The sequence below is a fragment of the Abrus precatorius genome, unplaced genomic scaffold (genome assembly GCF_003935025.1).
Source record: "Abrus precatorius isolate BTA unplaced genomic scaffold, Abrus_2018 Scaffold4, whole genome shotgun sequence".
In the NCBI taxonomy this organism is placed as follows: Eukaryota; Viridiplantae; Streptophyta; class Magnoliopsida; order Fabales; family Fabaceae; genus Abrus; species Abrus precatorius.
Window position 1 is genome coordinate 17,962,176 of NW_020874384.1, and position 105,581 is coordinate 18,067,756.

Sequence of the window (105,581 nt, forward strand, 5' to 3'; positions counted from 1 at the left end):
TAGTCTCTACGTCCTTTGCGAGCCGCAAGGGCCAGAGCCCCATTCATTCCATCCTCCAAAGTTAAGTAAACAAAGAGCATAACCCCTAAATTCTAAAAGACAAGTCTTAAACGATAAGTAAAAACTATAGGTATTGTATTTGGTAAATGACCTAGAGAAGAAGAACAAGAGTTGAATATACAAGCTCATCATCAATTCATCATATTGGTGATAACCGATGACTGATGAGGTAGACTGTAACAAACTAAAAATGTTCACGAAGAAAAATCCAAGTAATGAAAGAAAGGATCCTAATTCCTACACAATCTTGTAATAAGCTTGGCGTATCATGTGGTCAACTTGTCTTGACTCTTGGTAGACAAACGTTTCAAAAACTCATAAGTAGTAATCATAGTTGTTGCAGACATTGACATTGAAGCCCATCTTGGACCCAATCCTCTGTAACAAGCAAGCAAGCCACCTTCCTTTACCAAATTCCTAACAGTTTGCACAAAAGTTAAAGGCCTCCTTCGCCCATTCTCTTCTGTATCCAACACCTGCAACCTTGTCTTGATCGTGTCAAGAGGCATTGTCACAATTGCTGAGACCCCACTTGCCATAACCGCACTCAAACCTTGCACTGCCACCATCGCCTTGGAATCAGGCCTAAAAACACCACACCCATTACCCAAACTACTACTATTATTCTCATCCCTCTTACCCATATAGCAACCAAAAGCACCCCATATGAGCCTATGGACCATAGAGTATGAAGTCCACCATACCGCATTGGATGGTGCATAAGTCAATATAGAAATCCCAAATCCCCTATAAAACCCTCTTGGTCCATCAGCACACAGAATCTTCCTAAACGCATCGAGGCCATTTCTGTAATTCTCAGAATTAAGATTAGCAAGAATACTTTTGCTTCCACCACTACCTTGAACCATAAGTCTCTGACTTACAACATCAATTGGGGTCCAAACTAACTGTGCAGCCATAGCAGAAGTAACACCAGCAGCAGCATTAGCCACTGCAATAGCCGAGGTATCTGAAAACCCTAGTCCAAGAAAAGCAGTGCCAACGTTGCTTTTTGTGACTTCAAGGGAAGCCATGTAAAGTGCACGAGCAGGGATGGTTCCCATCAAAGAAGTACCAAAACCTTTATAGAAGCCTCTGAAGCCTTCGTAGCGCAAAATGGCACTAGACATGTTGAGGCAGGAGAATTGTGCCGAAGAAACTTGTTGTCGGGTTTTCAACACGACCATAGGATAAAGAGCAGCTGAAACACCGGAAAATAAGGCGGCGCCTAGGAAGAAAAACTTGGACTTATCGAGCATGTGCCAATCAATCTCTGCTGGTAGGTGAATTTCTGAAGCCGAATCATCCTCGGCTGCACTCAAACTCATCTTCGCCACTTTGGAGGAAACAAAAACCAAATAAAGAAAAAAAAAGGAATCAACTACAAACACCTAGCCTCACTACACGACACGCCTTTCTTTTCCCTTCTTCACAGATCACAATCACGTTGGAGGGTCCACTTACCAACTTGTTTTCACTCTGAATTTTGATGGGTAGGCTTTGTTTTAAAAAAAGGACAAATTTTTAATAGAAAGAAAAATACAGCGAAAGATGGAAGAAAAAAAGAAGGCAGGGATTGAAGATGTAAAGTTTATAGGTACTTAAGGAAGAAGGTTGGGGTGTCGTAGAGAGAGATTTGAGAAGAGGCGTGGATCAGCGTGAACGAATGAAACATTTCTTGGCACGAGAAGATGGGTGAGAGTGAAGGATAGGTCTTACCAGAGATGTCATGATGTTGTTGTTTGGGTTTGTTATCTCTTAATTAAGCAACTTTGAGGCTATGGTGTGGTGGGATAAGAGCTAAGAGCTAAAAACCTAATGGCGGCACAAGCGAAGAAGGAATGAAGAGAATTTTCAGAGGGTAGAGGGTGATGATAGGATACACAACACAGGGGTGTGTGGGAGAGACTAAGAGAGAGAGGGGCTAAAGTTGGGAAAGAAATGGGACAAGGTTATGGATTTGAGTGAGGGTTTTGCGGATCAAGGAAATAGGCACGTGTCCGTTCATGTCTCGGTCACTTTTCGGTTTTGAATATTTTTTCCTAGTACTACTCAAATGAAATTACCTTGTTTATTTATCAATTTCATTATCCATAATAACCTTTTAAAAAAACTTATAAAAAATACTAAAATTTTAAAAAATCAATCTGAAAGAAACATGTTAGAGAAATGAATTGATTTGTGGTGTATATGTGGGGTGGATGAGCTTGCTCGCCCACTCACAGGTCAAAAGTGACAGTGTTATTCCTCCATTAACCATTTAGCCGTGTGTAAAATGTTAATGAACTAACCTTTCAGGCTCAAGTTTTGATAAAACAATCGCATTATGATGGGGGACCAATGCACCATGGCCGAAGCCGCATCATCATTGCTGCAGTTTAGGCATCGGTGCTCTGTAGTTTTATACATTAATATCCTTCTTGAAATTTAAACAATTTTAAAGCACTTTCTTAGAAATTTTAATAACAAAATATATTGATCTAGATGTGCTCTTTGTTTTGATCAAATGTTGTCATTTTAATTACATGTGATTATAGTATCGGCAAAGGTTTTTTTTTTTCAAAAATAATTGTTTGATTAAGGAGCTAACAACAACAATAACAATATAAGTTTGCACACAAATATATGTTTACAAAAAAAAAAAAAAAACTATGAATAAAAGTACCCATGTAATCATCCAACCTCTCTCACACCTCTCTCGTGTTTTATTTACCATGGCGCTAGTTTTTCTTTTCACGGCATGTCTTAAAATGAATTTTAATAATAATAAATATTTATTTACTACTCATTTATTTATATTATAAAATTATTTTAGTTTTAAAATTCTATTATTAATAACTTTTGACGATATTTAATTTTGATTATCATAGTACTGGTTGAAAATAAATTATAGCTTAGAAATATCACTTCAAAAATATGACATAACACTCAATTTTAATTTCAAGTACGAAACAAATGCATATATAATAAAAAATTTCGTTATTATAATTATTTTAAATTGATACTTAATACTGTATATTATTATTTTAAAATAATTTTTATTTCTCCCAACATACAACCTTAAATTTTAATAATTAAATTAAAAATTACCATACAATTTTAATATGATAAATGCACATACTTGTTTATTTAATACTATATTTATAAAAGGATAATTATTAAAAAAATATGAAAGATATAGTAATTTGTTTTTTATTCTTTACCTGTTTTTATTTAATTTATAGACATACATCCTAAAAATATGTTTCAAATATAAAAAAAATACTTAAAAAGTACTCACTTGTAATAATACAAAAAACATTTTTTTAACAACATGTATGTGTATATGCATGATATTACGGTTTAGAAAATTTAAGTGACGAATTTTGTATATGATAAATACTGTTTTGTCATATTGTAAATTCGAATTTATGAGATAAATATTAAATAATTCTTTAATAAACATAAAAATAAATAGAAAATTAAAAATTTTGATTATTAAAACAGAATCTCAAAAATTGTGAAGAACATAAGGTTAGAACAAAAATATCTAATAAACAAAGCTTCCTACCATAGTTGCATAAAATAAAAAGGATACAACTTGCTATAAATAGCTGAAAAGATGCAAATCTAAAAAAAAAAAAAAAAACTAAGAAAAGATTTCAAAAAGTAAGTTTGAAAGAAAAAAATTTTAGATTGAATAAAAATTGATAAATTTAATAATACAAACAGTGATAATGTGAAAAGACTAAATAATTAGGAGATAAAGCAAGCAACTAAATAATAGTAATGTGAAAATACCATAGTATTAAACTAGTATAAATTTTAATAATTAAAAATTCTAAAAAATAAAACAAATCACTTTAGTATTCTTGCTTTGGAAGAAAATTTTATTCTTAAGGTAACTTCGGCCCATCTAATTTTTTTTATCACTTTTTATATTATAAATAATTACTATATTAATTGAAGATTTTAAGACTTCGATACATTTACATTAGATTAAATTATATCACTTGTAACTCATTCATTAAAATTTAATAATATTCGATTAGCTTATTATTAACAGTATTAAAAATATTATATTTAATATTAATTTTATAAAAAAATTAAGTTAATTGAGGCACAATAAACTTGATATTAATATTGAAATGAATGACCTTCTAAATATAATAATACACAATAACAAAAATATACATTCAATTATTTTATTAAATCATTTATTAATTAGTTTAGATGGCCAATTCCTACACACTTGGGGTTCTTCGGTACTGTTTCTTAAATCCAACAAAGCCCTAAGCAATTCTGATTGATAAAACCTTTTCTCCGCCAATATCATATCACTTTATTTATTTATTTATTTATTTCGAGAGTATACATACATCCAAGGGAGTGTTCATAAAACATTTTCTGAGCTCCAAAGTTTAGGACTGTAATTGTCCATTGTGACATACCGTAAGCCCATTTTACCCATCCAAGACCCAAATAAAGGAGGGGCATTCCCTATACAGTGGAAACCGAAGTTTTGCAATGCTGTGGCAAAATGGGTATTTCAGATTTCATCCCTTCAATTGTAAAATTCGACAGAATCTAAAAGAGGCCTTCAATCATTAAAAACAGGTAAATAAAATGTGGATGAATTTATTGTTAATTGGTTAAGATTTGGAAAAGAAACGAGATACCCAGAAGCTTCAACAGCCTTCTTCACCAGACAATTCTAGACCCCACTCTTTCTCCCCATTCCAGAACACTCAGGTACACTGTTATCTTCAAGCCCCTATAAATACTCACCAACCCAATTGCTCCATTCATCACATTTGATTGAACCTTATCAGCTGAAATACTACATTATATTTAATCTCTCAAACAAAACAATTACTCAGCAAAAATATTTACGGAATGGACTTGAGGAACGTGGGTTTGAATTCTCCTCTATTTTCCATCCTCGAAGACATGCTGGATTTCGCAGATGAACCTGAACTGGAGAAAGAGAAAGGAAAGAGCAACCCGTCGAGAGCTTACGTCCGAGATGCCAAAGCCATGGCGGCGACACCAGCTGACGTGGCGGAGTACCCAGATCGCTACGTGTTCGCGGTGGACATGCCGGGAATCAAGGCCGAAGAGATCAACGTGCAGGTCGAGAACGACAACGTTTTAGTAGTTACTGGGGAGAGAAAGCGTAACGAAGAGAACAAGGACGGTGGTGTGAAGTACTTGACCATGGAGAGAAGGGTTGGAAAGTTCATGAGAAAGTTCACTCTCCCTGATAATGCCAACATGGATAAAATATCTGCAGTTTCTCAGGACGGAGTACTCACTGTCACCGTCGAGAAGCTTCCACCACCGGAGCCTAAGAGAGCAAAGACCATTGAGGTCAAAGTTGCTTAACATTTTTTTCTGACCATCATTTTATTTGTGGTGTCACATGTTACGTTAAATGGTTGACGTGGTGATTATGCTTTATGTGGATACTTGTTGGTTAATGATATGCGTGTTCTTTAATAAAATGACTTGTGAGTTTTACGTTTTTGTTTTAAATTCCTTGTTTCTTATCCTTCTCGGCCTCGCCAAACGCAACAATATGATAATTGCAGAAAGTATCTGGTATTATGGATAACGATGAGAAAAAAAAATAATAGAGATTAAAAATATGAATAACGATGTTTAGAAAGAAAATGAAGAACACTATCGAAACATGTATCAAGTATTTCATCGTGTATTAAAGAATTTTTGATAAATATTATTGTATAATTTTTAATGTAATATAACATAATTTTAAATAAAAAAATTTGTTTTAATTTTTCTAATCAACATGTGGCGGCACTTGTTACCAAAATACCAAAATATAAAACAAAATAAATGATGTAATAATAAAAACGTTAAAAACATTTAAAGTGAAAATAAAACCTGGTTTTGGAAAGCAAAAGAAAAGGCAGAGGGTGCCACGTCTGAGTATGGTATGAAAGGGGGAGGCACGTAGAACTGAGGCATCCTTGGGAAGAACCACGTATCACTGATTCCAGCTAAAGCCACCGATACAGCACCATCCTCATCTACGACACGTGGAAATCCAGCTTTGCATTCAATACAATGTCATTGCCACCTCACGTAATTCACCTCTCTATATCTATAACTCGAGAAAAAAGGCGTTTTCAGAACCAAAAATGGATTTGAGGGGCATTGGGTTGGACCCTGCTCTGTTGGATTTCCTGCTCGACCACGTTGATTTCTCCGATGAAACTGACGCCAAGTCACACCACGCGCCGTCTCGAACCTACGTTCGAGACTCAAAGGCGATGGCGAGCACGCTGGCGGACATACTTGACTACCCAGACGCGTACAAGTTCGTGGTGGACATGCCGGGGCTGAAATCCGATCAAATAAAGGTTCACGTGGAGGACGACGCGCTGGTGGTGAGTGGAGAGAGGAGAAGGGACAAAGATAAAGACCACAAAGATGGCGTCAAGTACCTTCGAATGGAAAGGAGACAAGGGAAGTTCCTGAAGAAGTTCGAGCTTCCTTGCAATGCCAACCCTGATGAAATCTCTGCATGCTATCTCGATGGTGTTCTCACTGTCACTGTCCATAAGAAACCCCCTCCCGAGCCCAAGAAGCCCAAGATCATTCAGGTCCAAGTCACTTCCCCCGAAGCCCAAAACCAGCCCGTGCCTCAGCCCCATGCACCAACCCAAGATGGAGGACAAGACCCCCAGCCCCAGGAGTGATTTCCGTTGTGCCAGCTCAGCTGTTTCTCCTTATCCTTATGTCTGTATCATCGTCGTGTCATTGTGTTGATGTATTTTCATTCTTCGTTTCGTACATGTCTGATACGTGCTACAACTTGTACACCCTACTCTCTGTTTTTCACGTTTATTCAGTAATGTAACTGTTGCTCCAACTCGTTTCTCTATTAGACGGAAATAAATATGATATGTTTCGAATGCCTTAATCCTTTACAATCATTATCTATTCCCGTGTTAATTGTTACTAATCTCCGCAGACTAAAAATTATTTAATTTTTCTAGGTCTACTGGAGAAGGACTATTCATTTAGTCGTAATCTGGTAATAGCCTGCCAGAAAATGGCCCAGCTCGCCCTTTAAAGTGAGTTAAATAAATTTTCTAGCCGATTCACCCAAATTAACATAAAAATAGATTAAAAAAAAGTATATATTTAGTAATATTTTATATTAATAAATAATTATATTTTATTTTTAAAAATGGGCTGACGGGCTTATTGATCAAACGGGCCAGTGGATGCAGTACTTTTAGCCCTGTCCACCCGTTGGGCCTAACATTCCTAGGAGTGGGTAGGACAATGCCCATAGTTCTACTTGTGGTCTTGCTTGGGGCCTGTATTTTCAGATTCAGGCCTTACATATTTTGTGAGGCAATTTTTCAGATCGAACAATCTAAATAGGCCCAACAAAAAGAGTAAAAAATTTTGGACAAAAAAGGAAAATGAAAAGCAAAACCAGCGACAGTTCTGGAGCCTACTAGAACCGTTACCGGGATTTTGAAAAAAAAACAAAGAAAGAAGTATTATTGGAATTAGAAAACGAAGATTGTGGAACATACTAGACATTCTTTGTAACTCTGGAAGCTCCCATTCTATTCCTCGATCTCTCACCTTTATAAATTCTTAAAACTCATACACATCTAAGCACCGAATCGAAGCTATCAAAAACAAATCACATTACACACGCTAGTCTCCGAAAGAGAAGAAAAGAAGGAAATGGATTTGAGGTTGATGGGTTTGGACGCTCCATTACTCCAGACTCTGCAACACATGATGGATATGTCAGATGACACTGAGAAGAGCTCTCATGCTCCCACCAGAGCATACGTGCGCGATGCAAAGGCAATGGCGGCTACTCCTGCTGACGTCAAGGAGTACCCCAACTCTTACGTGTTCGTGATCGACATGCCCGGGTTGAAATCTGGGGACATCAAGGTTCAGGTCGAAGACGACAACGTGCTTCTTATAAGCGGTGAGAGGAAGAGGGAAGAAGAGAAAGAAGGGTCTAAGTATTTGAGGATGGAGAGAAGGGTTGGTAAGTTCATGCGCAAGTTTGTGCTTCCTGAGAATGCTAACACTGATGCCATCTCTGCTACCTGCCAAGACGGTGTGCTTACTGTTACTGTTAACAAGTTGCCTCCACCTGAGCCTAAGAAGCCCAAGACTGTTGAGGTTAAGGTTGCTTGAGATTGTGGAATTTGAATTACACTGCAACCAACGTGAGCAGAGAAGCTATCTCTGGTTTCGTGTTTTGTTTTTGTGGCATTGTTTTTTTTCCTTTCCTTCCATGCCTTTGGTTGTAGTACGATCTCTGATATAATGCATACTTTGTTATGAATTTTACTTTAATTTCCTCAGTTCGTTTGTGTCGTGCTTTCTAGCTTTGACTGTACCTTGGCTTTGTGCATCTTTTGCTAGTCACGTATAATGATGCATCTTCTCAAGTAGTGTGGAACATCGTCTAGACAGAACGCTGTCATTTTTTTTACCTATGCTCGGGAAAATAAAATAGTTAAAAAAAAATGAATAAAATGGTTTCTAAATTCATGGAGGACGATCCCCACTTAGTAATAGTATTTGAGTGTATTATGATCAACGGTTTAGCATCCTTTTCATTTGTTAATTGTTCAGTCTGGAATTGTATAATCGAAAAAGTTTTTGGTTGGGGCATTGACCCCCTAATGGAGTAAAAAACTAATCACGATTTTACCTTTGTGTATATTTTTGGATTTTGGATTTTAAGATCTGTAATACTTGAAAGTTGCTTTGATTAAATAAGTGAATTATTGTTTTAAAGGTTATCTTTAGATTGAACGAAGGAGATGAAATGAGAAAAGGAGTGGAAATTAATGAAATGCTGTTTTCATTGTAAACATTGATAAAATAAAGATGGAACTAAATGAAATTTAACGGAATCAAAGTTATTAAATAAAAAAATTAAAGGAAGTACTACAAAAACAGAAGCACTAAAACTTCACTAGTATGATATGCATTTCCACCTTTGTTTATGAAGTCTCATTAATAGTATAAATCAAGTGGTGGATCATTAAAAGTGCGGAATTTTATGACCCTTATGTACGGAATTATCGTCTATTTGATTTGAGGCTTTTGTGTAAAGGGCAAATTGGAGAATGGTGAATGGGACCCTAAAATGGGATGACGGGAAGCACTCTTTGTGGGACCCTTTTTACATGGGGCCAGACATATTTTTCTTTTATGGAGCCTACTAGAAATTTGGGAATTATGAAGCGAACATGCTGGAACTTCCTAGGCTTTCTCTGTGTCTCTGGAATCTCCCATTGATGAACACACGGATGACTGATGACACTGACTCCCACATACGTGCGCAATGCAAGGGCAATGGCAGCTAGCTATATATGTTCTCGTATTTTGAGTATGCCAATAGTTTGTATCTTTCCGCCTATGCTTTTGGTTGTGATGTGTAATTTGATCATATGGGTAATGTGATGCAATTTCCTTATACGCACCTTTGTTACAGAAAAATGAATAATCGCCATGTGCCTCTCTTTTGCTACTGATAGGCATGAATCATTACAATCTTGGATTCCGTATAACCACATTGGATAACACATATGGAACATTTTTTAAGCTCAAATAAGACACAACTCCATATCAGTTTTAAATAACACACGGTATGCACAAATTGAAATTATGAAAATTATTTTTCACTTCCATTTCCTGACCATGCAATAATGCTGGATATGAAATCACTAATCCATTTTTAAATGATTCTACGAGTTCATTCGCAAAGTAGACAACCATATCAGGTTTGCTAAATTTTGCATATCCAGTTCAATTAGTGGAAATTAATAGATGCTAATGATAGTAAAGAAAATGACTTTCAACCCTCACTTGTAACATAACCCACAACTTCAAGTGTGCATGCATTTCCAGGGAATTCCAAATGTTCCTGCCAAAAGTAACAATAATTTTCAAGAAACCCTCCATAGGTCAGAAGCACAAAAGTAACCAGGACCTACAGAAAGCAGGCTTTGTACTTCTGCCACTCGGAAACGCAATCTTGTTTGTCCTAGCGACCCTTCATGAACTTCTCCGCGTGCCACCTTCGAAAATGGACTAACTCACCTCCCATCCTGGTTCAGGACTAAGGGCGTGTTTGGTGCAAATCAAATTCTTCCTAAAAAGTGTGACTTCATCATGTCCGTTGAAAAGCCCAACCGAACCGACTTCAAATATTCCAACGGTCGATAACTGCCACTCGCGCCTCTTTCTCCCTTGTGTATATATATGATCCATTCCGACATGCCTTTCACAGTTTTTATCGTTGTCTCAAATCACCAACGAATCGTGGCGGCGCTGTCTCTTTGGCGCCGCTACTCCCATCACCACACACACACGCATTTCCATTTTCACCGCCCCAAACCGCAACAAGTTTTGGAGGTGTGGTGATGGATAACGCGGGGTTTGTTCCGTCTCATGACACCAACATTTTCGATTGGAGCAACGCCACACTTGCCCACTTTACTACAAATGATGCACCCAATTCACTGTCCCAACAACAAAATACTCCTTATGGACTTGAACCCTTTATGGACCCAATCATCCCACAGGGTAATCTTCCCTTTGCGGATCCCATCATCCAACAAGGTAACGTTCCCTTTATGGATCCAATGGTCCAAGATCACTTCATGCACAATAATGGAGGAACAGGGAACTTTCTAGAGGGTCCATCGTTGCATGACCCTGAAAATGAGACTTTGGAGTTCAACGAAGTGTTACCACTTTCGCATTGGCCCCAATCACCAGCCCCATTCTTTTGCAGTTGCTGTCATGTTTTGAGAGAAATAATTCACACCAATGGTAAGCACGTTTTGAATTGCATGATCAAATTTAATACATTTCACCATAATTTTTACTCTTTTCATTCTCTTAAATTTGATGTATCTTAGGTACAAATTTTCAAAAGCTTGAGATTCATGGAACGCTCGGCTTGATTACCCATGCAATTCACCGTCAAAATATCACCGGTGCTGGTCCTAATAACGTTCAATATGAAATGATTGAGTACGTTCTAATTTAACTTCGAATTTTTGGTACCACTTTTTCTTCAACCGTATTTGCATGTCATGTCGCTCGACGAGTTCAACTGTCACAGTATCATAACTCGAGCGCTTTTATCTAAAACAAAATTTTATTGTTATTTTTTAGTTTAATAATAATTAAATTCAGGTATCTAAATAAATTTCTTGCATTCAAAGGTGTTGGCTATTGGTATTTTAGTGTTTATTTCTAAATCTTCCTTGCTTTCTTTTTTCAGCTTTTGCTACAGAAACCCAGATGAAATTAGGACTTTCCTAATAAATTACTGCGCACAGCAAGCTTCATCAGGGTACGTTATTATGCAAGATCCATTGTCTACCTATTATGAGGCCCTCTGCACGGGACTGGACTGGACTGAAGATTTAAGTGATGAATGCATCGATTTGAATCCTAATAATTCAGGTTGGTTTATAATTTAAAAACAGTATCAAAATATGTATTATGCTGATTTCAATGGTTATGTTTGTAGCAAATGAGATGGAGCAAGAGGCTGAGAATGGAACGGGTACTAAAATTTCGCTGGCGTCACAGGTTATACTTTTTATTCTTTAAAGAAGTGTTTGTTTTATTCCTTTTTTGAAAATCTATTTACTGACTTTGATTGTCTTTGGGTAGAGGGAGAGAGCAGGGAGGATGGAATTGAGTGATTTCAGCGATTACTTTCATCTACCAATTGAGGAAGCATCGAGACAAGTGAGTTTATGCCCGACGGTGGTGAAGAAAATATGCCGCAGGGCAAAATTAAAACGATGGCCTTATAGAAAGGTTGAGTGATTCGGTTACTATGATATTTGATTTGGTATGGATATTGAATGTGTGTGGTCGTTTGATGATGAGGATGTATGAATGTATGTATGTTGTTTCAGGTGAAAAGCATTACGAAGCAGATCGGATTACTGAGAAGAGCACTTGGGTCAGAAGATGCAGTGTCAAGGGCAAGAACTCAAGAGGAAATTAACAGACTTGTACAGCAAATGATTCGCCATTGTGGTGGAGTTCTCCCAACAGCAATAGATATCAACCGATTGTAATTGTTATGCATGGAGCGGAAGTACCTTGTACCTTATTATTTTTATTGTTTTGTATAAATGACTGTTGTTTATGTAAGTGGACTTTCTCAGGGGTGATAAATGTATGTGGATATTGTTTTTTTAGAGATTTTGCTACAAAATATTTCTTATTTAAAGTGACCAAATGGTTAGTTTGACCAATTACAGCACAGTTCTCTATATTCCGTCGAACGGAATAAATTTGTCATTAATTTTCTTTCTCCTTTCCCATGACAGAAAACGCACTATTCATACTAAATTTCTTCGTATCATAATCATTTGCCAGTTTATTTAGCAAATAAATCATATGCTGCTGGGAGAAGCAGTTATGATAATTTTTAATAATATAAATAGTGATAATATGAAAAAACTCAATAATCAGGAGATATAAATAACTAAATAATAGAAATGTGAAAATTATCATAGTATTTAAAGTAGTTTTAGTGATTAAATTCTTAAAAAAAAAATTAATAAAATCAAACACTTTGGAAGAAAAAATCATTCCTTAGGGTAACTACTACTATCTTTTTTTATTATGAATTCTAAAAGATTCAAGATAGATTAAGACTTAAATATACCTGCATTTAACTCTCATTCAACTTTATATAAAATGATGATCAATTTAAATTTGAGTATGGCAATAGTTTGTATCTTTCCGCCGATATTTTTTGGTTATGATGAGTAATTTGATCATATGCAATTTCCATAATTCCTCTGATTTCTATTTCTGATATGCTTTAGTTGCCCACTAATCACAGCAATCCATCTTGAGAGAAAACTTCCACTAAAGAGAGTACACGCCGTTGTTACAGAAAAAATGAATAATCGCCATGTGCTTCTCCTTGGCCACTGATAGACATGAATCTTGGATTCCGTATGACTAAAATGGAACATTTTTTAAGACAAATAATTAGATGACATATAAAATTTATGTCGTAGCCAGTTCTTTTATACCACTCCAATTTCGACCGCTACATGTTATACTTGCGGCGGTTCAGTTGATCATATAACCACATTCTGAATGGGTTAGTGCTAATAAACGGTACAGATTTTTTACTTTGAACGTTTTTAATTCTGGGAGAGCAGTAGGATGTTTTAGTTTCATTTTTATTTGACCTTGCCGAAAATTTAGTAGCATTCTTCTTGGTAAACAAAGCAATGAAGAAACCCTCGCCATCCTTGGCAGCATCTGTCCGAACCAGGCAAGCAGCTGAAAGGTAAGAAAACAAGCAGCATTAACAATAGCCAAGATGGGAGTGTAAAACGACCATAGACAGATAACTGCTGCTGCCTAAGAATAATACTTACAGCCTTCAAACACTGGAAGACCACGCCGCTGCCACTGGGGGAAGGGTTTTGCCAATTGGAATCCATATGATTCGGCTATGGGCAGAACAGATTTGATGACATCCTCATTCTCAATTTGGTTGATTGAACATGTACTATAGACAATTCTTTCAACTGCTGGAACTGTCAAATGAAACGATTCTTTTCTTAAATTACTGTGGCCCAAAGCTAGGCATAACTTTTAAAACTTATACATATCTAGCATATGTATATAATAACGAGGAAAAAGAAAGAAAGAAACCTGAAGTTCTTAGCTGCCTAACAAAGAATTTGGAGACTGTTAAATAAGCTTCTAAACAATCTAGAAACAAGAAAAAAAATAAAAATATAACTGACTAAGAGAATGATCTACTCACAAAGTAAAGCATGTTGAAGAGCCTTTCTCTGAAAAGCTGCAAGCTTGTTCAATCTTTCCATATCAGTATTCTGACCTAAGGAATCAAAAGTTGACAATTAAGAGTAAATAGCACTTTAAGATTGTGGGGGTTGGAGTGTTACAATGCTACAAACTAGGCTACAATACGTGGGTTATGAATTCAATTAAATTTATGCACTGCAATGATACCACTGGTAAATTTAAACTCGTTTAGGGGAACTTCCTATGCAAAGAAGTTGAGAGCTAGGTAGATACAATTGACAACATCTTAGAACTAAATGTAACCTGCTGCTTTAGATGGGAGCAGATGGTCAAGTCTTGAAGCAGCAGTACCAGAACCAGAGCAGGAAGGATCCAAAAGAATAGCTTTCACCTGTAATTAATGATCTGACAATAGTTAGACACACAAACAAATGAACAAAGTAAAACTGCAATCAGTAAGATAACGTAACAAATAACCACTAGAATCTAGATAAGCCGTATCTTCCTTTCTTGATTCATGAAATAACCAAGATGCTATTACAGAACTTCAAAGAATATCAATAGCACAGATTCTTAGCCATTTGATAAAATTCTAAATGGAAAACATTATTTCTCTTTCTCTAATCAGTGTACAAATTTTTTTTACAGAAACCAAGTCCTCCCAAAAGCATCAGCAGACTACACACTTCATCATTCAAACCAACAAACATGCCAGAATCCACCAGTCCCATTATCCAAATATCTTGTCCCTTATCAGAAATGGTAATTGTAGAAGAAAACAATGGAGTATTAAGTGTTTAAGTCTGATGACTACAGGCCAAAGCAATCAGTCAATCTGTTAGTACTTTGTAGCCACACCAGTATAAAACTCATGAAACACGAAAAAGGATACAACTGGAGAATACATTATATATACTCCACCTTAGAATATGAAGAGTCCTTGGGATTAATGTTCAAGAAATCCTCATTTAGGACATGTATGTCTGAGCTTGGGGTTAAGATTAATGGGTAGCAACACAAACTGAAAATTAAGAATAGTCTCAAAATTTAATGCTCCTCAGCTGTGGAGACATTAATATGCAGAAAAGAGATAAGGATTCTGGATAACTACTATGCATGTGATTTTAAATAAAATCTAAGTGGCTGATTATTGTGACATTGAAAGAGCTATCAATAAGCATCTATATACAGACATTGCAAAGGATACTGGAAGCACCGGATAGCTTTATAGTGTCTTTCAAACGCTTAATCCTTTCTTTTTGGAGCTCACATGCTATAATCCTACCCTTTCTCTTCATAAGGGCAGCAAGGTGGACAGTTTTATTTCCTGGTGCCGCACATGCGTCAAGAACCTTGAAGTACATTTAAAGTGCATGACTAGTAAGGATTGGAATAAGTAACACCAAATCTGGCCAACATCATTTTTTCTTCCCTTCTAACAATGATATTTGATAATTATAATTTATTTATATACATAACATAATAGTTAAAAAAATAGCAGGCAACAAGCACATACGTATGTCGTTGCTTCTTGTAAATAATTTATGCATGGGAACATTAGCCATTTCTTGAAGCCTTTCAACGTTAATAATTCATCAGCATTTATATATATATATAATTAGAAAAAATATTTCAAGGTAACATATTAAGCAATATGAGATTTCTAAAAAATAAAATAAAGCAATAGATGCCAAATATAATATTTTCTAAAACCATTACAATGGTTTAACGGCAATATACTTCCATATAATAATAATATCCTGAATTCCCAATTGATTAGTTGTCTGAAAAGGAATTGACCCACATAAACAGAACAATCAGCTCAACAAAGAATGAAATATACTTGGTTTCACGTTTGCTACAGTTTTGAAGGGTAGCTTGCTCCATTTTTAAAATCATGTTATCAAGTTGCATTTGATGAGATATTTTGGGTTACAATTTTTCATGAAACCAATCCACTAAAACTTCCCAAGTGTTTATTAATCTTAAGAGAAGCCTCTTTATATATAATGCAGCAATAACTCACCTCCCATCCTGGTTCAGGGCTAAGGGCTGGTGCTGCCATTGAACTTGCCTTACCCTTTACACAAGTTTGTCTCAATGTTAGCAAAAAGAATACTAAGAAGGAATAACAAGCAATTAGAATTGCCATGTCAATATATTTCTTAAATAGCAAAAAGATATTAACTTTTTCATCCCATGAGCCCTACATACAGATTTACAGATGATGATATGTAACTATATCTTCCTATGTCTTTGTGGGGGGGGGGGGGGGGGGGAAGTAAGGAGGGGTAATTCCTACTTGCATAAAGATACTTCCATTCTTCACAAGAGGATGATCATGTAAATCAGTGCCGGGTGGGAGTACCAGCAAGTCAGGCAGTAAATCATCCTTTCGAACCTATTTGACACGTAAAAAAATAATCCTTATCAATCAAGACGTAGAGCAATAGTTTAAATCAAGGAATCACATGACGTGATTTCTTTATGAATCCATTTAGATACTTTCCATAAAAAAAATAAAGAAAAAAATAATACAGGATCTTGATGACAGAAATATTTTGACAAAAATACCGAGTATTTTTCCTGAAGTTCATGAAAGGCAGAATCAACATCCAGTTTAAGTGTATTCACACGAACATAACGAGGTACAGAAACATCTGCATAAGAAAAATTAACAACTCCAAGTCATTATCACAGTAGAGCAGGAAGCCAGAAACTCTCGTCAATAACTATAGCTTCCATAAGAATACCCATTGAAAATGTATCAAATTTCAAAAGAATCATTTATAAATTATATGCATTAGAATCGGAACAATTTCATGCATGTACAGTGCAAAATCCAAAAAGCAATAATACCTAAAGAAATACAACAAAAAGAAAGAGATGAAAACTGACCAGGAACTTCATGAAGAGCAACCAACTGTTTAACCGTCTTCACATTTCTCTGTGACAAGAGCTGCTTCAGAGTTGAATGTAGAGCATCTTTGTGGCGCATAAGATACTTCTCTGCATCACCAACCAATGAAACTGCCTAGAAATTTATTGCTCTCAAGTTAGATAAATTAATTCATTAGTATCGAATAACACATTTCAATTTGCAGAAACACAAGTCCTTATGCAATACGACAGGAATACAAACCTGGCCGAAAAGGATATCATAGACAATGATATAAATCAACTCTTGTTGTCTCTGTAAAATCAACGGCAGACGAGAAATTGTGTCATAAAACACGTCAACGAAGAAAGAATAAAAGTCAATGCGGTTAGGTTACACTATTACCCTCCACTTGGTGTTGAGAATAGAAGCAACTTCTAAGACATCCTTGATGATGGGAAGATCTGGGGAAGAAACGAAAAGGAACGCGTTTAGGAAAAATGAAGAACGTTTGAGAGAGAGAGAGAGAGAGAGAGAGAGAATGAGGAAGTTAGTTACGTTTGAGGGTTTGACAAATGAGAGCAAACGTGGCCTTCTTGTTTCTGATGGAAGGTTGATAGATGAGGGATTTGATGGAGGCGAGAGCGCGGCGCTTAGCATCTCCTTCGAGAACCACTCTCAACACCTTCGCTGCCTCTCTGCGTGCGAAGTACGACGACCTCTCTGCACCCCTCAACTTCGCCCCTTTTTCTTCATTTACTTCGCCACTCTTCGTCTTCTTCATTCACAGGGTTTAGGGGTTTTGCTAAGCTCAACAGCAAAGACTTAACACCGTTTCATCTGTAAGGTTGTGTCCAAGCACTTGGTTTTTACCATACTCATTTTTTGTTGGTTCACATACGGGGTAGTTTTTCATCTCTTTTTTTTTTTACATCTCTGTTAAACAATACTGTAATTTCTTCTTAAATAAATTCTTAAAATTTATTTTTAGAATAAATAATTTTAAAAAATAATTAAAATTAATTTTGAAAGTTTAAAATTCTATTTCTTAATTTAATTTTAAAATTGATTAATAATTTTAAAAATTAATTTTTGGAAGTGTAAAATTTAATTTCAAAAATTAAGTTTTAGAATTGTAAAGTTTTAAGTTCAGAAATTTATTTTTAAAAGGGTAAAAGTTTAATTTTTCAAACTTATTTTTAAAAATAACTAATAATTTTTAAATTTGTGAAAATTTAATTTATAAAAACTTATTTTTGGAAGAATAATAAATTTATTTTCAGAAGAATAGTGACACTTAATAAGTCAATGCAGCTTATAAATATATTGTTTTTATAATAATTAAAAATTATGTAATATATTAAAAAATAAAGTTCGACAAATGTGATAACAAAAGAAAAATAAAACTATTGTATTATTTGTCCACTCAGTTCCGAAGTTTTAGTTAATAACTATTGTATAATTTAGATAAAAATATTACCATGTCACATTTTCTATTTATTAAAATAACCTATGATTAAATACATTTTTTGCTATAATATTTTATTTAATTTAAAAAACAAACTTAATTTATTCTTAAAAAAGAACTATGAAAACTAAAATGGGACATTTCCTCCTTTACATTCTATTCAAGAGAATAATTTTTAAGTTTTTCTATATGTTTATAATATATTTTTAAAATACGTGTATAAAAGTTAAATAATAAAAATAATAACGAATTTAGTTTCTTTAAAATAAAAAATTAGAATGTAATGAAACTCGTAATTATGATGAGTCGAAGATAAGTTTCAAAGAGACACGATAAGAAGTGTATGTGGTGCTGCCATTCCCAGTGGAAAGTACGAGAATCGCAATAAGGTTCCATTGATGGAAGGGATAATGCAGATTGCTTATGATGCTACGGTGAAGCTGATGCTCGCTTCTCTGGAACGCAACTTGCTCCCTGACGCTGTCACCAGGACACTCACGCGCCTGCTGTTGGCTACGCGCCTTCGCTCTAGTTACAAGCCATCCTCTGACCTTCAGCTCTCCGACCTCGTCCACTTCGCACATTGTACTCTTCAGTTACCTTTTTCTTCTCTTTCACTCTTCTCAATTGTAATAACCGTTGCACAAAATGTCAATGTCATGCATGCGTTATCAATTCATTTTTTATACTCTTTCAGCTTTGCAAGAGATGCCAATTGCAATCAGCACTGATAAAGCAAAATCTCAACATTATGAATTACCAACTTCCTTCTTCAAGTTGGTACTCGGAAACAATCTCAAATACAGGTATTTTTATCCTTTTTGCTGACACTGAAAATTAATTTTACCCTATTATTTTTGTATTTTTTTTATGTTGATTATTAATCTTCTTTGAGTATAATTCATCGATTGAAACTCCTTTCTCTACAGTAAATTGCTATAGTTGTGCCACCCTTCTAAGAGAACATTGCAGTGATGGATACATGTAATTTGTCACTATAATACAAGAGCCATAATTTGTAAAAATGAATACATAAATTGACATGTGATGTCACTCGTACAAGCAAGAGGAATGCTAGCAAAACATTCTTTAATATACTTTATTATTATATGAAATCCATATGGGACTACAATTACGCTGACACTAGATCATTTAACGAAGTCAGTGTGAATTTACTCCCGAGCGTGTTGGAAAAGAGTGTGCTAAATAATGTATTTTTTGTGTTTCTCTAAAATAATAGCCCAGTTCATTTCTACCTTGCGGGAAGTTTTAATTGTAATAACCTTTAAGGCTTTTCTTTCTAATCCAAAAGTACCAAGTTCTATTAAGTTTATTGATGTTTCTGAAGAAGCTAAATGAGAGAACTTTTAAAAAAGCTAAGGTGCAGTTTTTGTCATTAACCTTCCCATATGTATATAAACTGGTGCAGCTGTTGTTATTTTTCTTCTGCCTCAAAGACTCTGGAAGATGCTGAAGAAGAAATGTTGAAACTGTGCTGTGAGAGATCAAACCTGAAAGATGGCCATACAGTTCTTGATGTTGGATGCGGTTGGGGATCACTGGCTTTATACATTGCCAAGAAGTATACTAGTTCCAGGGTTACAGGAATCTGCAACTCCACAACTCAAAAGGCTTATATTGAGGAGAAGTGCTTGTATGCTGCTTGATACACCACTGTTTGCTTTTAGCATTACATATGTCATTTGGTTAACAAAAATCTTATTAAGCAGATGACTCTTGCATTGGAACCAATATTTAGCTTGCAAATTAAATTAAATATTGTATGATGATCAAATCACTTCTTTCACTGCTCTCTTGTCAGGAATCTTCAGCTAAAAAATTTGGACATAATTGTTGCTGATGTTAGCACATTTGAAATGGAAGCTTCTTACGACAGAATATTTTCCATAGAAATGTTTGAGGTTAGAATTTATGAGTAAATAATTTGCATTGAAGCCATGTTTTCTTGAATTCTAGAGTTTGTTTTGACTTTTGACCTTGACACAGCATATGAAGAACTACAAAGACCTTCTAAAGAAGATATCCAAATGGATGAAAGATGATAGTCTTTTATTTGTTCAGTATTTCTGCCACAAAGCATTTGCTTACCACTTTGAGGTGAACCTGATATACTGCTGTTAGACAAGTTAGCCATCTCGGTTTGTTGGCTGTTTTGTTTATGATATTGGTCATTACCTTAACAAGAGTAGTGAGATTTCAACTTTCAAAGATACCATTCATTTACTTATTGGCTACTTATTTATGAAGGACAAAAATGATGATGACTGGATTACGAGATACTTCTTTACTGGAGGAACAATGCCTTCAGCAAATCTACTTCTTTATTTCCAAGTAAGTTTGATATGCTACTTGTGCAGCTGTGTTATTACCTGACTATATTGCAGAACTCCTTCAAAATTTTGTTGTGTTTCCTAAAAAATAAAGATGAAGGAAAATTCAGAATAAAAAAATGTATACTTTGTTTCTTGCAAAAGGAAGAGCAGAAGTACCTGCTATATTTTTGTGTAACACCTTTACATCGACTCCACATTTTGCTCACTTTTAATTGACTTCTTTGGTGATGTATGTAGGAGGATGTTACAGTCACCAACCATTGGCTAGTAAATGGGAAACACTACGCACAGACCAGGTTATTGTCAACTAAATTGCTCAATGACTCACGGCAATTTTGTCATATTCCTTTGATAGTTTGATTTGTTTTTAGAGCAAGTTTGAACCGTATCACTGAAGCAAGATAAATTTATGTTGCAGTGAAGAATGGCTCAAAAGAATGGACCAGAGAATGGCCTTCATAAAGCCAATTATGGAATCAACGTATGGCAAGAATTCAGCTATCAAGTGGACTGCCTATTGGAGAACATTCTTCATAGCTGTAGCAGAACTTTTTGGATACAATAATGGGGAAGAATGGATGGTTGCACAGTTTCTTTTCAAAAAGAAATAAACCTTATTTGAGAATGGCGTTAGGACCAAAACGCGGCTAAACGAGGTTGCACGCTTCAATAATGTTACATACTTTTTTTATGAATAGTGACTTATTTTATATTTGATTGTCTGTCTTTATATTTACATCTTTCTGCTTCAGTCCTTGGTGTCCGGCGTGATTTTTATCTTAAATTTGGGGAGAAGTCCAATTCAACCTCAGAACTTAGGGTCGTGCATATGCACTTTTGTTCGTAAAATTTATGCACCTAGGTCCTTCAGTTAGATTTTCTATCACTTTGTAATGAAAATGGTTATGCGCATGACCAGATCTGTGCCAATTTTACTTAGAAGTTAATCATGTTCTAAAGACATGGTCTCCTTTCTTCCCTGACACTTGAGGCTGCCATTTTATGATGTTGTTCAAACGATAGGATGCACCACTGAACAAAAGGTTAAGATGAACAATATTAATGGAGCTTCGAATATTTGTGTTCTTTATGGGGCTTTGATGTCTTTCTTTCTTTTGCACAAGATCATAGGCCCAATAGCACTTGGAAAAATAAAAATGTTAAATCATGAGAGCATTGCAATACTGCATAATAGGTGGTCAGAAAAAAATTAAGCAATCATGCTCAAATCAAAATAAAATTTACACAGTAAGATTAAAACTGGACAAAACCTAAAATTATATGCTTTTGTCACAAAAGAACTTCGACAGAGTCTCAAAATAAAAAGGCGTTTTCTTTCTTTCTTTTTTCCTCCTCTTTTTGAATTAGCACAAGTCATTACAGTGGAGATGGCCACATATTTGACGATGTTGTGCAGTGGTGCGACTATCAGAATACTTGAGCGGATTCGATTACAAGAACAAAATGTGATAGGGAAGAGGATGGTCGCAGGACGATGAGAAAGTGAGATGGTAATACGATGAAATATGAGAAGGAAATGATAAGGATAAAAAGAGACTCTCGTAGAAAAGAAAAGAAAACACACCTAATGTCAAGGACAGATCTAGAAACCCAGTGAATGGGAAGCCAAAAATAGGCACATGTGTGGATCGATGTTATATTTCAGTAGACATGGTTAGTTATTCAATCCTATAATGTATAGCATTAAAAAAAAAACTCATGTTTGCATTTAAAAAATCATAAAAAATCAAAACTCTTGTTTCAGTCACGTAAATGTGAAACTAAACTCGTACCAAATCGACTTCGACGTATATGCTATATTGTTTTGGTATGTATTAAAGACTTTTTTAGTTTGTCGTCAAAGATTAATTTCTTTTAAAATAAAAAAAATTACCGAAACATATATAATCTCCATTATAATTAATATATTCAAAGCACATAACTACTTATTAATTCTGTTAGTCTTATAAATATACATAATTATGTTACTAAATTATATAATTATATATATATATTTGACAGGAGTATGCTGCAGTGCTTCAACGGGTTCAAGAGACAGAACAAAGGATTTCAGAGAACCCTAATGACAACACGGTAGCTGGTTTATATGGTGGCTTGATGCTGGCGCGGTATGTTATAATGGTACCTGTGGGAGATAATAAGGTTTGGTTACTGTGTGCCAGATACAAGCGTGATGGGTTGGTTGGAATTGAGCATCAAAAAGTATGGTAGCCTGTAGCATAAAAATCTAAAAGAAAGACCGAAGTGCACTTAGAAATGCTGAAATACTGAGGCGTCTTCCCACAGATTTTGATTTATATTTTGTTTCTAAAATACTACGGAACAAACAAATATTTGTTTCAAAATATTTTTAAAAAAAATCTGGGAGATGTATTCATGGAAGAAAATAACTTTTACAAAGCATATTCCTCGCTAATTCACCCTCACCAAGTTCTCATTTCACCCTTTGTAATAAACCATAGATCCGAGGTCTCTCACGGAATACAAAGCTTGCACTGTTCAAACAAACCCCTAACAGACAGGCAGCGAAACATAATACCCCATCAACAGTGGTAGTCACATGAATAAGCTTCTTTCTTCTGTGTCGTTAAGTCGATGAATAAGCTTCTTTCACTGTTAGTTAGGTACCTGCATCGAAATTACAAACTCATAATTAGGCCAAGGGAATAAAATAGAGAGATGCTTTTAGCCAAGGAGAGTTTACATAAGTTTGTAAGGATTTACATAATCCAGCAATAATATTTAAAAAAACAAAAAAACTATTACAGCATCCAAACATAGTGTTGGTTGGGAAATCTGTTTGTGCAACACTTCTTTGATATCCGATAAAAGATCGACAGTGTTGATTACTAATGTACAAATGCGATGACACTATAACAGCAGCCAAAAAATTTGCTTTCACAAAACAGAGTTGTGAAAGAAAACAATCAGGCCCATAATCTAGCATCACGAGCTTTAGAGATCTGTAATAGGAACAGCTTAGAATGAGCTGGAGGCAATCGTTAAACCAAACCAAGAACCAAAATCTTATAAATCACAAGATGGTTTGATATCTCAGAACACAAACAGAACATAGCAAATTCAAAATCAATGGACAAATTTACGAATCTCAAGATGGGTTCATAGCTTGGCACACAAACAGAATATATTTAGTCGACAAATTCACAAATCATGAAGTTCAGAAATACTGAAGATAATGGTGGATGCTGGGTTCACCTCATTGATGCTTGATTTACCTCTTTCACCCTGGGACATGTGCTATGGTTTACTCACAAGTAGTTGGAATAGCATGCCCACTAGGTTCATTGCAGAAAACAGTGATGGGTTCACTCATAATAGGAGCCTAGGATGAAGCTGTTCTGGGTTTATTCACACTAGGACACAGCTGCATTAATCACAACATGTTTGATCAATTTGCAGAAAACAGACACTGGGCTCTTTCATGAAGACTTTGATTGATTTGTTTTCTGTCTGGTGTCATCAATCTACAGCTCCAGCAGAAAACTCGACCCTGAGTTTTGTTTTGCATTTTCTTGGCAGCACTGTTGTTTTGGAAATATGGGGCAAATATTACATTTTACTCTTTTTTAAACTGGTTCACTCATAGACTTGCAATTTTGTGCAAGTTTGAATGGTTCTACTTTAGTCCACCTGAGTCCACGAAGAAACAATCTGTAATGCAAGGTTTGATTTCTCTACGTTGAATAGTAAACTTGTATAATTCTTCGAGCTGACTCGCTAGTTAGACAACCGTGACAGGTTTCTAAATTTCTACGAATAAGGGAAGGCAGGCTCCTTGTCTTTAATTAATAACTTAATTCAACTTGATATATAAAATTTAATAGATGTTAATGATAATAAATAAAATGGTTTTCAACCCTCACTTGTAATATAATCGACAACAGTTTGGGAAGAAATTTGAGACATAAGTAAGGAAAGAAAGGTTTGTGACAGTGTGCAGTCCTTTCAACCCTTTGGTGCATAAATGCATTTAGTTGGAACACAATGCTCGCAACTTCAAGTGTGCATTGCTGCTTCCAGGGAATTCCTTGTCTGACTTTAGCACATAGTTGATCTTTTCTTGTTTATTGTTTTTCGTTTCCTTTACCTTGGAGGAAATCTTTGCTACACCTAATTGCATTTTCCTTTTTCCTCTCTGATAAAACTCTTTTTTCCATTGCTACAGCCTAATTGCAGTTTCCTTTTTTCTCTCAGATAAAATTTCTTTTTCTATCCAAAGAAAAAAAGGAGCATGAGAAAGCTGTTCAATAATACCCAGGTGAAATTGATATAATAAACTGAGGCCTCAGCCATATATAAGAGTGTCTTTTTGTGACTATTATTTATGAGTTCAAAGGGAAGAAGCTTGTAAGAGAAGAACATGAGGCCATTGTATAATGAGGGGAAGAATGGAACTTAAAGACAACCACTGAATTATGCAGCAAAAATAAGCAAACACCAATGCAAATAATTGTTGCCAATGGTTAGTGACTCAATCCTGCTTAAAGCTTAGGCATGAACATCCAACTCTGTCAACAACTCACTGCAGCATCCAGTCCTGTCACTTGGCATCCTACCGAAGAACGCAATTTCCTTAGCTTTGCTCCCATTCTTAAACCTATTTATCCTATAGCCTTGGTTTCTATCATCTAAAAAAATACAAGAACCCCTTTGTTTTAAAGTTGGATAAATTTTTTAAATTTGATGGAATTAATTTTGAACCGATAACAATAATTGAAATGTGTATCCAAATTAATTCCAACCACAGTTTCTTTGAATGCATACAACAGAATTACAAGCTAGGCAATGAAGATACACAGATGATGTAGGAATCACCTTAGTCCCAAAAAGTTACTGAGAAGCAACAACACGATCTTGAACTGTGTCTTCAGCTTCTAAGAAACGAATCAGATTTTTATCTTCCAAATGTTCCTGCCAAAAGTAACAGTAGTTTTCACGAAACGCTTCATAGATAAGAAGCACAAGAGTAGCTAAGGACCTACAGAAAGGCAAGCTTTGTATTTCTGCCACTCGGAAACGCATTCTTGTTTGTCCCAGTGGCCCTTCATGAACTTCTCCGCATACCACCTTCGAAAATGGAATTAGGGTTTTGAGGGAATCGGAGAAAGAAACAATTTGGTAAAAAGAATGAAACCTGTTGAAGCAATTGTGGTATGCGTCACGAAGAAGAGCACAAGGAGAGGTTGAAGTGAAAGATTTGGAGCCTTTCTTCTCTCTCATGGAAGAACCAGTTGCCGTCGATCGTGCTCATCTAACAACGAAGCATTCATTGAAATGCAAGGATTTAATTTACATCTTTTTGTTGAGTAAATAGCCGTCTCAATCACTTACCAGCCTTTTTTACCGTAACAATACAATTTTAACAATTATTTGCCAAATTAATATTTACTTTTAGAATTTAACTTTGGATCACTTTGTAATTAATTGAAATATATCATAAATATAATTTTTATATGTTATTATAAAAATTAATAATTTGTGTTAATATATTAATCCATGATTAGATTACAGCATAAAAAATTTATATTGTATATATTAAATTAAATTTTTATTTTTTATATAATTTGTATTATAATTTTAAATAACATACTTATGATTATAAATATGCATGATAAAAAAAAGGAAAGTGTTAGGACTGATGTTATATAAGTTTTTTAAAATCAACGACAAATATTAAATATATATAAGTTTTTTTTTTATCATTTAATTTTGCCTTAACATTTTAACATTGTTCAATTTAAAAAATATTTACTTGGACATTTTGTGCAAGAAACTGTAGTTACAGATATTAATCTTCGTTACTTACATATATATTAAGGGTGAAATCATAGTTATATCTATTATTGACATGCTTATTAAAAAAATTTCAAACAAATTTACATTCTTTTTTTTTTTTTTTACTTAAATTGATAAAGTGAGACAACATTCACAGCAACACAACACAATGGCTAACTCTTTTGAAAAAAAGGTAACAATATGTAGGAGTAGGAATTTTTCATTCATATGCAACAAATCAACCTAAAACCAATGTCATGCATTTTTGCATTAATGTTAAATGAAGAATGTTTGCCTACTGCATATTTAGTGTGTAATATATTTTTTAAATATAAATACGAGTGAATTAGTAAAGTTAAACATTTAAGTATAATTTAAAAACAAGTATACACATAAAAGACATTTAGTGAGAATTGAAAGAAAAAATTTTAATCATAACATTATACATAAATTAGTTGGTAACTTATACAATGCATAAATATTTTAATTTAAAAATAATATATACACAATTTAATATTTTTAAAAATAACTCTTCATATTTTATCATACGTGATGAATATTAAAATTGATTTCATAGTAAAGTGAATGTTTTAAAATGATATATTACTTGATATTGTTATTTTAACTATTTTTTCATTTAATACATTTCCTATCCCTCTTACATTAAATGCTTAAAAATATTATATAAAGTAAATTTAATGTTTTTGCATAATTTGTCCACGAGACACAAATAATCCCAACATTCCAAAATGTTAATCTCATTTTAAAACACATGCAAGTTAAAATAATTAACAAAGTACTTGCAACTTTTTTATTCTCTTGACTAGGAGTTTAACAGTATACTCTTTTTCTCTTCTCTCAGTTCCAACAGTTTCATTCATTTATTCTTAATTATTTATCCGAAACTCAATGTCAATAAGCTACTTTTCTACGTACGTAAAGACAGATTACATTTTTATTTATAAAATACATATCTTTTTAATTATTCTTTCAGTTCCAACAGTTCCAAATAACAATATAAAAGACATAACCAATCTTATAAGCAAATGATTTTAACACAGTTATAGCAACTCCTTTAAATTTTGTTCGGTAGGAATAAGTTGTTAAACCAAAAACTGGTAAAATATCATTTAATTTTAAAAACATTTGAAGAAAAAAATTAATTGACTATATCATTAATTGAAAGAATGCTAAAAAACATATAAACAATAAAACTAAATAACAAATATTGCATTCAAAATAATGATAAAAATAACTTTTATATTTTATTCAATAAACAAATTTTTTGACATTTTATTTTCAAGTAATAAAAAAAGGATAAAAAAATAGCGTGACAGTGCAAGGGTTAATTATCTAGCTAGAGGTACTGAGGGAGCGACGTCGTACTAAAGATGAGGTAAATCCAGATGGGGCGGTGCATCTCTCTGTAAATTGCCACCCAAACTCATTTCTCTCTAACTCCTATCTATATTCTCAGTCTCTCTCTAGATAGAAGAAAGAGATGGATCAGTTCAAAGGGCAACCTCGTCTTCCAAAATTCGCCGTTCCCAAACGCTACGACATTAGACTTAAGCCCGACCTCGTTGCATGTCGTTTCTCAGGTTCTGTCGCCATCAACCTCGACATCGTTGCAGCTACCTCTTTCATTGTTCTAAATGCCGCTGAACTCTCCGTCAACGACGATGCCGTTTCTTTCACCATCCAAGATTCCTCCAAGGTTCTCTCAATTCTCAATTATCGTTTCGTTCACCATCCGCGATTTAGAACTGTGCAGTTCTTGCATGCTTTGTAGACATTGCAAAAGTATCTCTTAGAGTGCTGGATCAACTCGTGTCTGGAAGAGATTCAAGATTCATAACTGTGCAGTTCTTGCACCCGTTCCTTGAATTCATTAGTATGCTGATGTAGAGTCTATGGATGTCTATGCAGGTTCTCAAACCTTCAAGCGTTGAACTGTTTGAAGGTGATGAGATTTTGGTATTGGAGTTCCCCGAGAAAATACCCATTGGGTTAGGTGTCTTGGCCATTGAGTTTGAAGGAATCTTGAATGATAAAATGAAAGGGTTTTACAGAAGGCAAGTGTTATTTTATTACTATTATTGTTTGCTTGATGTCAAAGTTCGTCAAGAATTCAAAAGCAAAAATATTTTCCTGCTTGAGGCCGCGACATTTTGATCATTGGTTGTCGATTTTGTTTCAATTGCTCTTTTTAAAACCCTAGTGTTGCCTAAAAATGTTTTTTCTCCCCCCTAAACACTAAGCAATATATGGCATTGTACAAGATTTTTTTCCCTTATATTACTAACTTTCTGAGGAATTAGATGGATCGCAACTTCCAGTTTTTGTTTTTAGTAATTTATACGAATACTTTTATGTGCAGTACATACGAGCATAATGGTGAGAAGAAGAATATGGCAGTTACACAGTTTGAACCAGCTGATGCCAGGCGATGCTTTCCTTGTTGGGACGAACCTGCTTGCAAGGTTTATCTGCCTCACTCTCTTCACTTCTAAATGAACCTTTTTATAAGCATCCACAAAGCTAGAATATTATATTGTTGCAACAACAGAAGCTTAAGACTTCAAATAATATGCTTCTGTTTTGTTCATGGCTTGGGTGGTTAGGCCTAAGCGGGTGGGAGACAGATCTGGATGGATTTTGGTGGTATTCAACTTGCTTTAATGGATGGTGAATACCTTGAAGTTGGACCCACTTTTCACATCATGTTGATCTTGCAGGCTACTTTCAAGATCACATTGGATGTTCCTTCTGAGCTCATTGCTCTTTCCAACATGCCAATTGTTGAAGAAAAAATAGATGGAAATCTCAAAACAGTTTTGTATCAAGAATCGCCAATCATGTCCACATATTTGGTTGCAGTTGTTGTTGGTTTGTTTGATTATGTGGAAGATCATACCACTGATGGTAAAATCATGTTTTCTCCGTACATTTTAGGTATTGGTTTTAGTACTGACTTTCCTGTTCTTCTTAATTGAATTGAACATCTCTATAGGGGTCAAAGTTCGAGTGTATTGTCAAGTTGGTAAAGTAAACCAGGGTAAATTTGCACTTGATGTTGCTGTGAAAACTTTGGAACTATACAGGGGGTAAGTGTGGAGCTATTAAAATACTGTGCTTAGGCAGGCAATTTATCTGAAATAGTCTGGGGATTTTTTTTTATTTCATCAATCCATTGCATGGCTGCAAATCATTAGAAAATTTCTTTTCTTTTTTTGGGATTCAAGGTCAAAACTATTTAACCCAAGCAGCTTGACAGAAAAAAAGGATTTTTTTTTTTTTTTTGAAAAAGGACATATTAACAGCTTCAAAACAGGCAGGTGAGAGAAGCTTACAGAGGTGTATAAATCTTATTGCCAATTAAAGTACTTCCCTCTTCTCTTTAAGTTACTGCCATATTGGCAGTCATAATTAATTTGATCTTGCACTTTAATTTAACTCTGGAGGGGAGGCTTGGGCATCACACTGCCATGTAGGTTCTCAGGAAAAGTTTGGTTTGGTATCCTCTCCCTACAAATTTATGGCACAAAAATCCTTTGTTGGCTTGTCTTCCTCAATACATTCATTGCACCTCAAAAAATTAACACCCCAAGCCAAAATTAATTGAAAAAATCATTATTAAGTAAACCTTCCGGCCTTGTAGCCAGCTATCAAACCTTTTAAATATTTATCCATCTTTTTCTGCTTCTCTGCATTGATCATCAATCATGTTGTTATCCTTCATTTCTGGCAACATAGTCATAAGTGGATAATAGTGGATTGTATTTATGTTATGTAAATATTGATGTTAGTCTTCTTGCTTGACTATATTTATAGATATGCTGTCACGTTTATCATTCACTAATCAACTATGATAATTTGACAGTTACTTTGCCACTCCCTACTCCCTACCAAAATTGGATATGATTGCAATTCCTGATTTTGCTGCTGGTGCTATGGAGAATTATGGTTTGGTTACATATCGGGAGACTGCTTTGCTATATGATGATCAGCATTCTGCTGCTTCAAACAAACAGAGGGTACTTGGCTAATCCATTCAGTTGCTATAGACTTGGCTGCTTGAGTTTTCTTATCTGAATTTTAAAGCTAGTTATTCTATTGCTAACTGATGGAAGAAAAATATTCCTTTGGTTGCTTTTAAGGTTGCGACTGTTGTAGCTCATGAACTGGCTCACCAGTGGTTTGGCAATCTTGTTACAATGGAGTGGTGGACACATTTGTGGTTGAATGAGGGGTTTGCAACATGGGTAAGTTGTGTGGTTCATACATGCTCATATTGTTCCCATTATAGAGGCTGCCTGTGGATTTGTTGCTTTTATTTTGTTTTTAACTTTATAAATAATTGATATTCTTCTTCTTCTTCTTTGGGTGTGATCAGGTGAGCTATTTAGCAACTGATAGCTTGTTTCCTGAGTGGAAAATATGGTCTCAATTTCTTCATGAATCTACAGAGGGTCTTAGGTTGGATGGACTTGCAGAATCCCACGCAATTGAGGTATTGTTTAATTTTTGAAGTTTTTTGTGGTTTTAGTCTGCTTCAGCTAATGGATTGGGCTAATTTCATCTGACTCTGAGATTTTGTGCATATTAATTATATGTAATGCAATTCTTTAAATTATTTGTACGTAACACCAATTTATATATTTATATGTTCTTTTAATTACAGTATGTAAATAAATTGAACTTTTTTGTTTGTCTTTGGTTAAAAACTTAATAGGCTCTCTCATAAGTTTACATAGTATTTTTAAATTTTTGTTGTAAATTATGTTTGCAGGTGGAGATTAATCATGCTCATGAGATTGATGAAATATTTGATGCGATAAGTTATAGAAAAGGTGCATCTGTGATCAGGATGTTGCAAAGCTATCTTGGTGCCGAATGCTTTCAGGTCAGTTTGTGGCCCCTTACTTCTTCCATCAAAATCTACATTTTCAGTGCTGAATTTGATAGGATGAAATAGTGAACTCACAGTAACTCTTCATCCCAGGATAATAAATTATATTTTCCATTTACTACATAGGTAAACTGTTGTTGGGAGTTGTTAGAGTTTTGTCTCAATTTGATTGACTTTTGTCTTAAGCATCCAGTTGGGTAGGTTGCACAATGTAGTTTGTCATATATAAATGTTGAAGGTATTATATATTAAATTCAAAGAGTCATAGTCCGATGTACTTTATATTATGTGAAAGCTTTTAAGAAGCATGGATTTAAAATCCAGGTATATTAAATTATAAAAATATGGCTGAGTTATATATCATGCTATTTTTAATCAAGTTATACATTGTTTTTTCATTTAACCAGAGGTCACTGGCTTCATATATAAAAAGACATGCTTGCTCAAATGCTAAGACTGAGGATCTATGGGCTGCTCTTGAGGAAGGATCTGGTGAACCTGTGAACAAGTTAATGACCTCGTGGACAAAGCAGAAGGGATATCCTGTTGTCTCTGTTAAAGTCAATGATCAGAAATTGGAATTTACTCAGGTTCCAACTTGATTTTTCATTAGTTTTTATTTGATTATTTTCAGAGAAAAAATCCATCACACTTTTTATGTTTATTGACAGTCACAATTTTTGTCAAGTGGTGCTCAAGGAGAAGGCCATTGGATTGTTCCAATAACACTTTGCTCTGGTTCATATGATGTTCGCAAGAATTTCCTCTTGCAATCAAAGTCTGAAACACATGATGTTAAAGAGTTCCTGGTTTCCCCGATTGCTGAAGACAAAGAGGTAAATTGTTGGATTAAACTTAATGTGGATCAGGCTGGTTTCTACAGGGTGAAATATGATGAGCTGCTAGCAGCTAGGCTTAGACATGCAGTAGAGAAACAATTCTTGTCTGCATCAGACCGATTTGGTAAATTAGACGATCTCTTTAGAATTTATTTGCAATGGTTGAAAAGGAAAAGACTAATAACTTGCAAGTGATTACTTTTGACAGGCATTTTGGATGATTCATTTGCGCTTTGCATGGCTCGCCAAGAATCATTGACCTCCTTGATTAACTTGATGGGAGCTTACAGGGAGGAAGTTGATTATACAGTGGTGTCTAACCTGATAACTGTAATGTTATCTTACTTGTTCATTACTTAGAGTATGTTTAGGACGAGGTTTTTGGAGGGAAAGAGAAGGGAGGCCAGGACATATTTTTTAATTTTAAATTAAAAAAATTATATATTATTTATAATGACATATATTATTAATACATTAAGTTTTTGTTAATATATTAATTTATATCTTTTATTTTAAAAAGATATTAATTTTAAATACATTTATTTAAAATATAAATTTTGCCCTCCCCTCCTCTCCAAAGCCTCCCTTCTCAAACAACCCCTTAGGTTATTTGTTGGTTGTAACTCCAATTCTTTTGTTTTACAGATCAGTCATAAAGTTGAACGCATTGCAGCTGATGCAGTACCAAACTTACTGGATTCATTCAAGCAGTTCTTTATTAACCTTTTCCAGTATTCTGCTGAGTAAGTAGTTGCATGCATAGACCCTGGGAAGATTGTTTTAGTTAATAAGAACTTGTAGGAACTGGAGTATCTTTGTTGTTACATTCCTATTGCTTTTCATAATGATTAGAAAGGCATATGCTGGGAATCATGTCTGTATGTGGTAATGTAGCTGATAGTAGGACTGGGGATAAAGATATTGGAATGGAAGATCTGGAATTTGGATAGCCTAAAAAAGATGACAACTTGTTTGTATGTACGAGTCAAAATTAGCTATGTTATCTTTTTAACATCTCTGGTTCAACTTAACCCCATATTGGTTTTGCATTGCAGGAGACTTGGTTGGGACCCTAAACCAGGAGAAAGTCATCTAGATGCAATGTTGAGAGGAGAAATTTTGACTGCCCTTGCTGTGTTTGGTCATAATTTGACATTGGATGAAGCAAGCAAGCGATTTCAAGCATTCCTAGAAGACAGAAATACCCCACTTCTTCCACCTGATATAAGAAAGGTTGGCTGCAGCATCAGTTGAATGCATGAAATCTCCCTATGGATTCTTCTGTTGATTATTTTGTGAATTTTTTGCAGGCAACGTATGTAGCTGTAATGCAACGGGCAAGCAAATCTAACCGATTTGGTTATGAATCCCTTTTGAAAGTATATAGAGAAACTGACCTAAGTCAGGAGAAGACACGCATTCTGAGTAATGAAATATCTTCTATGAGAACATTATCATTTTTCTGGGTCTGGATACTAATATCTTCTATGGTTGAATTGTAGGCTCTTTGGCTTCTTCACATGATCCAGATTTAATTCATGATGCTCTTAATTTTATGTTGTCATCTGAGGTATCTATTTTTAGATATTTTTTTTATGTCATAAGACACATTCATACATAAGTTGGCATTTTTTAAAAATATATTAATGTATATTTTGGAGATTGATATGTTATATATATACTTTCAAGGTTCGTAGTCAGGATGCTGTTTTTGGACTAGCAGTTAACAGGGAAGGACGAGATGTAGCATGGACATGGTTTAAGGTATAAACAACACATAGCCAGTACTCATGAAAAAGTGAAGCTCATTAAATTGAAATGAAGTCTCGTATAGTTGTATATACTTCATTTCTGAATTTTATCAATTTTAGTTTCCTTCAAGGTTTTGCAAATTGATCAATGGTATTCATTGGAAAAGGCTTCATTCATGTTGTGTTCTATTTTTGGAGAACACTTGGTCATAGAGCTAGAGCCTGAACTGGGAACTGGCCTTTGCTAACATTGCTTGTCAATATTGTCATGTATCTTGTTAATGCACTTAGCTCCTCATCTCTGAAGTCTCTGAAGGCCCTAGAGAACATGCTAAAATTACACACTGCGTTTTTCTTTGTCTGTTGCTGCAACAACTATCATATGAGGCCTTGATTTTGAAGAAAAAACTCCAATTGAGACTACGAAACACGCATAGTTTTCTTTTAAACCCTTTCCCGTTTTATTGTTATTTTCTGATGGTTCTCTAATGGTATACAGGAAAACTGGGAACACCTCACAAAAACATACGGTTCAGGATTTTTGATAACTCGCTTTGTCAGTGCAGTTGTATCACCGGTTTGTCTCATCTGTATTCAATTTGTTTTCTTAGAACACAAGACTTGAGTTCCCTCCCTGGAATGTTCAATTATAATTCTTTTTTTTTTTTTTTTTTTCTGTTGGTGCAGTTTGCTTCCTTTGAGAAGGCCAAGGAATTAGAGGAATTCTTTGCCACTCATGCTATGCCCTCCATTGCTAGAACGCTAAAGCAGAGCCTTGAGCGGGTTAATATCAATGCAAACTGGGTTCAGTGTGTTCAGACAGAAAATAGGCTTGCTGATGCTGTGAAGGAATTGGCATACAGAAAATACTAGGGAGTGCTTCCTCTTGGGTAGAGTGCAGTTTCATAAAAATGTTTGTCAATGTTGCTGTCATTGCTGAGCATGGACCTTGAGCTCGAGCAGCTTCCTTATCTATAAATAGAAGTTAAGCTTAAATATGCTTTTATGTCATACAATTATATCAAATTTATTTTTGTTTAATTTGGTTTAGCTTGTGCTTTGTGTTTTCATGTTATCTTTAAGTGGTTAGTTTTAGTCCATCCAGTTAACATAGTTCTGTTTGTTAATAATAAAGGCGGCAAATAGATTGTTATGTTTTATACTTGTAACATTGCATTAAATCATCTCTCTCTCTCCTTACCACTGTGTGGGGGACAAGTTAAATTTTATTCGGACTTTTGTTGATCACATCAGTTAGCAGAACATCTTACAAGGACATGCTGCAGTTTTCTATTAAAATTTAGATCTACAGGGATTTAAATCAGAATTAGCATATTTTTATGGACAAACATATTTAAGCCGTGAAATAATCTGATTTCATATTTAAAACATACTTTCATTTAGCTGAAGGTAAAATTTCTTGATTTTCTGATAGGCACACAAATTCCCCAGGTAGAACATTAAAAAAACCTTCATAAGCATACCTACATTTATACAAGACTAGAAGACTGAAGCCGGAGAACAACGATGGATTTAATAATTATTTCATGTTTCTAAGAATTTAGGAACAACTAACAAATAACAAATACTTAGGAGCTAATATGATAGCATACTTTATATTTAGAAGATGAATATGAGCATTTCTTTTTAATTAATTGGGGACAGAATACAACTATTAATGCATGAGACTGTTGATAAAAATCTTTATATATCTAGTGGGTTCTTTTTCTTTTTCAAAATTCTTGGGTGATCACAAAATTTATCATTTACTATTTTATCTTATCGAATGTGTGAAGTATTTGCGTATAATATTTTACAGTTCCATTAAATTTGTCATATAGCATTTTTTAAAAGTTCATTTTAAAAAATTTAATTTATTACTCCATTTGTTTTATATTTTTCATTTATTTTATTTATAAATTAAAATTTAATATTTTAACTTTTAAAATTTGCATAAATTTAACTTAAATATTACATATCTTATAAATGTGTTGAGTACGAAATTTAGCTTTTATATTGCAACACCTTATAAATGGTTAGGTTAATGTATTAATTAATCGCAGTAATTACTATGATAAAATAATTTTATTAAACTAAAATTGATTTTGCTTCTTCCACATTTACTTTATTGCGAAACTTGACAGCATGACACAGCCAGACACGTAGGTCCTTCAGCTTGCCTTGATGGTAGCGACAATCAGAATCGGAACTGCATGTTTGGATATTTATGGTGTCAACAATCGTGGCCACTTAAAACAATAGTTCCTTCTGAAAAATATTGCAATATTTGGTAACCTAAATGGTTGAAAGAATGAAAATATCTTTAAAAAGTTAATCAATCTACGGGTATCTTTTTAGAAAGAAGAATGCGACAAGGTTTGACAATTATGCGCACCAGTACTTGATAAGCCAGATTCCTGTATATAATCTCAAATTCAATGGAAAAAAACATGATAAGCATGGGTAAACCATCCCAAACAAAAAAAGAGCTGGGATTTTTCTTAAGCAACCTTGCCTATAATTGTTCTCCACCATCATAAATGCAGTACAGCAACTGAAATCGGGTCATGACTAATGATATCATCAATCCACCACCGACACAAAACTCAAGGGATGATGTAGCACCAAATTCTACATTGGATCACAACTTCTAAACCACAAGGCCAACTAGCTACTACTTTTTATAAACAACACAAGTTAAAATAATATGAAAGTAAATACCTCACAGAGCCTTTGTTCTCGGAGGCATAATAATGAATACAATATGCTGACAGATAGGCATGGAACTGGTCTCCTATAACCACTACAACAAGCGGCGAAGATTTACATAGCTCTAATGCGGCAGTGTACAACAAGGAAAATCTCTTAATCAATTGAGAGTTCTAGGGAAAGGTGGATGTATTATAGTACAGGGTGCTATCCTCAAGCCATGAAGAAATGCCCAGATGAAAAATTTATGGGCAGAAAAACTATATGGGATCATGTTCAGCTTTCCATTATCTTCAAACACTCAGGTGCAGTTGAAGAAACAGTCATGTCTTGTTCTTAAATTTTCTCTGTGCTTTCAAGTCCACCACAATAACAGTGATGTTATCTTTGCTGCCCTTCTGAAGAGCGCGGTTTGATAGGTATTCTGCAGCTGCTTGTGCAGCAGGATCAATTCCCTCTCCCCTTTCTGGGGGCAGTTCCAAGCCATTTTTCTTGTGCCAGAGAAGTATACGTCTTCGAGCCAGGTCACACACCTCTTCATTTGTCATGACATCCCACAGGCCGTCACTGGCCAGAATGAGACATTCATCGTCTTTTGCACGAGGAAGAACCATAACTTCAGGATCTGGAATAATCCATGGCTTCAAATATCTATCCCCTGAAAGTCACAGCAACAATAAACAAAAACAGTTTTGGACTAACTGTGCAAGTATCACACGAATCTTCCAACTTTGCAAGGACAAGCAACCTCATCACATCATTGTGCACAAGTACACACCACGGACAGAAACATAGGCACCAAAGCTACTGGCACGAAGAATGCAATGAAAGTAAAAATAAAAACAGAGCAAAAACCATTAACACTTTCCTTAATCAGGATTGTTCAAGATCATATTGTTTTAATTATTGCAGCTACACTACAGATACAAGAAATCACGTCAATCCGATAGAGAAACACGATATTCATTTCAATAGCAACCCTGTTTGCCTTCAGGGTGAGCTGAACCAAACCCAACAACTACTCAAAATCAACTAAACAATGTAGATGAACTCATAACTTCAATATTTGCAGTTTATGAATATATTGTACATCTCTACTAGTTATAGCAGACTTACTAAAAAGGGTTCTATAGCTTATGGCCATTTGGAAGTACTAGAATTGGACGGAATGGAAAAAAGTTTTCTTTCTCCTGATGAGGGAAGAAAGGTGAAGCCAAATCGTTGTCCAAGTGAAAATTCAATACCCCAGACAGAACTTCTTTAGTAACGTGACGCAGTTTATGAATCAACAAGATCTTATAATAAAATTAACCAAACCTGGGCGAAACTCAAGGCTCAGCTCAAGGGGAACTTTTCCCTTCAGGAAAAACTCCTCTAAAGTGAGTTTATTTTTAAAGGGAGAAATTAAAGGATTATCCGCCCTCGGATATCTATAGGTTATTATCATTTATTCACAATTAAATCAATAAAAGATAACTCATCAAATTTTCACTTTATGAAAAAACACACTTTAGAGGAGTCTCATCTATTCCATCTGGCCTTCACATTCCATTTCCTTTGATAATTTTTTTGTTTTTTGTTTTTAACTCAAACAGGGAGAATTACTTTCATCTCATCGTCTCTAAAGTGAAACTTCATAGGACGAGCCATAGGATGTTGCAAGATATTCTCAGCAGAACTTTATACAACATTTGGGAATCACATCAAGAACTTCTAGCTCTATGGTATCAAACTGTTGAAATAAACATCTATTTAATTATCACACAATCCAGACATTCCTTTTTCAAAAAAAAAAAAAAAGTATGAATGCTGACATATCTGATTAAACTCTCGAATCCTAATTAACAATTCCTGTGACACCTCACCCAAAATAAAAACCAAAAACCTTCAAGATTTAAGGAATCCTATTCTGACATTAAAACACAAGCATTATGATTCATGTATGAATAAGCAAAATTGTTGTTGTATGAATAAGCAAACTGCATTGTATGGAATGAAATGACTCTAAAATTAGTATTTTTCACAACATGGACGTCCTTATCAATATCTTAGTTTATGCGTGGAAAAAGTGAATATCAGCAGCATCGTTTATGTTTGTACTGTAAACTTTGATAGAATAAGAAATGAAGTGAAATTTGTGATTAAATACATACCAATAGACCTTGACATTGCAAGAACACCAAATACTCGATGACCATTCCATTGTATCACCTTTCCTCCAGCTGCCTCAATTCTTGCATATTCATCATCACGATTTGGCTACCGTATAATAATCAGAAATCAATTTCCTCTAACAAATTAAAATTATTTTCAAAGGAGATGAAAAACTACGATTAGAGGTAGCTTACTTTGTGATCAACAGATAGCGCCATGGGTTCTTTACCACGACACAGAACTGCTCTTGAATCACCACTGTTTGCAACTATGATATGAGATGAACAGATAATAGCAACAACAGCAGTTGACCCAACAGTTTCTGGGGCAACAGGTTCACAATTAACTTTCCCCCCAACTTCAGCATCAACCTTCAAAAAGCAATTGGTGAAAGCTCTTCTCCACTGATCTTGACAATCATCCTTGGTACTTCCAGCTTTTAAACTTTCCTTGGCAAATTCTATTTCCTCAGCCAATGCCAAATGCATGCGCTCACGACAATAATTTGCTACCTGAGTGAGGAAATCCAGCTCCACATGAAGAGTTACCCACAGTAAAATGCCAGTCACTGGCATAGGAATCACATAAAACAAAATAAAACTTTACCTGAGAGCCACCATGGCCATCATAGACTCCAAAGAAATGTATTGTCTGCTGACTGAAACATTTGTTTATTCCATCAGGTACCCTATCACCTATTAGCATTCGAATAGGAATTTTAAAAAATTGAGGTACAGTTGCAACTGCATCTTCCATCTCTGGCCTTTTTCCACACATAGATGTAAATCCCCAAAGTGGAGTACAATCTAATTCAAAAACACTTCGCCCAACTGTTCCACTCACAGCTCTTTCCAGAGGTCGTTGATTTAGGACAGCTGTAGTAGGCTTTGGGCCAGATCTAACTCCTATTTCTTCTTCAAGGCTCACTGCTTCTGCTAGGGGTTCATTCATAATATCTACCTCCACATTTGACCTGCCCATATCTGTGGCCCCCGCTACAATATTGGCAGCAGAGATACTCTTCTCTATGTCTGTGGAACTTGCTGTCCCTAAATCTGAAGAAACCTCAGAACTGTTGAACTCATCTCCACAAACACTACTACTCTCACTTGCTACTGAAAAATAAAAGCTATCAACAACTGGATCCCCATCCAATGATAACGAATCATCCTCCTCAAATTCAGGGTTTAAAGCTTCATCCCGAACAACCAAAGAGCTTCTGTTTTGAGATATCATACTCAACAATGGAATTTCTCCTTGTCTTCCCTGTTTTGGAGGTGCGACTGCAGCAATACCAACTTCATCCTCCAGATGGTCAACGTTCTCATCGGAGCATATAAAAGTCTTAGTTGAAACCTTAGTTATAGAATTGGATAACAACCCTGCATCAGCCATCAGCTTAAGTCTGGATACATCCAAGTGTTTAGCAATGGTTGGCTTATCACACACTGAATTACCTACTCTTAATGGCACTACAATCGTGGTCGACATCTCCTCCATTAAAATCCTTGTCTAGGTAGTACAAAAAATTACCCCCCCACCCTTCTGATATCACACAGCCAGTCATACTTCAACTAATTTACCACCTGCTTTTCTGATTGAAAACAATCCTAGAATGTGGAGCATGGATTTAAAATAATCATTTTCCATGTCCAAGAAGCACAATGAAGGAGGCAAATTCAATCTATGCAAAGCATGGACTAGCTAAAAGGTGGCGAAAGTGAAATGGGGGTAGTCAGATCTGGTCAACAACAGTGGATCCAAACTTCAATATGGGGAAATTTTAACCAAAAATAGCTAGGCTACACCCTTTTTCAACAATTATCATATTCTTCTCCGTCTAACTTCGTCAACTTTAGTGAGAAAAACAGCTCAAAACTTGAAAGGAACAAAATTTATCTGCAAAAAAAATTATATATATATATATATTAAAACCCCACAAAAATAAGAGCGGGGAAAAACAAAACCAACACTCATTATCTCTAAACACAAGAAAGAAAGAGGGAAAAAAAGGGTCATGAGAAAGAAACCAAGGAAAAGCAAAGTCTCAAGAATCACAGGGAAGCCCTTAAAAGATAACACCTTTTTTCCACACAACACCATGAATTACCTGGATCTGAGGCAACACATCTCAACCTAGTCCAATAGTAATAATAATAATAATCACAAAAATGAAAGAATGAAAGAGAAAAACGATTCAGCACCTAATTTTGTCAACTGTATAGAGTCAGCTTTTATTTTTTTCTCTTCTCACTGTTTTGTCTCCTGACTGTGACACCTGAAACCCATGATTGCAGATGGAACAAAGAATCAACAATGAAAACCAATAAACAATAAAAATAACAGCTTTGGCGTGTTCATCTACATATGCATACCTGGGCACGGGTGGGTGCAGGGACTTTGAAGCGCGCGAGAAAGGGAGTAGAGAAGAAAATGACCAAAAAATATATATAAAAAAAATAGAAAAAAATGGTTTGAAAAGAGCAAAGAGTGTTGTGGGAAAGAAGAGAAGAGAATGGAGTTGGACAGATGTCAAATCTTGAAGGGTGAGTTTTCTGGTGCCCTCAAATTTGAGGAGGCATCTGATGCCTTCTTTCTTAAGGTGGACTAATAATCACCATTTAAGTGTATCTTCATTTTTATTTTTAAGGTATCTATCATTAAAATTTTGAATTTGTTATAAAAAATCCTATTTTAAAAACTCAAGTAATTAACCTTTGTCATAACTTTAACAGCGTTAACCTGATTATAGTAATATGAAATTTTAACTTTGGTGAAAAAAATCTAATTTTTTTCTTCTAACATGGTAGTCTCTTCCCCCGTTTACCTAAAGAACTACCGCATATTTCTCCGTTAACCGCTGCTCTATTGTTGTGTCTTGGCCTGATTCTAACCTCAAATTCGATGTGTGCACCTTCCTCCTTTAGCATTGGTGGGTCCATTTTGTTATTGTTAGTTGTCAGTGTGGGATGTGTCTTCAAGAATAGTGTTAACGGATTTACTTTTATTGCTTCATGATTATATAGTAAGGAATGAAGTGTTTAACCCTGGTAAAACGCTTCATCTCCTCCTTCTTATGTGGTTGTGTATTCCTGCATCTTCTATCACTGAGTTGTTGTGCCTTGGTCCGATTGTGACTCACGATCCTGTGTGTGCATCTTTTTCCTCTTCCACTAGTGACTATGTCTTTCTTCTTGTTAATTAGTTGTACACAGGGAGAGTTGCTTCTTTGAACATCGTGAAAATAGAGGTAAGGTTAGTCTCATGATCTGTGTAGAGTGGATTTACTTTTTCTTTTCATGATTTGCGTTGGTTATATGCCCTTGTTTCTCAATTATGATTTCATATTTTGATGTATAATGTTTATTGATTGCAATGTTCTGTCTAGATTGTTGAGTTTTGATAGTCATCAATTTATTATGAAAGTTTAAATATAATTTTGGCACTTGTTCAAAATCTTTTTTTTTTATTTAGTTATTGTATACAAAAATTATAAAAAATATATTAAATAAAAAAATATTATCAAAATAATTTATATTGTCAATATTTGTTTAATATTATTATTTTGTATTTAAATACTTTTTATTTTAATCTTTATATATAATACATTTTTGTATTATAACTCTTGTATATGACACATTTTTTATTTTTATCTTTATAATAAAATAGTTTTAATTAAAGAAATCAAAATATAAAAAAATGGGGTGGTAAAAAAGAGAGTTATATATATAAGAACTAAAAAAAATGTTACAAATAAAGACTAAAATAAAACTCACCGTTGATATAAATTAAAACTTTATAGTGATTTGTTAGCATGTCAGAAAAAATATTTATTAACTTTAAATAATATAACTATAAAATAATATAGTTATAAAAATTATTATAAAAAGTTAATACTTGAGAGTTTGATAAGCAATACTTTAGTGTTATATCTTGATATTTTGAAAGATTATTTAAGATATTATTTGACAATAAATTTTATATACTGTATTTTAAATACTTTTGGTATTTTTTCAATTAATATTAAACAAAATATTTTTGAAATTAGTATAAACCTTTATCATATTAAATGAAATTATGATAAATTATTTATTTTATGAACAAAACTTAAATAAGATTATATAAATGTTAATATCTAATTATAATCAAAATCTTACTTTAATAATTATATTTTGTAATTTATTATGAATGGTAGTAACATTTGTTTCACTTCTATTTGGTGGTAATTTTGTTTTAACCTTTATATAATTTTGTTTTCATTTTGGTCCTTTTATGAAACATTTTTTTTAAATTTTGATCCCATAATTAATTTTTTTATAATAATTAAAAAATGTGAAATGTTTAAAAGCACAACAAAAAAAATATATTATGTATAACAGTTTTATAATTAAATTTAATACCATATATTATTTCAAAAATAATTTTTATTTGAGGATTTATTTTAATTTTTTATATAAAAACAAAATAAAAAATGAATTTTATATAGAAACTAAAATAAGCTTTTAACTTGTTATGAATGTCACTTGTAACAATCATAGAATTTAAACATTCAAGTGTGTACTTTTATAAAATTATGATTTATTTTGATTGAGTTGATCCACCATTTCAACGTAGGCATATATATTTTTAGAATGGAATTTAAAGAAAAAAAAATCATAAACTTAGGAAGTACAAAGAGAAGAAAAAACCAAAAAAAAAAATAAATAATACTATAATTCAAAGGTATGTATTTGCTTCTTTTTTTTTATACATGGACAATTTTTTTTATAGTTATAATTGGTAAATATCAACAAACTTCATATTTATTAAGTAAATATAAGATATAAGTGTTTTTGTTAGGCAAGCACAATAATTTTCAGGTTTTATTAAGACATATTATTCTACAAGTGAAGCACACGATCTTCTTCAGATAGTTAAATATTCATTTTATTTTATATTATCTGAGTTGATACTCTTATTTTTGTATGAAGCTGTTCTTATTCTTTTGAGAGCCTTAAATCATGTGCCTTTTGATAAATGCCTTTTAATATGTCTTGTTTTTCTTTATTTGCGGATCTGTGCTACTGTTTATAATGTTTTAGCCTATATTACCTCAGTTGCATGTTTATCTAGGGTTTGTGCACTTTTTTTTTTTTTTTTTGAAATTTTCTCTACTTTTGTCTTGTAGTGAAGTATTGACAAATGTTAATCAATTCAGTTTGGATATGAATTTTGATTGGATAAATTTTTAAACTGTCATTTCAAATGCTAACATTGTGAAAAAATTATCAAAAATAAAGTTACGAGAAAACATAATGTTGATTACAAGAAAAAATTATAAATTAAAACTTAAAATTTTATTAAATGAAATTGGGAAAAGAAAGAATATTCATTTCAAGCTCTTTGATGATATGATATTTAAGACTTAATATCATAAACACGTTTTATGTTTTAGTCATCAATTCAATATGTTAATTAAAACATTATCAATCCGTTATATATTATAGGTAAAATATATATTTTTATTCAAATCCTAAACCTTAAACTAAAATTATAATAGGTAATTTTTTTTCTACTTAGCACTAAGATTAAAAAAATTATATGTAATAAATTTTCATTATACGGTAATACGAGAAATGTAAGCAACACACTTTTTGTTAATATACTTTTTTTATTTTTTGTTAAATTTATTAAAAATATAAAAACATGAAAAAAATGTTAAATTAGAAATAAGACACATATAACTTTTTGTAGTTTTGAATTTTAATCGTTTATGTTAATAGGTAATCTTTTTTTTTTTCACTATATTACATCGTTGATGGCAAAAGAAAGTATGTGATATATCTCTTGCAAATTGCAATCACTTCATCAGGGATTATCTTGTATGGCTATATGTATAGCCAAATCTAAGGCGATTCTCAGTGATTTCCTTTATCAACCTTCAAATAATCAATGTCCAAGGATAAAAAGCCAATGCATTATAACTTTCTATCGATTAATCGACTGCTTGGTGTATTATTTTATCTTCTCATCACATCTGTGAAAGTATTTACATATAATATTTTACAGTTACATTAAATTTGTCATATAGCATTTTTTTAAATGTTCATTTAATTTATTACTGTATAAATGTGTTGTACGAAATTTATTTTTACATTGAAACACGCTAAAGAAGCTTTTAATTGACTCTACTTTCATCTCAAATGTATTTATAATTTGCATTAATTACTATAAAATAATTTTATTAAACTAAAATTGATTTTGTGAATGCTATAAGGATAATGGTAGCGGAATTTATTTAATTGCAAAACTTGACAGCATGACACGTGGGACCTTCAGCTTGTCTCTATGGTCGCGGCAATCACAATCTTTTACGAACCCAAAAATAAAAATGAAAAAAAAAGAAAGAGTTTATTGAATTTAAAACAAAGAATAGAAAATATGAGAAAGATCTTTCATCCAAAGCTTTTTCCTTTCAAAGTTAAAACTCAATTTACAAATAATAATAAATCAAAATGTTTTTCCTTTACTTCTTCATCCTATTTATTTACCTCACAAACCTCTTCTAACGAATTTTTATCAGTGACTAACTCAATTAACTATTCTAACTAACTTTCCCTTCTCTCTTCCTTTTTCATCGGGGGATTAACATTTTCCTCTGTCACAACTACATCAATATTTGTTTCTCTTGCTAATTTGCTTCATTATTTTTCGTTTCTTCTCTAGCACAAGGGTGCGGTTCCTGATTATTGAGCCTTTATTTTTGTTTTCTGACTTCAAGAACTGCAATGAGTCACTATCACACCTTGGGCTTTAGTTCCCTCAACTTCACTATATTTTGACCCACTATCCTCCACGTTGTTTTTGTTTTGCTCAGTTGAATGGGGGTTCAATCTCATCATACTATGTCTTGGGCACCATGTGCTTCAACTCTGAAATGTTGGTTTGACAAGAATGAGGTTGCAATAATCTGAGAAACAATTAACTTCTTCACAAACATCACTTTCTTCAATGACCCATATGATTTTGGTGTTTCTTGTTTCATTGTCAACTTCTTTAACGGTTGTTCAAGATCAGAAATACTAGGCTTCCAAGAATGTTTTAATTTGTGAACGCCAAAATCTTTCTTCAAGGTCATCACAAAATTGTCCATTTTTTTCTTACTAAATATTATTCTCTTCAGATTTTGGATCGGGCAGGGCAGACCATTTATTTCATAGAAACGGAAAAGACAAGAAAATTTTATTAGATTTAATGAAAAGAACAAAATTTAAGAGACGGATCTCTCCTCCAACGTTTGTCTCTCACAAAAGATTTCTCCTTTCACGAAGTAAAGCTTACTTTACAGATGATAACAATTTTCAATGTCCTTTTTCTTTACATCTTCATCTTATCCATTTACCTCAGAAATCCCTTCTAACTGACTTATTTCATTAACTAACTTTCCCTTCACTCTCGATTCCAGAACCGGAACTGCATGCTTGGATAATTATGGTGTAAACAATCGTGGCCACTAAAAAATACTGCATTGCATGTTGAAAAATGGCAACCTGAAGAATGAAAATATCTTAAAAAAGTTAATCGATCTACAGGTATCTTTTTAGAAAAGAAGAATGCGACAAAATGCACCAATTCATGATAAGCCAGATTCCAGTTTATAATCTCATAATTCAAAGGAAAATACATGAGAAGCATAGGCAAACCACCCGAATAAAAAAAAGAAAGCAGGGACTTTTCTTAAGCAACCTTGCCTATAATTGTTCTCCACCATCATAATTGCAGTACAACTACTGAAATTGGGTCATGACCAATGATATCAATCCACCACCGACACAACTCAGAAGGGATGATGTAACACCAAATTCTACAATGGATCACAACTTCTAAACCACAAGGCCAATTAGCTACTACTTTTTTATAAACAACACAAGTTAAAATAATATGAAGTAAATACCTCACAGAGCCTTTGTTCTCGGAGGCATAATAATGAATACAATATGCTGACAGATGGCATGGAACTGGTCTCCTATACCCACTACAACAAGCAGCGAAGATTTACATAGCTCCAATGCGGCAGTGTACAACAAGGAAAAACTCTTAATCAATTGAGAGTTCTAGGGAAAGGTGGTTGTATTATATAGTACAGGGTGCTATTCTCGAGCCATGAAATGCCCAGATGAAAAATTTATGGGCAGAGAAACTATATGGGATCATGTTCAGCTTTCCATTATCTTCAAACACTCAGGTGCAGTTGAAGAAACAGTCATGTCTTGTTCTTAAATTTTCTCTGAGCTTTCAAGTCCACCACAATAACAGTGATGTTATCTTTGCTTCCCTTCTGAAGAGCACGGTTTGATAGGTATTCTGCAGCTGCTTGTGCAGCAGGATCAATTCCCCCTCCCCTTTCTGGGGGCAGTTCCAAGCCATTTTTCTTGTGCCAGAGAAGTATACGTCTTCGAGCCAGGTCACACACCTCTTCATTTGTCATGACATCCCACAAGCCATCACTAGCCAGAATGAGACATTCATCGTCTTTTGCACGAGGAAGAAATGTAACTTCAGGATCTGGAATAATCCATGGCTTCAAATATCTGTCACCTGAAAGTCACAGCAACAATAAACAAAAACAGTTTTGGACTAACTGTGCAAGTATCACACGAATCTCAGTTGCAACTTTGCAAGGACAAGCAAACTCGTCACATCATTGTGCACAAGTACACACCACAGGCAGAAACATAGGCACCAAAGCTACTGGCACAAAAAATGCAATGAAGGGAAAGAAAAAACAGAGCAAAAACCATTTACACTTTTCTTAATCAGGACTGTTCAAGATCATATTGTTTTAACATTGCAGCTACACTACAGATACAAGCAATCACGTCAATCCGATAGAGAAATACACTATTCATTTGAATAGCAACCCTGTATGTCTTCACTTCAGGGTGAGCTGAACCAAACCCAACAACTACTCATAAAATCAAATAAACAATGTAGATATAAAGTTTAAACTTTAATATTTGCAGTTTTTGTTCTATGTTGTACATGTCCAATAGTTATAGTAGACTTGCTAAAAAGGGTTCTATATTGTACATCTCCAATAGTTAGTAGACTTGCAAAATGGGTTCTACAACTTTTGCAGTTTTTGTTCTATAATGTACATCTCCAATTGCAGTTTTCTTTTTCCTGGTTTGGAAACAAAGGGGAAGGCAAAGGGTCTTACAGGTGAAAATTCAATATACTCCAGAAAAAACTTCTTAAGTTACTCAGTTCATGAATTAACAAGATTTTAAAATAAAATAAACCAAACTTGGGCCAAACAAAAGGCTCAGCTCAAGGGGAACTGTTCCTTTCGGAAAAAAGTCCTCCAAAGTGAGTTTATTATTAAAGTGGGAAGGGGATTATCCACCCTTGGATCTTTACAGGTTATTATCATTTACTTTTAATTAAATCAATGATAGGTAACCCTTGTTACCCTTCACATTTTCAATTCACAAACAAAGTCACTTAAGAGGAGCTTATCTATTCCCTCTGGCCTTCACATTCCATTTCCGGGGATAAATATTTTTACTTTGAAACTCCTAAAGAGGTAGAATTACTTTCATCCCATTGTCTCTAAGGTGAAACTTTACAGGACGAGCCATAGGATGTTGCAAGAGATTATTGGCAGAAGAACTATATACAACATTGGGGAGTCACATTCAAGACCTTCTAGCTCTATGGTATTAAACTGTTGAAATAAACATCTATTTAATCATCACATAATCCAGGGATTTTAGTAATAGATCTTTTTCCTTTTTTTCAAAAAAATGTATGAATGCTGACATATCTAATTAAACTCTTGAATCCAAATTAACAGGTCCTGTGACACCCCCCACCCAAAAAAACAAAAAACAGAAGAGAAAAATAAAAGAACCAAAAACCTTCAAGATTTAAGGAATCCTATTCTGGCATTAAAACTCAAGCATCATGATTCGTGTATGAATAAGCAAACTGCATTGTATGGAATGAAATGACTCTAAAATTAGTATTGTTCACAATCTTGACATGGACATCCTTATCAATATCAATCTTAGTTTATGTGTGGAAAAAGTGAACATCAGCTGCATTGTTCATGTTTATACTGTAAATCTTTGATAGAATAAGAAATAAAGTGAAATTTGTGATCAAGTACATACCAATAGACCTTGACATTGCAAGAACTCCAAATACGCGATGACCATTCCATTGTATCACCTTTCCTCCAGCTGCCTCAATTCTTGCATATTCATCATCACGATTTGGCTACCATATAATAATCAGAAATCAATTTCCTCTAACTAATTATTTCAAAGGAGAAGCAAAACTATAATTAGAGGTAGCTTACTTTATGATCAACAGATAGCGCCATGGGTTCTTTACCACGACACAGAACTGCTCTTGAATCACCACTGTTTGCAACTATGATATGAGACGAACATATACTAGCAACAACAGCAGTTGACCCAACGGTTTCTGGGGCAACAGGCTCACAATTAACTTTCCCCCCAACTTCAGCATCAACCTTCAAAAAGCAATTGGTGAAAGCTTTTTTCCACTGATCTCGACAATCATCCTTGGTACTTCCAGCTTTTAAAGCTTCCTTGATAAATTCTATTTCCTCAGCCAACGCCAAATGCATGCGCTCACGACAATAATTTGCTACCTGAGTGAGGAAATCCAGCTCCACTTGAAGAGTTACCCACAGTAAAATGCCAGTCATTGGCATAGGAATCACGGAAAACAAAATAAAACTTTACCTGAGAGCCACCATGGCCATCATAGACTCCAAAGAAATGTATTGTCTGCTGACTGAAACATTTGTTTATTCCATCAGGTACCCTATCACCTATTAGCATTTGAATAGGAATTTTAAAAAATTGAGGTACAGTTGCAACTGCATCTTCCATCTCTGGCCTTTTTCCACACATAGATGTAAATCCCCAAAGTGGAGTACAATCTAATTCAAAAACACTTCGCCCAACTGTTCCACTCACAGCTCTTTCCAGAGGTCGTTGATTTAGGACAGCTGTAGTAGGCTTTGGGCCAGATCTAACTCCTATTTCTTCTTCTAGGCTCAGTGCTTCGGCTAGGGGTTCATTCATAATATCTATCTCCACATTTGACTTCCCCATATCTGTGGCCCCGGCTACAATATTGGCAGCAGAGATACTCTTCTCTAAGTCTGTGGAACTTGCTGTCCCTAAATCTGAAGAAACCTCAGAACTGATGAACTCATCTCCACAAACACTACTACTCTCACTTGCTACTGAAAAATAAAAGCTATCAACAACTGGATCCCCATCCAATGATAACGAATCCTCCTCCTCAATTTCTGGGGTTAAAACTTCATCCCGAACAACCAAAGAGCTTATGTTTTGAGATATCATACCCAACAATGGAATTTCTCCTTCTCTTCCCTGTTTTGGAGGTGCAACTGCAGCAATACCAACTTCATCCTCCAAATGGTCAACGTTATGATTCTCACATGAGCATATAAAAGTCTCAGTTGAAACCTTAGTTATAGAATTGGATAACAACCCTGCATCAGCCATCAGCTTAAGTCTGGATACATCCAAGTGTTTAGCTATGGTTGGCTTATCACACACTGAATTACCTACTCTTAATGGCACTACAACCGTGGTCGACATCTCCTCCATTAAAATCCTTGTCTAGGTAGTACAAAAAATTATCCCCCCACCCTTCTGATATCATACAGCCAGTCATGTTTCAACTAATTTACCACCTGCTTTTCTGATTGAAAACGGTCCTAGAATGTGAAGCATGGATTTAAAATAATCATTTTCCATGTCCAAGAAGCAAAATGAAGGAGGCAAATTCAACCTATGCAACGCATGGACTAGCTAAAAGGTGGTGAAAATGAAATGGGGGTTGTCAGATCTGGTCAACCACCATGGATCCGAATTTCCATTTGCGGAAATTTTAGGGCTACACCCTTTTTGAACAATTATCATATTCTTCTCTGTCTAACTTCGTCAACTCTAGTGAGAGAAAAACAGCCCGAAAATTGAAAGGTACAAACTTTATCTGCAAAAACAAAAAAGATTAAAAGCCCACAAAAATTAGAGAGCGGAAAAACAAAACCAACACTCATTATCTCTAAACACAAGAAAGAAAAGTGGAGAAAAAGCGTCATGAGAAAGAAAACAAGGAAAAACAAAGTCTCAAGAATCACAGGGAAGCCCTTAAAAGATAACACCCTTTTTTCCACAGAGCACCATGAGTTACCTGGATCTGAGGCAACGCGTTTCAACCTAGTCCAATAATAATAATAATAATCACAAAAAAAGAAAGAAAGGAAAAACGATTCAGCACCTAATTTTGTCAACTGTGTAGAGTCTCGTTGCTCTCTTCTTCTTCTTTTTCTCTTCTCAATGTCTTGTCTCCTGAGTGTGACACCTGAAACCCATGATTGGAGAAGGAACAAATAATCAACAGAAAACAAAAAATACAAAAAATAATAAAAATAACAGCTTTGGTGTGTTCATCCACATATGCGTACCAGGGTGTGGGTGGGTGTATAGACTTGGAAGCGCGAGAAAAGGAGTGGAGAAGAAAATGACCAAAAAATATAAAAAAGAAACTTTTAATGAAAGAAAAATGGTTTGAAAAGAGTAAAGAGTGTTGTGGGAGAGAAGAGTAAAAGAATGGAGTTGGACAGATGTCAAATCTTGAAGAGCATATTAAAGCATCTCCACCCATCCATCCATTCTCCTCTTTCACTTTTCACCATCCAATCTAATCTTCACCAGTTGTTTCTTTTTTATTTTTTTTAATAATCCATAATTTATTAGCTTTAAGAGGAATCACGGTTTTAATGTAACAGTGCATTTTTTCGGGTAAACAGTGCATTATGTTTAGTTACCCAATATTGTTTTTAAATATTATAAATGTTTTAGTTTGATATTTATTTTGATTTAAAACTTATAAATTTCCATCAAATAATTTTTTTAATTACATTTATTATTATTTTTTTTATTATTGTTATTATCACTATTGTTATAATTTTTTATGTTTAATTGATGTAGTTAAGAATAATTAACAAAAAACGCTTACTTAATTGACGTTTAAAAATTAGACACTTAAAATAAAATTGTAAAACTGAAAAAAAAAATCAACCCAAAGGACCGAATTTTTTTTTTTTTTTGTTATTTTCTTATAATAAACGCTAACAGTATCTAATACTGATTAAATTTATTAATTATATTATTAATGCATTTCATTTTAAATTTTAATTCAATTTTATATAATTTTAATAAAAAATTATTTCTTGATTATTCCACTTCTTAAACTAATTAGTAATACATACTTTTATTTATTTAAAAATTAATTGTTAAATTTAATTTTAAATTTGATTAGTTTTACAATCAAAATATTGATATATTTGTATTGAATTAAATGTATATTTTTATAATTTAATCCTTAATACAGTTATAATTAAAAGTATATTAAAAAATACATTACTAAATTAGTGTGGAAAAGTCACGGGTGATGATCCATCATTGGTCCTGTTTGTGACGTATTGCCATCCTCAGCTCAACGAGGTCAGCGTTTCATATAAAAGAAAATGGCTATGTAATTATAAAATATGATCATAGATAGAGCTGAAATTATTTTAATTATTTTCACCATTTTATATCTGTTTTACAATTTCAACCTATTGGAAATGTTCACTGCAGAGGGATGAGACATTTCGTTATATATCATTTGTTTATTTGGTTATTGAAACCCACCAATGAAGTGAGAGAACAACCCACCATTACTTTTTTTCATCCACAAATGAATATATATACACTTTTGTTATGTATACGTATTATCAAATATTCATGTACTGTTGTTGTCATACTATTTTTTATTGTGCTGTAATATAATAAAATATAAAAATAATATGTTATGTATAATGAGTATTGACATCTATTATTGCCAAGTATCTTTGTAAATTTGAGTATGTAATTAAAAGTTTTTATAAACAAAATTAAATTTATAAACTTGCATACAATTTAAAAACATATTAATACTTGGTCCTTATTTCACTAAAATGTAACATATCATTTAAAATATGTAAATTATATACAAGTAATCTTCATTCTAATATTACAAGAATTAATAAATAATTTGATAATTTTTTTGTAAAAGACAATTAGAAGTGTCAATTTATTCTAAATCATATATAACATTTATATTATTATTACAAAATTTTAACCAAAAAAATAAAACATCTCAAATAAAAAAAATGAAAGTATAAAATATTAAATTAAAAATGTTGTCATATAAATTGTTATATAACGCATATGAAATTAAGAACACTTTATTTGTTTTTTACAGTTATTTAATTTTAACAAAATTTAACACAGACAATCATAATTTTAACAGTCAACACTTATAACCTCAAGGTCTAAAGCACAAATTTATCATTTACCATTATTAAATTTTATCATAAATAATCAAACTTAAAATACACAATTCACATATTTTTTTTAAAAATGTCATGTGACCTTCTAAAATGATTATATAATTTATAAAAAAAATAAATCATATGTCACTCTCATTATATATATAAAAAAAAAAACTCTTCCACTAAATTAATTCCCATAAATATACATATATAAACAAGTAATCACACGTTGAACAGACTACAAAATGGATGGGTATTCACTTCAAGCTCCATCTTTAAGGAAGTTACATGAAGATTGGTTGATTGTAAAAAAAAAAAAAAAAAAAAAGAAGAGGTTGCCTGTATTCATTGAAGCATTAACCAGTGAACAGGACAATCAGGTTGACGTCACTAATTGCACTTTTCCACATAAAATAGGTACAAAGTAAAGAGCAAGCAACTGAGCAACTAAAGACAACAGCATAGTCCATCCCCAAGCATAATCTTTCTTTAGTAGTTAAATTTTTGCTACCTTCCAATAAATGTACACATCACATGGAATAATTTTATCAGGATGCTTTCTTTTAGTTCCTCAGTAATTTGTCCATAACTAATACTTAACCAGCAACTGCCACTAGAGAAGGCAAGTCTTCCACAGCCAACCTGGGCAGCCAGGAGAGGAGCATTCAGTCGCATAATTCTCAGTTCCTAGTTTGAAAATTCAAATACACACATGGTGTTGCCCTACAAGCTTTGACAATGCTGTTCAACTACTTGCTGTACACATTGTTCTTGCAAATGGCATAGGAATTGAAGTACCATAATAGATGTTCTTGGCCAAATATTTAAAGCCAAAGCAAATACACAAAAACTCAACACGATGATGGAATTCAATTTGCACAAAGTTAAGGTAACATGGGATCTCCAGATGATGCAAGGACTTGTAAACTTGTTTCCTCAGCTGCTCGTTTAGATGCATAATCTTGCATGGAATCACCTGCAAATTGCTATATCATTAATATATTCAACCTCTATAACATTTTTGTTTGATCAATTTGTTTCATGCCAGTCCCAAATTAGTGCTTCTAAACTTAAAAAAGTTCATCAGTGCTGGTCCTTGGCTCCTTCCTGCAATGGCATTGATCCCTATGCCATTATATTATTCAAGAACAATAAACTAGTTTGACACAGGATACTCGAGTCAACAAGACTGGTTTGAAATGATTAAAAAAATTCAGTTTTATGCAAATGTTCCTTGAAAGAAGACGACAAGGATGTTGAAAGAAAATTACCTAGGAATTATTCTTGCAACCACAGTATGTAACCACTAGATTCTCAACTATATAATATTATAGACCAAATAAGAAGTGGTGTTACATCACATACCAAAAGACTGACGAAGTCCTTCCTTTACAGCATCAAAGTTCTTGTAAGTGTAACCAACAAAGTTTAGATCTTTGGTAGTTAGAAGCATCTGCAGGAATGGAAGTTGGAACATAAAAATACACCAATTGTATAATTATGCAAGATAAAAATTTACTAAACTAATGAATATTCTACATAAAAGAAAAAGGATATAAAGAGGGAAAAAAACCGTATCCTAGCCCAAAATAATTAAACAAGTAAAGACTTCTGATTCTCATAGTTATGTCCATAACACAAACAGCAAAACACTGCATATACCTGGGATCAAATCCCACCTTCACCAGAGAGGGAGGGTCACCTCCCATTGTGTTACGACATCAATGAACCAAAAATGAAAAAGAAATAACAAATTGAGAACTATTGATAAATTTAAGGCCAATTGTAAGAAAGAAGGATGATAAAAAATAATGAGAAGTATGATCAAGCACCATGCAGTTGTCTTCATCAACAGAAAGAAAGAAGGATAATACTCAAAATAAAGTGCTGTTTATTTTCCCCAGCAGCTGGAAAGGTAAAAATTACTTAATTCCTAGACTGAGTGCAAATAAAGCCTTAATACAAGCAACATTATTTGTATAAATTGTTCATTATCACCGTGGACATCACATAAGCAACAAAAGTTGGTTGATGAAATTTATACTACAATAAACAAATTAATGTTTAAGCCATTACCACACACACAAATTGAAGTAAATATATCTCAACAAGCATAAAGAGTAGCTTGTTTTACAACTCTATGAAAACAGTACTTGTCATTTTATAGTTTTGATTTATATATAACAATAAAAAAATAATTATTAAAACTTTATTGCTCATCAGCAACGTTTTGCAGAAGTATCAAGAATCATGATATCACCAAATTGGCCACAATGAACTATTAAGGTTTAAATATGTTTTTGGTCTTTATATTTTAACAATTTTTTTGTTTTATTCCCTTTGAACAAATTTTTTTTTGTTTTAATCCTTACTTTTTTATAAAATTTTGTTTCTAGACAAAAACAAAAATTTATAAAAAATTAAGGACTAAAATAATAAAAAAATCGTTCGAAGAGACTAAAATAAAAAATTCACTAAAATATGATGACCAAATACATATTTAAACCTATTATGTTGACTTTCATCTCAAAGTATTGACTATGTATGTGCCAATTGAGGAGCAAACATCTTTGTCACCAGTATGTGTGTGTTTGGATTAGTAATTTTTAATTCTAAAAATATCTATTCAAAACATTAATAAGAACTTTTGAAAAGAATGATTTTTTTCCTAAAAATTAAGTTGATCTGAACAAGCCCGGTAATTTATGATAATTTTAATGTAATACACTTTCACATGCTTTTATATATAAAATTCAAACGTGAGGCCGAGAGATTTAGATGAACAAAATAATGAAAGTAAACCAATACAAGCAAGGTTACCTTTCGTGAGGATCCGGATCCAGTTCTTGCTGCTGTTGGTGGATCAACCTAACAATTAAAAGCAAAATGCAATGAAAAATCTAAAGGCTTTAAGTTCACAACAGCACATCACACCATATAATCATGAACTTCGTACCCAATGCACCTATAAATATCATTCAAGAAGTGGAAAAGGTTTAAACACAACAAAAAAAAAAAAAACACATCTTTACTGCCCAAGATTGCTAAAAGCATAGAACTGTAACTACAGAGATTCTCACAAGCTGCCAAATCATAAAAGCATAACTTTTAGCAATTATCAGAAAGGGAAGGGGGGGGGGGGGAGCAAGAATGTATGAATTCACCTTTCATTAAATTAACAATTCCTTGATGGCCCATAAAAAGTATAGAAATTTATAAATACATGACAATGGCCTAGACAAACCTAAATTTAACAATAGAAAACTATGATATCGAGCAACATTATACACCTGCAGGTAATATTGACGCAACACTTAAATGATTATAAACAAAAGTGAGAGATTAGCAGTTCTAACAGTTGGCAACAGTTCTGCAGTAGGAGAATGTATAGAGGGGAAAAACAATGGGGATAAAAAAAAAGGTGATTAGTTCATATTTATACCTCATCAAACTTCATGAAGTTTTGAGTATCCAACTCCCCATTGACTTGAGGTTTAAATGCTGCCTCCATTTCATACAACTTATCCCACTCCACTCCCTTGAACCAAGGATGAGCCTGGAGTATACAGAATGTATATATAAGTAGATGACAGAAAAAAGAAAGTTGACAAGGCCGTACAGCAATATTATTATAAAATGAACACCTTACCTTGATTTCATGTGCCCCTCGTGTACCTAATCTATGATCAACATCACATAGCAACCTGTAGATTAGATCCTTAGCCTCAAGTGTTAATTGGGCATCTTCTGGGAATATTAAATGATTTCTCCAATGAACAATCTGACAACAATGAATTACCGTCAACCAAAAAGAATGTCTGAACACTGACTCTAGGCAACATAACTAGAAGGATTTGAAATAATATGGTGACAAACAAGAGCATTAGCAGCAGTCATAAAAAGTGATGAAGATAGTCAAATAATGACCAGGAAGTAAGTACTAAACTGATCTTATCTCTCATAAGCTATTAGGAGAGGGCATGAGTGGTGTTATTACATCTATAACGATTAGGTGCTCCCTCAACCCCTTACATATATAACAATTAGGTCCACTTACCTTGTGTTAAAATTCAAATTTCTTTAATTTATTTAGAAGAATGCAGCTGGCACTGGCAGTCACAGAAGCTTTGATACCATGTCCAGAACCAAGTCTCCCAAAAGCTTAAACTACTAAGTGAAGGCACATGAATAGCTTTATTACATCTCTAACACATATCCCAAATTATTTGAATCAATATTATATGATCATCACAATTGATAAAAATAAAATAAATAAAAATCCTTTCCTCCCTTTTCTTCCAAACTTTCGCCCCATTCTTGATTCCCCCTTGTTTTTTCTTTTTCTCTCTTAGTTGCCAATATTCTATTGGAGGATAGGGAGAGGAGATAAAATATTTGAATCTCAAAACGAATACTTGTAGTAACAACTGGAAACAGTACTAAGTTATGTATCAGCTTAAACTGCCCCCCCCCCCTCCCCCCTCCCTTAAGCTCTCTAGTATTTCATTAGGAGATACAGAAAATGGTAGAATCCTTGTGTTCAAAAAGAACACATGTAGTAACAATAGGAAATGGTACTAAGTCACCAGCAGCTTAAGCTACAAATGAGATGCAAGTTATTATGAGAAGACATTAAACCAACAAAGGATGTTACCTTTCTGCATGTAGTTATTGGGTCATCAGAGTAAAATGGAGGGTAACCGACCAGCATTTCGTACATTATTGCTCCTAGTGACCACCTGTCCGTACAAAATAATCATTCCACATGAAATGTAATAAATAACTAGATGGAGGAAGATTGTAGATTTATTGTAAAACTTATCAAGTTAATTAAAAATTGCATAAATTCTTTCATAAAATAAGAAAAAGGTACAAATTTCAAATGATCAGCCAAAAGTATTAATCCATATTAAGCAGAACTACAGCCATGCAAATTAAATTTAAAAAAAAAAAAAAAACTGCATGAATCTTCATGACTGATAGATCACAAAACCAAAAACATAGGTAAGAACTAACCAATCACATTCCATCCCATAACCCTTTTTAAGAAGTACTTCAGGAGCAATGTAGTCGGGTGTCCCCACAGTTGAAAATGCCTTGCAATGAGAAACAAGGGAACTGTGAACTGAAAGGCCTTTGGTCGTAACAGCTATACTTTCATAGAAACAAGTGCAGCAGTAGTAATTGTAGACCATGCCATTGGCAAACATAATTTGCGTGAATGGATGTAAAACAGCCATGATCAGGTACTAAGGTTTTATACAAAATAAATTTATAGTACTGTGGCCCACATTACACCATCCTGCACTATACTATGCCATACTATCAGACTACACGTTGGAACAGGATTACACTATAATGGACAGAGGACCAGAGTTTCAAAAATTTTAAAACATACGAGAAATGTTAGGGTCTTTCAAAGATGTTATTTTAAATATAAGTATAATTTTGTTCATAAACATGAGTGACAACATAGTTTTTTAATGTATCAATAAATTTGCCAGCCTACCAACTTCCTCCTGTTCATCTGCCAATGCTGAAGCTGTTCACGTGGACTTCTCCAACTGCTTCGATTGTCCGCATCAGGAAAACATCCATCAATATCCATTGGCTCTGCCAAAGTTTCATCATCCATGGTCTGATTTTCATGCAGTGTAGACAAGGTAATACAATCGAGAGGCTTACAGAGGCCAAAATCAGATAGCTTCATGTGACCATTTTTGTCCAGAAGTAGGTTATCAGGTTTAATATCTCTGAAAAATAGATTAGGCAAATTAATATGACTGTTTAGTATGTAAGGGATACTTTTTAGCACCCAATAAACCATCATCAATGATTTAACAAATTAAGTCAACAACTTTTTAATCACATCCAAATTTAACCTGTGAATGTAATTATGTTTGTGAATAGATTCTATTGCCAGAACACTCTGTGCAATGTAAAATCTGGCAACATTTTCACTTAAGGTGTCTTCCCTCATCAGCAGAGTCATAACGTCACCCCCAGGCAGATACTCCATAATCAAATACAAGTAATCAGCATCCTGAAATGAGTAGTAAAGTTTCACAATGCAATGACTGGCAACTTCGGCCAGCAAGTTTCGCTCAGCTCTAACATGCTCCACCTGTAGGGAAAAAATACCTCTTGTGAGAAAAATAGCAACTAAGCGTTCTTCAAGACAAACAGTCATCCAATGACTTGGTGATCCATCCTCTATGGAGACAGTATAACCTATTAATCGGTCTAGATTAATACATTTCAGCTATAACATTGAAAGGACAATGTAGAGTACAAAATCACATGTCAGGTCTGTTATTTTCATCCAGATTATACATCCATTAGTGATTTCTAAGTTTTACTCTATTCAGCATGTTATATGCATATTTCTCACCTGACCTCTCCTAAGCATTTCAGATTTCTTCAGCTTTTTCATGGCATAAATATTTCCAGATTTCTTCTCCCGACACAGTCTAACCTGTAATTGAACGAGTTAGCAGAAAATAATAGCAGGAACAACCTTTACATAGCAAGAAACAGAATATTTTCCATTTCCCAAATGCTGAATAATGATGTATTCCATATCCAACAAGAATTCATTCATGCACAAATAAGTGTATAGTGACAGTTCTGACCTCCCCAAAAGCTCCCCTTCCAATGATGGTCAAAAGCTCAAAATCATTAACACAGATCTTGTGCCTCTTCAACCGCATATATTCAGTCTCCTTCCTCTCTAAATCTTTGATGAGGTTGATCCGTTCCTCGTTTGGCACATCTGAAGAAGCTAACTTTCTTTCTAAAACCCAACGCCTAGAAAAAAAAATTGTATCAGGATCAATAACTCCAAAACACAAGGTGAACAAAAGATCTGCTCCGACTAGAGACTATTTTAGTAAAATACATAAGCATAGCTACCAGCAGCGGGGCCAATGTAAACTTCCACTTCTTTAACTACATCTTTTTGTCAAATGAAGCTCACAAAAGGAGGAACGAGTGTTAGGTTGTTTCACCCTGATCAGACTAGACCACACCATAATGTCTAATAAAACAAGGCAACAAATACCTCTTATGATCAAGTCAATAAATATATTTCGTTCATTCATGGCACAAAACCATAATGTTATACTAAGACAACACCCAATGCAAAATATTGAAAGAGATGTGTGCTTTTTCCATCCATAGTGTAAAGATAATTCCAAACCAATAACTTCAATCGAAACCAGAATGCTCAATCTATAGAATAAGTATATCATGGTCCTTGTTTCTCATTCTAAGTAGGCCAAGACATATGTTTATCCCTATTTAGTAGCTATGTCTATTCATTGCATCATTGTTGTCCTTTAATTTTGTCCGTGCCATCCAACTACCACACTAGATGCTTGTGTAACTGTTGGTGATGCTTCCCAAATGGAATGACACTCATCGATAGACATGTACTTATAAAAAGCTAGAATGAAAAGGTTGTAAGATTATCCAATTAATTATCATTTATGCCTTCTACGAAATGCAATCTAATCAAGCCAATAATTTTGCAGATCAGGGTTGATTGTATAAATCTAACTTGATCACTGTTGACAAATACAGTTAATTATGATTTATGACCACAAGATGGTAAATAGTAAAAAAGAACAAAAAAAAAAAAAAAGAGCGCAGTTCAAGTTGTCTAACCATAAAAAGAGAAGATAATTAACTTGTTGGTTTTTCTTGGTCGCACATTAAGAACCCATATATAGCATGTTTTAATTTTTATTGGAAATCATAGGATCTAATGTATTGATAGCATTAAATGCTATAATTTTTAATAAAAAGTTACTATTTATTATTTCTTATTGTGTGCCCTTGAGCACACATTAAAAAATCCTTTAACTTATTTACAGATTTAAGGCTTGACAAAAATTATTCAATCAAAGCATATAGATATTGGATTGATAGGTGCTGTGAATACGCAAAAGATGCAATTGGGCCTCTCCTCACTGATCAACTGCGCAGATGTAACATGTTAATAGATTACAAATGTACTTATTGCAACTTATGAAGACAAAAATTCACTGATTAAGGTCAGGGTTATCATTAAGAGCCTGGATCATATGCGATGACAGTTACCTAAACTAACACAAAAGAGCCTCCATACTGTAACGACCAAGTTAATCCCTTCCACTGAGTCTCACACCATATACGGAGATGAATTGATTACTCTACCTCAACTCAAACATCCTATGCATTTACTTCAACCCATTAATCAGAGCAAATGGAGCATGAATTGCTTAAATAATCATTAATCAAACCAAACAGATTCACACCGAGATAATTTAAAGTAAGAAACTGTCAACTGTGGGCCTATGAACCCCAAATACAGTGATTTTCACCTCAGCTATCAAAGAAGTGGAAGCTGAAAAGGCAATCAAAAGATCAAAAGATAAGATCTACACCTGAGTTTGCATTGTGCTCGATTTTAACACTTCCCTAACCACGATGGTTCAAAAATTGATGACCAAATCAGAAGAAAATGAATAATAAACAGTTCCCCTACCTCTCCTTCCTCTCCTGGATGTTCTTCATCTGTGCCCTATAGTGATTCTCAATGAACTTCTTCGCCGCCGCCACCTTCTCCATGGTCAAGCTTGATCCCAACACCTCCTCTGCTCCGCTCTCTTCCTCCTCGAGATCCTCCATCTCTCTCTCTCTCTCTCTCTCTCTCTCTCTCTCTCTCTCTCTCTCTCTTCCTCTGTGTGTGTGCGTTGTCTAGCACTGAGAGTGTGAGTGAGAGAGAGAATAATGTGTAACTCCAACTACAAGTGTATCTATTCTTTAAGTATATAAATCTAACCTATCTGATTCTTCTGAAGCTTTTCTCTCTCTAACTCCAACACACACACACACACACACACTGTACAGCTTTCTCTCTCTAAAAAAACACCCTGGAGCTCTTATTTATTGCAACAACGAGGAGATGATGGCAAAGATGCATTAAAGAAAAAGGCACAGATTTAACCCCCGCATACGACACCAACGTTATCCAATGCACTTTCCACGCATCCTCGGAAGCCACGTAACCAACGCTGTTCGAGGATTTTCGATTGTCCCTTACGTGGCGCCATCTCGTTCGAGGACTCACCCGAAGTGCGTGGGGTGGTGGCGCAGGGGAAAGTGGATCCATGGAAAAGTGCGTTGCGGTGAGGGCGTAACGCGCTGGGGAATGAGGGTGTGGAACACATTGGGATGCGGTAGGAGAAAACGTCGCTGTCACATCATAAATGAAATTTGCGCATTTTTAGTACATGACAACAACGAGGAAGGGCCCCACTTTTATGGGTCTGATTGGGTCGTGACACCCACTCTCCTTGTTTGGGACGTTTCCTTTTATTAAATTCTCTGCGCTCTCATTGGCTGGAGCCAACCCTGTGTTATGGGCTTAGCTGCTTGTGTTTAGTGAGCTATCGCCGTATACATGTATTTTCCCCTCTGGATCTGAGTTGTCACAGTCCTATTCTACTCTCTTTTTTATTTTTCTTTTTTAAATTCAATTCTTTCCTGTTTCAACCCCACTCGCACCTCCAACACCTTCCTTAAAAGCTCAACTTCACGCACCTTCAACATTATGCTAATCTATATAAAGTTTTTAATATGTAAATTGTATTTTATATTTTATACGAGACTTCCAATTTCGGACTTTGAGACTTGACCCGTCGCGATACAAATGTCCAAACATACGCCACTTATCTTAATCTCATTCAATAAATCATCGTTCGATTATAATGTTAAACATTTTACTAATAGTGCATTAAAATCATATATTAGTAATAAAACTTTTCTCTGTGACACAAAAATAAATATTAAGAAAATTTGGCACACCTTAAAAAACGACGGTAAGGTGTATATTTAACAGCGTATGTAAACTGCGTTTTAGTTGGAGGTACAAACATATTCACAGTCATACAGCACATGGGGGTGGACCATGTTTCCATGTTGTTAATCTTTAATAGAATGTAAACCAAAACTATTTATAAAATCAATTTTAACTTTAGTGATTCAGACGATCTGGTAAAAAGAGTGTGTCGATTTGAAGAAAAAACTGATTTTCAGAAAGTATGAGTTAGAGCTGCTCTGTGACTCGTGAGGGTCAATTTGGTTCATATTTTAGGAGTAATCAAATCTGTTTAGAAAGTGAAATATACTTAATTTTAAAATCTAGTCATAGATGTATTATTTAAACAGTATAATTTTGTATCGAGAATCAATTTTATTTACTAAAATTTTCAGGGAAAAAAACAAAAAACAAAACAGCACTGGTCGTGAATTCAATGATTTATTGGTCACCGTAAAAAGTAACCAAACATGAATAACATTATGTACAACCCTAATTATTTTGAACCCAACCATGCTTTCGGTCCACGGCTAAATAGCCACTTAGAAGTTGTCTTACTCTCCTTTTTTAGCTGTCATTTTTTATTTTTTATTTCAAAATATATAAAAACTAACTTTAATTTAGAAATGTACTTTTTTTTAGATTAATTTTGTCATTCTAAAAAATCTTTATTAAAATTATTTCTCAAGCTAAACAAAACTCTATTTTAAATGTGCCTATTTTTAGGAAAAAGTTAAATCGTATGAAAGAATGGCTACGGCTTTATATATCTCCCTACTTATATTAAAAATATAATGTTTTAATAATTTAAAAAATCAATGTTAATGAAATGTTTAAAAATTAATATGTTTGTTCTTATATTGTTGAGATGGAAATATGCTTATTTAGAGGCGGTTCTTTGTCAATGAATGGTATATACCTTCGACTAGTTAAAAAAAAAAAATTATATACTGCTACATAATTAGTTTCTTTTTCATGACCACCTCTTTTTTTTTTTTAAATAAAAAACCGTCTTTTATTTATAATGTATCCAAATTCAACGGTTCATATTCTCTTTTTTTTTTCATTTCATTTTCAAATTAGCTTTCCAATCTCTTAAGTTATTAATTTCTTATTTTATATATTTCTTACTTTAAATATAATAGAATTAAAAATAAACTGAACAGCCCATGAGTGGCCTGCAATCAAGCTTACAAACTTAACCTGTCTTTAAGTTTTAAGAGTCTATTAAACTTGTTGGGATGACATGCTTATCGTGAATATAATTTTATACATGGTATTATAAATATGGTAATGGTTTTTGTTTGCTTTTTTATGTTGATAGACTTTTTAACCTTTATTTTATCATTTGCGTTGATAAACTCATTACCTTAACCGTGTTGATGAACTGATTGACTTATTTACTGTTTTGAATAGATAAAAAAATGACTCTTATATAAGTTATCAGTTAAATAAAAATGTTAATTTTAACTATGGTAGTAGAATAAATAAAAACGTCAATACAAGATTTTATAATTTAAAATCAAATTTGATTCAAAATATTATAGTGCCAAAAGAAAAAATATTAATTGAAAATATTAAATTATAATATAATCATGTAGATACTCATTTGTTATGTGTTTTTTAAATGAATTTAATTAGCTAATCAATAATATAATTTAAGGTGTTTAAAATACTGTCTTTAAAGATTATTTTAGTATAGTTAAAAATTCTTTATGATACAATAAGCTTTTTTTATTTTAATAAACTAAACTCTAAAAAACTAGTAAGTTTCTTTTAATTTATAACTCAAAAAAATAAATATAATTAAAAAGTCAGTACATCTTTTATACAGTTTTTAAAAAAAATTTAAAATACTTTAATTACTATAATTATTGACGTAAATATTATATATAACTGAAAATATAAATAATAATAATAATTAAATTAAAATAATTAATAATTAATAAATATTTTTAAAATATAATTATATTATTTTTAATACTATAAATATCTAGTACAAAATATAAGTTTAAATATAGTTTTTTTTGTCTAGTTTAATTGTCAACTCCTTATTTAAGTGTGTGTATGGTAATGCTTATTGTCATCAAACAGAAAACAAAAAAGTTTTACATTAATATTTTAAATGCATTAAATAAAAATATTTTAAATTTAAAATATTAACGCAGTAATGTAAAATTCCATATACATTTATATGCGTATAATCAATTTATCTAGTAAGAGGTGTTGTATTTAAACTCTATGGAAGTGGGGTAAAATATATTTTTTAATTATTTTTATATTTATAATAAATAATCATTGAAGAAAAAAAATATTTAATCTTCAAAATTTTGTTTATACAATAATAAAAAAAGAAGTGAATTCACACTTGAGAGTGAATTCATAAAAAAAGAGGTGGAGTGTGTTATATTGCAATAGTCCTTCATTCCCTTGTTTGGGTTGCGGTAGAGAGAGAGAAGCGCTTGTCGATGGCGGATCCCTACTATTCATACGCTTCTCCCGCTGCCCCTGACGGAGGTACTCTCTATTCCCTATTCGTAAGAAACCCCAATTTCACCCCTCTTTTTTATTAGCCATTCTCAACACCATTTAATCAGAGAGAAAAAACAATAACTAAATTCACATTTTCTTAACCACTCTAATCAATCACGGATTTAGGTTCAATTTGCACTTAGTTAAATTCAACAATTCCACTTGGTACATGCTCAGTTTAACTTATTTTAGAAAAATAATTTATCTTTAACAGTTTCACGAAAGAGTTTTAGAAAAATAAACTATTATTTACCCGGAAAAAAGTTCATTCAAACATGCATGCACTCAGGGTGCTTTTGGGCAACAGTTTAATTAATCATTTATTCAAGAAGCTCATATACATTAGTGGATTATGCCATAAGTTTGATAATAAAACTTATTGAGAAAACAAGCTAGGATGGCAATCTTAGTGAATTAAGCTGAAGAGGGTTATAAGCTATTTTTCATAAGCTCTTATAAGCTATTTGAAATGCATCATCTTTAAGGCTGAAAGCCTAAATAAGTTGTATGGCCATCTTATATATCGGGAAGACCGGTATTACAGTTAGTAATATTCTGTTTCTTGTTACCGGTTGATTTGGTTCTGCTAGGGCACATTGCAAGAACTAGTTTTGCCGCTTATGTACCATCCAAGGTTTCTCCTCATCCTCGTGTATCAGATTCTGCTGAATTGCGGGGCATTGGATCAGATTACCCGCAGAGAGATGTAAAAGAACTTTATGACAAATTTGAGTTAATATGTAATACAGGTGGGAGATGAGTTTTCACTTTTCACTTGGAATGTTCCTGCAGATGAACTTGCTGCAAACGGGACCTTACAGTGTTGATGAAACTCTGGGCTCCAGAATTCATTCTGAATCTGTTAAGGGTTATTCATCTCTTGGAGATCATAATCCCAGTAAACAAAGGGATACTCCATTGGGCATTAATCCAGGTGTTCCTGATATGAGCAGTGAAAGAACAATCTCTAAAAGCAGTTACGATGGTCTTCAAAATTCAGTAGGGGACTCGAACATTCTGTTTGTCGGTGGACTCCCAAATGATTGCACTAGAAGGGAAGTTGGACGTATCCTTTGTCGCTTATATGTCTGTTTGTGTATGTTTGCGTATCTGTTCTTGTCACTTATATGTCTGCATGTATGCGGTTGTGTATCTGTTTTGTTCTCAGCGTGTAGATAATGGATAGGAAATAAGTGTTTTTGAATTAAAGTCATGTTGGATGTACTGTATGAGTCCCTTTTTGGCTACTCTTTAAGTCAAGTGGAGCTTCACGTGGACAATAACTTGCCTTTTAGCGGTTTATGGGAATTAAATTACGACTGAAGTAACATTAATTGTATTCCGTTATTCTGTTGATACGATGCCTTGACTTATACCCGTAGATCTTTTCCGTCCTTTTATTGGCTATAAGGATATCAGAGTTGTACACAAGGAGCCTAGACGTGTAAGTATGTTAAATAAGAATTTCACATTGATTATTATAGTTTTGACTGGGAAACAGAAAAATACAATACATATGAGGTCATGATTAATATGTGTTTTTCAGGAATATGCTATTATGCTATTGCTTCTACACTTGTCTTGATGTTCTTCTAGCAATAAATTAGCTATGATCATTGAATATATTTAGTGTAGAATGTCAATCTGTGTTATTTGTCTTCTCTTGATTTATTATGAATATTTAGTAGTTTTGAAATCACTGCACATGCTGCAGAGTGGAGACAAGGCTATGACTTTGTGTTTTGTGGAGTTTATTGACCCCAAATGTGCTCTCACTGCCATGGAAACTCTGCAAGGTAATTTCTTTTTTTTTTTTGGTTGCATATAATTGAGTTTGATATCTACTCACTTGGTCCTGAGGAAAATAAAAAAGGTATTGAAAATAAACCAATAGAATATAATAAACAAGTATAATATTTATCTGATATCAATTATGACCTGGGTTTTTATTACTTAATTTAAGTCAATCTTTATAATTTTTATAATATTATTAAAACCCCTTGGGATCTATTACATAAAATTAAGAAAATTAAACATATGCTTGCAAGAATCCTTTTACTATCGTTGCAGTCACCATAGTTTGCCCATACCTTCAGCCACTGCTGCATTAAGAATAGATGTCAACAATTCTCGTAATGCTGACTGCATCATTGTTTTGAGAATCCGAACATCCTCGCCGGACTGGATTGGGATTAATGTGCCAAAGGTGTAGAATCATTGCATTGCCTCTACCTACAACACTTTTTTTTTGTTATCATGGGAAAAACAATCAGAGATACTTCATGCTGGAAGAGGTTGTAGGTAGTTTGTGAGAACAAAAAATGCAAACTTCATAGCAAGAAAAGACACATGAAATTGGGATAGTAGGCAGTCACCATGGTTCACCGTTACCTTTTACTTACTTTTTCTTTTGCAAAAGGGGGTTTAGGGTTCAAAATTTTAAATTTTTACAAACTAATCTATTGAGTTGTTTCACAATTATATAATTTTTATAAGGTTGTTTTTAAACAAAATTTATAAAATTTTACAGGTGACAGATAAAAAATTGTGTGGAAAATAATATACACCTGCTTATATTTTATTTGTATAATTAAAAAAGGTGCCATAGCTCCTTCAATTGTGAAGGCATGGTATGGTAGAAGTTGCCAAATAAAAAGTTTACTTGGTGTTGACATTATAGGATTCGGCTGAAAGTTAGGAAAAGAGATTATTCTCTGAATAATATGAGATCTGATTGTAAGATAGATGTGTATCAAATTACAGAGCACTAACGCATATATAAATATTCTAGTTTCTAAGTGAACCAGCACAATCTCAGCTATAAGTTACTAGGTACTAACTTAGAAAGACTCAAAAAGTAAATAACAATCCTAAATATTATAATGACTTCTTGTCTTAGATATCTAACAATTTGTGCTGTAGAAATTTTCTTGGTATTATTGGACTGAGTAAGTAAGTCTAATGCATGTGACTGATTTCACCAGAAACAGTTGTGTGCTTTGGATGTTAATTGGATGAAAATAGCTATTTCTTTTAATGAGATGTATTCTTATCGAGAAGAACCCACCACAAAAAAACAAAGTTGAATTTTATATATTAATATATCATATTGCTTTTATTCATATATAACATTTAACTTTGAATTTGCAATGTTTGTGTGAGAAGGTATACTACACATAAACCGAGCCTTTGGTTGTAATGTTGTCAATTTGAAACTTAATTAAAAGTTGCTTATGCATATTATAGATGTGTGGAAAATACATCTTATACTCGAATGTAAAATTTATGCAGGCTACAAGTTTGATGATAAAAAACCCAACTCACCGACCTTAAAAATACAGTTTGCACATTTTCCTTTTCGTCTACCACCTGATCATGGCAACGGTTCATCAGTATGACACACTCACACCAACTGGAAATTCATTTCTTGGGTGAGAAAGTATACGCTTCTCAGATTTACTATATCAGATGGAGAAATGTACTCCCTAGATTCAAAATTTACATGAGACCTGGCTGGTGAATATAGGATGCAAGAGTTCTGGCAACAAGCCAAATTTTTACCAGAATGTTTATTAGAATTTTCATGATGATTTATCGGCCTCTACCAGTAAAGCCTCTCTGATCATGGGAATAAGGCTGTGGCTTTGTACAAAACTGTTTTGACCCTCGTAGATCTCAGAACAGTGAGAGGTTCATGTATTTGACCGCCCTTTTAAATTTTCATGCTTAAGCAAGTAGTTGTAACAATAGTCAGGGCTTGTGTGAAAAAAAAAAAGCGATAGTTAGGAGTTGGTTTAATCTTATTTTGACATCACTTTGTGCATTATATCAATAAATCATGATATGTTGTATATGTCATCTCGTTTCATTTTGGCTTCAACTATGTATGTACTTCAAGCCGTGTTTCCTATTCCAGAGGGACCCAGGTTCCCGGTGGAGATTTAGATTTTAACTAAAGCTGATTAAAGAGCTTGATGACTCCATTTACATGTGCCTGATGTGGTAATGCCGATGATCAATGAGTAGAGCAAGATTCTAAATAACTATGTACCTCAGGATGATTGAAGATTAGGCATCGTGCTTTGTCGGTTTATTGTTTGGTTGTAAGTGATAAATTGCTCCTACACAAATCTAATGGTTGCCCCCAATTTTCACAATGAATCTTTACCTAACGAATTCTTCTTTTTGCTTTTGGTCCAAACATTGTTCTTTTCTTTTTTGGGTTGCCATGCTCTTACTTCGAGTCAAAAGGCAAAGGTATTGGGTTGAACCTTGCCAGGTCTCAGCCCGAATTTGGTCACGTCCTTTTTTCACGGTCGTCGGCCCACTTTTATGGCCTTATTCAAATCATATTATAGATTATTTTTTGTCAATAATCATTATAGTTAGACTTCGGGTAGATAACAAATGGCGAGCTCAATTTGAATGCACAAATTACAGGGTACAGATAAATTTTTATCTTAGTTGACCAAAAAAAAAAAAAAGAAAAGATAAATTTATTTTAGTGTTGACCATTGTTTTGAATAACTTTTTTTTTTTTACTTTTACCGAAACTAAAACGAAATTACGAACACTTTTCCCACGAGGGAAAGAAATTGTCTAAAACACATTACGACGACTTGAAACATGGGCCCATTTCGACTCCAAAAAATATGCAAAATTTGTAAGCATTAGGGATTATATTTATTGAAGGTCTGGTCCATTTGAGCCAAGATAAATATAAACTAATTTGTTCAGCTAATTTGACCTTAAGTGAATAACGATTTGTTTGGGTTAAGTTAAAACTTCAAAGTTAATTTTTTTTATTAATACAGTTAGACCATAAAAATTTAATTTAAATATTTAATTTGATTAATTAGTATATAAATATTTAAAATAATTGCTATTTATAATATATGAATATGTTGTAAAATAACATGAAGGTAAATAGAACATATTCATGTATTACAAAATTGAGAGTTTATTCTATTTTTAACATTAAGAACTTTACGCACTTAGAGGTAGTGAGTAAGTGTATAAATCTATCTAATACCAATAATATTTATATAACATTTTTATCTGTTATTTACTTTTTATGAAATATATACACCTAAGGAGTATATTATACTTATTTTTCTTTCTCTTAAGAGTTAGTGTTTGGTGAAATTCAGTTGTGATATTTTTCTCATCATGGTAGTTGAGTGTGAACTATGGCAACAAGTGCAACAAGATCTTCCATGTTGCCGGTGAAATTTAGGAAGCAATCTAATTGAGAAACAATTATTTATGGTTGTGAAAGTGAAAATGACAATATCCAGAAACATTGTTTGGGGCGTGTGTGAAAGTGACTTGTTTCTTATAGACTTTGGGAATAGCTGTGTGCACCGACATCACATCACAAAGGTGTCTTGTGCTTAGATTTCAAAATAATGTGGTCCAATCAAAACTTGCAATTCCCTTTTCTTCTTTTTTCTATTCCCGTACGGGATAATGTGAATGTGAACGCGAAGAACTTCTAATCCCATAATAGCGCCTTTGACACTGCGGCGAAGACTACGCGTCAATGTCATGCCGGAAAAGGTGTCGTGTCAACTAAGAATTAAATATGCAATGCGAACGTGTATGCCATGCGCTTCTTCTTGTTCATGTTGTCTTTCAAATCATAGTTATTCTATTGTCATTCTGTTCTTAATTCTATGTTTCCAGTTTCACTTTAACTCCTCTACCGCAATTTTTCTTCTGCAGCTTTAGTTTTGGTAATTTATTATTGTGCAAAATTATGTTAATGATTGAGATTTATGTTGTACAAAATATTAGTTGTGCCAAAACTCACTGGAGAGGATTTAAAGTAATCTTATCAATATTTCCAATTGGAAAAAAAACTTGAGAATGTTGCTATTTCATAACTTAAAAAATATTATATAAACCTCAACATCACAGATTAAAGCTAACTGTTACACACCCCATCTGTATACTTCAAGATCTAAATAAATCATTTATTGAAATATTTGATTCAGGCATTCAGCTCTGCTTGTCCGGGAATTTGAACCAAACACTTTGCCTAAAAGTTATAATACTGTGTTTTAAGGAATTATGTCTCAAATAAGTAGAACTACGAAACAAACATAGATACAGTAGCGTGTGAAAGGAGTATTAGCATCACTTGGTACAAGCAAAAGCTGTTCTGTTTTTATACCGGGACTTTTCTTACAATTGAATACTGAACAGTAACGAGAATGTTTCTAATTTACGCTTTTAAGTGCAAGAACAGTGTGTGTTTTGCTTCCTAACAGAAAAGAAAAACTTGCTTTTTTTGAAATTAGTGTAGAAAAGCACATTCGTTCTACATTATGCAAAGGAATGCCGCAACGAAAGAACGTTCTGATTTCATTAACCAATGTCTTAACAGGCAATTTAAGTATTGAAACTAAAAGACTGTTACAAAAGAATGATATCATCTGGTTTTATTAACTAATCTCTTACTATTTGGCAATTAGAGCAAGGAGTTGGAATATTACAAGCCCCTGAATCTTACACATAAAACCCTGCACCTACGATGACTATAATTAATCATATATTCGTTGAAGGGCGAATATACCTTTTAGTTACAAGGCCCTTTCAACAAATAATGATGAATGCCTTGAATATCATCGTCAATCATGTCTTGAACAAGAAACAAGCAAAAGAATTATACATAATCTTGAGTTACACAACTTTCAATTAAACAAAAGAAGTGCCAGCGAGTCCATGGTGCAAAAGGTTATGAGCAATGGCATCCCTGGCCTTCATGGAACTAGCAGACCTCAAGGCAACCTCAGGCACCATCACCATGTCATCATCATCATCATCATCATCCACATGATCAACCTTCAACTCAGGATCCATTTCTTCATTCTTCAACTCACATATATTATGCAACACACAGCATGCCCCAAGTACAACAGGCAAATCTTGAAGCTTCACTTCAGTCCTCTTCTGCAAGCAACACCACCTTCCTTTCAACCTCCCAAACGCATCCTTAGCAACCGTTTGAACCTCTCCAATCTTCTCATTAAAAGCATGTTGAGTCCAAGTAAGATTCTTCTGAGTATAAGGCACCAAAACCCAATCCAACAAAGGGTACCCAGAACCCCCAACAACCCAAACACCATTAAGAAGACTCCCACTATTAGCCCTTTGAAAAAGCGCTGACTTTTCCAATACCTGATCATCACCCATTGAACCAGGCCACCCAATACAAACATCAGTGAAAACCCCTCTATGGTCAACAACACCCTGGACCGTAATGGAATAACAAGTCTTATGATTCTTCTCAGTGTGCCTCTTGTTGAAGTAAGCTGAAACACTAATCTTAGGAGCAATGATGGGAACATGCGAAGTGTACATGGACCCCACAACGTTGGGAATCCCAGAAACAGTCTCAAACTCATCCTTGATGTTCCTTGAGGTAACATCATTAGGCCATTGCAAATACTTGGGCATAAGCACTGTCCTTATAGCAGTGCAAACCTCGAGAACCAGCTTGTGACAAGTGGATATCCCCAAACCGAATCGTTTGGAAACGACCCGAAGAGGGTCACCGGTGGCCAGCCGCCAGAGACAAACCGCCACCCTCTGCCGCACCGGAATGGCGTTCCTCAGCGTCGTGTCTTCTTTCGCAATCACTGAATTCAGCTCCTCACAAATCGCTTCGAACGTGACTCTACCCATTCTGAACGCTTTTCTGAACTCTTCTTCAGGGAATTCGGGTCTGTTGCATTTGTCCCACCACGCGCCCGAACGGTCCTTCACCCAAAGTCTCCGGTGATGAGCCGGCGTCAAGGAATCGCCGCCGGCGAGTTTCTTTCTCTTGTTTTGGTCGGATTCTTCCACCTCGCTGTTGCAATTGTCGAGATTGGAGTAATAGTCGAGCATGTCTTTCTTCTTGTCGTTGGTTTCAATTGAGAGAAGCTTCTCTTCATCGTCATCTTCTTGTTGTTGTTCCTCACTTTTCTGTTGTGCATCAATAAACAACAGTGATGTGAAGATGCCATTGAGTTCTTTCTTCTTTTTGTTCTTCTGGGTTGATTCCTCTTTGTTCTTCTTCCTGCGTTTTCTCGTCGTGGGCTCGTTCATTTCACGGTAACAGAGAAGATCCCGATTCTGGGTCTCTGAAAGTTGCGATTTTTACACTGATAATGATGATCAGCAGTGTAGTGTTGGTTTATCTCCGTGCACAAGCAATGAAGCTCCTCTTTCTCTTCCTCACCTGGTTGCGTTTTTAATGTGTCATAAACCAACCACAGTGTGAACGGGGGTTTTGAAAAGTTTCATAATATATCAATTTCCATCTAATTTAATATTGTGTAGGGGGCATTGAATTCAATTTAATATTGTCAATGATATGCTAACGTGTTAATTAATTAATGATTTCTCTTCAAAATATGTATAAATCATTTATTGGATAACATTAGTTTCAATTTTATTTATAAAATTTTTTACTGTACATACTTAAACACATAATAAATAAAAAGAGTTAACGACGAACCTTAGCGATGCATAAGTAATTTTTAATAAAATTAAACGTTGCTGTGGAAGGTGTTCCTTAATATACGACGATCTTGCAATTAAAATTCTTAAATTAAACACAATTTGATTTCGATTTACTTAATTTGACTTTTGAACGATTTAAAGTTGAAGGAAAGGGATGAGTGGGGGCGATAGTGACGGGGGAGGGGGAAATGTGAACACGATTTAGGATAAGGAACTTCTTTTTCGATTGGATTGGCAGTTGCTATTTCGTTTCGGCGGGTTAGGTAAAGGAAAATACAAATACAAATAATCTTTTATTCAACTCTGCTTTCTTAATATTAACAAATCAAATAGAAAATAAATCAATAAAATTATTATATGTATAGATATAAATAAATAAAATTATTATAAAAATATTTTTATCAATTCTTTAAAATTTTAAATATTTTCATATTATATAAAATTCATTCAAAATAAGACAAAAACTAAAAAATTCAGACCCCACATGTCCCCAGACAATTGCCCGCTCCTTTTCATTCCTCAAGTGAATCAAAATCAATCAAATCAGTTCTACATAAATCGTTAAGTTTCAGTTACTATTCAACAAACCACTGAAATATAATAAACTATATAATTTTATTTTAATGATATTAAATAAAGCGTAAAATTAAGTATTTAAATAACAAAAATTTATTATAAATATTACTTTTAAATATTTAAATTCAATAATAAAAAATAAAATAAATGAATAATAAATATAATAGGTCTCATTAGCGATACGGAATAATAAAAAGAGAAGTAAAGAATTTTAAATAAGTGTTAAATTTTTTAGTATTTATAAATCAATCTTTTAACGTGTTTAAAGATATGTTTAAAAATTTAATAAAAATATTTTTATTAAATATTAAATATTTTATATATAATTTTTATGTTATTAGACACATGAATAATAATTATCATTAATTTTATATTAATAAATAATAAATTAATAATTTATTAAAAAATATAAATAATTTTTATTTTTAAAATATTAAAATAATTATATACAATATTTTCTTAAATTTAAAGATATTGCAGCAAGCATTGTTTAAATTACTTATTTATGTAAATGAATGTAGACATTTTTCATTTAGTCTGTATTTATTAGGCATGCAGACTTGGAGTATGCAAGCACGTTCAGATGCCCCAGTGGGTCCATCTTTGCTAAGCTAATTCAACAATTAACACAACTTTTGACCAATTTTGCCTCTCCAACTATAACATAGACAAAATCATGGATGAAAAGTTTTTTATTTAAGAGTTTATAACCTATTTTTTAATTAATAAATTAATAAAATTATTTGTTCAAAAATAAACAAATAAAATTGTAATTTTTTAAAATTAATTTATGAAAAGTTATTTCAAAGCATTCAACTTATTAAAAGTTAGCTTTTGATATTTTTTAAAATGTTTATCTTTAATTTTTTTAAACTATTTACATTAAAGAAAAATAATTTTTAACACTTTTTAATTGTTTTAATAGACTATATAATTAGTTACAAACTAGCTTTCTACTAATTTACTAGCTATAAATTATAAATTGGAAACTTTCAACCAATTTTACGAAATAAAGTGAAAATACGACATGTTTTGCCAGATGCAAAATTCAAAATTCAAAATTCATGAAGAAGTTCAATGGACAGTAATCGCAAATCATCCTGCAGAAATTTAGATTTTTTGAAACTCCAATGACGTTTACTTGACTCATACTTGTGTTTTTTGCCGCACCCTTTATGTAGCGAGCAAAAGCAAACACAGGCACAAATTATTGCCTGTGCAACGAGGACATACTTCGACACAATCAAGCATTCATTGACATTGTGGAAAATGGTTCACTCTCTCGGCATGTTGTAGTTCTGTTCTTCACCAACTTATTTTTGAATGCCCATATTTTATTCCAAAATTTGTCATTAACAATTTTTGAATTTCTGTAATTAATTATTCCTGTTACCGAGTACTGATTTGATCTCCAAAACTCTCTGAGATTTTGTACATGTTGTGCAATATTAACTAATCATTCCAACTAAAAGCAGATGTTTGACATGAAAATTTTAAAGAAAAAGTACCACTCTCAATCATGGATTTGGAATTCGAACAAGTTGGCTCAGTTCCACTATGGGAAGGGATTTTATTTAACGATCCTGAAGAAAACGTGATACGTGATGTTGTTTGAATTGAACTTTATCTTATCCAAAGGGTACACATTTTTGCAAAAGGAAGTATGCTAAATATGACAACCGGAAGGTCCCACTTCCACGCTCACGGCCAAACACAACATTATCGGTTGTCAGAGTTCAAATGCTTACAATTCCCGTAGTTACAATATTAAATGTTATGTTTTTTAATAACATATTCGAATAAAATTAATATGAAATAAAGTGAATAATAAAGTTTTATTAAAATTTACATAATATCAGAAGATGTAATACATTATAATATTAAATGTTATATTTTTAAATAAAAAATACCATTTATTAAATTGGGTGCTATATTCTCTAGTAACAGTCAAATTTAAGGCGGTAAAATCCAGTTGGGGTTGGTCAACGGTTGTTCAAAGGGAAGCCCAAATTAAACAAAAACGAACGGTGGAGGATGTTACATGGGAAAGGTTAGTTGCATCCGTTTTTGTCGTCAATTTGCATGGGGTGTGTCGGTTCCATCTTCAGAGAAGCGTCTTCTCCTTTCCTTGTTCCTCAACCTTGTTTCTGTTGGACCCAACGGGTGGCGCCGCTCCCACGTTAACAAAGAACCATGTCTATGCAACAGCCATGCGCCGCGCCGCCGCAAAATATCACAATGGTGGCTGTTGACAAAGACAAGAATAGTGCCTATGCCTTCCGTTGGGCCGTTAATCATCTCGACAACCCCCTCATCATTGCTGTCCACGTCAAGCACAAAAACCTTTCTCATCGTAGGTACCCTCTTATCTTTTATCGCATTTTAATCATGCATCACATTTTTTCTTTTAATATAATAGTCGTAATTAAGGAAGTTAGTTTGTACTTCACTACAGCCTCGTACAATTACATAATGGGCATTAAGCTTTAATGTATTAATTATTTGATGTGTGTATGTATGTATATAGTTGGTGATTTCTTTTTTCTCTTATTGATGATTACATAATGCATTGCATGTACGTGCAGTTGGCACCAATATTTTTCCTCCCGACGAAGAGGATTTAGCCAACATTTTCAATACCTTGCGTGGATTGTGTAGTCGTAAAGCGGTATGTAATTCATGAGATTTTCATTTACAAGTAACATCGTGCTTGAAACTTGCACTCACTATCGATTTGACGCATTCAGGTCATGATGAAAGAAGCGGTAGTTGATGATAGTGATGTTTTGAGAGGACTTCTAGAATTTGCAAACAGGAATCTCATACACAGTGTCGTCATCGGTGCATCCAACAAGAACGCTTTGTCAAGGTCTCTCTCTCTCTCTCTCTCTCTCTCTATATATATATATATATATATATATCCGCGCGTTTCCTTTGCAAATGTGGTAAAATTGGCATGTATATACTATATATTTATCTAACGAACTGATGTTCCATGGTGTGTGACAGTCTCAAAAAATTTAAAACATATCATTTTGATATACCAACAGCCATGATGAAATCAGCCCCAGATTTTTGCTCTGTATACATAATTTCCAAATTGAAGATTGTGTCAGCTCGATCAGCAGCAAGATCAGTGGCAAAAAATTTTATGTCCCCAGCAAAACAATATCCTGTGCCGGCAGGTCCATCTATTGATTCAGAAGGAGGATCATTAAGGTGCCAAACTTATTAACAACGCGTGAAATTGCCGTTTCTTATGTTAGATTAGTTGAAAACTAAAAAGTAATGCATTCATCATTTGAAAGAACTCAGTATTACCAATTATTGTTATGTTCTTGACATGAACACCTATATATATATATATATATATATATATATAGAGAGAGAGAGAGAGAGAGAGAGAGAGAGAGAGAGGAATGCTAACTCGATGAAAAAAGCTCAATAGTTTACTAACGGCTACTAACAGTGGAAGAAAATTCAATGCCAACTGAATTTGGATCACATTAAAAGTGGTGCAACTTGCTTTTTAGTTTCTTGATCATGTTGGTCTTACTACAAGCAGGGGACAATCAAGTAGGAGTAGGGGCACTTATGAAGGACAAGAAGCAATAAGATCACAAATACGTGAGAAGCCAAGAAGTGCAGGAAGTAATATGTCAATGGAGAGCATTGATATACAATCTCGTCCACGACATTGGTCAATGGATGAAAGAGAAATTTCGGGGCTTGGGCAAATGGATGCAATCAAACGAGAACCTGAGTCATCATCAGATGGCACAACATCAGCTTCCAATTCTGTAAGTGCCAAAAAGAAAGGTGTCTTTATTGTGGATAGTGAATTGAAATGTCTTTGTTATGGAACTAGAACCATTCTTTGACCATACAAAGATTGTGAAATTATGCATTGAGAACCTAACTTTCGAGTCCTTACTTCCTTACAGAAAGAGCTGGAAGCCGAGATGAAAAGATTGAGGCTCGAACTGAAGCAGACTATGGACATGTACAGTTCAGCTTGCAAACAAGCAATCTCAGCCAAAAATCAGGTGAAGTTTAGAAGTTTATCACTAAACATGATGTTTCTCAGTTAGATAAAGTCAGTGAACAAGGTGGTAATGGTTTAATGGGTATAAAATGAAAATTATGAAAAATGAGTGTAGAATGTGATTGGTTAAACAGGCAGAACAGATTCATCAATGGAAACTGGAAGAGGGACGTAAGGTTGAGGAGGTTAGGTTGTCTCAAGAGGCAGCTCTTGCAATGGCAGAAAAGGAGAAGGCTAAAGCCAAAGCTGCATTGGAAGCAGCTCAGGAAGCCAGGAAGAGGGCTGAAGAGGAAGCACAAAGAAGAAAGGATGCAGAGATGAAGGCAAAGAAAGAGGCAGAAGAGAAAGATCGAGCATTAACTGCATTGGCTCAAAATGATAATCGATATAGAAAATACACCATAGAGGAGATTGAAGAAGCCACAGAAAAGTTTTCCCCTTTAAAAAAAATAGGTGAAGGTGGATATGGGCCTGTATATAAAGGCCAACTTGATCACACCCCAGTTGCAATTAAAATTTTGAGTCCTGATGCATCTCAGGGCAGAAAGCAGTTCCAACAAGAGGTATTAACACTATATTTTTAAATGTGTAACCTAACATTAAAAATGCTGTTGAGTCTACCATCCATGAAGCAACTAAGTGTGTTTGCCTATTCTAACAAGTATGAAGTGATGTGCAAAATTGCAAATTTTCAAACACCCCTTTGGTAGAAGATGCATAAGTAGTCCTTAACTTTTTAAACTTTTAATACAAGACTATGTTTATGCAAATATAATATAACAATATACTTTTTCCTGCTTGGTTATATGCATAGGTTGAGGTACTAAGCGCCATTAGACATCCTAATATGGTCCTACTCCTTGGTGCATGTCCTGAGCATGGGTGCTTGGTGTATGAATTCATGGATAATGGTAGCTTAGAAGATAGATTATACCGGAAAAATAACAGCAGGCCTATTTCATGGAGGAAACGATTCCAAATAGCTGCAGAGATTGCCACTGCACTCCTTTTCCTTCACCAAAACAAGCCAGAGCCTATTGTGCACAGAGACCTTAAACCATCGAACATTCTCTTGGACAGAAATTATGTGAGCAAAATCAGTGATGTTGGTCTTGCAAGACTAGTCCCTCCTTCTGTAGCTGATACTGTCACACAATATTACATGACTTCAGCTGCTGGAACCTTTTGTTACATTGATCCTGAGTATCAACAATCGGGGATACTAACAACAATGTCAGATATATATTCATTGGGCATAATGCTATTGCAGATAATCACAGCCAAGCCTCCAATGGGTCTTGCTCACCAAGTTAGAAGGGCAATTGAAAAGGAGAAGTTTGAAGATGTGCTTGACCCTGTGGTGACTGATTGGCCAGTAGAAGAAGCTAAAGCATTTGCCAAATTGGCATTGAGTTGTTCAGAACTCAGCAAGAAGGACAGGCCAAATCTTGCAACAGTTGTGTTGCCAGAACTTAACAGGTTATGCGATCTTGGATTTACTTTACCCAATGATCAAGTTACTATTAGTGATGAGCAAAGCTCAAGCTATGCGGCACGCCCTCCCACACCAACTGGAAATCCACATTCAAAGACGTCCAAATAGGACCTAGGTTCGTATGACACTTATGTTGTAGAAGACAATCAAAATAGAATCCATGCAATTCAAATTATTTAAGTGTTTCCAACTGTAATGAGCCAAACTCAAGCCTCCAACGCATAGTTTATAAAAAACTTTCCAGTTGTAAATGCCTTTTTATAACATTTTATATTATTATTGATTTGATTTCGGATTTTTGACCAATTAGGAGTAAGTATCTAAGGAAGGTGTTGGGGAATTTAGAGCTACCCACCCCAAGAAAGGAATATGCAGCAGTTAATTAACAATTGAAGATGACAGATTAAGAGCACCGAGATTCAGACAACGAATCCATGAAGCAAAAACAATCCCATTTGAAATACTCTAGCAAATCTTCTCACAAACAATGATGAGAAGGAATGTGTTGTCATAGTGCATGACTTCCATTACACTCAACTTTATAAGAATTTGCAAGAACATAAAGTGAAAAAGGAGGCTCAGAATTTCCGCTAGCAAAGTAAAGTATAACCAGATCAACATAAAGAGAGATGGATTATATAAGGGGCTGGTATAAGAAAAAGAGAGAGATTGCTAGAGAAGCATTGCTTCGGATTCCCTTACCATGAAAATGAAAAGGTGCAAATTACATTATCCAAAGTACTAATTCCAATGATATAAAAATGTAGTAAATGGTTGGTGTTTTTCAGTCATTTTCTAATGTTATGATTATGACTCATTTCGTCCCCTTATCCTTTCATTATACTTATCCGTAAAACTCCAAATGTAATTAGGAGCTCCAATAGGCGACAAATAAGAAGTCAAAATTGGTTGAAATTTTTTATAACGTGTTTTCTTTGAGGTGGAGGATTCAGAAAATTGTGGGGTAAGACACTCGGATTTTATCATGATGTCGGGTCCTTGTTTGTCATTTGATTAAAATACAAATAATAGTCATTATTTTTAGTTGAGTTTTAATGTAATATCACTAATTTAAGTTTTCGCTAATCACTTATATAATGAATTTTATTACATTAACAACTGCGCTACAATATAATTTTCTAGCACTCCAAGTCCAAATGCCCTCTTAAGGAATGAAATGGCAATGCTTGGATAAAATAAGTCAACATTTGAAGACCCAAATATCACAAAGTATTTAATTTCATCTTTACTAATATTAGATTCTAGTAAAAAGAATGAAAAATTAAACAACTATTGTCCATTATATATTTTTTTATTTGAGTAGTAATAAATTTATATTTTTACATTGAAAAATGCTAATTAATCATCGTCTTTAAAATGTTAATGAAATAAACAAAATAAAAATATTTAACAAAAAGTACTATTTATCATATTAAAAATAGAAAAATGATTTAATTTTTAAAAATAATTAAAATATTAAGTATAATGTAAAAGTTTCTTAAGTATAGTGTATTTATAGTACTTCAAAGTAAATAACTAGATATTAGCAAAATATTACCCATCACTTTATTTTTAAATAAATACAAAAATGTGTAGTAACCTACGAATATGCTAGTAATATAATTACCCAAGAAGTTAATATTTTTTAAAATATGAAACGATTATCATGTAATTAAGTAAAGAAAAAGAATTTCAATGTCGAAAGAGTAATAATAATATTACTGGTATTTTTAATTTTTAAAAGTGAAAATAAAAATTCTCTATTATTAATAGTTAACGTATTTGCCATCAAATTTCTAAAGTGAATTTGGGATTTGCTTTAATAATAATAATAATAAACTGTGACATAGCCTGAGCAGGTCTATAACTATTAGCATCGCATACGAAGGAAGCATCTAAGATTCCGAAATCAAGCTTCCAAAAAACCTCATTAGCACTATAGGAAAGAGCCACCTGGTCCTCACTCCTTTACCTTTGTTAGTTCCACAAGTAACCTGATTCTACAAAATTTGCAGTAGTTTCTATATCACAAAATCCACTTCTAGCAAGGCTATGAACAAACCTTCTGGGCTTCTCCGAGCCCCTCCCACGTTAGCTCAAATGGGTCACAGTCAGTTTTCTTGTAACATAAAACTTGTGTTGATGGGGCTGGCTTTGTTAGCCAAAGTGACATGGGAGGACAAAATAGAAGCTCCATCAAGTGATCTTTTCTGCATCAGTGACTGTGCCACATGTCCTGTAATATGTTCACCTCCTCCTCCAATTCTAATAACAAAATCATATCCTCCACCATCACCTTCTGTACCCCATTATCCATCACCTTCTTATTTCACCTTCTCACCACCTCCTCCCAATTCGCCACCATCCCCTTCATCACATTCAAGTGCTCCTCCCCCACCACCTCCTTTCAAGTCCTATACACCCCCTTCAGGTTCAGCACAGCCACAGCCTACAGTGATCGTAGGGCCACATGACTTTTCCTATCCATATTACTATTTTTATGCTTCCGCTGCTTCTTCTCTTTCCAATCATGCACCCTTTTTGGTCTTGTTATTGCTCCCAATTGGGTATTCTATTGTTGGTAACTGGTAGTTTTGTACTGTAAGGGAAGGTTATAGAAAAGTTGAAATGTTTTTGTTTGGGGAAAAGTAGTGCCTCGTATATGTTTTTGTTTATTCTGGGTCTAGTGATGTTAAGGAATAATCGAATGGAAATATATAATTTTTGTTTGTTTGCCAACGTATCTGTGTATCTTTTAGTGCAGTAATCAAATAGATTAAAATTGAAGTTCCCTCTAGCGAAAATCATGTTGAGTGTCCCCACCTTTGCGATAATTTTGTTGCCAACAATTTTTGTTGCAAATTCTGTCCCTTCTCACTTTTGTCTTAATTGTTCTCGTTTGTCCTGTCTGGGGTGTCTGCCACTGAATGTTCGAAGTTTATGTGGTGAAGATTCAATGAGAAGGGAAAGGAAAGGAAATTATCAGTCGAGTATTTTAGAATCAACGGCTAAAAGCAAAATAGATGATTGGGGAATGTCTAAAGGAAAACGCAAATTCTGCCTATTACTTTTTATTTCTAATAAGGGCTTATTGCTATTACTGTACTGTACATTCTAATTGAGGTTTTAAATTGTGGAGTTAAGGTAGCGTTAAAATGTTCCGAAATGGTTATAAATATGATCAAAATATTTTTATAAAATTTAGATAATATTTTAAATTAATTTTTAGAAATAGATTAGGCTTAATTTTAATGTTGAGTATCTACACGTGTCCGATCTAATTTATAACTTTCGATTTAATGGCTAAAAGGACCCAATCTTGAGATGTGGCTACAATATATTAAAAGAATAAAGTCATATTAGCTGAGATTGTAATGATTCCTCATTTTATATTTCACTTTATATAATTTTTTTTCACTTTTTTGTATTATAAAAATGTCTTTCGTTTCAATCATTTCAACGTTAAAAAGCATTAAAATGAACTATGTTTTATACGATTAAGAAATAAAAACAAAAAGTTTATTTAACTCAAGATTAAGATGAATTAATGTGAGGGATTACAGTATAATTAATTCAATGAAAAAAAAAGTACTCTTAATGGAAACCGGAAGAAAAACTCGCAGCTAGTGGAGCATACTAACGTCTTTGTAATGCACCGAATCCTCGGATTTCGAGATAAAACTTTGACAAAGTGCTACTTATTTCTTGTTTATATTCAATAAAACTGATATCAATTTTGACAAAATACGTAGACGTGTCTTTTATCCTTCTTTTGTATGGAGTCTAAGCAGGAAAGATTTTCTACTTTAAACTACTTTACGCAACTTATTTTATGCTACTTTGCTGGAAAGATTTATAATTCGTGGATGATGTCCGAGTGTTACTTGAGTCTTGATTATACGTTACATTTGGATTTGTAATTTAAATGTGTGTTTTGAATTTTTGATGCTTTAGGTGTCTAGTTAATACACATATTTTGTACAATTTAACGTAATATTATGCTTCCTATAAATCTCTGCGGTTTTAAATGCTAATTGCATGTGTCCGTCTCACTCGTTATTTATTTATCCTTAAAATTTCCGTTTCAACATCATTCAACACACTCACTATATATCACATATACTATATTTTATAACATTTAAATGGTAATATAGACAAGAAAAAGATGTTGCTAATTTTTGTTAAATAATATTTTTCTAATATTTAAAAAATATCATCAAATGTAACTATTGTTACGTGGCTTGATTATCGATACTCTCTTTTGTGTTAATTTAGAGTTATATTTCACTTCCTTTTTTTTTTTTTCTCTATCCACACTCCCTTCTTCTCAACCCTTATTTTATCCCATTTATCATTAACTCCAACGATTTAACCTTGTTGCACGATAAGGTACGATTCCTTCTTCACAGCGCTACTTTTGTTTGTTAAGTCATTCTAGTTTCATCTAGTATTGCTCATCGTGAGAAAAGGTCAAGGAAATTGTTGGAGTTAACAATGAATAAGGTGACATAAAGGTTGGAAGAAGCACTGTTGGTAGAGAAGAAAATATGAAAATGAAATATAACTGAAAAAAAAAACTAACGCAGAAGGAAAAAGAGGAATAAAACGGGTTCTAAAAGTTAGAGAAAATATTACTTAATAAAAATTAGCAACGTTTTTATCAGCTTTACCGTTTAAATGTCACAAAATCTGATATAGTAATGATTTCTTCTTGGCTGCACTGAACATAGTTGGTTTTAGTTTTCTTGTTTATTTCTTTCTTTTTAAATTCTTTTCCTTTTCATAGGGACTAAATAAAGCGTTAAAAAGTTATGACAAAAATATAAAAAAAAAATTATGAAAGCTTTTTGTACTAGATAAAACACTACTTGTTCATTTACAAAAAAAATAAAAAATTGAACATTCTTTCGGTCTCACCTTAGGATGAAAGATATCCACGTCCCTTCGGCCTCATCTCAGGATAAAGGATATCTACATCTCTTTGATCTCACTTTTGTAAAAGGAATACTAACACCTATTTGGTCACATTAAAATAAATTAACATGCTAATTAAAGTAATTAACCAATAAAGAAAAGAATAATTATCTAAACAAATTAGAAGGTTAATCTGGGACTGACCTATCAAATCCATTAACTCAATATTATGTCTATAAAAGGAAAGTAAGCAAGAACTTTGCATAATCAGCCTACATTTTATCTGTATTACCAAGAGAGAATGCTAACTTGAGAAGCGATATTAAGACCTACATCTCCTCTCAGTTTACACCTCTTATTCAGGAGCAAGAAGAATCGTCAACCCTATAAAAGAAGCCAAAAACTATTCAACAGCAAATAAGGACTAACTCCTCAATTGGACAAGATAGAATCTCAGGTTTTAGTCTTTTATTTTCAATTAATTTTGGAAGCAAAGTTATCAGAAACCTAAAAAGATATAAAGCTAAAAAAATACGATAGAACTTCCAATACACGTCCATATACACAATTGTATCAAGATATTGTTATACTTGCTACTTCGATTTCGTGTCAATATTGTCTTGATTAATCAAACTCATACATCGATTAATAGATTATCTTTTAATCTATAATTGGATTTGGGGTCTGGAGAACTAATAAAAATATAGGGCCGTTTAGGGAATAAGCCTAACCTATATTGCGAACACACAAAATGTAACAATGTATCATGATTTCTTGTTGATGTCTTGGTGGGGCTGCTCTTCTATGGATGTGCAAATAATTAATATGATGGAATCAAGTCAAGCAATGGTAAATGGAGATTGATCTGATGTCGAAGAAACTGAAGCCATCAAGGCTGAGGACGTGAATAAAATCCCCATTTCACGGACATATATAAAAAAGAGTGAAAGATACAAATCTTATTGGAGTAATGTTATTTTAACATTTAGTTTGAGTGTCTATAAGAGACATTTTATACAAATTAAAAAATAATTATGCTATAGTTGTATAGAGTGTATAATATAAACACTTAAATTGGCTATTAAAATAATATTATTCTTTCAAGTATTTGTATTCCTTATTCTCTTTGTTTTCAAAAATGCAGAAAATGCTTATTATCAGCTGCAATTATTTTGTTGGATAATATACAAATTGTCTTTAGAAAGCATTGAATATACAACAAGAAAAAAGAGAATTGTGAGACACATTTAATTGTACGAAATGATGTTTGTAATTTTGGTACTCTGCATACATATTATCCAACTTTCATAACAAGCAGTACTTTTTAGCTTGGTATACCGGCTGTTGGCATACTTTAGCAATATTATTTAGGCCCAATAATACTAAGGAACGTATGAGATTTTAATTTTATTATCACAACACTCAATGATGTGATTGAAGTCTAATTTTATTAAAACTGATGTTTGTTTGAGACAGTCAGAACACTGAAGTATATTAGTTCGTCTTTGGACATGGAATTTAAATGCACAAGATACTCGGGTGTCTGATTGTTATAACTCATTAATTGCTGCTACAAGGAAAATTAATTAGTTTTAAACAAAGGGAGGGCCTTTCATTTTCATTGAAATTTCTTTCGTTTCTGCCTTTCTCTTATCTTTAATTAGTAATAAAGATAATACTAGAACAAACACCTGAAAATGCATTTATGCTTTTCCCCCTTTTCTTTTTGCTTTTAGCATCACATGAGCATGCTTTTTTTGTTTGGCTAATGGTGAAATTAGTCTAATAAGTCAATTAAACCGGTCAAATCTACCCTACTTCTTCCATACATCTCAAGCCACTCAAACAAGGACCACCCTAGCAACAGACTCTAGTGCTGAATCCAGCCCTCAAATTTGAAGCCTTTAATTCAGTATTTTATTCTAGTCATAGAAAACCTAGAAAGAAACCTTTAGTAGATACGGTCATGGTCCATATGTACATTTTCTCCTTATATATTTGCAACGGGGACAGCTCACTGTATTTACAATTTACCTTTACAATAGCGTGTGAAGGACTAATCTTCCAATGACAAGCATAAAATTCTTTTCCTTTAAGTAAAAGAAATAATAATTGATCTTATATAGTAAAGGATAATATATAATTTAAGTTCTCTTCCATGATAGATCAAATACTTTCTTTGAGCTTCTTGTTAACAACTAAGAAATGTCGCAAATTTCACCTGAGAAATTTTGGCGGTAGTCCTTTGTCTATACTGCATCTGATTAAATGCAGTACTCGAATCCATTTTTCGGTGGGGGTGATGGATTAGGACCAATTGACGCATTCTCTCCACAGTCCACAACGTAAAAATTTATAAGATATTTTTTCTTTTTATTTTTTGTTTTACTTCGAAAATTCGTTAGAAAGCTTGTTTATTGTTTTGATGGAATCCATGCTAAAAGTGAAAAGGGAAGCAGATGAAGTGCAAGATCAAAATATAAGAAATATAGTAAATGAAATCGATCGATCTTGTTATATAATTGAGGGGAAATGATAATTTTAACGACATATTTTGGCTATTTTATTAATATCAACAAACATGGAAATTAAATTTGAATATGTTGGAAATTTTGTTATGAATTTAGAAACTCTACATAAAGATATAGATTTTATGTACGATCAGACTGACACGTAAATTGCTTTTAAATAATGTTCGAAACTTCCTATTTATAGAAAAGAAAGAGTATAAGATTAAATTGGTACACGAGGGGAGAAAAACAATAAAAGTGAGAGAAGTCAAAATTAATAATCTATATGTTTACAAACATCAAATCCAGATAAAAACATTATGTTTTTTTTTCTTTAATTTCATTTTTAATCACTGAACAAGCTCTACACAATCGATCATTGAGTGTGTAAATTAATTGGCGGGGACTGTTCTATTTATTAGAAGTTTCAAATTTAGAACACTAAAATTGTAACTATAATTAAAAATATCAAAGAAAAAAAATTGCTATACATCATAAGACTTGTCCAAATTAGTGAAATATTCAACGTGGTGTTCTAATACGGGTGGTCTTAAGAAAAAAAAAAAAAAAAACACTACCCGATTGCCATCATCAGTCCAATGCCAATTTAATTCAGAAGCTGCCACAAATATAGATCAAAATGGGAGTACTTTGTAGATCTTTGTACGTCCATGTCATGACTAGCTCATTTCTTTGAAAAACAAACAATGCATAGATGATCTGGTTCATTTTAATTTGTTCAATATATATATAGATAGTCTAAGAAGATAAACCACAAAACGCCCTTTCCAACCGATGCTTTCTTCCCTTTCTAACAACAAAAAAAATGCATCCAACGTTCAATGTATATATGCATAGCTTACCGGCAACATTAGCACAACTGGAAAGTGATTAAAAAAAAAACATATTTTGGCAAAGTATAGTATAGTTGGCGGTTGAAAGCTTAAATCACAGAACCCTAAAGTGGTATGGAAAGGATGACAACACAATATATAGTTTGACTTTTTATTAGCTTCACAAGAAAAAGAAAAGGAAATTTCCGCTCCTGACATCAGATTGTCTGTGTTAACAAAATAAAGTAACTGAATGGTATAGAAATTGGGTGCTTAATTAATGAAGGTCTAATTAATCAGATAGCAATTTAGCTCTTAAGGTTAATGAAATTACCCGAAAATGGCTTAATTAATTTGCTTATCAATTTTCTTCTTAGTTCATTAACTGTTAATTAATGAAGGTCTAATTAATCAGACAGCAATTTAGCTCTTAAGGTGAATGAAATTACTCGAAAATGGCTTAATTAATTTGCTTATCAATTTTCTAACTGTGGAAACTCAAAACCCTAAAGAGATAAGATATATATGTTTTTTCATATATCCCTGGCTTGATCTTTCGTTGTCTCTTTTTCATGATGGGTGGTGTATATATACCCGAAACAATATCATATCAAAGGAAAACCATGTTTCTTGACAGTCTGAAATAATCAAAAGACGAGCTAGGTTTTTCCAGATGCTTTAAATAGCTATTAATCAAGAGGACTCAGTCTCTTAACTTCATGTAATAGTAAGTCAACTGAGAATAACGCCAAATTAAAAGTCATCGAACAATTAGATAGAGTTTAAATATATATTTATATATAATTCTGAAAATTGGTTCTGTATCCAAGCACATGTTTGCCTCGGAGACAGGTGGAAATTGAATAAGCTTTCGGTGAAGTAGAGTTAGGTACTGCAGGTCAACATGCTAAGAAGTAATTAAGAACAAATCAAGAAAAACATATATAATTAAGAACAATCTGGAAAACACACAAACCTGTGATATGTATGAGATCGATGTAATGTAAATATTGTTGGGTGATAGTGAGGTCCCAAGCTGCTAGTTAGGGTTAGTCCAACCATAAAGGGAAAGCTAGAAAATAAATAAACAAAGAAGTAGATATATAAGGTAGCAGAAAGTGAAAAGAGTAGAGGGAGAGACACAGTGGTGGGATGACAGATAGAGAGTAAGCACGCATAGCTTCAAGCATGAAGCACAATATCGTGCAAGAAAGTACCATGTGTGCTCACTCTCTTCTGTCACCTCCCTTACCCTTGACCCCCATAGAATTAATGAAATTTGTTATGTTGTCGAGTGGTTCCTCCCTTTAACTTGTTTCTGAAGGGTTGGAAGGGCTATGAGGAGACAATCATTTAGCCCTTGTTTCTTCTATATTTAACACAAAAATTGTTCCGTTTACATGTATAGAAGGAACAAATAACAAACTTAAGATGTTGTGTTGTGTGAAGAGGTGAAGGGAGATACAGGGGTTTATATAGAACCTGAAAGAGAATTTGCTTGCATCATGTAAGTGAGGAATAAATGTGGGTTTATCTTACATTGGCCATTCTACAATATTTTAAACATTTTTTCAGAAGAGAAGAAAGAGAAAGCAGAAAAAAGAAGTGTAAAACCTTTATCTTTATTATCTCTCCACCCATATGCAACTAGCCCAACTACAAAACTCATTTATTCATTGTTGTTACCAACGCATCTTGTAATTCTAAATCTATTAACCTCCAATCCTCACTATTCAACATCCCTTGATGCCCTACCTTTAATTATCTTCATCTAGAAGAGAAATGCTTATTTGTTTTCAAATAAAGAGAAATCTTTTTTTATCATTAAATGTCTATTATGAGTAAACACCCAAAAAAATGATAAAATAAATATGGCGCTTGCCTGTCTTGCCTTGATTTGATTTGCTTCAAGGACACTAAGTCTTCCCTACTATAAAAAAATTGTTAATACAAGCTTTTAGAGTTGATTTTTTTAAAGTTAATTATATTTTTATAATTATAATATGATAAATATAGTTTATTAATTTTCATGCTTAAAATTACCCTTTAAAGTGGATATTAATAAAATTGATAAAAATAATAGAGGCTAATTTGAAGATATAGATATATGTTCCAATTTAACTTGATATGTAATGATTAAATTTATATTTTGTTAAAAATAAAAGTGATAATTTTTATTTATATATATAGATATATAATATTTTTAATAAAAAATACTTTTATTTTTTCACATTAATTCTTAAAACGATATTAACAAAATTATTAAATTATAAAGTTAAACTTACTTCATTTTACTATTTATAAGAGCCATATGATTTAATTTTTGGATTTGATTAAGTTTCAGCATGTATTTTTATATATTATTTTATTTAAAATATGCTTAACGTATGATTTATTTGAAGCAAATATATATATATATATATATATATATATATATATATATGTGTGTGTGTGTGTGTGTGTGTGTGTTGATTTACTTGATAGTGATGTATATATATGTATGTGACCTTATTATGATATGAGTTTGTGGTTGGAATTAGACTGAAGGAAAATAGGTTAAATTCTGGTGCAGGGCATTCTCGCTGCAGCGAAAAGACTCTAGGTGAAAGGCATGTGTCTGTCGTCTTCTCGCTGTAGCGACAGAACGACAGTTTGGGTGCATTTCTGAGTGCAGTCTCACTGTAGCGAGAGTCTCGCTGTAGCAAGATTTTGCAGAAATCATAGTGCAATTTCCTCTGAGTTTTTCGCTGTAGTGAGAGTGTTGTGATTAGAGGGGTTTTAAAAAGGGGTTTAGGGTTTGAGAATTCATTTTCTCGAAATCCCTTCGATTCTCTCAACCCAAAACCCTTTTCAGCTGATTAAATTGCATCCAAAGCCATTCGGGAGATAGATTGAAGGTTGAATCCGTGTGGGAAACACTTGGAGGTGAGTTTTAAACGGTTAGGATTTTCATTTTTCCTCCCCTTCCCCTTTCTCTGTTTTTGGTGATTTCTGGGATTTTCATGGACTTTCTGCATGTATTTAGGTCGAGATCTGTGTGGGGAGCACATTCGAGGTTGAGTTCGAGTGTGGGTCTTCAATCCAAGGTAAAGGAGTAACTCTACCCTATCTCATTGTTGTGATTTGTTGTTAATTTGTTGAATATTGCTATGTGACCGAGATAGAGGATAGTGATTGTGTGTTGGATGAAATTGATGTGCAATGTGATGTGTGTTAGAATAGTTAGGCCCGTGGGGGTGATTGTGTGATGGAATGTCGTTGATTAGTGAATTAATGTTATCGTGAATAAATGAGGGCTATGTGTCGTATGTTGTGGATAAAATGTGGGCTGTGTACCATGAATAAAATATAGGCTATGTACCATGTGTAAGCATAAATACTGTGTGTGTAAATGAAATGTATGTGAATGAGATGTCTTAGCGCCGTTATAATGTGTTGTGAATGGTTCAGCGATACACTGTGGGTGTGGAAGATGAGGATGATAGGAATACCTTAGGGAGAAGAGAGTGGTGGTGACACCGACTGTGGAACGGGTGCACCACAGGCCACACACTCTCTTCTTGACTAGACCTCTGACCACTACCTTTGTTGAGCGACCCGTAACTATCTACGTGGTATCCGTGAGGTGGGGGTAACTGGCGACCATCCATAGTAAAATTTGTGATTATAGTGCCACAGTCAGCGTGGCTAGCGTGCAGTGAGTGCACAAGACTGTTGTTTGTTAATTTCATATATATATATATGATTGTTTAGTGTCATGAGTGCATCGGTGACAAATTAAAAAGAAAATGTTGTTTATGTGTACTTTGCGTGAAGTATAGGCAAGGTGAGACTCTATGATAATTATATATAGAGTAGTGTAGAGTACTCACCCTTACATTTATTTTCAGGTAATCAAGACGATTAGCACCAGACTTAAATTTTATTTTGAAAATGTTATAATTGAACTAATATTGTAATAGTTATTTGATATTAATTTGTAACTCCTCTTATTTTAAAATATCTTATGAAAATTTGGTTATTTAAATTTATAAAATTATTATTTAATTAAAATTAAATTTAAGGTGTTATAAGATTGAGTTGAGAGGACTTTTCACAACCTGTGAGGAACTAGGGCGTGAAAGGAATTAAATTTTTTATGTTGGTAAAGGATGGTTGTATTCGGGTGTCAATTTTTACATTTTTGCCATAATTAAAGGTAAAAAATAGGATAATTTGTTGGTTGAGGTTTAGATTTAACTTATATGGAGTTTAGTTAGATCAAATTTATTTGTTAAATATATAAGATTAAATTTTTAAAAAAAATTAGATGAAATATTAGATTTCAGCTCACTCAAAAAGTATTTGGGCTTATGTTCTTGTTTTATTTTTTAAAAATAACTTTGTTTATTTATAAATAAGTTTAGACATGCTAATTTATTTAATTAATTTATTTATTTACAAAATAAATTTTTAAAAAAGTGATGTACCATATTGCTTTTTACTTATTAATATTAATGTGATATACCACATTACTTATTAGTTCAAAATATCACTAATGTAATATGATTGGATGGATGTCACATTTTACAAATTAATAAATAACAAGAATTGTTTTAAATTTTATGATAACTGCAATTAATAAAAAAATAAAAAGACTAAAATTAAATTTAATCATATTTATAACACAAAATATATTTAATTTTTTAATCTCTAAATTTATTTATGCTTGTAATGTTGTAGCTTATGTGACACGCATTCAATGATACACAGATAAGATTTTTCTTGATACGGGAACAGATAAGAATCTTTCAAGCTGGGAAATTTCATCTGATTTTTCATATATAAAATAAAATAAGACTCCCGGAGATTATTGTAGGTAGTCAGAACTGAAGTCTCTACGCCACCCAAGTCCTTTAAAGATCAACTGTACTGTACCTAGCTAATAAAATTACTCAAACTTAAAAAAACATATATTATCCTCTTTGTTTATCTGTCATTTAAAGTAATTAAAATTTATTTTTAATCATTTTAAAAAAGTTTAGATAATGTTATTTTTATTAATTATACCCTTAGTTAAATATAAAATACTATTTAATTAATAAAAGAAATGAACAGATATAACAAGAAATAATATAATAATTTTAATAAATATAAATATATTAAATATATTTTTAAATTCATGTATAAAACCTTAAAATTAAATGGCATATAAAAAGGAAAAGGGAGCATATTACTTGCTGGGTAATATACATAACATGCAACTGAAACAGTAGTTAAATTAAATAATCATCTGTTTAGGATAATTTGATTAGCCCCAGAGTGCATGCTTTGGTGCAGACGCGTGGTGCCCATGGTGCTTCCATAGGTATTATAATTTCCAGATCAAAGAATTTTTAGCAATAATACACGCGATCAACAGCGGCTATATATACATATTTCACATAAATTATATTTAAATGATGATTTAGTGCTTGATTTGCAACAACTCATCACGGTTCTCAAACTTTTTAATCAACAGTGCAATTTGTTTAACTAAATTAAGCATATGAAAAAATGATTCCCCTTTAAGATAACAACAGATATAATGATTCCTATAAATGAGAGAAAGTCATGGAGATATAATAAACATAGTATTATTGTTGTCCATATTTAAGGAATATCCATGGTGCCCTTGTTCTTACACACAATATGCTGCAGATGAATTGAAGCCCAACACATGGAACTATAATGGCAGGTCCCTTTCCTTTAATAAAAGAGAGAAAGGAAGGAATTGCGTTAAAGAACTAATTGAGCAGTTAGTGCTCAACACAACCTCATACTCACAAAGATCACGCAAAGATCCAATGCGCCGCTAAAGCAGATTAAAGTATATATGCTTTATGCTTTATTTTAGTTCAAACATTATTGTTGTCATTAACGTTAATGTTCGAAGCAATCGGAGCAAAGCGTGATTTTAGTTTGAGGCACGTTATGCCTGTCACAATTCCCACATTCACTATTTAATATTAAATTTATATCCTCCTTTGTCCCTTCTGCTATATATCGATGCATCGCATATCAATTTGTTATAAAATATAAAAAATAGTTAATAACTATTCATTTAATAGTTAAAAAATAAAAAATTAAGGGAATATGACATATAACCCCGTGATTCGAGGGGGTTATGAATTATCTTTCCTTTTTTTGACTGCTTTTTTTTCTTAATGGTTTTTTCATTCATCAAATTTGCTCAAACCGCTTCAAGCTCTAAATATGGACATCTTACAAACTACATAAAATCTAATGAATATAAACATGCAAATCATTACCCAACTTATGATAAATTTTTTAGTTAACGTATAAACTTCCAATTTATAACTTGTAAGTTAGTTTATGAGTTAATTTTGTGCAATTAAGTTCTAGTTTGAATGATGATATGAGGTGGGGTGGGCTATCACAAAAAGGGAAGATTTAGGTTTCCCCATAAGGAAGGATGTAAGATTTTCTATAATTAAATCCTTTTGTTGCAGTGGAGAGGATGGATATATATAATGTTAGATGCTTCAGGGGAACTTGAGAGAATAAACCAACAATTTTATGGATATATATAGAAAGCCCACTTGTATCTTCATCATCAACAGTTATGATAAGCATCTTCTTTGGAATAGCACGTTCTACATTCATCCTCTCAGTTGTCTATGGGTTCTGTCCATGGCCATAAATACAATAAAAAAAATTAAAGTCATGTATTCAAAGTTGGCCATGGTATTTGCCTCCCTTTATATTATAATTTCTCTATATTAAAATTAACTTATTAATGTAAGTATTAAAAGCCTATATTTATTTGTAATAAAATATAAATAAATGACTTAAATATTTATTTTAGTCCTTAAAATTATAAACACAAATCAGTTTAGTCTTTAACTTTATAAAAAATTTACTATAGTTTTGAATATTTTTAAAAAAAAAATTAACATTTTTATTGAAAATAAATAAAATAAAATAAATTTTATAAAGTGATTATTGTCAAATTTTTGTAAATTAAAAATTAAATAATTAACACTTACAATTTAAAAACTAAAATAAATATTTATTATCAATACATTGTATTAGTAATATAGATATATAGGATCTAAACATACGATAATTTTTGTTAAATAAATATTGTTAATTAAAATAATTCTAACATTTATTTTTTAAAGTATATTATAACTTATTTTTGCATTGAAAGTCAAATATACACACACAACATTGTTAGTACGATCTTCTAAAGTAAACCCCGTGCTCATAAAAAAGAATATCACGTCCTTAGATTATTTGTCTCAACATTTCTAACTAAGATAACATAGTTAGGGTTATTTGGGAGATATAATAAAAGAATTTGATGACTATTTTTTATAATTTTAGTTTTTATAATTATTTTTAAGTATTTAAACTTAATAAATTATAATTAAAAATATTAATTATATTAGAGATATAAAAATAAACTATATTTTAAAATATATCAATATTTATATGTTTGAAATTATCACTAAGGACTGAAATTAACAAAATTATTTTTTATATTATAATTTAATTTATGTCATTGTTGTACCAATAGAATATGATAAGTTTATTTTTAATGTTTATCATATCTTACTCTCTAACATAAGTTTTATTTTATAAAAAGTCAGAATTATAAATAAATAAAATAAGATAGTTTATTCAGTTTATTAATTTGTCTTATTTATATCATGTTACATTATTTTCAGTCTTATCAAAGGTTTGGTTCCATGTGGGCATTCATGGCATCATTGAAAAAAATCTTGAATTGGCACATCGTGTGGTTGGGATGGTGAAGAGGGGGAGAGTGATTCCAACAAGATATGTGGTGGGGCTGGAAGTGATGGCGTTGACTCTGAAGAGAAGGGATAAACCCTAATCCTTATAGTAGTAATACTAGTGTGCAGGGTGGACATCCTTTGGAATTCGATACTCAACACACCACTCCAATGTGTTGGAAAGTGGCAAACATAACCAGTGGGTCAAAGCGAGCCCAGGCCTTGCCTTATCAGAAGTTAATGGGTCAATTCAATTTCTATTCCCTTTTGAATTTTTTATTTGATAAATAGTTGTGATAAGAGAAAGATGGTGGGGCTGTAGTTGGAGGCTTTGCCAACTCACTGGATCAGGAGCAAGCATGCATGTGAGCAGAATTTGGAGCCATGTGCTTCATATCCCACATTCATATCTTTTACTGCTGTCACTGTGCACGCCAATATTGGTTCAGTGTGGCGGTGTACCAACATCTCCACCTCTGTCTGCACTATTACACTACCTACCTACTGTGCTTCGGAAGCTGCATAGATTTCCCTCCTCTCTTTAACTCTCTTTTATATACAATTTCTTTTAGTATGTTGTCCAATACTGTAATCAAATTTTATAAATAAATGTTATATTTATATATATATATAATCCCTTAAAAGTCTTTACAAAAAGAAATTTGACTTAATTCCTTTTGTCATATTTGTTAATGGTAAGAGAATGGTTGCAAGTGTGAACTGAATTGGAATCGAGATACACGGTTTCTTTCCTGTATAATGATAAATTAAGCATAAACTAAAAGATAAAACACTCAGTTCTTCTGTCCGGAGGTTAATTGCTGCATATGTTTCAGGCCCGGTGTTGAGAGTAATTTAGAGGTATGATCGCTTAGGGTCCAAAATTTAAAAGAGGGTCTAAAGTAAAAATTGTGTCTTATTTTTATTTGAAAAAAAATTCAGCTCTTACAGTTTGTAGTTGAAAAAAATAGAAAAATAATTTTTTTTTTAATTTCTCGCACTTCACTTGCTATAAATGTAGTCGACTCATTAATCTTTGTAGACTCAAAACTTTATTTAATTTCAAAATTTTACTATTCTTAACATTAAATCTCATAGAGAATTTTAGTTTTTTTCTAAAAAATTATATAGTTATTGAGTTTGTCAAATTTACAGATTGTTATTTAAATATTTTAATCAATTATAGAATTTTTTTTACGGTTCTAATGACTATATCATTAACTGAAAGAAGGTTTTTAAAGTTAAAGTTAATCAAAACCTACCTAAAGTGATCAATGTTACAAGAACCGTTAAATGGTCTCACAATTTTATCAATCGATAAAAAAATATTAATGTTAATGTTATCATTGATGATTTTGCATCTCAGAATACTTATAAAACTCATTTTTTATGATCTTATGTGTTTTTATAGTTAATTATAACATAAGAATTGGTTGAATAAAAGAATATTTTTTTATAATTTTATTAGAAAAAATTAAAGTTATTTAAAAAAAAGTATTATTTTAATAAAATTATTAATATATAATTTTATTTTGTTTATTATATTTTATAATTTTTTTAAATGGTCTAATTTTTTATTTTGCCTAAGGTCTTAAAAAGGTCAAGATCGACCCTGATGTGTTTAAATTAAGTTTAGCAACTTCTGTGCATGCTTCTAAATAATTCTTAGAAAAATCCAAGCTGTAAATTAAATAGAGAAATATAGAGAGAAAACAAGTAAATAATGAAGTGTGTAGTAAAATAATTAATATGATAACAAAATGGAACTACCTAGAGATTTCTCGTGTCACTCTGTTTCTTAATTCATGCCTGAAGCTTAGCTTGCTGAACTATCCACAAACAGCAGAGACCAAGTTGTCTTTTACTTTGAAATGCGATCCACAGTAGAAAAAAAAAACATTTTCACCCAAAAAAAAGACGTCATGTGTACTCGCATGTGTACTACGAGTATGATACTTGGGGAGTGAAAAATTGAAATGAAAAAGAAAATGAAAATGAGAGAATCAAATCATAGTTTTTTTTTCTTTTCAATTTAGATTTAAATCTTAAAATAAATTAACAAAAAACAAAGGCTAGAAAAGCAAATTATGCAACGATTGATTGTAACTATTTTTACAAGCTAAACTATATTTTTTAATTTTTTAAAAATTCCAATAACTATAATAATAAGTAAATTCTTTTTAAATATAATTAAAAATTAAACATGTTAAAAAATAAATAAAATTTTATCAAAAATCAACTAATTATTAGTCACATTAGAGATAAATTTAAGTTGAATTCTTTATCATTGTAAAAAAGATAAATCTAAATTAAATTTTTTATTATTATAAAAAAAACAAATTCAAGTTAAACTTTTTATTATTATAAAGAAAATAAATTTCGTCATCCTAAATTTGAATGACCATAAAGTTGTTTGCTTAATCATTAATAAAAAACTCTTTTTAAATCCTATAAATAAAAGATGTTATAGAGTATGAAGTTTTATGATAAAATAACTCATTATTTAATCTTTGTTATACAAAATTTATTTTAGAAAGAAATTTTAATGAGTTTTTTTATTATTTAATTGTGTAATTTGTTATTAACAAAGTTAAAGCTCTTGAGTGTATTTGTCTTCTTTAAAGTAATCATTCAATTATTCTTTAACTGTATGTTATCTGTATCGAAAGATAATATTTCGAACATTGTTGGTTATCAGTAGTAAAATAATGAGTCCCGTAACTTATTGTCCTTGAAGGAAAAAGTTGTACTATCCTAGAAAACCTGTCGTACCGTTTGTATTAAAAATACGTAGTTTTAATTAAAAACAATTGAAATACTGAAACAATTGGAGACACCTAATAATTCTCCATTAAACGAGACATAGACAGTTCATTTAAGACAAATATGAAGCATGATATTTTGCATCGCGTCGCGTATCCCATGCCTATGTGGCTAGGGCTCATAGCTCAAACCTTTATCAGTTATCGGTATTTTTAATGTTGTTTATTAATTATAATTATTTTATTTTACTAATTTATAATAATATTAAATATAATTCTTTATGAAAATAAAATTTTATTTTGAATCAATAAATAATATCAAAAATATTTCAAAAAATTGTATCTAATTTGTTTTCTTTTCTCATTTAATGCAGGTTACAATTTCAAGGATGTGACAAGTTTTGTAATAATAAGATCTTCATTTTATTTTGTTATGTTACATTTGTGATCATCAGCTAGTTCAAATACAGGGAAAAACAAACAAGCACAACTTACCATTTTTATAGTAAGATAAGATTCAACTTCATCTCACTTTTGATCGATATATATTCATCATATGTATTTTTATCTTATACTAAAAGTTATCTTTACAACAAGTTTAATTTTTTTAAATATTAAAAGAGTATAATTTTTTATATTAGTATAAGTTTAAAAACTCTTATATTTAATTTAAATTTTTCATTTAACTTATATCTAACGAATTATAATTTATTACTCTACTAACTGTTAAATTTAAATTAAATAAAAGACTCAAATTAAATATAATTTTTTTTAAATTTATACCTCTTTTTTCAATATTAAAATTACCTATTGTTAAGTTTTGTGCTAAGCCTCTTGCATGCATCATAGGAAAAAAGCTCTGTTATTGAGACACAAGTACTGGTTATGCATTTCACTTATATATAACTCAACTTGCATACTTTTACTATGTAAATTTTTTTCGCACACAATATTTATAGTAGCACAAAAGCAATTTTTTCTTTTTAACTTGTATCACCATTAGCTGCTATCAGCAATAGACATGCTGCTTGACCTGTACATGACTAGAAACACTTTTAATATAAAGATATTTCGCATAGATTCTCACATGTCCAATATGCTTATTTGTAATAAAAATTATCACATCACATTCTTTTATTATATCTACCAAATAAACTCTTAATTTATAGATATTAGTTGACAATATATATATAATATAAAATTACTTGTATATAGTTACTTAATAATTTCAGCTCTCAATGTTATTGATTCATGATAATAAAAATATGCTAAAATCCTTAATGAGATTGAAGGATTATCAATTCGTGGTCACACATAGAACTCCTGTTATGGGCAAGTGTAGTAAATTAACATTTTGCTAATCCCTGACGCTATTCATTTGATAATTGTGTCATTGTCTACCAAGTGTAACGCTCATGAAAAAATATGTTCTATCTACCGTAACACTTTAATCCTATCATTGAGTCGATCTTGCCTCATTCCATTTATTCCAACAATAATAAACAGTTTAAATTTAAAAGTGTCTAACACCAATCATTTACTCAAGGATGGCGATTGACTATACCCAATTAGTATTCGCAAAAGATACAATGCTTACTACATGCTCATAAATTTGAAAAAATATTTAATTTTTGTTTTAAATTAATGAATGTAATTCTTCTGATATCTTAAAAATTAAATAATATTTATACTTTTTTCCAATAAATTACTAACTCTACTATCAATTAGTATAAAATTAATAGTCATCATTATTTTACGCACACAGAAGGCAATAAAATATATTCTTAATTTACAAAGCATCATAAAAATTATCAAAAGATATTTATGATGAGAAGAAAAATAATCTTTTAATATGTAATTTTGAATTCAAATATGAAATGTGCGTGTGATTCACAAGTATGAGCGCTCAGCAAAGATGACATTTTGAGTAGCACTCATCATTCATGACTAGAAAATAAATTAACTTAACTATATTGAACCTTAGAAAAAAAAGGTATCTGGGGAAATAGTGAACCATGAAAGCACTATTTGGGGAAGACTGAAGAGTGAAGAACGCAAAGTGACAAGCAAATATAAAGGGAAAACTTCCTTGGTTCCAGCGAGGGCCCAAATTGTTTTGTAAATGAAGGCCTATTAAGCCTTTCTTCCTTCGGCTTCAAATCACAAAGGGCCTATTATTTTCAACATATGGATTTCAAATCCAAGAGATCTACCAAATTGGACCAAAAATAAAATATGTAAACAGTGGCACAGTGTGGTGGCCGATGCTCACACTGAAGCATGTAAAAACCCAACAATGGATAGCCTTTTTCATATAAAAAACAAAATGGAACATTCTCTTAGTCTTTATTATAAGAAATAAATAATAAATTTCAGAGATATTAGTTATTAATTTTTTTTTATATTTTTCTTTTATTAGTATAATTAAATATAAAAATTACTAACTACACTATTTAATATCATGAATATTTTTAGAATAAAATTTATATTTATAAAAAATATAATAGACTTAATTATTATTTTTTGTCCTAATAATTTAGTCTTTTGTTTCTTATAAAAAAAATTAAAGAGAGTATTTGGATAGCACATAAAATCAAAGCTATGTATATTCCAAAGTAAAATTTGTTGCTTGAAAATAAGTTGAGTATGTATCTTAATTTCATTTAACAATTTTAAATTATAAATTAAACGGATACTTAGCGCATGTTTGGAAAAGTAATCAACCTACGACTTGTAAGAAGTGAAAAAATTTTACTTTGACAAAAATTACTTTGAAAAGTGTTTCTTCATTGAAATGGGAAGACAAACGTACCTTTAACAGACAAAAATTATAATATATGGTCTTGCGATTAATTATATTTTTGAATTTATTTTTCTTATTCTCCTGATTCGTTCTTTATTCAATCATACTCCCTTTGGTTTGTTTAAATAATCAAGAATTTGATTAGTCTAATACTTACCAACAATCTTTGTGATGCGGTATTTTAGAATCTGTTACCACTTTATTATGAGTTGACTAGTGCCCTTGCTTAACAACAGTAAATGAAATCAATACAAACAAGTACTAAACCTGAGTTACTTTATATAGAAAATGTATTCAGTGAGAAGAGTTATTTATTTTTTTTTGAAAATGAAAGGAGTAAATTTAAACCTTGCAATCATATATAAATAATTAAAATTAAAAGAATTAATAAAATATATAAATACCTAAAAATGTTACGTGATTAAAAAAAAACTTACATAATTAGTGTGTTTTAATGTTGAACATTTATAATAAAATGTAATAATTAAGATGCAAAGTATGCGTGGCTCATCAAATCGCACATTAGACTGCCTTTTTCCTAACCAACATACCAAATATTAATAAGGAAAGAAAGTAGTACTTTCCCCTTTTTGTTTCCTTTCCACTAAAAAATACCATATGATTATGCGAATCAGACTCCTATTATTGAAGAATTCACGGGCTAGTGACACCGGCCACTGCATTATCTGACAAACACCCTACAGGAAACTTACTTGAAACCTGGTCTCTGTCTTGTTGCTTGTGGAGTTGTGGTCCATATCTCATAAGCTATTCCTTTCAATTATTTGATTTTACAATGGCAATACCCATGCAAGAGCATCGATAATGGTAAGCAAAAGACACAATTGCTTTTAATACACAAACAATTAAATCAAGTTTTAATGTAGAAGTTATAATTAATAATGTTAAAATGGATTTATGGTTAAGTAAATTTAACTTCAATTCAAAAGCTCAAACGTACCAAAAATAAATAACCTTAAACATTTATGTAAGCAAAATTCCCTTGAATTATGTTTTACAAGATAGGAAGTGGCTTGTCAAAAGGGAAAAAAACAGGCCTAAAATCCACTTCCCACCCACTGAAGCTATTTGTGCAGAACTAATTCTGTTTCAAAGAAGAGGATTGTTTGCAACCTACAACGATACTATTTAAGACAGGATTGCAAAAGTACAAATAACAGAAGTCTCATTCAATGGAAACATCACTACATATGATTAAAAATCATGAACAGCAAAATAAATATAATTTCATTTCATCCCTCAGAAGATCTTCAAGGACCCAATAGGCAACAGGTTATTTAACATATAAACAAAAAGTTTGGACAAACACAAGCAAACCGATCATAACCCATCAATGATTAATCTACAATTCTCCTCATGAACACCAATCAATTTAGATTTGTAAAAGCAGAAATTGAACTGCAAGTAGCAATTAAACCACTACCAGCCATAAACCACTTGCGAGTACTTATTCTTAAGCCACCTGAAGCTCTTTCGGAATGACCCTTTGATCTTCCCTTCCACAGAATACATTTTATAGCTGGCAACCCTCTTTTTCCTCTGAAGCTCAGGATCAGCGATGCTCCAAGACTTGGAGAAAGAAGACCCTGCTGAAATGCTTTTTCCTTTCTTCAACTTCAAGTCCTTAGGACCCATTTGAGTTTGTGAATAGGAATAGGAAGCACTATAACTCCTGAGATCATAAGGCCTGGGAGCTCCATAGTAACTTTCAATCTGCATCATTTGCCCATTTGCATAAGACCTTGATCTTCGAAAGTCCTCCATGAGAGATGAATTGGGCAGGGAGAAAGAAGATTGAAAGTGGGTTATCTGTCTTAAAGTCTTGAGCTTTTTAATTTTATTAGAAATATGATCAAAAAATGAGGGACAGTGGTGATGTGGGGTCCAACAAAGACCACAAGAGCTTCGGTCTCCGATGGCTTTGGCTGGCTTTGTTTTACTTTCAAAATAATTAAATTCCATCCACTGTTACTGACTTTGAGAATTTGATGTAATATATGTATATTATTCATCTTTAGATGGCGTGTTTAGTGGGGAATCATAATTGTCTAATGTTTACGCTTTTAAAATTCTTGAGGATTTTTTTTGCTTTTGACCCAGACAAAGGATTCCCCGTAGGACAATTCATGTGATACCAATTTTGATCCCTTTTCACTGGCCAATTTTCAAGAATCAATGTTCCAACTTCGTACGGAAAAACTGTTTAATATTTTTAGTAGATAATGGAAATTTTAAGATATAAATATATTTAAATTTAGATGTCGATAATCAGCGAAAATTAAAAAAAATAAATTTAGATTTAACGTACTACCTCAAATTTATGAGATACTATTAAAACAGATTTTTTTTCATCAGAAGCCCTCAAATTTTAAAATTGATGTTAAACTTAAGTTCATTTGAATTAGTTAAATAGACTTGTTTAAGGGAATAGAAGTTTTCTAACACTTTTTTAATTTTCTATTCATTAAAGTCAGAGTAAAAAACCTTGTTTAGGATTAATTGAATTGTTTACTACTTAAATCAACGTGAACCAGTGTTATTAAAGTGATACTCAAATGCTTATGGGGAAAATTTTACATTTACGGAATTTGTGTACCATTCTTATTAATTATTGTAAAATTTTTGCATAGCCTTAATTTTATGAGCTGTTTGAATATACTAAACCTGCAACAAATATCTCACAATATTTTCATTTAAAAAAATATATACTGCTTGCTTTGGAAATGTCAAATATTCATTAGACGGTACTCTATTATTTTTAAAAATTTTGTTCCCATCAATATCAATATCTATTATTATGCTTTCTGAATGGCAATACCATGTTACATAACTTAAATTTATATTTATAATTTTATTTTATTTTTAGATTTTTTATTATTTTTTAGTTATTTAAATAAATTAAACTTATTATAAATAAATATTTTATCTAAAATTAAATTTTATGAAATCCACCTAAATTGAGCCCTATATTATAAAATTCTTAACAAAACTTAATAATAGTATATTAAATAATTTGTAATCAATATCTTAAAACACTTATTAACACGACTTTAGTTATTTTTTAACATAACGATTAATATTTAATAACTTTTTATATATTGTCCCAATTTACGTTTCAGCTAGCTCCATGGGGGTTGACTTAAGACTAGGCAAGCCCGCTTTGATTTTTTTTGTTTTCTGTATTATTATTATTATTATTATTATTGTTGTTGTTGGTTATGTTTCTTTAAGCTTTTGACCTTTAAGTTTGTGGTCAAAGTAAAACAACATTAATTTAAAATTTTAATTTTAAATTAAAAACATGAAAATTCAAATTTTTTTATATTTTTTTCGAAAAATAAAAAATGGACTCATAGGTTGTCTATTTAACCAGCAGTTTACGTGTAGTAAACAGGCTAACAAAATCCTTTCTTACAGTTGAGTTGACTCAACTTATTGTAACTCAAAACATGGTATTAGCCCGCATTAAACCAAATTAAACGGGTCAAGTTTATCTAATTTGACAACTCAATTATTTATCAGCATCTTTCTATTTTTTATTAGTCCATCAAAAAAAATTATTTGTCTTTATGATAATATATTAGATGATAATTTAATGTAATAAATATTAAGAATAATTACAAAATTGAAGGAAAGATATTTAAATCAACAGTATAAAATATTATCTATAAATTTGATTTTGTTTTGTAACGTCATCTCTTCTAATATTATATTTCTCATTATGCTGTGTAAATTTATTATTTTTTAGTAAATA

The 105,581-nt window shown here is 32.7% G+C and overlaps 15 protein-coding genes across 24 annotated transcripts; 9 read left to right on the top strand and 6 right to left on the bottom strand.

The window, feature by feature from the left end:
* Window positions 1–258: 258 nt before the first annotated feature.
* On the bottom strand, window positions 259–2,684 carry LOC113865807 (solute carrier family 25 member 44-like). Its single transcript, XM_027500572.1, has one exon. It carries the CDS (start codon window positions 1,386–1,388, stop codon window positions 327–329), a length of 1,062 nt encoding a protein of 353 aa, XP_027356373.1. The 5' UTR covers window positions 1,389–2,684; the 3' UTR covers window positions 259–326.
* Window positions 2,685–4,935: 2,251 nt separating this feature from the next.
* On the top strand, window positions 4,936–5,424 carry LOC113865487 (18.8 kDa class II heat shock protein-like). Its single transcript, XM_027500076.1, has one exon. It carries the CDS (start codon window positions 4,936–4,938, stop codon window positions 5,422–5,424), a length of 489 nt encoding a protein of 162 aa, XP_027355877.1.
* Window positions 5,425–6,200: 776 nt separating this feature from the next.
* Window positions 6,201–6,761, top strand: LOC113866241 (17.1 kDa class II heat shock protein-like). Its single transcript, XM_027501121.1, has one exon. The coding sequence runs from the start codon at window positions 6,201–6,203 to the stop codon at window positions 6,759–6,761; it is 561 nt and encodes a 186-aa protein (XP_027356922.1).
* A 945-nt stretch (window positions 6,762–7,706) lies between these two features.
* Window positions 7,707–8,402, top strand: LOC113865480 (17.9 kDa class II heat shock protein-like). Its single transcript, XM_027500067.1, has one exon. It carries the CDS (start codon window positions 7,771–7,773, stop codon window positions 8,239–8,241), a length of 471 nt encoding a protein of 156 aa, XP_027355868.1. The 5' UTR covers window positions 7,707–7,770; the 3' UTR covers window positions 8,242–8,402.
* A 2,082-nt stretch (window positions 8,403–10,484) lies between these two features.
* Window positions 10,485–12,167, top strand: LOC113866242. The gene is made up of 6 exons (XM_027501122.1): window positions 10,485–10,896; window positions 10,986–11,100; window positions 11,354–11,538; window positions 11,606–11,667; window positions 11,752–11,901; window positions 12,003–12,167. The coding sequence occupies exons 1-6, from the start codon at window positions 10,485–10,487 to the stop codon at window positions 12,165–12,167; spliced, it is 1,089 nt and encodes a 362-aa protein (XP_027356923.1).
* A 935-nt stretch (window positions 12,168–13,102) lies between these two features.
* On the bottom strand, window positions 13,103–17,596 carry LOC113864598 (probable 28S rRNA (cytosine-C(5))-methyltransferase). Of its 2 annotated transcripts, XM_027498499.1 has the most exons (13): window positions 17,327–17,596; window positions 17,174–17,232; window positions 17,033–17,083; window positions 16,789–16,924; window positions 16,465–16,550; window positions 16,193–16,291; window positions 15,917–15,970; window positions 15,098–15,242; window positions 14,812–14,873; window positions 14,194–14,281; window positions 13,889–13,963; window positions 13,494–13,655; window positions 13,103–13,395 (listed from the first exon to the last, which is right to left on the bottom strand). In XM_027498499.1, exons 1-13 carry the CDS (start codon window positions 17,550–17,552, stop codon window positions 13,157–13,159), a joined length of 1,482 nt encoding a protein of 493 aa, XP_027354300.1. In that variant the 5' UTR covers window positions 17,553–17,596; the 3' UTR covers window positions 13,103–13,156. The 2 variants fall into 2 exon arrangements, with proteins under 2 accessions (XP_027354300.1, XP_027354301.1); XM_027498500.1 differs by lacking the exons at window positions 13,103–13,395; window positions 13,494–13,655 and adding an exon at window positions 13,707–13,730.
* A 932-nt stretch (window positions 17,597–18,528) lies between these two features.
* Window positions 18,529–21,339, top strand: LOC113864599 ((S)-coclaurine N-methyltransferase-like). The gene is made up of 8 exons (XM_027498501.1): window positions 18,529–18,821; window positions 18,934–19,042; window positions 19,666–19,890; window positions 20,059–20,158; window positions 20,244–20,354; window positions 20,505–20,588; window positions 20,828–20,886; window positions 21,009–21,339. Exons 1-8 carry the CDS (start codon window positions 18,635–18,637, stop codon window positions 21,199–21,201), a joined length of 1,068 nt encoding a protein of 355 aa, XP_027354302.1. The 5' UTR covers window positions 18,529–18,634; the 3' UTR covers window positions 21,202–21,339.
* A 1,641-nt stretch (window positions 21,340–22,980) lies between these two features.
* On the bottom strand, window positions 22,981–25,951 carry LOC113864461 (uncharacterized protein At4g33100). 3 transcript variants are annotated; one of them, XM_027498191.1, is made up of 4 exons: window positions 25,767–25,951; window positions 25,615–25,699; window positions 25,448–25,543; window positions 22,981–23,239 (listed from the first exon to the last, which is right to left on the bottom strand). In XM_027498191.1, exons 1-3 carry the CDS (start codon window positions 25,850–25,852, stop codon window positions 25,463–25,465), a joined length of 252 nt encoding a protein of 83 aa, XP_027353992.1. In that variant the 5' UTR covers window positions 25,853–25,951; the 3' UTR covers window positions 22,981–23,239; window positions 25,448–25,462. The 3 variants fall into 3 exon arrangements, with proteins under 3 accessions (XP_027353992.1, XP_027353991.1, XP_027353993.1); XM_027498190.1 differs by lacking the exon at window positions 22,981–23,239 and adding an exon at window positions 24,766–24,785; XM_027498192.1 differs by lacking the exon at window positions 22,981–23,239 and adding an exon at window positions 24,810–24,841.
* Window positions 25,952–27,784: 1,833 nt separating this feature from the next.
* LOC113864459 (aminopeptidase M1) lies at window positions 27,785–35,155 on the top strand. Its single transcript, XM_027498183.1, has 19 exons — window positions 27,785–28,124; window positions 28,337–28,482; window positions 28,788–28,890; window positions 29,146–29,332; window positions 29,421–29,514; window positions 30,291–30,444; window positions 30,568–30,672; window positions 30,804–30,920; window positions 31,200–31,313; window positions 31,727–31,909; window positions 31,991–32,282; window positions 32,367–32,488; window positions 32,804–32,901; window positions 33,214–33,391; window positions 33,469–33,583; window positions 33,661–33,728; window positions 33,848–33,922; window positions 34,409–34,486; window positions 34,597–35,155. The coding sequence occupies exons 1-19, from the start codon at window positions 27,909–27,911 to the stop codon at window positions 34,780–34,782; spliced, it is 2,631 nt and encodes an 876-aa protein (XP_027353984.1). The 5' UTR covers window positions 27,785–27,908; the 3' UTR covers window positions 34,783–35,155.
* A 1,161-nt stretch (window positions 35,156–36,316) lies between these two features.
* On the bottom strand, window positions 36,317–62,136 carry LOC113864460 (protein phosphatase 2C 77). 7 transcript variants are annotated; one of them, XM_027498184.1, is made up of 15 exons: window positions 61,710–62,102; window positions 59,815–59,989; window positions 59,574–59,657; window positions 59,065–59,306; window positions 58,692–58,935; window positions 58,199–58,278; window positions 57,837–57,921; window positions 56,832–56,963; window positions 56,625–56,738; window positions 56,003–56,050; window positions 54,556–54,635; window positions 49,527–49,959; window positions 49,115–49,432; window positions 48,927–49,032; window positions 46,386–47,349 (listed from the first exon to the last, which is right to left on the bottom strand). In XM_027498184.1, exons 1-15 carry the CDS (start codon window positions 61,850–61,852, stop codon window positions 47,015–47,017), a joined length of 2,619 nt encoding a protein of 872 aa, XP_027353985.1. In that variant the 5' UTR covers window positions 61,853–62,102; the 3' UTR covers window positions 46,386–47,014. The 7 variants fall into 7 exon arrangements, 5 of the variants coding, with proteins under 5 accessions (XP_027353989.1, XP_027353985.1, XP_027353986.1 ...); XM_027498189.1 differs by lacking the exons at window positions 46,386–47,349; window positions 48,927–49,032; window positions 49,115–49,432; window positions 49,527–49,959 and adding an exon at window positions 53,346–54,158 and having other exon boundaries at window positions 54,548–54,635; window positions 61,710–62,136; XR_003504845.1 differs by lacking the exons at window positions 54,556–54,635; window positions 56,003–56,050; window positions 56,625–56,738; ... (6 more) ...; window positions 59,815–59,989; window positions 61,710–62,102 and adding exons at window positions 45,984–46,301; window positions 51,103–51,186; window positions 51,290–51,453 and having other exon boundaries at window positions 46,498–47,349; window positions 49,527–50,814.
* Window positions 62,137–65,411: 3,275 nt separating this feature from the next.
* Window positions 65,412–69,380, top strand: LOC113865413 (RNA-binding protein 1-like). The gene is made up of 6 exons (XM_027499935.1): window positions 65,412–65,561; window positions 66,167–66,282; window positions 66,369–66,642; window positions 66,959–67,020; window positions 67,291–67,372; window positions 68,868–69,380. The coding sequence occupies exons 1-6, from the start codon at window positions 65,513–65,515 to the stop codon at window positions 68,972–68,974; spliced, it is 690 nt and encodes a 229-aa protein (XP_027355736.1). The 5' UTR covers window positions 65,412–65,512; the 3' UTR covers window positions 68,975–69,380.
* Window positions 69,381–71,965: 2,585 nt separating this feature from the next.
* Window positions 71,966–73,799, bottom strand: LOC113865429 (protein ALP1-like). The gene has a single exon (XM_027499959.1). The coding sequence runs from the start codon at window positions 73,668–73,670 to the stop codon at window positions 72,276–72,278; it is 1,395 nt and encodes a 464-aa protein (XP_027355760.1). The 5' UTR covers window positions 73,671–73,799; the 3' UTR covers window positions 71,966–72,275.
* Window positions 73,800–77,410: 3,611 nt separating this feature from the next.
* Window positions 77,411–80,311, top strand: LOC113866243 (U-box domain-containing protein 35-like). Its single transcript, XM_027501124.1, has 6 exons — window positions 77,411–77,532; window positions 77,673–77,882; window positions 78,229–78,463; window positions 78,608–78,709; window positions 78,843–79,271; window positions 79,523–80,311. The coding sequence occupies exons 1-6, from the start codon at window positions 77,414–77,416 to the stop codon at window positions 80,309–80,311; spliced, it is 1,884 nt and encodes a 627-aa protein (XP_027356925.1). The 5' UTR covers window positions 77,411–77,413.
* Window positions 80,312–81,529: 1,218 nt separating this feature from the next.
* Window positions 81,530–84,084, top strand: LOC113866371 (extensin-3-like). The gene has a single exon (XM_027501264.1). The coding sequence runs from the start codon at window positions 82,256–82,258 to the stop codon at window positions 82,793–82,795; it is 540 nt and encodes a 179-aa protein (XP_027357065.1). The 5' UTR covers window positions 81,530–82,255; the 3' UTR covers window positions 82,796–84,084.
* An 18,899-nt stretch (window positions 84,085–102,983) lies between these two features.
* On the bottom strand, window positions 102,984–103,770 carry LOC113865569. The gene has a single exon (XM_027500230.1). It carries the CDS (start codon window positions 103,589–103,591, stop codon window positions 103,247–103,249), a length of 345 nt encoding a protein of 114 aa, XP_027356031.1. The 5' UTR covers window positions 103,592–103,770; the 3' UTR covers window positions 102,984–103,246.
* Window positions 103,771–105,581: the final 1,811 nt, after the last annotated feature.

What these genes read in the sequence shown, in the direction of transcription:
- LOC113865807 (XM_027500572.1), bottom strand. Translation starts at nt 1,388, where the DNA reads ATGAGTTTGAGTGCAGCCGAGGATGATTCGGCTTCAGAAATTCACCTA.
- LOC113865487 (XM_027500076.1), top strand. Translation starts at nt 4,936, where the DNA reads ATGGACTTGAGGAACGTGGGTTTGAATTCTCCTCTATTTTCCATCCTC.
- LOC113866241 (XM_027501121.1), top strand. Translation starts at nt 6,201, where the DNA reads ATGGATTTGAGGGGCATTGGGTTGGACCCTGCTCTGTTGGATTTCCTG.
- LOC113865480 (XM_027500067.1), top strand. Translation starts at nt 7,771, where the DNA reads ATGGATTTGAGGTTGATGGGTTTGGACGCTCCATTACTCCAGACTCTG.
- LOC113866242 (XM_027501122.1), top strand. Translation starts at nt 10,485, where the DNA reads ATGGATAACGCGGGGTTTGTTCCGTCTCATGACACCAACATTTTCGAT. An exon ending in AGAAATAATTCACACCAATG is followed by an intron (nt 10,897 to 10,985) that starts GTAAGCACGTTT and finishes GATGTATCTTAG; the next exon opens with GTACAAATTTTCAAAAGCTT. An exon ending in AAATTTCGCTGGCGTCACAG is followed by an intron (nt 11,668 to 11,751) that starts GTTATACTTTTT and finishes GTCTTTGGGTAG; the next exon opens with AGGGAGAGAGCAGGGAGGAT.
- LOC113864598 (XM_027498499.1), bottom strand. Translation starts at nt 17,552, where the DNA reads ATGAAGAAGACGAAGAGTGGCGAAGTAAATGAAGAAAAAGGGGCGAAG. An exon ending in TTCTCAACACCAAGTGGAGG is followed by an intron (nt 17,084 to 17,173) that starts GTAATAGTGTAA and finishes TTGATTTTACAG; the next exon opens with AGACAACAAGAGTTGATTTA. An exon ending in TCTTCAACATGCTTTACTTT is followed by an intron (nt 13,656 to 13,888) that starts GTGAGTAGATCA and finishes TTCATTTGACAG; the next exon opens with TTCCAGCAGTTGAAAGAATT.
- LOC113864599 (XM_027498501.1), top strand. Translation starts at nt 18,635, where the DNA reads ATGGAAGGGATAATGCAGATTGCTTATGATGCTACGGTGAAGCTGATG. An exon ending in TATATTGAGGAGAAGTGCTT is followed by an intron (nt 19,891 to 20,058) that starts GTATGCTGCTTG and finishes CTCTCTTGTCAG; the next exon opens with GAATCTTCAGCTAAAAAATT. An exon ending in AAACACTACGCACAGACCAG is followed by an intron (nt 20,887 to 21,008) that starts GTTATTGTCAAC and finishes TTTATGTTGCAG; the next exon opens with TGAAGAATGGCTCAAAAGAA.
- LOC113864461 (XM_027498191.1), bottom strand. Translation starts at nt 25,852, where the DNA reads ATGAGAGAGAAGAAAGGCTCCAAATCTTTCACTTCAACCTCTCCTTGT. An exon ending in TACCACAATTGCTTCAACAG is followed by an intron (nt 25,700 to 25,766) that starts GTTTCATTCTTT and finishes CCATTTTCGAAG; the next exon opens with GTGGTATGCGGAGAAGTTCA. An exon ending in AATACAAAGCTTGCCTTTCT is followed by an intron (nt 25,544 to 25,614) that starts GTAGGTCCTTAG and finishes TACTTTTGGCAG; the next exon opens with GAACATTTGGAAGATAAAAA.
- LOC113864459 (XM_027498183.1), top strand. Translation starts at nt 27,909, where the DNA reads ATGGATCAGTTCAAAGGGCAACCTCGTCTTCCAAAATTCGCCGTTCCC. An exon ending in GGAAGATCATACCACTGATG is followed by an intron (nt 29,333 to 29,420) that starts GTAAAATCATGT and finishes ACATCTCTATAG; the next exon opens with GGGTCAAAGTTCGAGTGTAT. An exon ending in TTCCACCTGATATAAGAAAG is followed by an intron (nt 33,392 to 33,468) that starts GTTGGCTGCAGC and finishes AATTTTTTGCAG; the next exon opens with GCAACGTATGTAGCTGTAAT.
- LOC113864460 (XM_027498184.1), bottom strand. Translation starts at nt 61,852, where the DNA reads ATGGAGGATCTCGAGGAGGAAGAGAGCGGAGCAGAGGAGGTGTTGGGA. An exon ending in TATGGGATGGAATGTGATTG is followed by an intron (nt 57,922 to 58,198) that starts GTTAGTTCTTAC and finishes TTGTACGGACAG; the next exon opens with GTGGTCACTAGGAGCAATAA. An exon ending in ACTTCATGAAGTTTGATGAG is followed by an intron (nt 56,051 to 56,624) that starts GTATAAATATGA and finishes TTTAATTGTTAG; the next exon opens with GTTGATCCACCAACAGCAGC.
- LOC113865413 (XM_027499935.1), top strand. Translation starts at nt 65,513, where the DNA reads ATGGCGGATCCCTACTATTCATACGCTTCTCCCGCTGCCCCTGACGGA. An exon ending in CAGATTACCCGCAGAGAGAT is followed by an intron (nt 66,283 to 66,368) that starts GTAAAAGAACTT and finishes ATGTTCCTGCAG; the next exon opens with ATGAACTTGCTGCAAACGGG. An exon ending in CACTAGAAGGGAAGTTGGAC is followed by an intron (nt 66,643 to 66,958) that starts GTATCCTTTGTC and finishes TTATACCCGTAG; the next exon opens with ATCTTTTCCGTCCTTTTATT.
- LOC113865429 (XM_027499959.1), bottom strand. Translation starts at nt 73,670, where the DNA reads ATGAACGAGCCCACGACGAGAAAACGCAGGAAGAAGAACAAAGAGGAA.
- LOC113866243 (XM_027501124.1), top strand. Translation starts at nt 77,414, where the DNA reads ATGATGAAAGAAGCGGTAGTTGATGATAGTGATGTTTTGAGAGGACTT. An exon ending in CAATCTCAGCCAAAAATCAG is followed by an intron (nt 78,710 to 78,842) that starts GTGAAGTTTAGA and finishes TTGGTTAAACAG; the next exon opens with GCAGAACAGATTCATCAATG. An exon ending in GAAAGCAGTTCCAACAAGAG is followed by an intron (nt 79,272 to 79,522) that starts GTATTAACACTA and finishes TTATATGCATAG; the next exon opens with GTTGAGGTACTAAGCGCCAT.
- LOC113866371 (XM_027501264.1), top strand. Translation starts at nt 82,256, where the DNA reads ATGAACAAACCTTCTGGGCTTCTCCGAGCCCCTCCCACGTTAGCTCAA.
- LOC113865569 (XM_027500230.1), bottom strand. Translation starts at nt 103,591, where the DNA reads ATGGAGGACTTTCGAAGATCAAGGTCTTATGCAAATGGGCAAATGATG.